General features: G+C 39.3%; 5 protein-coding genes across 6 annotated transcripts; 4 read left to right on the top strand and 1 right to left on the bottom strand.

Moving 5' to 3' along the window:
- Nucleotides 1–4,435: 4,435 nt before the first annotated feature.
- myom3 (myomesin 3) lies at nucleotides 4,436–88,481 on the top strand. The gene is made up of 37 exons (XM_047360859.1): nucleotides 4,436–4,590; nucleotides 7,000–7,128; nucleotides 11,736–11,840; nucleotides 21,315–21,468; nucleotides 22,898–23,055; nucleotides 23,783–23,875; nucleotides 24,105–24,193; nucleotides 28,493–28,537; nucleotides 32,309–32,449; nucleotides 32,545–32,706; nucleotides 35,232–35,373; nucleotides 40,850–41,049; nucleotides 42,577–42,630; nucleotides 44,675–44,802; nucleotides 49,526–49,709; nucleotides 54,449–54,623; nucleotides 54,736–54,857; nucleotides 55,506–55,693; nucleotides 67,272–67,398; nucleotides 72,673–72,854; nucleotides 73,050–73,164; nucleotides 74,958–75,114; nucleotides 75,484–75,590; nucleotides 75,789–75,833; nucleotides 76,010–76,146; nucleotides 80,056–80,200; nucleotides 81,012–81,071; nucleotides 81,863–81,930; nucleotides 82,729–82,839; nucleotides 83,057–83,144; nucleotides 83,283–83,321; nucleotides 83,520–83,625; nucleotides 85,685–85,848; nucleotides 85,951–85,987; nucleotides 86,160–86,182; nucleotides 86,285–86,340; nucleotides 86,426–88,481. The coding sequence occupies exons 2-37, from the start codon at nucleotides 7,022–7,024 to the stop codon at nucleotides 86,693–86,695; spliced, it is 4,284 nt and encodes a 1,427-aa protein (XP_047216815.1). The 5' UTR covers nucleotides 4,436–4,590; nucleotides 7,000–7,021; the 3' UTR covers nucleotides 86,696–88,481.
- A 603-nt stretch (nucleotides 88,482–89,084) lies between these two features.
- Nucleotides 89,085–90,103, top strand: fabp10a (fatty acid binding protein 10a, liver basic). Its single transcript, XM_047360867.1, has 4 exons — nucleotides 89,085–89,245; nucleotides 89,339–89,511; nucleotides 89,727–89,816; nucleotides 89,929–90,103. The coding sequence occupies exons 1-4, from the start codon at nucleotides 89,179–89,181 to the stop codon at nucleotides 89,977–89,979; spliced, it is 381 nt and encodes a 126-aa protein (XP_047216823.1). The 5' UTR covers nucleotides 89,085–89,178; the 3' UTR covers nucleotides 89,980–90,103.
- Nucleotides 90,104–93,148: 3,045 nt separating this feature from the next.
- On the bottom strand, nucleotides 93,149–97,090 carry pnrc2 (proline-rich nuclear receptor coactivator 2). The gene is made up of 3 exons (XM_047360866.1): nucleotides 96,892–97,090; nucleotides 96,218–96,433; nucleotides 93,149–95,818 (listed from the first exon to the last, which is right to left on the bottom strand). Exon 3 carries the CDS (start codon nucleotides 95,796–95,798, stop codon nucleotides 95,331–95,333), a length of 468 nt encoding a protein of 155 aa, XP_047216822.1. The 5' UTR covers nucleotides 95,799–95,818; nucleotides 96,218–96,433; nucleotides 96,892–97,090; the 3' UTR covers nucleotides 93,149–95,330.
- Nucleotides 97,091–104,521: 7,431 nt separating this feature from the next.
- Nucleotides 104,522–112,327, top strand: cnr2 (cannabinoid receptor 2). 2 transcript variants are annotated; one of them, XM_047361733.1, is made up of 4 exons: nucleotides 104,522–104,630; nucleotides 110,589–110,628; nucleotides 110,763–110,852; nucleotides 110,929–112,327. In XM_047361733.1, exons 3-4 carry the CDS (start codon nucleotides 110,783–110,785, stop codon nucleotides 112,002–112,004), a joined length of 1,146 nt encoding a protein of 381 aa, XP_047217689.1. In that variant the 5' UTR covers nucleotides 104,522–104,630; nucleotides 110,589–110,628; nucleotides 110,763–110,782; the 3' UTR covers nucleotides 112,005–112,327. The 2 variants fall into 2 exon arrangements, with proteins under 2 accessions (XP_047217689.1, XP_047217691.1); XM_047361735.1 differs by having other exon boundaries at nucleotides 104,528–104,630; nucleotides 110,509–110,628.
- A 5,885-nt stretch (nucleotides 112,328–118,212) lies between these two features.
- On the top strand, nucleotides 118,213–129,341 carry akirin1 (akirin 1). Its single transcript, XM_047361689.1, has 6 exons — nucleotides 118,213–118,347; nucleotides 118,763–118,972; nucleotides 126,723–126,869; nucleotides 127,886–128,014; nucleotides 128,646–128,717; nucleotides 128,808–129,341. Exons 1-6 carry the CDS (start codon nucleotides 118,335–118,337, stop codon nucleotides 128,816–128,818), a joined length of 582 nt encoding a protein of 193 aa, XP_047217645.1. The 5' UTR covers nucleotides 118,213–118,334; the 3' UTR covers nucleotides 128,819–129,341.
- The last annotated feature ends 6,110 nt before the right edge of the window (nucleotides 129,342–135,451 follow it).

Here is a 135,451-nt window from a genome sequence, read left to right on the forward strand (position 1 = left end):
TGTTCCCAGAGTGCTGTATCAAGGCACCTCAGTGGGAAGTCTGTGGGAAGGAAAAAATGTGGCAGAAAACGCTGCACAACGAGAAGAGGTGACCGGACCCTGAGGAAGATTGTGGAGAAGGGCCAATTCCAGACCTTGGGGGACCTGCGGAAGCAGTGGACTGAGTCTAGAGTAGAAACATCCAGAGCCACCGTGCACAGGTGTGTGCAGGAAATGGGCTACAGGTGCCGCATTCCCCAGACCTGGGCTACAGAGAAGCAGCACTGGACTGTTGCTCAGTGGTCCAAAGTACTTTTTTCAGGTGAAAGCAAATTCTGCATGTCATTCGGAAATCAAGGTGCCAGAGTCTGGAGGAAGACTGGGGAGAAGGAAATGCCAAAATGCCAGAAGTCCAGTGTCAAATACCCACAGTCAGTGATGGTCTGGGGTGCCGTGTCAGCTGCTGGTGTTGGTCCACTGGGTTTTATCAAGGGCAGGGTCAATGCAGCTAGCTATCAGGAGATTTTGGAGCACTTCATGCTTCCATCTGCTGAAAAGCTTTATGGAGATGAAGATTTCATTTTTCAGCACGACCTGGCACCTGCTCACAGTGCCAAAACCACTGGTAAATGGTTTACTGACCATAGTATCACTGTGCTCAATTGGCCTGCCAACTCTCCTGATCTGAACCCCATAGAGAATCTGTGGGATATTGTGAAGAGAACGTTGAGAGACTCAAGACCCAACACTCACTGATGAGCTAAAGGCCGCTATCGAAGCATCCTGGGCCTCCATAAGACCTCAGCAGTGCCACAGGCTGATTGCCTCCATGCCACGCCGCATTGAAGCAGTCATTTCTGCCAAAGGATTCCCGACCAAGTATTGAGTGCATAACTGTACATGATTATTTGAAGGTTGACGTTTTTTGTATTAAAAACACTTTTCTTTTATTGGTCGGATGAAATTTGCTAATTTTGTGAGATAGGAATTTTGGGTTTTCATGAGCTGTATGCCACAATCATCTGTATTAAGACAATAAAAGACCTGAAATATTCCAGTTAGTGTGCAATGAATCTAAAATATATGAATGTTAAATTTTCATCATGACATTATGGAAAATAATGAACTTTATCACAATATGCTAATATTTTGAGAAGGACCTGTATAGATGGAGTTGTTTTCCGTAAACACACTAAAGACTGTTCAGGCCAATCAACAGCAGCTTTAACTGATTTACCCATCTCATTGCTACCATTTGTGTTCCACTGGTAAATAACACCATCCATAACAGACCACCATTTAAGCATTAGGACCATTTCACCCGGACAAGGTTTTAATCAAAAACATAAGTGAATAAAGTGAAACAAATCAATTCTAGGGACAACAACAAGTTATCTAAAGCAAACGGAAGGACAACAAGATAACAGTTTTGATCCTTTTGGTAGACACTAAAATCGAACATAATCTGCCATGGGAGCGCTACAGAATCCACCCAAGCAGGTCCCGCTAGCTAAGGAGTGATAGTAAAAACAAGTATACAAAAGAAGCCCTCTAGACCTGTGGAAACACTTGGAAATCCAGAAAATACTCAAATGAAGAGGTAAAAAAAAAAATAAGTCATAAGCACATAGTCTGTCCATATGGTGCTGGAGTACCTGAGAAACTCTTAAGTCCCTTTCAAACCTAACAAGACTGAGAAAGGTTCACCCCAAGAGTCAAACACAAAATAAGCAAAATGGTATATACAGACCAGAGCAGCATGGAGTGTTCAGACCTTTACCTGTACACTGGCTAAATAAAATAAAAAATTTTCACATGCAACAGTCTGGGTGGTACGCTTCTTTGGGGCTTCTCCACATCGTAATTCTCCCGGATGTGGGGAAAACAGTAAAGGGGGACTCATCAGAGAACAATACATGTTTCACATTGTCCACAGCCCAAGATTTGCGCTCCTTGCACCATTGAAACAACGTTTGGCATTGGCATGAGTGACCAAAGGTTTGGCTATAGCAGCCCGGCCGTGTATATTGACCCTGTGGAGCTCCCGACGGACAGTTCTGGTGGAAACAGGAGAGTTGAGGTGCACATTTAATTTGGCCAGCCGTGGTTTTATGTTTTTTGGATACATCCCTTTCAGACAGCTTCCTCTTGCGTCCACAGTTAATCCTGTTGGATGTGGTTCGTCCTTCTTGGTGGTATGCTGACATTACCCTGGATACCGTGCCTCTTGATACATCACAAAGACTTGCTGTCTTGGTCACAGATGCACCAGCAAGATGTGCACCAACAATTTGTCCTCTTTTGAACTCTGGTATGTCACCCATAATGTTGTGTGCATTTCAAAATTATGAGCAAAACTGTGCTCTTACCCTGCTAATTGAACCTTCACACTCTGCTCTTACTGGTGCAATGTGCAATCAATGAAGACTGGCTACCAGGCTGGTCCAATTTAGCCATAAAACCTCCCACACTAAAGTGACAAGTGTTTCAGTTTAATTGTCCAACCCCTGTAGATGTGTTAAATGGAAAAACACTCCCGTTCTCAATGGATAGTTTTTGTGTGCACTGCAGGGCCTAAGGAGATTTCACTAATGTTTTATAACCTTAATGTTTAAGTGATAAACCTGCTGTACATTCTGTATTTTTTCTGATTGAAAGATCTTTCACCAGGCTTTAGGTGAATAAACACCACATGGAAAAATTGTTTTCACATTTTATGTGGACAAATTTGCAGAGGGACTTGGTGCTTTGCCAAATCAGTGTGGCTCATTGGTCACATCTCCATCAATGTTCTCCTAAGTTTTTAAAGCACAAGCTGATATCAATGCTACACTCGAGACAGATTGAATGATCCGAGTTTCATACATTTCCAAATTATTGTGTCACTATTGAGCTCATACATGTGCTGTAGTTTCTGGACACTCAGGTTTTACAACAAATCACTCTGATTTGTACTAAATGTCAGTCCGTCCACCTGGATTATCGAGTCAGAGATGTTGGTAGGTAGCCAGGTTTCAGTACAAAGACAACTATTTCTTACTGTGTATTGTATCTGTAAGATGCAGATATTTTAAAAGTCTTATTTTACCAAAACTGGTCTCTGCAGGTTAGCTTTAAACCATGCCAACCGAGTTTGCTTCTTCAGCAGTTTCTCTCTCTAGAAAATTATTCCAAATGAGGCCAGAATATGAGGAGTCTTCCAAAGGCGTCTCTCAGCTGTTTTGTCTCAGTTATTCTTAGTCACGCTCATACTGACTAATGATGAAAATAAAGGGCGCAGCAACCCGAGCTTGTATTGTTTGCTGATATTAAAAGCCACCTGTGGCAACTAAAAGCTTAAAAATAACATCTGAGGCCTTGAATGATTCCCTCTCGACTTGCATCGCTGGTGTGTGTTTGGTTCTAGTCAATCAAATTAACGATGTCCACTTTAATGCATGCTAAGAAAAGAAGCAAAATAATCTTGCAACCATGACAAACAATTACAAACTGATGGCATTAAATTATTGGTAGATATATAAAAAGGTAAAACAAACCATCAATAACAGGCCAAAAACTTATACAATCAGAGATTGAAATATGAGAAATAGTAAGCTTACAAAAATCAAAACAAATTCCCAAGGGCAATAAAATTAAAGTTACTTAAATCTTATAATTTATTATATGATATATAGACACACATCCCTGGCCTCTGTATTTTAAATTTATATTTTTGACATATAGGACATGAATGCTTTACACTTAAGATCAAACATTCTAATAAAAAGGGTAGCAGCAATCTTTCACCATTACAATATTGCACACACAGCAATGACAATTCTTTCACTGAAGTTCATAACATTCCAACAGGTTAGATATTTTAGACCAAAACAAAATGAAGTCTTAAGAGCCACAACATTATTGTCATACTTTCAAGACCGGAGCAGTGTTTTTTAAAAAGAAAACACATGCTTGATTGTTCAGTTGTTTGTTCCTTTTGTTTTTTATATTCCTTCCTTTCCTCATTTTCTCCATTTTCTCTTTTGTTGTAAGGCTGAATCCTGTTCTGATGTCAAATTTTTCACAATCACACCCAGATGGGGTAGTGCTGAGAGGGTTGAAAATATCTAGTTCTTTCATTGTCAGTTGGAGGTATGGCCAGTCCAGTTCTTTTCAGCAGCTCTTCTTGTATTGTACAGGTGCAGTTGTGTCATTGCTGCTTGTCCAGAGACATATCTCTAAATCAATATGGCTGAAAGTAATCTCTGAATGTGCCTGCAGTGGTGACTTTGTAAGTCCTTTTAGAAACAAGTGCAGCCAGGGTTGAGGGCATTTATGGGTAGGGGAGGTTGTTAGTCTATATTTACCAACTTAAGAATGAAAGAGCATTGTGTGGTGCACATACTTGGCACTGGAGGACCCTTTGTGTTTAGGGTCACCCTCATCGCTTCAGTAACAGACATAGGAGACAGAGGAACAGACGGTGTCTCGCTTCTCTATATTACCACTCACCAAGACTGAACATCTTTAAGGTGAGAGGAAGACAGGCAGCCAGAAAAGGAACTGGGATATATTTGTCCTACAGATTACTGACAGCCAAAAGACCTCATCTGCTTTGCTTTTGAAGAAAGGGTAAGTGGGGTCTAGTTACTTTGACCTTTTCTAGATATACTACAAACAGTATTCAAGAGGGTTTTACCTGGCATCAATAAAGACAGGATATTGATGCACTACCGTGCACATAAACATTAGGACTATAAATTGCATTCCTCTCCAACACATCTGCAAAGTGCTGTTAATTAGACACTCTTTCGATTGTCAGGGAGGCTTATTTTCTCTTGTTCCTCTTGAGTGTAGTTTTTAGCTTCTCCAGCTTGTTGAACATCTTAATGGTCTAATCTTTTCTTGGCCTCAGTGAATGTAGCTTTTAATTACTCTCTAGGGATGACGTAAAGCAAGTTCTCATTTTGTTCAGACATTGCTTACCTTAGCAAACAGAACAGATAATTCATCTGAATACACTCCTCTTCTAAACAGTGTTAAATATGAGTTTGGGGATCACTTCACTCAGACTGCTTTGCTTCTGCCCCTTCCCTTCAGGCACTCAGTATCCAGACATACTAGAGACTGATCAATTTTAATGGCCCACAGGTCAGCCTGCCATTAATAATGCTTAAACAAAGCTTTGCCTTTGTACACCACTGCTCGGGTCAAAAAAAATCCCATAACAACAAGGGAATCAACTGACCCGCCAGTGTATTAGCCTGTTATATAACGCCACACTGTTTTCCACAGTGTAATCGAAGAAGATGAGAAGAATCAACACATTATGCTGCAAACACAGGTGTGCTCCTTTGGGAATGGTTGAATGAAGCCATCACTCAGGCGCGACCTGATTCTGTTTGTTGGGCGCATTCTGCGTTCACTTCCCTAGAGCAGCCCTATGATTAATGACAGACAGGGTGTGTGCACCAGCATGCCAAGCCTCGACTAATGGATTATTAGGGGCTCAGCAGTCTGCAAAAGGGTGATTCATTTAACATGGGACTATAACACACCTTTTTGAGTAACCAAAACTTTAATCACAAGTTGAAAGAGACTTCACTGTATTTTATTTTTGTTTTCAAATTTGAATGTATAGCATTTAAACCATTCACTAAATAGTTAACCAGTCCAACAGAGCAAGGGAAGAGAAAGACATAACCGAGGACCGATTTAGCCTGAATATCATTTACCAATGATACCCATATGGTTGCACCCACGCCCAACTCCAACCCTCGGCATTTTCTTCAATCAGCCTTTAAATTATTCCATAATGAAGGGGATACTCCTTTAAGAAGCCAATACAGCATCAGGTGTCAGTTACTCTTTGTAAATAAACAGACGCAAAGTCAATTTGTCAATATACCAAATATAAAGACCTAATATTTTTCGTTTTAAATTGAGAATTATAACACTTTGTTTGCTATATTCTAAGCTTGTTGAGAAGAACTGACAATAATATTAAAAAGGTTAATACATTGAATCTAGATGATTTTGTTGAAAGTGCAGATCAGCAGTTTTGCCATTTTACACCCATCTTTTTTGGATGCAAACTGGAGTGGTTATCTTCAACATTTTTGTGCATCAAACTGTACCATCAGGGAGGATGTTTCAAATAAGTGTATGAGCTTTGAGGACATCTACCAGCAGGAGGTCAGGTGAATTTAGTTTGATCAAGGCTGGCTAAATTGGTCATTAGAATAAAAATGAATAAAAAAATAAGCTTATACAAAAAGTCTTCAGAAAATGAGCAATTGAAGTGAGAATGTGAAATTTAGGATTTTTTACAATTCTCCCCAAGTTCTGGAAATTCAGAAATAAAAACTTTGTAGACATTAACCACATGGGTATAAAATGGAAGCAGATAAGCACAAAATGGCAGTGCTTGGAAAAAGTGGTGAAGCTGCAAACTAGCTAGCAGCTCAAATCCAACTGTGGTTGATATCAATTAAGAATTGAAACATTGTTTTTAGTAGTAATAACAATAATTGTTTTCATACTGGATGGGTCTCAAGAGACACCTTAATGCAATATTAACTCCAACCTGAAATAACACTGCTTCAAAAGTGAGAACTGTCATTAATACTGGTAAGATCTTTTGTTAAGGGATTAAAACATTCAGTTGAAAACTGTTTTAGTGCTTTGTGCATTCACAGTTGGACGCTGAACACTCGAATTTCGTCTTTCCACAGAATGCTTCGTCAACACATTATTAGACCAAAATTTAATCATCATTCCAAAAATTAGCCTTTATAAGATTTCCTTAAGGATTTACATTGCCAGTGCAGTGGTTGAACAACCTGTGCTAATATGCTGGCAAAAATTGCACTTTATTCTTCAACTACTAATTTTGCCTGGTTACCTCAAACACACCGAGTCATTTGAACATAACCCTGACTTACTCCTAATACACTAAGTCCCCCAGTTATGACTACTGTGCATTTGGTGTGAGATTCTCATTGACTGTTTTCCACCTGGCTCCCCTCCACCCACTCACAGGTGCCATTTGGGGTAGTTTACCATGGAAACCAAGATGGTGACGCAGCAAGAGCAAGAGGAGCAGGCGTCCCGGATGTCTCACAGCATGCAGCTTACCTCCCAGATAAAGAAGAGGACCTTCACTTCCAGGTGCAAATCCTTCATAAAGATGCGTTGCAGTAATTCATCCGCTTTAGGAGGCATTAGCTTCCTTTTGTGGCGAGTGTGATGAGATGGCTCTACTTGGTCTTAGAGTTAGGAAAGAATCTGTATGGTTACATTTAAACTTTTAGTTTCAATTTCTGAGAAACAAATGTCAGAGTCACAAATCTTCAGAGTGCGACGAAAAGTAAAATGTTAACATCTGTAACAATTGATAATTGTAGGACTGGATAACAGGGATTACAAACTGATGCTAAAAATGCTAATTAACATAGGTTTTCAGTTAGTACTCTGTATAACTGTAAAAAAAGCAAAAATAAGAAACCCATGACAGGAACAATGGGAAGTATTAACACAAAACATTCTTGCAGTGTTTATACCCCAGTTCTTCACCCGTTTGTTGTTTACAATAATCTGTTTCCTCTGTGTCACTATATGCATGTAAAATCCGACTGTGCAGGGATTTATTATGCTTTACTTTTTTCATCATAAATCTTTCCACCTCAGCCACCTACATAAACATCTCAGCAGCACTCCCTGTATCGCCTTTTAAGATGGTATTCATCATCGTCACACTGACTCACTGTACAGTAGGCTTATCTACACATTCTCTAGCTAAAGACAAGACAAATGTCACAGCAAACACCAGTGAACCCAAAGGATCGTACTGAGATTCATCAGAAATCCCTCTCAAACTGCTATATAAGCCACTCAAGTCAATTTTGCTTCATTTTCACAGCCTCCTCTGCTGCAAATGATTAAATTAGGGTAACCTGTGGGCCTATAATCTCCACTTGCAGAATAAAAGCACTGGACCCACTTTTCTACTCAATCAAGCTTAGTTAAGCTTGAGCTTGGAGGACATGTCTCTCTTTGTGTAAAAAGGAATCATGAGAGAAAGCAGGTGCTTTGTAATAACATCCTCACTTTGCGCACACAGATTTATCTTCACCTTCGGTTGAAAAAAAAATTGGCTTGTGACAAGACAAAAAAGAAAATCATTTAAAAAAGAACACAGACCAATTTTTTGATCCATAGTTTCAAGTACTTTATCCCATCCCCCCACTGTGTGCAAAGCTTTACAGGTTGTTCTGTAATAGAGGTTGACATGTACCCAACAAAGAGGGCAGATCATCCCATTTTTCCTCTTTTTATTTCCTCCTGTTAATGTTTTGAGGAACGCTCTTCTTGTTTATCAACACACGACATCACTTCCCCCAATCTTCTGCACACAGTATAAGTCACACACTGGCTTTACTGGGTGCACCTGTGTGTTTATACACTGTGGCCTGTGGGTTTGCCTCTTTGTGTATCCAACTGTGGCTGTAGTCAAGCAATACCACCTAGCCCCAGGTTCTGCAATGCACTCGGGCGGGAATCTAAACAAAGCGTAAAAGAAAAATAAGACAGGAAAAGCAGAAGTTGTTCTCAGAATACCATGAAATGGGGAAATTTCTGGGCTGGCAAACAAGAGAAAACAAGAAGTCATGTTAATTTGCATTGCAATTTGTGAGATGGCTTGTGGAAAGTAATGCCTGAGGGTAGATATTAGTAGCAACGGTGATTGGGGGTTGTGCCACACACACACCTGAGTAAATAAACAGCTCTTGCACATAAACTGAGTTTGTATTTCTGCGCAGGTGGATTTTACTGTACTTTGTGTCAACGTTAACCTAATACTTTAAACATAGAGGTAAGACAACATAAAAAAAAAAAGCATACAAACTTAATTCTAAGCTGTAATTACTCCTTTTAAAAGAGCGGAACTCATCTGCAAAACAGAGGAGAGGATTTAATGTTTGCTCCTCCACTTCCAAACATGTCTTTCAACCTCATTGCCATAAGAGGCAATGTCACCAATAAATGCACGTACATGCCTCCTGTCAATAAAGATGCCCAGAGAAAAGGTCAGCTAGGTTTATGGCAGCGGAGAACATTTATTTCCTCTTATGAGTCTGTTGTACAGTCATAAGTGTCTATGCAAGTGTGACAAGTGTGTATCTGCATGGCTGGACGTGCTTTGGATTCCTAAAGAGACAGTCTATTGAAGGAAACAACAACTGGTCATGTTTTTCATTAAAAATCCCTTCCATGCACATGTCCAGTGCCTGCTATTTTTCCTTGTTTCATCATGTTGAGTTAATGTTCCGTCTCATCAACTGGAGCACACATACAAGCACAATTAAACATTGATAAAAATGCACTGTAGTAGCTAAAGGTTCCTAATGATTAGATGCAAAAACGCCACAAAAACATAATCGCTGTACTGTAAATAAAGCATTAACTAGATCCAAAACCCTTTGGCTTATAACCCACATTGTTAGTATATGCATGACCTCACAACTGTAACCAATGTTCTTCCCGATTACATAAGCTCCCAGAAGACAATAGCATGTGTGTTAGTACAGCAGTGAGAAAAAGGGGAACATTGTCAGAACTAAGGCACCTGATTATGGTTATGACATTTCTCACACGAGTAAAAATGGGTCACATTGTGTGCTGCACAGTTTGAGTTGCTATTGTTTTTTTTGTTTGTTTTTTTCTTTACAGAACACATGTGATGCATTAAGTGAATTGATCCTGTGGAACAAACATTCACTGGTCACCTTATTAGGTACACCCTGCTCCTATCAAGTTGGACCCCCTTCCGCTTTTAGAACTGCCTTCTGAATAGATACAATCAGTGTCAGAAACATTCTTTATGACTTTTGGTTCATGTTCACTGATACCATCACATCAATGTAGATTTTTCAGTTACACAGGTGAGATGGAGGGGATTGGAGTACATGAAAACCCATTGAAGAAACCAGTTTGAGAATATTTTAACTTTGTGACATGGTGCATTATCCAGCTGGGAGTAGCCATCAAAAGATGGGTACCTACTGTAGTCATAAAAGAGACGGACAGACAGGGCTCAGCAAAAAACACTGCTAGGCTGTGACCCTAAATGTGCCAAGAAATGCTCCACCACATCATAACACCACCATCATTGGCTGAACTAATGAAAATAGGCCAGATAGATCCATGATTTCATCTCTACTAACTGAACATTGCAGATAAAACTAAGACTATTCGGACCAGGCAAAATGTTTATTTTTTTTCCCCCATTTTTATATTGTTCATCTTTGCAGAACCTGTGCAAACTGTTGCCTCAGCTGTCTGTTTTTAGGAATGGCACATGCTATGGTCCATCTGCTGCTGTAGCTCACCTGTTTCATGGATTGACATGTTTAGAGTTCAGCAATGGTCTCTGCATACTATGCTTGTTATAAGTGGTTATTTGAATTTCTGTTGCTTTTCTTTAATCTCAGTCTGCCTACTCTCCTTTCCTCCCAAAGCATTTTTGTCCGTAACAGTTGCTACCTACTGGATGTAATCTCTTTTTGTGATCACACTGTGTAAACTCAAGTGCTTTGAAATTCCAGTAATTCAGACCCGCCTGAAGTGAAGATTTTAATTTAAACTAGCCCTTTAATCATACCTTGTTCTGTACTTTGTGTCACTTGATTTGCAAAAACCTCAAAACCCTCATCATGAGCTATTGGAAAGGTTTTAGTCCAATCTTTAATACCTGACCAATCAGTCCTGGCCTATTAATTGTTTTTGTAGACAAACATGAATTATGTTGCCTTTTCAGAGTAGCAACAATAAATAAAAATATTTAGGGATTTTAATAATAGAAGTTTGTGTGAACACAGAAATCAGTATAAAGTTTAGTTTTTTTGCTTAGTTTCATTTACGAAACCTGTCGATCTTTAAGCAAGCACAAAATTGAACAGTTTCCAAGAAAGGATTAATAAAGTTTGCATCTGTCTTTGGCAGTAGGTTTTTTTTTTAATCTTTAATTAGTCAGAACCTATAGCTAAGAACTGCAATCTTTTTTTTTTTTTTTTTTTTTAAATAGTACCTGGCTATATAAAATGCAGCTTAATTTAAATCCAATTCCAATATAGTATTTGTAGAGTATTTTAAAACTAACAAGAGATAAACTCCTTACAAAACAAATTAGTCCACATTTAGGGCTGATCCCTGTGAAGTACCAGATCATCCATAATAATTTCATTTCAAAGATGCTTTATTTTTCATGGCTGTAAAACTCCACACTGCTTCTGATGTTCAGCTTGTATCACTATTCACGTTGCTAAGTCCTAAGAACAGTTAGAAGGCAAAATGTTTGATAAAAATCAGCTTCTTTACTGAGAATAATTGACCATTTGATATAGTGCTTAGTAACATAAGGGCTCATGTAGATTATATTTGTTAATATTAGATATTAGTAGAGGTTACTGTGAGGTACAATCGGTTCTACTGTTCAAACAGAATAATGGAGTCAATGCTGCTTTCTAGTGGTACATGAGAATAATGGTTTTACAAAGTAAGACTGGATAATATGCTATAATCGATGACAAAATGCATACTATTTTTAACCCATAATCCAGATATTGTAACCCTTAATCTCATAATTAGCAGTTAAAGATTGCCAATTATCACTTATCTTTTATTTGTGTCATTTGATATGTAAAATGTGTTAATCCAAGTTTTTTTGTTTTGTTGTTTTTTGTTTTTTTTTATCTCACATGCTGTGGATTCCTTAGTGATGAGGACGTCTCCTGCTCTGATTTGCATCCCATCATTCCTGCAGACCTGATGTCTGTCAAAGAGATCCTGAACATGAAGAATTCATCCTGCCACAGAACTTGGTGAGACAGAATACCAGCCATGTTATTATACAGTTGTTTTTGTTGACCGTCCAGCCTAGAGTGACAGCACAGCTATAAGATCACTTACTGTTGTCTGCATCTACAGTAGCTTTTCTCAATTACTTTTACAACACCTGGGCTGCAGGTCCCCTCAGGTATTCACTTGTAACATTTCACTTTTTGTCACGTACTAGAAGAGACATTATGCTCTCATATACATTTTTCCAAGGGCCAATTAAAATGTTTTGGGTTACAAAAAATCTGCCCATGTCCTGTACAGGATATGAATTTAGTACTTTGTCAGGGCCCCTTTAGTGTTAATTACTGCATCAGTGTTGCATGCCAAAGAGTCTGTGGCTCTGGTGAGGGGTCAATCAAGCCCAGAAACCTTTAATAGCTGCCTCCAGCCCATCTGCATTATTGGCATTGGTATCTCTAATCTTCATTTTGACAATAAAGTCACTGTGTGGTTTATGTCAAGTAAGTGTACTGGCCAGCCAGGCTTAGTGACCCCATGGACCATAATCTAGATAAAGTAACTTTTGGCAGTGTTGGGCTAATGTCAAGTCCAGCTGGAAAATTTAAACCGCACATCCATAAAGCAACAGTGAGGGCGGGGGGTGTTCTTTAAGATGTTCTGCAGAATAATTGTGCCAACTATAGACTTGATAAAACACAGTAGACAAACACCAGTAGCTAACATGGCTCATAATAATCACTGAATGTGGGAACTTCCCACAGGACCTCAAGACACTTTCAGGAGTTTAGGAGTGACTTAACACAAGGAAGGTAACAGTTGTAGCCAATGTCCTGGATAAGTCAGCATCTGTTCGCTCTTCAAGCACCGACTACAGCTGTAGTCCATGCCTTGTGAACTTTGCTCAAACTCTTGAATGGGATTTGCTTTATAATTCTCCTAAGGCTGTGGTAGTGACATTCTTCCACAACACTTTTTTCTTCCACATACATTTTCATTTCCGTACACTGGGGTGACAGTGGGGACAGTGGTAGGGGTTCGTCCTTTAACTGGTGGGTTGCTGATTGGGACCCCCACTCTGTCCATCTTCATTGTTACATCCTTGGGCAAGACACTTCACCTGCCTTGCCTGCTGATGGTGGTCAGAGGGCTTGGTGGCACCGATTGTATGGCAGCTTCACTTCTGTCAGCCTGCCAGCTTCTGCAGAAGTGGCCTTTTTGTTACGAGCCTATGAGTTTCTTGTAATTTCATGTCACAAATTACTGATATAATTTAGCTTTCTAGTATATTTACTTTTTAAGGGGTTACATATATAAATACAAATAGATATCCTTTAAAATATAGCATTTAAATACATTTGTGATCCAAGTTAATATTTTCAGTAAAATGTTTGCAGTAGGTCTGATGGTTATTAGGTCTATCATAAGATATTATAAATGTGTAGTCAACCTAACATGCTTCTAACTTCTAAATTCTAACATCTTTTGAGCATGCAATGTGGAGGCCTATATCTGCAAAAATGTCTTGACCCCACATGAAATGTCAAAACTCAAGCTGCAGCTCATCCTTAAGATATTTTTCAGTTTCGTGATTGAGGAATCATTTTGCGGTTATAAATTGCCAAAAAAAAAGAAAACTGAAACTCTTTCTCTCATACCGAATTCAAGACTGTGAGCAAGCCCCTCTCCCTTTTCGTTTGAGGACTTCCTTCCTAGATGATGTGTGCCTGTCATACTGTTCATCCCATCAATCAAATCTCACCATCAAATGCTCCATCTCCCCACTTACTAGAAGAAAAAAAGAGAGGGTCAAGTTCCCCTTGCGCTTTGCCCTCCAAGTGAGTACCTAACCCCTCTTCCCCATCTCATTCATTCATGTCTATAAGGCCAGCTGGCGCCCTTCAGTAGCTGTTCTACAGGATATCACACCACCAATAAGCCATAATCACTCAACTGAGTCATGCAGCAGAAACTTTGTCTCTTTATCTTAATACAGAGAAAGAGGAGAAGGAAGCATCTGCAAGAGGGTACAGAATTATATTTGACAGTCATCATAGCACTAATGATAATCTGGATAATCAAATACAAAGACATTCTTCCAAAGAAAAGCAAAAACAACCACTTTCTAAGTTTTACTTGGTATAAAGAATTTAAAGACTGTTTATAACTCTGACTAAAAATATTAAGTTATTAATTATTTAGGCAAAGTCATCATACAAGATGCTAAAAGAGTTTGAAAAGGGGCAAAGTGTAGTGGCTGACAGCGTGGTGCACAGAGAACAACTTGCTTCTCAACATCTCCAAGGCCAAACTGACTACAGGAGGAAGAAAACAGACATTCCACCACTGACAGTTGGCAGGGACAGTGTGGAAAGGTCAGCTGACTTCCACTTGCCAGGAGTCTACATCAAGGAAAACCTGACCTGGAGTGTGAACACCTCTGAGGTGCTGAAAAAGGCCCATCAGAAACTGCAACTCCTGAGGATGCTTAGGGGAAAAAAAAAAAAAAAAATCACACAGACTGCTGATGTCCTTTCATCTGTGGCCTACTGAGAGCATAATGACCTAATGCACATGTGTTTGGTTCAGCAGCTGTACAGTGGCTCAGAGGAAGGCTTTCCTGAGGGTCATTAACACGGCCCAAAAGATCGTTGGCTTCCCTCTCCCAACACTTGAAGGTCTTCACAGTTCCCTGTCTCCAAAAAGCCCATATCATCATAAAGGAAACTTCTCAATAAGCTCATGTGGTTTGAATTGCTACCTTTATGCAGACACTACACATCAATTAAAGCAAGGACAAAAGGAGTTTCTGTCCAACAGAAATGGCTAAACTCAACACAGAGATTGAAAAAGAACAACTTGGACAAGCTGCTACTACAGGCCTATAGCAAACCTCCCTTTCATCAGTAAGATTATTGAAAAAGCTGTGTTTCAGCAGTTAAACAACTTCCTAACAACGACCAACTGCTTTGATATCTTCCAGTCAGGTTTCCTGCTCACCACAGTACAGAGACTGCTCTTGTCAAGTTGTTCAATGGCATCCGTATAAATGCAGACTGTGGAAGAACCACAGTGTTGGTATTATTGGACCTTAGTGTAGCATTCGACACTGTTGATCACTCCATTTTATTAGAGCGCTCGGGAAACTGGGTCGGCCTTTCTGGTACAGCACTCAACTGGTTTAAATCCTACTTGAAGGACAGGGACTTTTTTGTGTCAGTAGGTAACTTTACATCAGAGATCCCAAAAATCACGTGGCGTTCTCCAAGGGTCCATCTTAGGGCCCCTTCTATTCAATATGTACATGCTCCCCCTAACTCAGATTTTAATAAACAACAATGTAAGTTATCATAACTATGCAGACGACACACAGCTATACGTTAGCAGGTGACTATGAACCCATTCAAGCGCTGGGTAAATGCTTAGAAGAAATCAATGCATGGATGGGCCAAACCTTTCTTCAATTGAATCAAAACTGAAATACGTAATAATTATTGGACCAAAGGAAGAGCGGTTAAAAGTTAGCACACAGCTTCAGTTAATACAGCGAGAAACCACCAGTCTGGCTCGAAACCTGAGTGTAGTGATGGACTCAGACCTGAACCTTTAGGAGGCACATAAAGACAGCAACAAGGTCGGCCTTCTATCACCTAAAGAACATCTCCAGGATTAAAAGGACTAATGTCTCAGCAGGACCTTGAAAAACTAATTCATGCGTTCATCTTTAGCAGAATTGATTACTGCAACAGTGTCTTCACAGGTCTGCTTAAAAAGTCGATCAGACAGCTGCAGTTGATCCAGAACGCTGCTGCCCACGTCCTCACTAGAACTAAGAAAGTGGAGCACATCACCCTGGTTCTAAAGTCCCTACACTGGCTCCCTGTAGCTCAGAGAATAGACTTTAAAATACTTCTGTTAGTCTATAAATCACTGAATGGCTTAGCACCAAAATACATTACAGACCTGTTGTCAGTGTATCAACCAGCCAGACCTCTCAGGTCTTCTGGCTCAAATCTACTCTGCACACCCAAAACCAGAACTAAACATGGAGAAGCAGCTTTTAGTTCTTATGCTCCACTAGTCTGGAATAAACTCTCAGAAAACTGTATAAGCACCAAAACCCTAAGTTGCTTTAAATCAAGATTAAAAACTTATTTGTTTAGAGTGGTCTTTGACTGTGCCATCTAAGCATTGTTAGTTACGTTTTCAGTCCAATTTTCCGTTTCTTATCCATCATTCTATTCCCTTTATTTTATTTAAAATTTTTTTAAATTACCTCTGATTTTCTGTATCATTGTAATGTTTTTCCTTATGTACCGCGCCTTGAGTGCCTTGTTGCTGAAAAGCGTTATACAAAAAAAAAAAAAAAAAACTTGACAAGCACTATGGCAAGAAAGCTCAAAGCAAAGCTTTGAGTGGGCTTTTGCCAGCAGTTTTTGGGCCCTGTCCTTTACAAACTCCTCACTTATTGTGCTCAATGAGTATGGGTAGCTATGTTAAACAAACACAGGCACCGTTGAATCTTATTTTGTATTATGATGCATTGTAACCATGGCTGTTGCCAGCTAGTGATCATCATGGGTGTTTCAGAGCTTTTTGGTCCCCTTAATCTGAAAGGAAATCCTTTTCAAAGCGACTAAAATCCAACCATTATTTTCCTAAAATTAGAATTGGGCACTCAAAGCATAGAGTCAGGAAAGATTACAGATTCTTTCAGTCACAGTTCTATAATTGATGATCCAAGTTATAGTTATGAAGTGTACTGTATATCTGAGTTTCTCGATCCAGATAAGGAAAACATTTCTAAATTCAGGGACTCATTAGGTTTGATGACATGTACCATACTGTATTAGGGACTCTTGTGGAAGATTTGTTTTCACAACCCAAACAATTAAAAAGGTGAACTGAAAGATTCACAGCACAATTAAAGAACGGTAATATCATGCTGGTGACCAGATGTAATTTCCTACCAGAACATGGAGTCTTTAATGTATTAGTGAATAGGAATCAAGGAGCACTTTGTTAATAGCATGTACTGTAGAGTTATCCTTTACTCTGAGTGTCTCATGATCATGTTGCCAGACCAGGATTACTGCTCAGCTGTACAGGAAGAGGGTGTCATATCTAAATATAAGCCCCGACTAGAGAGGTTTAGGTCACAGAGAACAGAAGCTAGGGAATTGCTGCCTCTGGTGACTTGATTTGCTTTATCAAAATCCCTCTCTAGCTGTAAGGGCACCTTGTCCTGTCTGGGTCACACAGCATCTGTCTTAAGATTTAATAAGATCTTTGTGTTTGGAGGCTTAACAGCAGCAGCATCCACTACAGCCAGAACACTTGTGTCAAAATGTATGTGACCTCTCTAGTTTGTTAACTTCATCAACAGCGTAAATTGTAAGTGACATTTCTTTTTTTCCCTGTTTGCTTGTTCATCACATGTTTTAAATCAAATACGTTTCAATATCAGACAAAGACAACCCACGCAGAAAATAAAAAGATGCAGCGTGACCTGTAGGAACAACAAACCATATATAGACCCTGTCTAACAACATGAGGTATGCAAAAAAAACTGAAAAAGGAACACATCATGCCTTGACAAAAAGAAGTTCAAGAACAGATGAGGAAAAAAGAAATTTCTCTGGCTTTGGGAATCCAGTAAACCGCATAGAGAGTCATCAAATGGAGCAAGCTACCTGTGTCATTTCTCTATTATTTTTGTATAAATGTGGGTTATGCATTTCTCATTTTAATTTTACTCTGAATTATCTTTTTTTTTGGCAATAGAGGGCTTTATTTTTGATAGTAGGCAGACAGGAAGGAGGGTCAAAGAGGGGGAGACATACGGCAAACGTCTCGTGTTGAAATGTGCCATTTCTATGCTATAATTGTTTCTCCACAATTTTGTCTACATGTTTTAGGACGAGACATAACTAGCAGCAGCCGATTTTAATTTTCCATTCAGAGCAACTATTAAGCCATGAACTTCCACATACCCACATCTGTGTTTTACCCCTCAAGGCTTACCATCTTTGAGCCAAAATCTATTGAAGCCACTGGCACACACTAAATTAGCCAGTAGGATCACAAGTTAAAGCTGTGTTTTTGAGCAACTGCAAGTGCACATGAATCTAAGCAAGTGTATTTATTTGCATACTCATTCAACAGTTTATGCATTTTAAAGAATAGCTACAACCAATTGGGGGTCCATTATTTCTACTCTACTGGCCATCAAGTCAGAGAAATCTTTGTCTGAATACTGAAGTTTCAGTCTCAAGTGCTGCTGCAATGTATGTGTTTGTGAAGTATGTTCTCAAATAATTAAACTCCGGGGACTGTCCAATCAAAAGATCGTTCAGAAAACATACCCCTATGTTGATGAGAAACAGCTATGAAAATGTCTACAAAATGCAGGAAAAATCCAAGACTATCTTTTTTGTTTGTTTTTTAAACCGTGTCCTGTCCTGCAGAGTAGAGCTCAGAATTGTTGTCTGAGTGCCAAGAAAAAGCCCAACAGATTTACTTTCACAAGTGGGGCATTAGAGCTAACGATTTAAAGCTCTGCATGATATTTATGAAAAGGAAACTATTAGAAACTGCTTTGGGATTATTTCAGTTGTTATGGACACAGAGACAAAAATGAAAAGGAAAAAAAAAGAAGCATGAAAGAGAGAAAGGGGGGCAAAAGGGAAAAGGGGTAGAGAAGGAGAATAGAATGGAGGAAAGAAAGAAGGATGAAGATAACACTCTGATTGCTTCTACGCCTACAGTAACATTCATATTACCAGCTTTTTTACCGAAAAATGCACAGTACTTATCAATGCAAGATGTCTTTAGTGGTAAATGTGGCTCAATATAGAACATTTGTGTATCTGTTAACACCTGAATCTAAACACCTGTGGGTCTGAGTGCGAGCGCACCTGTGTATACAAGGTTTCTCCATAGAAATATGCAATGGGACTACTGCAACCCCCCCAGAGAGGAGCAGGGGAGAATCCCAGGGGAACCACCCAGCAGCCACAGTACAGAAGCCCCAGGGAGCTGCAGCGACAAGCCCACAGGCCCTGCCGGCAGCCGTCTACACCCGAGCAGATCCAGCCATGGACTCAGAGACCCGAGACCCTCGGACACATCACTCCCCAAGCAGAGGCCCGACAGACCCCAGGGGTCCAGGCTCCGGCAAGCAGCCACCAGGAGTGAGCCAGCACACACCAAAGCACCCAGTCCCAGATACCGAGAACCACAGGTACACCGGCGGGCAGAGACACTAACCACTGGCAGGTAGTGTGGCAAGGAGGGAATAGGCCCCACATTTGATGGGGGGCCTAAAGAGATCCAGGAGAGGACGCAGCCCACAAAAAAACAGGCACACTGTCACAATCACACATTCCCACCCTCATCCATACACATAAAAACACTCACACGCACGCACCCAACGTAAAGACAAACAATGGACATCATACACTGATTCACACTCCCCATACATACTCTATACTACCAGGTCCAGGTGCCGATACCCCATAGCTACAACCAGCCCCCGGACCCAGGAGGTGGTTCCCTTCCCTCCGTGGGTGGAGACAGGCAGACCGCCCCAGCACCTGAACCTGGCTAGTCGGGCTTGCCTACGCTCATGCATGAACCTGAGCAACCCCGGCCCTCCCGCACAGACCCCAGTCCCCAACGACCCCGGTCCTCATGTGGAGAGGGGGGCATGTACAAAAGAGGGATCTACATGGTCCACACCAGCCTGCCAACCAGAGTCGCCACAGAATAAAATAGTCCTAACCCCCCCAATGAATTACGATCCCAACCCCACCCCAAATAAACCCTGACATGAATTTCCCCACTGGGCCACCCCCAACAAGGACACGGATATCAAAACAAATGCTCCGAACCCAAATGCCATGAATTCCCCCCCACAGCACATGGCCACACCCCTGAAAAGCCAATGAAGCAACACCACACAGCGCAAGCTCCACACACAGCCCTGCTCCAAGCACCCTTGCTGCATCCTGCCCCAACCACATAGCACGCCCCAACAGCTAGGCAAGGGCCCCTGGTAACGCCATCCCAGCTGCGCTCACAGGCGCAACAGGGCAGATACCGTCGAGCACCGTGCTCACAAGGGAACCCCCGACCCCACACCAAGATGGGACAAACTCACCCGGCAAGAGGTCCCCGGCCACCACACAGACAGATCACGGCCACTGTAACAATATCCCAGGTAGAAACATTATCCAGCTCAGCTCTACCATCCCCGCTCAGCCAATCCAGATGCCAGTGACCCCACTTCCAAGAAGAGGGCACATTGTTTTTATACAAAACAAAAACGTTAAATAAGCTGGCTGTGAACACAGTATTGTAACCAAGTACAATAATGGAAAGTTGAGTGGAAGGAAAACATGCATTAGAAAAACATTCAAAAGTATAAGGGATAAGCACAGCCATGAGGATTGTAAAGCAAACTGATTAAATACTTTGGTCAAGATTTAGACATTGCCCACTGTGGCTGGAGTTAGTGCTTCACCACATACAGATATACCCAAAATATGGACTGCAACTGTTACATTACACGTGTTAAGCTAATCTTAAACAAGGAACGACATCAATGCCACGTTATCTGGGCTAAGGAGAAAAAGGACAAGGCTGTTGCTCAGTGGTCCCAAGTCCTCCTTTCGTATGAAATTTGCTCATTTTGCATTTCAGTTATTCAGATTTTGAATTGAATTACTGAAATAAATGAACTTCTCTATTCTGTTCTAATTTATTGAAATGTACCTGTGCATTATTTGTTGGCACAATAAGTGATAAACCAAAAAATGCCAAACATGATTTATCACCTTGATGCCTATTTGATTTTCTGTTGGTTGAATAGAAAATGTTTAACACCTTAAATCTAAAAAAAATCCCAGCTTCATAAAAGAGAAGTTAAGAGGGCCACACAGCCAATGACACAGAATCACTTTGAACTGTCCACATGTAAATGATTCCTGAAACATCAACGTGACAGATTTTTTTTGGTAGCAGCACATAATATATCAAATTCAAATAAATTAGAAGTGGCAGCTGGGTTTGATTTTCCTGTCCTGAAAGAATAGCTTCTAACTCGCTTTGAACATGAGAGCAAATCAAGCCCATTATGCAATACGACAGAGGGACAAAGCAACGATCCTCAACCCTGAGCTTTTTAAAGAGTCAAAAAAAACTAAAATTTTTTTGCACAAAATAAAAAAAAGAAAAATGAAAACAGAATTACATCTTTTTATTCACATGAAGGACCTTGGCTCCTTGCTGCTATTCCACAACATGCTATAATTGTTGTCTCTTATCTCACTTTGCCAAAATAAAATTAAAGACTGGGTAATACAACCATATGGGGGGTACTGTTGTTTTGCAATTATGTCAGCTATACTACTGCCACTGGTCACCTTATGTAACTAATAAACAATCGGTAATGATCTCAAAAAACTGTTTATAACTTTCTTAATCATTTCTTTCAGGGACATTCTGCAAGAAACGATGGCTGCTGATGAGGAGTATCACAGAGAGAAGTGGACTTGGTTTGGAAATGAGGCTGAGAGGGTTGAGATGGACGTTATCAGGAACCAGCATGTGTTGCGCAGTCATGTTGACAAAATGGCACTTCGCAGACAGGTAGGTAGATATATGCCTTAATGGGTAGATGTCTAGATTAAATACATATACACACACACTGCCTTACAGAAGTATTCACACCCCTTAAATCTTTCTATATTTTTAGTACAATATATTTTACAGGGATCTTGCATGAAAGACCAATACAATGCAGTGTTCAATTGTGAAGAAAAAACAACAACCACTTGTTATCAAGATTATTCCCCAGGAAAAGTCTGAAAACTGGACTTCTAACATGAATATGCTTTCATCTAAACAACCATTTGTAGATATAACTATGTTTAGGGTCGTTGTTCTGCTAAAAGCGTTAACCTCTGCCCCAGTGTCGAGTCTTTTACAGCCTCTAACAGGTTTTCTTCCAGAATTGCTCTGTATTCATCTTCCCCTCAAATATGACCATCTTCTCTGTCCCAACATGATGCTGCCACCAACATGTTTCATGGTGGGAATAGAGTGTTCAGAGTAAAGTGCAGTGATTTCTGCCATACATACCATTTTACAATGAAGGCCAGAAAGCTTGATACATGTCTCATCCCACCAAGGAACTTTCTTCCACATGTTTTAAGGCCATAAATTTTGTGTGCACTATTAATACTTCGGCTGGCTACAGATTCTCTCACCTAAGCTGTGCATCTCTACAGCTCACCCAGAGTTATTACTGACCTCATGTGTGCTTCTGACTAATGTGCCTCTTGTCAGGCTTGACAATTAAATGGATGCCCATTCTTAGTCAACAAGATGACCAAACCTTAGAGTATTATTTTATTACCTAACCCTACTTTAAACTTCTCCACAGCATTATCTTCATAGTTTGCTCACTAAAGTTCTCTAACAGACCTCTGAGGCCTCCACAAAACAGCTGTAATTAGACTGACATTGAATTACACACAGGAGAACCATTTGAAAAGGTAACTTGTTTCAAAGGATTTTATTTATTCAGAGATGAGGGGTGGATTAAAAATCCATGCAACAGTTGCTGTTATAGGCTGGATTTGTATTTATTTTTTCATTATTATTCTCCTTCCACTTCATAGAGGTGAACTACTTTGTACTGGCCCATCACATATTCATTCACATATACTCCCAGTAAAGTGCATTTAGGTTTGTGGTTATTACTTGACAAACTTGTCAAAGCATTTAAGAGGTATGAATACTTTTGCAATGAACAGAGCAAACTCAGAAGTTAGTCCTGTTTAAAAACTCTTTAGATATTAGCTTAATTGTCTGTTTATAGTGAATGAAAAAGCTTATCAAAAAAATAAATTCCAAAAACATTTGTCAAAAACAAATTTACATTTAGTTTCACTTAGCTCATTTTTTCTTTTCCAATTACCACAAAGTTTGTCCCTTTCTTTAGTTTCATTTTCCTTATCCTCTGCAGAATCCATTAGGTTCTTAAAATACTGTCTTTCAATCATCTGCATTTCAGGCAGAAAAGAAAAAGTCTACCCACATGAAGTACTTGGAGAAGCTGAGTCAGAAAGCTCCAGACTTTGCAGTCCCTCTGAGAGCTCACACAGTCTGGGAAGGGATGACAGTGATACTCTCCTGCAGTGTCCAGGGTTGTCCGCCCCCAAAGGTTGAGTGGTATGAATGAGCATGTGTCTCTCCTACAGGTCATTCCTATGGCTTGAGATGATCTATTGACAGGGGCCATCAAATCTATCATGGGTAGCCATTGGCAAAATGTAAATCAGAATCAGCTTTCATTCTGCTGTAAAAAGCTGATAAAATGTGGTTATTTTCACTTATGCAATATTAAAGAAGCCATAAAAAGAACTGTTGGCCATGTAACTATTAGAAACAAACATTCATTAAAAAACAGTTGCAGACAAACAATAGAACAAAACTAGATTAAAAGAATTTTAGTGTGTGGCAGAAAACACTTTCCTCCAGAGCAGTGAGGTCCCTGAGCTGAATACTGGGATGTGTATTAATATAAAATTACCTGTGCAAATTCAGGAAGTTGGCCAAACTGTTGACCCTGAGACCTAAGCTGCTGTGAGACTAGCTGATGAAAGGGCTGAGGATACTACGTATTCATGAACAATGAGATCAAAATATCCTGTGGCTCATGAGTTTGACCAACCCATATGGGACCTATCAAACCCAATGAGCTGCAAAGGTCTGCGCTCAACAAAACTCGGCACATGAGAGAATGAAAGATCAAAGGCTTCCCTTCTGCTGTGTACATTCGTCCAAACTTTCCCTTGATTTAGAAGGCTAGATACCAGTAATCAAGAGCTTGCAGCATCAAAATCCAGCTTTTGTTTTCAAAGGTCATTTCAACAAATCCTGTTTACTCATTCTTCAGGTACAAAGATGGTGAACCACTGATAATTTCTTCCCGACCATGGACTTACAGCCTCCAAGAAAACTTTGGGCTCAGTGTCCTGGAGATCAGAAGGTTAAGAGTTTTATTAGCACTGAAAATCTTTTACAGAAAGCTGAATGTGGGTGAATGGATGAAATAGAAATTGAATAAGTTAAGAAGTTGATCAATACATCACATTATCTTTCCCCTTCAGGTTGTGATTTCATTTATACGATCAATTTGATTCAGCTAGACAACTACACGTAAAATGCTTATTTTTTTATGTCAAAAATTTAAACAATATTCTTTACTCTCCAAAAAGATGCTCTCCTGAAGATGCTGGCGAGTATAAAGTGGTTGCCAGGAGTGCCCTGGGTGAAGCTACGACATTTGGAACCTTAGTGGTAAACTGTGAGTGATCTTATATTTCATACAAGTTTCACTTCGCTCCAAACCATTATGAAAACCTAGATGGAACCTGAGATAATGAAGAGTTCAATTTCAGACTTTATTCTGGCGATGAGACGCTGAAATACTGGTTTGGCAAATATCAAAACAAAGAAATACTCGAATGCTAAACACTATGAAAACTCAGACAAATTCAGTGCATATGTCGCTGCTCTTATAAAATCATCCAGTGGTGAGTATCAACTCTGCACGGCACAATATTACAATACTACAAACACCTACTGTATGCACCACTTAAGTCATTTATTGACAACACTGCCTCTTAGTGGCTGTGTAGTAGCTGTAAAATATTTATAAAGTGCAGCTCAATAAATTTGAATATGAGTCATTACACAGTGTGATATATTTCAAGTTTTTTTTATTTTTGTTAATATTAAATATTATGACTCAAAGCTAATGGAAACACCAAACTGAGTTTCTCAGATTTGTAATGGGGAAATGTTACTTTATGGCCATGTTATGGCCTACATAACTATGAGGAGGCCTGCTGATTTGAACTTTGTTGAGCAGGCAGTCATTTATACCCTCCATAAGGAGAACAATCCATAAAAGGTCATTGTTAAAGAAGCTGGCTGTTCACACACTGATATATTCATCAAAATAGTGGAAAGCTGAGTGGAAGGAAAAAGTGTGTCAGAAAAACTTCAAAAGATATAGATAACCACAGCCTTTAGGAGATTGTGAAGTAAAGCCCATTTAAGAGTGTGGGGGAAAATTCACAAGTCAAGAATCTCTGCTATAAGAGCCACCACACAGACCTTTTCAGAACATGAGTTACATAATACAGGTCCTTCTCAAAATATTAGCATATTGTGATAAAGTTCATTATTTTCCATAATGTCATGATGAAAATTTAACATTCATATATTTTAGGTTCATTGCACACTAACTGAAATATTTCAGGTCTTTTATTGTCTTAATACGGATGATTTTGGCATACAGCTCATGAAAACCCAAAATTCCTATCTCACAAAATTAGCATATCATTAAAAGGGTCTCTAAACGAGCTATAAACCTAATCATCTGAATCAACGAGTTAACTCTAAACACCTGCAAAAGATTCCTGAGGCCTTTAAAACTCCCAGCCTGGTTCATCACTCAAAACCCCAATCATGGGTAAGACTGCCGACCTGACTGCTGTCCAGAAGGCCACTATTGACACCCTCAAGCAAGAGGGTAAGACACAGAAATAAATTTCTGTACGAATAGGCTGTTCCCAGAGTGCTGTATCAAGGCACCTCAGTGGGAAGTCTGTGGGAAGGAAAAAGTGTGGCAGAAAACGGTGCACAACGAGAAGAGGTGACCGGACCCTGAGGAAGATTGTGGAGAAGGGCCGATTCCAGACCTTGGGGGACCTGTGGAAGCAGTGGACTGAGTCTGGAGTAGAAACATCCAGAGCCACCGTGCACAGGCGTGTGCAGGAAATGGGCTACAGGTGCCGCATTCCCCAGACCTGGGCTACAGAGAAGCAGCACTGGACTGTTGCTCAGTGGTCCAAAGTACTTTTTTCAGATGAAACCAAATTCTGCATGTCATTCGGAAATCAAGGTGCCAGAGTCTGGAGGAAGACTGGGGAGAAGGAAATGCCAAAATGCCAGAAGTCCAGTGTCAAGTACCCACAGACAGTGATGGTCTGGGGTGCCGTGTCAGCTGCTGGTGTTGGTCCACTGTGTTTTATCAAGGGCAGGGTCAATGCAGCTAGCTATCAGGAGATTTTGGAGCACTTCATGCTTCCATCTGCTGAAAAGCTTTAAGGAGATGAAGATTTCATTCAGTGCCAAAACCACTGGTAAATGGTTTACTGACCATGGTATCACTGTGCTCAATTGGCCTGCCAACTCTCCTGACCTGAACCCCATAGAGAATCTGTGGGATATTGTAAAGAGAACGTTGAGAGACTCAAGACCCAACACTCTGGATGAGCTAAAGGCCGCTATCGAAGCATCCTGGGCCGATTGCCTCCATGCTACGCCGCATTGAAGCAGTCATTTCTGCAAAGGATTCCCGACCAAGTACTGAGTGCATAACTGTACATGATTATTTGAAGGTTGACGTTTTTTGTATTAAAAAACACTTTTCTTTTATTGGTCGGATGAAATGTGCTAATTTTGTGAGATAGGACTTTTGGGTTTTCATGAGCTGTATGCCAAAATCATCTGTATTAAGACAATAAAAGACCTGAAATATTTCAGTTAGTGTGCAATGAATCTAAAATATATGAATGTTAAATTTTCATCATGACATTATGGAAAATAATGAACTTTATCACAATATGCTAATAATTTGAGAAGGACCTGTATGTGTAAAGCCATTCCTAAACCAAGGAAGACGACGAGTGATTACATATAATGTACAGCACAGCAGATACACTGATCAGTTGGCCACAATTTATATAGCCTATTACAATCCTTTGTGGTATATCTAAGTTGTAATTTTTAAATTGTGTGGCACACTGAAGTTTGGGTTTCCATTATTTGTAAGCCATAATATCAAACAAACACTTGAAACGTCTCATCATAGGTCTAATACATATCTGTTTCACTTCTTGTATTGGACAATTGAACTAAATAAACTGGCTCTGATTTTACATTTGTTGAGATGCAGCCAAATTATTTTGTCCATGAATTAACTATTGTTAAGCAGGATGTTAACACCAATTTTAGTCAGACTACTCCTAATCAAGCTCTTAGTCTGAGTACTTGCCACAAGTTATTCTGGGTGGGGGGTAAGGAGCTTAGTGATAGAATAAACAGAAGATGCATATAGCTCTTATCAGAAACATTTAAACATTTTAAAGAGACAAAGTGCTCCGAGTGTTTTAACCTCTGCTGCAAACAGAGAAAGTTAAAAGATAAACCTAACACTTCAGTGCAGCTCAGATTCAGTGCATAAGCCATTATCCAAAAGCATCAGGGTTCATACTTTATTTATTGTTAAATAACAGAAAACAGATTAGAACTTGAACAAAACGAAAAATCAAAACCAGCGCAAAACTATGAACATTTCAATGAGAATTTGAAACGCACAGAAGGCAAAGCAAGGATAAACCAGTAGATCCTTTCATTGATATACAGACACTTTCACTCAAAGCAACAACATAGACAAAACAAATCTCAACAAAATCAAGCAAACTTTTTACCAGTAATTAAAGAATTCACTCACCAGTGGTTGAAGCAGGGAGAGTTGCGTGATTCGCGCTCACAAAGTCCGCAAAGCAGCTGCTCGTAAGACTGTTAAGAGAATCGTAGTTTGGCAATGTTCATCCAAAGTAGTATTGCCCATTTTCCAGCGATTTTCCCGTTCAATTTAACTGTTCAAACATATTGAAGTTCCTGTGAATCTCTAGTTCTATTTGTCCTTCGACCATCATTAGTGAATTAGTTTCTCACCTTAAGTCTGATGGGCGATGTTTATATTACAACACGTTTTCCGCTCATGCAATTTATCTGTGTTTAGCTACAAAATATGTGAAATAAGTATGAAAAAAAGTATGAAAACAGGTCGTGTTGTTGCTGCCGTTAAGGTCAGCTAACCACAGGTGAACATACTTTAACCATAATTAGGACCTGAGCCTGCTTCGTTTCATGTCCAGTTTTTTTGTGTCTGATAGATGCCAGTGACTTTGTTTCTTTTGTGATTTTCTTTAGATCGGGGCACACTTTGCTTTTTGAGATCTTTTCCCCTACTTTGTTCTGCTAGGCAGGTTCTATTGAAGTAACCTCTTAATTGGCCTTAGTGCCATTTAACTTAACTGTCCAAAACAACAAGGGGAACATTACATTTAAAACTTATGGTTTGGCTGGTCTTTTATCCATTAATAAATTAAATCTTCAATTCAGAACTGATTTTTGTACTTACACATTTTATCGTTGTCTAATTCATGGACATTGAGATCACATTTATTCAGTGATCTGAAGCATTTAAGTGTTGCAAAAAAGCAAAAACAAAAGAAATTGGTAAGGGGCAATTACTTTTTCACAGAATAGCGAATATGTAGATCTTCCAATCCCTCAAGGTGTGTTCTCTGTTTGTATATATTTTTTCCAGACCTGTTTTATGTCTTAAAATAACCTAAGTTGCAATAAATATTCAGTGTGGTTTATATAAATGTGGCACTGCCAAGTTTGATTTGTGTCCCTAGTGTGTTACTTTCACCTTCATTTTTAAAATGTTCTTTTGTCTCCATCTTTGAACCTCCCCTTTTTTCTCTAACGTGTCCCGCTCTGCTACTCCTCGATGCAGCGTGTCAAGGAGCCGTGGCTGGTTCAGAACACTGGCAAACCTCCGGTAAGTTTCAAACCAGGCCTTAATAAAAAAATGTCACCTTTCATTTTCTCTGCCACACTCTGAAGTTCCCCCTTTCCCTCCAGTGAAAGTGGCATGTCTGGGTGGCTTTGAAGACTGTGGCATGACACTCAGCAGTGCTGTGTGTGCCGTACATCCTCAAGGAAGATATGGGTGGACTGAAAGGGAGCAGTGCATCAGTGGTGTTTGTTTATCATGGGATTTATGTTTCTTCGTGGGTGTCTGTGGTTATAAGGGTGTTAATTAGATATGAGTCGGTTGCTGCTGGGATAAAATGGCTTGCTTATATCTGAGCAGAAATGACAGTCATTTATATTTCATCTCAGCAGCAGCAGCAGGAGATTTATCCCATTTTGCTCCAAGCTCTGGTACTCTTTGACCTATATAGGCTCAACCATGTGTGGGGATCTGCAATTATTGGCCAAAATGTGTGGTTCATTGATTCATAATGCTGTTTCTCCAATAATAACAAAGCAATGTTCAATTGTTTATATTGTTTTACAAGGACTTCTTGTGGGTGTTTGAAACATGACAACCAGAATAAAAGGCAGAAATACACCAGGATCAAAACCTTCAGGGTTGAGGCTGTTATTGGTATTTTGTGACTCTAACACAGAAGCTGAAGAGTTTAACCAAGTAGATTTATATTATACATCATTTTTTGCTTGTCCACTAAGGATATGAATCATCTGGACAAGTCTGGGCTTGTTAGGAAGAAATAAAAAAGATTTTCAATCACATTATGTTCATTCTCAGGGAAAACCTTACTGATTTCAACAAAATGGTGCAAAATTCTTATTTCACATGCTTTATAACATTTATGTACCCTTATAAAGGAGTGCTAATCGGACCTCTCGGCAGTCCACAATTTTCCCTGATTCATTTATTTAATACATGCTGTAATAAAGACTGCCCCAGGCTGTTGAATAGTTAAAGTACTGCGTCAAAAAAACTACATTAATTTGTTTCAGTGTATGACATGTCTTTGAAGTATTTAAAAAAAATTCAAGCAAATTATATTTTTACAGTTCAAGGCAAACGTTTTAAACCACCCATAAATTCTTCATATTTTCCCTCCAGTGAGTCAGACCTTCTGGTAATCTATTGAAGTGGTCTTTGTTATTGTCCTTCAAACCTTTTGAAGGTTTTTTCAGAGGACCTAGGAGATGCATCATCCTTCAGGTGTTGCATCTGCTGTATGCCAAGTTGTCAGGTAAAATCTGATTTTATTAAGCTGTGTTATCTTTTATATAATTTTTTAAGTTTCAACAAATGAAATGGGCAAAATGTACCTTAGTGACAGGGTGCTGAATAAAAAAGTGCACAGTGTTAAGAGGATATAAATGTTCCGAAATTGATCAGGTGCCAGAGTGAACATGAAGAAAAACAAAAGTCAGAATGGAAAGTTATTAAAACTGTCATCAGGTCTGAAGAAATACTGATTAAGTTCATTTTGAAAGGTAAGAATAGGCTCTAGCTCTTATGTAACAAAATATTAAATAATGACTCAGGATTTTTGAACAATGAGGTGCATTTTTATAGCACGCTTTGAAGAGTCAGTAAGACATTTAGATTGATTATTTTTGCAATTTTTACTTTTATAATTTTTTTTAATACATTTTTATTTTACTGTAGAGCACACAAACTCTGGCTGGCACAAACATCAATACATGTTTAACTTGTTCCAATTTACAATCGTAACATGTATTTTATTAAGATTTTAATTGCAAGACCAACACAAAGTAGTGCACAAGTGAGAAGTGGAAGGAAAATGATTCACGACTTATGATATTTTAACAAAAACAAATATCTGAAAAGTTTGGTGTGTATATGTATTCAGGTCCCGAGTCAACACTTTGTAGAACCAACAGCTTCTACAATTACAGCTGCAAGGATTGTGAGTTATGTTTCTACCAGTCAGATTGGATAGAGTTTTTGTAAGCATCAGTTTTTAAGACTTGCCACAAATTCTTGATTGGGGTTGGGTCTGCACTTTTATGAGGCTATTTACCATATTAACATTCTTTAATCTAAACCATTGTAGCTCTGGCTGCATAGGGTTGTTGTTCTGCTCAATGTTGTATCTTCATCACAGTCTCCAGTTTCCATCTTCTCGTTAACTTTGAACAGCTTATCTGTTCTTGCTGTAGCAAGCGTCCCTACAGCATGATGCTACCAGTACCAAGCAACACATTTGGGCCATTGTGTTCAGGCTGAGGCACAAAAACATCTGTAATGTCCACATTATAGAGTCACAGAGTTCAATGTATTTGATTAGGATTTTATATAATAAACCAACACAAAATAGCGCATAATTGAGAAGTGGAAGAGAAATGATGCATGGTTTTCAAAATGTTTTACAAATAAAAATCTGAAAAGGTGTCCATTTGTATTTAACCTCTGTGAAGGCCAAAGAGGTTGCAAAACACTGCATATATATCTTATGTAGCCTTAACTGTCAGTAACAATTGCTGCGCACAGCCCATTATTGTGATTATAAACCTGCAAAGATTTATTCTGGTATGTACTGGATTTGCAAGCCTAAAAGCTAAAATGTAAATATGTCTGATAATGAGATCTCATTCCATATAGTATGCAGTTTCACCTAATTTAATATTACAAATGTTTGTTTTGTTTTTTTTATTTAGGGCATTATTATTTGTAGGCTGTTAGATTTTAGATGTTTATGTCCAAACATTTTGTTCTCAGGTAAAATGATCTTGAATATGAGACAACACTAAAAATACAGACAAATACATACCAAGATTATGCCATTTAATAGTTTACACCAGTGTGCTCCCAGAAGAACTCTACATTCCACATAATACATTTTCGAAAGTAAGAAATTAGATCACCATCATTTTGAATGAAGCTTTATCAGCTTGTAATAGCATCAGTTGGAGGCTTGGCATAAAAATTGCATGGAGTAATTTTTATCTAACCGACTCTTGATCATCTCATGAGAAGAAGAGGATTTTTTTCCAACACAAATCAGTCAATAAACAAAAGCACAACTGTGGCAAATGTATCTTTGTCATCCTAGCTTTGAGGGTTTGCTTCTAATCTTAATGTTGATAAACGTGGACTGCTTAGCAGAATAAGAGCATTATAAGAAAATTTTTGCTGTCTGTTTGTGACAGATTCACTCCAGACAACAAAATTTGATAAGTTTCTTGGAACACATGTTTATGCCAAGATTTTATAGATTTGATGCTTTGACATGCCAGAAAATGACTAACAAAAGGAAGTTCCCAGATAAAAACAAAAAACAAAAGTGCCACATCATCAGCTTTACTGCTGTTTTATGTAGTTTTCTCACTGGATGCTTCATGTAGAGGTCCTTTTATGTTTGTGGTCTTTTGTATGAAGGCTTTTTTTGCTATTATGGTTATAGCTCTCAGGCTTTTTTTGTTAGTTAAAACCCTCTGGTTTTCTTTCACATCTTTCCATTTCTAACCTTGAAGACGCTGAGTGTCTTCCCACCAGAATGCCAACAAAATTAGAATTTAATGTCATCGCACACATCAGTTTTGGTGGCAGAGCTCATTCAATGACACGATGTACCCTCATTTCTATCAGCAGGACGTCCTCCTGAAGTGGTTCAAATGAGATCAGAACAAGTTCAAAAGAGCATTCACTTAAAATTATAGCCTTTTGTTTGCCAATTACTAGTCCTTTTTTTTCTCCTTCCCCATCTCTCTTTTTTAATTTTCATAACGCTACTTGACTCTCTCCTGTTTCTGCCTCTTCTAGGCTTGCAGCAGCAACAAGACGCCCAGTTTGACATTTCCTTTCCCCCAACCTGGGTGAGGGAGGGCAGCAGCCTCTCCCTGCAGTGCACCTTCACATCAGCTCTGCTACCTTTCCAGCAGGATGTCAGCTGGTTCAGAGATGGTGAATTCAATGCAGATGGAGTCATTTGTGGCACATTTTTGACAATTTACAAACAAGCTGTAGTGCTAACACTTAACCATGCTGTCATCCTCCAGGTGTACAGCTACAGCAGTCCAGCAATGTGGACATTAAAATGTTTGACAACAAGGCCGCCATCACTATCATGACTGCAAACAAGGAGAATGAAGGTGTTTATTGTGCAAGACTGAGGACCAAGGATGGATTCAAGGAGCACATGACTTTTGTCTACCTTAAAGGTGAGAACTTAAATTAAGTAGGATGTATTCATCTTGAATATTGATTCATTTAGCCCTGGTCAAAAAAGTTTCTTAAGGATTCATAGTATCTTGGTTTTTTTTTACACCACAAACAAAAAACACATTTTTGGGGACTTTATGTGATAGACCATCATAATTTTGTTTTTATGGTTGTTGTTTTTACTACAAAAATTTTTTAAAGTGAGGGATGCATTTTAACTTAGCCCCATTTACTCTGCTATACCTGCACAGAATCTGTCACAGGAGCCAAGAGGCCCATTGTAATTCTGTATGGGCTGCAGATATTTTATAGCTCCGGTGGACATGACAACCATTCATGCACCCTACAAATCAAGACTGCTAATAACGAATTTCACAATTAAAAACAAAACTACAAGAAGTCTCATTAGCAGTTTGCCACAAGCCAAGTAGGCGAAACAACCAACACATAGAACAAGGTGCTCTGCTCAGAAAACAAAAATGTATCTTCTCGGCTTTTGTGCAAAATTCTATGAATGGAAACTAACACTACACAATACCGTGAACAGCCATCCCCATGAAATATGGTGGTGGCAGCATCATGCTATGGGGATGCTTTTCTTCCGCAGGGACCCTGAACAACCCAGTCCAGGTTCTGCCATTATTCAATTTAAAATTGATGTTCATAGACACTTTCTATTCAAACTTACTGAGTTTGAGCTACATCTCAAACAATAATTGGGAAGAGATTGATTTTCTAGATGTGCAAAACTGGTACAGACATACCCAAATAGACTTGCAGCTGTAAGACGTTTTTCTCTTTACTCAGGGAGACTGCTTTCAAATGCACACCAATCTATTGCTGTTTTTATTCTCAAAAAGATTCAGAAAATGATGTTTCCCTTCCAGTTAACAAACATGCCTATACAATCCAAATAAAATACAGTGAAATTTTAGGTGGTATTGTAACAAATTATGCTAAAGTTCAAGGGGTATACATTCTTTGGCAAGACATTGTACGGTACTGAGCAAATGTCTAAAGTCATCCCTCATGTTGCTTCTAAAAATCCAGACTCTCTGGAACCACAAAATATCATCAAAATCAATTTAGAGATTAGAAAAAGGTTAGACTCCTTGTGAGCAATACATAAACAAATTAGGTTCAGCGTAAATGTTTCCACAGTAATATGTATACATTTGAGCTTGTCGGTATAATTTTGAACCTCTGTGGAACAGAAAAATCTAAAATCAATTCAAACTTGTTCATGCCAGTTTTATGGAGAATGTCTCTGCTATAATGAATCTACCAAGACAAAAGAATGGTTCGAATAAATAATTGATGATTACTCGCCATGACGAGGACACTATCAACTTTAGCTTTTTCTGTCTAATTGAACTAAGTTGTTCAGAGAATGACAGGGAGCTCATGGGAGCTATCTCAGGTCTCTCAACAACTTACAAACCAGATTTCTTTTGCAATGTCAAACTTGGTGTTTTTCAAACTGACGGGTGCTTTGGAGTCACCTTTAGAGCTTTGAGTGTAGAGTCATTATTTGCTGTCCCATCCTAGATAAACTGTTTGAGCAAACCCCCCCAAACACTATTCATAGTCACCAAAGTCTGGTTCTACTTTCATTTCCTGTCAGCAAACAGCAGTGATTCATACACTAAAATTGCACCATCAATCAAACTGTTCTGCAGCTTAAAGCTTGTTAACTTCGTTCTGTGAAACTTCATGGACCGCAGTTTTACCTCTGACACGCTCTCAGCAGAATGTATATAAACCACTTCAAAAACATTCAGCTTTGTGAGGATGCTTGGCATGTTTGTTTTCCATTGTAATGCAAGTGCTCACACCACATAGGCAGTTTGATATGCTTTGAATCTTTCATGAACTTTGAGTGTACAACTTACAACTCCAAAAACCCCCTACACATGCAGATACATTTTCTTACAAAGTTCATTTTATTATCTTGGCTCCGGTTTTGGTTGCGAACATTAAAGACTAGATTCTTTACCTAATTAGTAAGCCTGGGAACTTCCCTGCACGTGAGTTTCCTCCTTTAATTTAGCCGTCATATTTGCATTGCAAATGGGCATAACAGTGCAGTAAAAACAAATAATGGAGGAATCAGGAATAAAAAGAAATGCACCTGATGGTTACTTAATTCTGTTGTTTGAAAAACATTTTCTAGCATCAGAAACCGGTCTGAAAACACATCATTCTATTTCTTCAATCATTATGGAAAAGACAGGTTTTTCTGTTTGTTTTTGTTGCTTGTCTGTGTGTCATTAAATTGGGGTTTTTGTCGTTGTCGTATAAGTTACATCATGCATGTTGGATCTTGATTCTTTGGTTATTTTTACAGCTTATGTGAGAGAAAGCAGAGGTTTCCCCAATAAAGTTTTTAGAGTACTATAGTTTTCCTTTTTTTTCTCTAGTATTTATCTCATTCGCTTTCCCTCCAGGATAATAAAGTGCTGGGTGAATTTTCTTGTCCTCATTTTCAGCGCTCCTTTCCTGACTCCTTACTCTCCTCCCTTAGATGGGCCGGCTGCAGTGCTGGAAGGTCCTGCATCTCCTCTGGCAGTGGAGGTATCTGATGTCAACAAGGACTACGTCTTTTTGACCTGGCAGCCGCCCAGTGCTGATGGAGCATCACCTGTGGAGGGTTATTATGTAGAGAGGTGAGAATCAGTTTGACATGATCTGTACTTCAGATTTGTTCTGCACTTGAAATATTTATACATTTCTGATTAAAATTCAAGTTAAACCTTTGCAAAAGAGACCCACCAAAAAGTTAAACGCTTTACTCGATTTTTACTGTCCAGTAAGTTTCCAGACATTTGACTCAGTACTTAATTTTATCACCTTTGGCAGTAATAGTAGCCAAGTGTGGAAATGATTACACTGGGTTTCTTTTTCATTTTCTTATGAGTTTTTTTCCATTTCTCAGGTCAGAAACTTCTACCTACAGTGAGATTTGTCAAAATATCTACTTTACATTTTTAGACTTATTCAGGGATGCTTGACTCTTCTGTCGAATCCTGAGCTCATTTTTATGTTTGCAGTATATCGGGGACAGTGCCTTGAAGATATTCATACATCTTTCACATGTTTTTTTCACCTTACAACCATAATGTTTAGCGATAGATCAACACAATAAAGAGGATAATTATAGAATGGAGAAAATATAATTTTTTCAAATAAAAAATTTACAAGTATGGCATTTGAGTTCTGAGTCAATACTTGGTAGAATCAATTTTATTGTCATTACAGCTCCAGCTGTGTTGGTGTTGGATGCACATCTAGAAACTGATAGTTTTGTCCCTGTATTTTGAATTATTTTCTTTTACCTGTGATTGCTTCATTATTTTCTGCATCTGTTTTGCCACCTATTCCAACTAGTCTCACAACTCTTGTCACAGAAAAACAACTCCACAGGGGGTGTCATGTGCATTGGCAAATTCACAGCAGGCTGCTGTCTGTGTGTTTTCGGAGGAATGGCTTCTGTGTGACAAACATAAAGACCTATTTGGTAGAGAACTGAACTGATAGTTGTCCTCTGAGGTTCACTCATATGCATATAAATAATGCCTTTCAGTGACTGCTTTTGCTCCAGGACTATAGCCAACCTGGCTAGTGCTTGTCAGCCATGAAAATGCCAATAGACTTCCTATGTTTGAAGGCTATCTCTTAATATGGTAATTACTATAATGATTAAAAACTTAACATTTAGTTATTAAACTGTTTCTTGAACATTTATATTTATACTCTTATTTCATTCACATTGTATGTGAAAAACCAACACAAAGTAGTGCAAGGAGGAGGGAAAACAATTGACAGATGAAAATCTAGAAAGTGTGGTGTGTTTATGTATTCAGCTCCCTTTTCTTGAATGCCCCAAAATAAAATCCAGTACCACCCATTGGCTTTATACCTTATTAGTAATAGTCCATTTGTGCGTACAGCATAAATCAATATGTTCTGTGAAGACCTCTGAGGTTTGTTAGAAAACATTAGTGAACAAAGCATCATGAAGACAAAGGAGCACAGCAGATAGGTCAAAGAGAGAGTGGTGGGGAAAACAATCTGACAGATCACTGTTTAATCCATCATCTCAAAATGAATACAGAATGACAAAACATGGCAGTCCAACGAAACTGACAGAACGGGCAAGGCTCTACAAATCAAGCCTTTATGGAAGACTGGCAAGATTGCTGAGCTGTTAAAAGAAAGCCATATGAAGTTCCATTTGCAGTTTCCCACAAGAAATGTCTAGCGGACACAGCAAAGATGTGGAAGAAGGTGTTCTGGCCAGATACTTAAACTGTTGGAACATTTTTCTTCAGCAGGGACAGGGTAGCTGCAATGGGAATTAGGAGCTAAATACAGGACTGTTAGGGGCTGTGAAAGACTTGTGACTGAGGTGGTTCACCTTCCAGCCGGACAACAACCACACACATGCAGACAGAGCTGAAATTAAAAGCATTTTCTTGCTTTAAAAATGGTCCAGAGAAAGTTCTGGCCTAAACAGTAAAACTATTTAACATTTTCCTTCCACTTCAAAAATATACGCTAGGTGGGGTTGGTCCATCAAATGCAGTTCAAATGAAATACATTGAAGTGGGTGGTTCCAAATCGACAACATTTGGAAAAACTCAAGGCGTGAATATTTTAGCAAGGCACTGTGAATTAAGCTGGGCTGCACAGTGATTCGTACTGTTGTCTTGCAACAAGAAGATTCCAAGTTTGAATCCAACCGGGGAACCTTTCTAGTTGGAGTTTACATGTTCTCCATGTGCATGCATGGCTTCTCTTTGGGAACTCTGACTTCCTTCTACAGTCCTAAAACATGACTTTTTGGTTACTCATTTACGCTAAATTACCTTTAGGAGTGATTCAATGTTTTTATTAGTTTACATGTTGAACAATACCAACAAAGCCCATAGAGGGACAGCACTAATGAACCTTGTCTTTCCCAATGTGCTGATGGTGAGGTAATTGGATTGTATTTAAATACTGTAGGGTCCATTGGGCAATGTTCAAATAATATGGAGAGTCCTAATTATCAATGGTAAACAGGTTTTATGTTTAGAAACACAAATAAAATCAACTAAAACATTCAGTGAATCTAAATAGAAAACAATGTTTAAATTTGAAAGAGATGCTGCTGCTTGTTTTTATAGGAACACATCATGCCAGCCTTAACAATTAACAATCTGTTATTACACATTTCTTTTGAGATCTTTTGAGAATATTGCGATTTCAGTTCGCAGTTAAGTTTAGCTTTGGAATATAATTGCTGTAAAAGAATTAGAGGGTAATGTTTACACCACAGAACACCAGGTTGTAATCCCAAACAGACACACATCTCATCAATGTCCCAAATGCAATTGCAGATAGAAGTCTACATCTGCGAAATACAATTAAAACTTGTTACAGTTACTATGTTCACAAAGAGTGTATATGTAAGATATAATGTGTACTTAGCGTGGATCAATTATCAGGTATATTTTCATTACTTGAAATCGTGGCTTTTTATAGAGATGCACCAATCCAAACCAACACACAGGCCATGTCAGCTATACTGCTGCAATTCTTGTTATCCTGGGCAAGGCACTAAACCTCAAGTTGTAAACTGATCTGGCAATTGGTGCATGAATATGTGCAGTTTGTGAGTGCAATTAGCTGAATGCGGCTCAAGTGTAAAGTACTTTAAGTAGTCGATATGACTACAAATGTGCTATATAAGCCCATTTAATATTTACATAATTAACAATTAGGTAATAAACCACAGAATGACCCTTTCACAATTACATTAACATAACGCTGCAGAGCTCCTAAATCTGCATGGAGAGTGCTCAGATCAAGAGGGTGGATGCACAATGGATGCACAGAACATAACAGTAGTTTAAAAAAGGCTGGTGTCAACTCTTTCGCTTTGTCAGTTGGTAATTGTTGGTAGAATTAATTATTTTGTCCAGGTCCACAAAACACATGTGGACCAGTTGGGCAAACTCCCATGAACCCTCGAGTACCCTGCAAAAGGTGTAGAGCTGGTCCAGTGTTCCATGGCTAGGACAAAAATAACACTGCTCCTCCTGAAGCCGAGGTTCGACTATCGGCCAGACTCTCCACTCCAATACCCTGGCATAGGCCTTACCAGGGAGGATGAGGAGTGGAACACACCCTCCGTTCACCCTTCTTATGAAGGGGGAACACCACTGCGGTCTGGCAGTCCAGAGGCACTATCCCCGGCTGCCACGCAATGCTGAAGAGGCGTGTCAACCATATCAACCACCCCAAAGCCCTGCCACCGTGGAGCTTTTTAACTACCTTGGTGACTTCAGCCTGGGTGATGAAAGAGTCCAACCCTGACTCCCCAGCCTCTGCTTCCACCAGGGAATGCGTGATGGCAGGATTGAGGAGATCCTCGAAGTACTCCTTCCACCGCCCAATAATGTCCCCAGTTGAGGTCAGCAGCTCCCCACCCCCACTGTAAACAGTGTTGGCGAAGCACTGCTTCCCCCTCCTGAGGTGCCGGACGGTTTGCCAGAATCACTTCGAGGCCAACCGATAGTTCTTCTCCACGACCTCACTGAACTCCTCCCAGGCCAGAGTTCTTGACTCTGCCACAGCCTAAGCCGCGGCACGCTAGGCCTTACAGTAGCCATCAGCTGCCTCAGGAGTCCCACAAGCCAACCACAGCCGATAGGACTCCTTCTTCAGCTTGACAGCGTCCCTTAGTGCCGGTGTTCACCACCGGCAGTAAGGGACACCTTATGGGGTGAGGGAAGTCTGGGTGTCTGCTGCCCCCACGACCCAGTCCCAGGTGAAGCGGAAAACAAGGGGACAAGACAAGACATATAAACATTCATATTATAGTTAATCCTTTTCATCTCTAAAATATCTCAGAAGTAGGTAATGCTGCACAACAAGGTATTCACTCTGCAGCAGTGGAACACTGTCCTTGACTATGAGCTTCCATCACAGGCCTTGGCCAAATGTTTAAACTTTAAGCTATCTGCCAAATCTAAAACATTTATGTTTGTTGTTTATATACAATTTAAGAAATCACTGTATATATTCTATTGAAGTGTGAAACCTTTTTTTTGGCTTATCAGCTTGGACGTCCAGAGGGAAATTGGTCACAATATGACCTTTTTCATGAAAAGACCAATTAATTCACGTCAGGAGGCACTACTTTCTCTCTCACTCTCATTTAGGTGGGACACCAAAATTGGCACAATCCATTTAAAATTTGTTACAGTTATTTCATTCTGTAAAGTTCAAATATTTTTAGCAACACGTTAGACTGTACTTTTGTGATAAAATGTAAAATTAAAGCTTTTTGGGTCTGATTTTACCTTTTTCGAGGAGCAATGTCATCTCAGCTGGTTGAAGCTGCAGAAATGAGAGATTATATTTGTTTTGTTACCGTTACCAAGTAGTCTATTTGTGTTAAACAACTAGAAGATAATTGATTATGCTGATTATAGAAGCTTAGAGTGGTTGTAGTGCACCTCCTAATTTTATTACTTTCCTGTCTGAAGCATCAACATGCAGGTCTTATGCGGCATACACTTCTTGGCATTACATTGCCAATAGAGGTGACACTCTTAGCATACTAAGTTCACTACATGGCACCTCATTGGAAAAGCACACATAAAACAGTCCAGGAGAGGTTCAGGGTGCATTAATTTCCAGGGGATAGAGGTTGTACACTTTAACTGTCTGGAAAATGTTTCTTCTTAGATTTATGTGTGCAACATTTTTGTGTTTATTTCTAAATATGTTCTCCGGTCTTTGTAGAAGATAAAACTCCTTGATGTTTCGTGTTACAACTGGAAAGAGTGCGATGCATTCCAGTTCCTAAGCAACCTCCTTGTTACACTTTTCTGAATTGTTTTAGTGAAATTCAGAGGCATATAATATGCTCAGGTTCATTTCTAACACTTATAGACCTCGACGGGGTTTTGTTGTTGTGTAAGTTGAAATATTTTACAGTTTGTTTCCGTACAACTTGTTCAAATCACTTATTATATTATGTACAGTATTTATTTTTCTTTTTTTAAATCTCCAATTGAAATTTATTTTTTTCTTTTTCCCTGTACTTGCATAAATGTACTTGCAGCTCTGATGAATCTATTTCTTTTTTAGGTGTGACCTCAGTCAGGGAGAGTGGGTGTGCTGCAATGTGAACATTCAGAAAATGTGCTACTTCCCTGTGTACGGTCTGAAGGAAGGAGCTATGTATCAGTTCAGAGTTCGTTCCGTGAACAAAGCCGGGGCAGGACATCCCTCCAAAGCCACGGAGCCAGTCCTCACCGCAGACCCTCTTGAACACACCAGGACAATGGGTATCACCTATGGGCTGCACAATTTTAGGAAGATATGGCAATGCAATATTATTTCTAGATATTGCATTGACTAATTCAATTATGATAAATCCACAGTTTCCTCACTTCTTTGTTTTCACCAGCATTTTCCCTGAGCTTTCACTCAGACATTTATCAGTCATCAAGATAAATGGACGTGCCCAAATACATTATTGGAAGGCAGAATTTAATGTAAAAATGAAATATAATGATCTACCAAAAACTGCATTTGAGCCACAGTTTGCGATTGCGACCATTGATTGTGATCTTGCACACTTTGATATTGCCATTGCAACTGCAATTTGATAAATTGTGCAGCTCTAATAACACCATAAACAAAATCAATACTGACAAAAAGATGATGAGAATTTTAATGAGAAGCTAACAAACTAATTTTACCTGTGGTTGCTTCGCTTGATATACTTGAATGACTTTATAGTGCTGAAGAAAGGATGATATTAATCGAGATGTGCTAGTCATTTAACCCCTTTTCCTGGTTTGCCCTTGCAGTTTCAGTTGTTTTGCCTTCTTTGCTTACATAAAAGGAGATAAAATTGTTTATTTGCTAAATTTATCCAATTAAAGTGATCTACTATTGAGTTTTCTATTAGAATTGTGTTTACATCTCTTGTTAATATTGTAACATTTAGGCAAAAAAAAACAAAGGAAACCATAATTTCTCCCTTAGAGTATGTTTTTGGGCCTACTTTTCTGTATATTCAAATAAAACTTTTAAAGGCTTTTGTGCCTCTACATTATCAAGTCCTTCTAATTGCTTGAAGCCCACTATATGTTTAGAGTTGAAAGGAATTCAACCTGAGGCTGTAATTAACCATAAAACTTCCCACAATGTGGTCCTTCTCCTTTGTGTAGAAGCTTCTGTGTCTTATCTTTCTATGCCAATTTATTCAGGCTTTTACTTTGTCTCATTGACATCTGCAGTGTGCTGCAAAGATCATCAGCAATGCATTCACGACTCCCTCCTGCTGTTTATTCACCTCATCCGCCTCAGTTGCCCTGCTATACCTGCAAAGAAATGATCAGTGCCAGAGAAAACAGATGTAGGCGTGCAGATTTAGATCTTATCTCGCACAACCGCAGGGATTTTTCTGCAACAGCATCTTAATGACATCATTGTGAAGAATACTTTGTTTTTTAAAAGATGACTTATAAAGTAGTTTTTGGATTTGCTACGTTTTGGACTCCGGGGGGGGGGGGGGGGTGGGGGGGACTGGAAGGATGAATGAAATGTGTGTATGTGGGTGAGTGCAACGATGAGGACAGATGGGCTGTGGTCAGATGCTGTGGATCATTAAACACGGATGAAGGACAGACAGAAGGTTCTCTTGCCTCTGGTCTTCTTTCCATCTTTCCCTCTCGCTGTTGTTCACCTTTTTCGTATGTCTGATCCTCTAACATTTGCAAGGAAATGGTTCCATCATTGCCTCTGTGGAACAGCATTACCCCTATGTCCCCCCTCATTGTCTTTTCTGTCTTCTCTTCTCTCAGTGGTCAATGTGGATAGAGGAAGGACCATTACTATTACAAAGGATGAACTGGAAGGTGAGATTGGTGTGTGTTCATTTTAAGTAGATTGGAGCATTTCTAAAACAGCTTTTATGTTTCACTGGAACACACAGCACCGGGCCCTCATCTAGGTTGCCACAGGCTTTAATGCATCTCCATATTATGTTTAACAATGAACTGCAGTAATTGCATGGCTGCAACAATGGGCATTTGCTCCATTTGCACCTGTGAAAGGTGCAAAAAGTCTCCAGTGGTCTCCCAGTAAATGCACATAATGGCCCAAGCTGAAAATCTATGAAAGGGGGCATGATAACCTTGACAGTGTATCGCATGCACAGAGATGTTTAAAAAGGGTAGAAGAAGATGGGGCCACCAGAAAATAACTGTAGCCTGGATGCAATCATACTTTTAGATTCTGCTCTATGATGGAGCCTTAGAGTGGAATGCATTTACCCAGGAGGTAAAGCTTTTAATGTAATGACTAGAACATAATTGGGAGATTAAAGTTAATCAAAATCAGCTTAAAAAGCTCACATTTTTATTTTGGTTGTGTTTATTTCTCTTTTGCTGTTGCATATCTGCATTACATTCAGGTTTATTATTTTTCTGTGCACATCCCTAAATGGTAATAATGTGCCAATCTGAATTTTCTGACTGATTTTTACTTTTTACTATGATGTTAATCAATTAATTAATTTACTTATTCTCTTTCTTGATAATTCATTCATGTTATTTATTTAGTCATTAATCTGATTTATTATATTACCTATTTTGCATTTATTTATAACACATTTTCTCTGACATCGTATTTTTTAATATTTTCATGCTTACGCCTTTTCACCCTGTTTATGAATGTGCGCAGTTATTTGTATAAATAAAATGTGGAGCCGATTGATTTATTTTCTTTCTATACATTCATCTGCGTATCAGTGTATGCATACGTAATGTGTGTGATTGTGAGTGTGATTGGGTTAATGTGGCTCTATTGTAAAACACTTTGAGTGGTCAGTATGACTGGAGAAGCACTATATAAGTTCAGTCCATTTACCAAAACTTAATTGTTGAATTTTGAATTGACCAACTGGCAAATAACTCCTGAAGTGTCTATATCCATGTGCATGTTCACAGTACCCAAAATAAGAAAGGATGAGGTTACAAACTAAACTCAAAACCATTGCTGTAGAGCTTGTTATCTCAGAGTGCAGTTTTCGGTCTTGTGAACCCTTCAGCAGAAAGATAGCCACTCACTGTTGAACCGTTTTGTAGTTTTCTTGCTCAAGCATAACCAAAGAACAAACAGAAACCAGACCTAGTGTAAAAATAAAGCTCAATAAACCATCTAAGCTGCAGCTCCTGTGTGAAACTTTCATCCACTCTTTTAGACACTCTTGTTTTATTTATTGTCATTTATGTGTCCAGCTACCAAGAAAAATGGGAATTTTATGAAATAACCAAGTTAAGGGGTTCTGGGTTATTTTTAAGTTCTTTACCATTATACCACTTATTGTAGTTTTAGTATAACATTGCTATAATTAAGTTTTACCATATGTTTTTTACAGTAATTGTGTGTATAGAACAAAACCTCCTGACTCATGCTGATTACAGACTGCGATGTACACACACATAAGCACTCACAGGAGTTCAATGTGGTTCTACCAGATCAGCTTTTTTTCAAATCCTTGCTCTCCTTCTGCAGTGGAGAGCTTCCCTGATTCACTCTGCAGCTCTGCAAACTCTTCAGGGGATACGAACACAGAAACCTGAAAAAGTCCAGATGGAACATCAAAAATTAACACTTTTTGCCAAGACTTTCTTAGTCCTTCAATGGCTTGCAGAGTCCTTGAATACTTCCCGAGTCAACCTATCCAATGCTCTTTGGTGCAGTTGACATATAACGAAGGTTAAACTGCAGCAGAGAGGGTTTGAGTGTGTCTCCCATTGTGAGCCTGTATCAGTTCCAGCAGACACAACTTGAAGAGTTTTACAATAAGAGGAGAAAAAGCTGTAACTCAGCCAACTCTTTTCATACTGACCTTGTTTTTTCTCTTGTTTTCATCCTCCTTCTCTTTTTGCTCCGCAGGTCAGGTCAAAGCTCCTTTCCCTCCCACAGACATCCGCGCCTGCGAGCTGAGCGACACCTACGTGGTGCTGAGCTGGACCGAGCCTGAACCCCGAGGCAGGGAGCCGCTGACCTTCTACGTGGAGCGGGTCGGTCCTTACGCCTACACATACCTCCCCTGACACACACACAGAAAAACAAAGATTCATATTTTACCAGCTCAGAAAGCAGGTTAGCTGCAGTGATCACCCAAACAGTAATTTGATTTCAGATCATATTAATGCTTGGGAGTTCTTAAACAGGAGATACAATTTTTAAATCTTCACAACCCCTTTAACTTTATGATTACTGTTCTTAAGCTTCGGGGTGAATAAGGAAAGTTTATTTGTTTTAATTGTATTGTGTTGAATTTTTGTGTTTCAAGCAGAGGTCCTTTTAAAGTTTATACCCCTAACCCATTTCAAGGACACAAGAGGAAAGGAAGAATGATTATGTTTAGCTGTTGCCATGATTTATTTGTTTAACTTGTGAAGCCAGGATAAATTGAGCACACAGGACTTCAAATGAAAAAGGGGTTCTTCATTCTTTAAAAAAAAACACCCTTCTGTGAGTTGACAAAAAACAAAATAATGTAAAAGAAAGTTCCAAATATGGAGCTCAAAATAGTTTGTCTGGAACTTGGCTTTTTTTTTTAAGAATAGCACTAGTTTTATGCTCCTGACTAGCAACAGTTTCCAAAATATGGCGAATTAACAGCCCTTGGACCACAGTAACAGCAGTAAATACGCTCTCTCAGCACAAGTGGAAGATTTCAAATAAAAAGCTAAAAAAAACAAGTGGCACCTCTAAAAGAGGACAGAACAAAACATACGTTTTAAAATCATTACCTTATCATTTAACATGATAAATAATCCATTCATGACATACAGGGGTTGGACAATGAAACTGAAACACCTGGTTTTAGACCACAATAATTTATTAGTATGGTGTAGGGCCTCCTTTTGCGGCCAATACAGCGTCAATTCATCTTGGGAATGACATATACAAGTCCTGCACAGTGGTCAGAGGGATTTTAAGCTATTCTTCTTGCAGGATAGTGGACAGGTCACTACGTGATACTGGTGGAGGAAAACGTTTCCTGACTCGTTCCTCCAAAACACCCCAAAGTGGCTCAATAATATTTAGATCTGGTGACTGTGCAGGCCATGGGAGATGTTCAACTTCACTTTCATGTTCATCAAACCAATCTTTCACCAGTCTTGCTGTGTGTATTGGTGCATTGTCATCCTGATACACGGCACCGCCTTCAGGATACAATGTTTGAACCATTGTATATTACCGAGATTCGTGGATCTTTGATCATGTGGCCGACATGTGTTCTCCAACCAGTCTCAGCTCAAAAATGTCTTTCTTGTCTTTTTCTAAATCAAAGTGCGCCACAGCGCAAAGACGTTTTATCTATTTTTTCACTTCCTGAAACTTTTTACCCCCTATACAAAGGAACAGCACCACACTCTGGTAAAGCAACGTACTACAACAAGTAGGTAAAAGAAAAGAAAAATAGGCTTTTGATTTTTTTTCTCAGTTACCCATTTTTCACCTGGTTACATTGTATGAATTTATATTTGAAAAATGAATTTATATATTTTTGTCCATCTATTTTCTATATCTATTTATCCGTGCAGGCTCATGGGGGTTGCTGGTGCATATCTCCAGAAGTCATAGGACGACAGGCAGGGCACAAACTGGACAGATCAACAGTCCATCACATGGCATAGAAACAGAGAAAGACACAGGACAAACCACCATGGACACACACACACACACTCACTCCTTACAGCAAATTAGAGTTACCAATTAACCTGACATGGAAATATTTTAGATTAGGCATGCACGGGGGCTGGGATTTGAACACAGAACCTTCTTGCTGCAAGGCCCCATATATATACTTTTTGTGGCTGTCAACAATTTGTGAATTTCAGTCCTCCAGTTTCAGTTTCATCCAGTTTCAACGTCAGACACCACATCTACATCATTTTTATAGTGGATATGTGTAGAAGCCTTCAAACCATCCACGACTTGGAGCTCATTGCAAACATAGATAGTCAAGGAACTTCTGAAAAAACTACAAAACAGGGTTTGATTGATGTAATGTGAATAAAGATAATTGGTTATTGGTAATCCACTGGTTATTGAGAAGGCATCCCATTACTCGTACTGGTACTCATCGTCTTACTCGTCGTCTTCCGCTTTATCCGGGACCCGGTCGCGGGGGCAGCAGACTCAGCAGAGACACCCAGACGTCCTTCTTCCCAGACACCTCCTCAGCTGCTCCATGGGGGAGCCCAAGGCGTTCCCAGGCCAGCCGAGAGACATAGTCCCTCCAGCGTGTCCTGGGTCGTCCCCTGGGCCTCCTCCCGGTGGGATGTGCCTGGAACACCTCCCGAGTAAGGCGTCCAGGAGGCATCTGGTATAGATGCCCGAGCCACCTCTTGATGTGGAGGAGCAGCGGCTCTACTCCGAGCCCCTCCCGGATGGCCGAGCTCCTCACCCTATCTCTAAGGGAGTGCCCAGCCACCCTACAGAGGAAGCTCATTTCAGCCGCTAGTATCCGGGATCTCGTCATGACTCAAAGTTCATGGCCATAGGTGATGGTGGGAACGTAGACCGACCAGTAAATCGAGAGTTTCGCTTTTCGGCTCAGCTCTCTCTTCACCACAACAGACCAGCACAGCGCCTCCATTACTGCGGCAGCCGCACCGATCCGTCTGTCAATCTCCCGCTCCATTCTTCCCTCACTCATGAACAAGACCCCAAGATACTTAAACTCCTCCACTTGAAGCAGGAACTCCCCTCCAACCTGAAGAAGACAAGCCACCCTTTATGAGGACTATTAAATCGAGGCACGTGACATCACCCGGTACGGCAGAGCCCTGGAGCCAGGCCTGGGGTCAGGACTCGTCGGAGAGTGCCTGGTGGGCGGGTTGCTCCTCACGGGACCTGGCTGGACCAAGCCCGAACGAGAGACGCGAGGCCATCCCCCAATGGGCCCACCACCTGCAGGGGGAACCGTGAGGGACCGGTGCAAAGAGGATTGGGCGGCGGACAAAGTTTGAGACCTCGGCGGCCCGATCCCCGGATGCTTAGGCTGGCTCTAGGGATGTGGAATGTCACCTCACTGGGGGGGAAGGAGCCTGAGCTTGTGCAGCAGGTTGAGAGATATCGACTAGAAATAGTCGGGCTTGCCTCCATGCACAGCGTGGGCTCTGGAACACATCTCCTTGAGAGGGTCTGGACTCTCTTCTGCTCTGGAGTGGTCCACTGGGAGAGGCAGTGGGCTGGGGTGGGTTTGCTTGTTGCCCCCCAGCTCAGCCGTCTCGTGTTGGGGTTTACCCCAGGGGATGAGAGGGTCACATCCCTGCGCCTTCGGGTTGGGGACAGGTCTCTGACTGTCGTTTCGGCCTATGGGCCGAGTGGTTGTGCAGAGTACCCGGCCTTCTTGGCGTCCCTGTCGGGGTTGCTGGATAATGCCCCTCTCGGGGACTCCATTATTCTGCTGAGGGGAGTTCAACGCCCACGTGGGAAATGACAGTAACGCCTGGCATCCCATTATTTTAAATAAAATGTAAGTAAGAACAGCTAAATTATCTTTTTCAGAATAGATATTCCTTTTTACATTGTATTATTATCCTTGTCTCATTTCCTATCGGAAAGAAACTTCTTGGTTCAATGACAATAATTTTAAATCTCAATCTGCCAGGGATATGAATAACTTTGGACTTGACTCCTAAACACATGTTTAAACGGCAGGGCTGAGTTTTTTATGGTTGAGAATTCAGTGGACATGATGCTGCTCAGCATGTAATTTATTGCAGATATTTTATTGTCGTGAGTGAGACATTTGAAATTAACTGTTTATGTGTTTTGTGCAAACATTTGGAGCAAAATAATCTACATTGGATAGTTACAGCAATAATAACTAAGCTTAAAGCCCTACAGAAGAAGAAAGAACTTTAAAAGATAACAGTAAATGTGTGTTAGGTTAAGTGACGATTCTTAATTGCTTTTGGTGTGGGCGTATGATTGTGTGTCTTCATATGATGGACTGCTGACCACTCTAGGGAGCACCCATCCTCTTGCCCATTGACCCTGTCAGGAATAAGCAGGCATGGAAAATGGATGGACGGAACCAGCTCCCTCTATTTACAATATTTTCCAACTTGAAATTTAAGGTTCAAAGGGATGCCAGAAGCACATCACACACGTAGGACTGACCTGTTCTTTGCAAAAAATAACGAGCCATGGCTCCTCAATATCAACTCAGGCACTCGACAGCTCCTGACTCCAATTGTCAGAAAACTGCCACAGGAAATAGTTTTTTATTGAGGCTTTATAAGTTACTGAGGTAATAAAACTGTCAAATCTCTCAAAGTCACCTGAAATTACTATAGTCTTCAGCCTCACATCTACATATATAATGAAGGGAACATTAAAATATCCTTTTTGCCCTCAAACAAGCACTTTATAATCACTTTTCCCTTTTGGCAAACCTGCTCTTTTGTTGAGATTTCTACCTTCAAAACAATGACCTAGAGAGGGAAATGTTGAAACCATAGAGCGATTTAGAAATGACAATAAGGAATATAAAAAAGGAGCTGTTTGGTATGGTTTTAGTTTCTTAAGAGACTTTTTTAGTGAAAAATATGAAGAACCTAAGTTAACAATTTATCCACAAAGCCACATGTCTCTCTTTCAGTGTGTTTACATGTTAGGGTCTGTTTTTCTGACAGGCGTAAAAATATTTATATGCCATAAAAATGGCGATGTGCTACAAGAGGTATAATATTTTTTTTTATTCTTTGCTTGGATCAGTCATTGGCAGGGAAAAACAGCTGGGAACTAGCCAGTCTGGACATGGTGGTGAACTCGCCCCGGTTCCCAATGTTTGATCTGGTGAGAGAGAAGCAGTACTGCTTCAGAGTGCGCTCCATCAACAAGTACGGTGTCAGTGACCCCTCCGACCCGAGCACACCCATTTCACTTCGAAAGTCACAAGGTAGGAGAGGATGTGTTGTGAACTGGTGCCCATTTATTTTGTTATTTTTCATTTTATTTCAATTTTGTTGGCCAATTATTACTCTGTCTGCTCAAAGGTCAGGTACACTAATAGACTAAATATCTAAATTAGCATTTACCTTCTATACAGTGCACCACCTGCAGTAACTGTGACAATATCTCAGCAGCATTTGTGGAAAAGGAGTCAAAACAGGTCACTTATAAAAAACAAAATGAAAAGACATGGAAAAATAAATCTTAGCAACTCATGACAAACTAGCATGACGTCATTCATACTGAATCCTACTTACATCAGTTACATAGTTGTTAGCTATAATGTTTGGTATCCTTAAAGCTTAAGCTTCTGGTCAATTTCATTTCTAGCAGTGCTCTCCCAAAATTAGCTCAGAGAAGGAAAAAAAATAACATACAACTAAAATAAAATGCAAAAAACTGGAACTCGAACTGTACTAACTAAAGACAAAAGTTGCATGATCAAAGATGTTAATATACCCTGCTCAAAAAAATAAAAGAACACTCAAATAACACATCCTAGATGTGAATGAATGAAATATTCTCATTGAATACTTTGTTCTGTACAAAGTTCAATGTGCTGACAACAAAATCACACAAAAATCATCAATGGAAATCAAATGTATTAACCAATGGAGGCCTGGATTTGGAGTCACACACAAAATTAAAGTGGAAAAACACACTGCAGGCTGATCCAACTTTGATGTAATGTCCTTAAAACAAGTCAAAATGAGGCTCAGTATTGTGTGTGGCCTCCACGTGCCTGTATGACCTCCCTACAACGCCTGGGCATGCTCCTGATGAGACGGCAGATGGTCTCCTGAGGGATCTCCTCCCAGACCTGGACTAAAACATCCGCCAACTCCTGGACAGTCTGTGGTGCAACGTGACGTTGGTGGATGGAACGAGACATGATGTCCCAGATGTGCTCAATCGGATTCAGGTCTGGAGAACGGGTGGGCCAGTCCATAGCTTCAATGGCTTCATCTTGCAGGAACTGCTGACACACTCCAGCCACATGAGGTCTAGCAATGTCCTGCATTAGGAGGAACCCAGGGCCAACCGCACCAGCATATGGTCTCACAAGGGGTCTGAGGATCTCATCTCGGTACCTAATGGCAGTCAGGCTACCTCTGGCGAACACATGGAGGGCCGTGCAGGCCTCCAAAGAAATGCCACCCCACACCATTACTGACCCACTGTCAAACCGGTCATGCTGAAGGATGTTGCAGGCAGCAGATCGCTCTCCACGGTGTCTCCAGACTCTGTCACATCTGTCACATGTGCTCAGTGTGAACCTGCTTTCATCTGTGAAGAGCACAGGGCACCAGTGGCAAATTTGCCAATCCTGGTGTTCTCTGGCAAATGCCAAGCGTCCTGCACGGTGTTGGGTTGTGAGCACAACCCCCATTTGTGGACGTCGGGCCCTCATACCATCCTCATGGAGTTTGTTTTTAACAGCTTGTGCAGACCCATGCACATTTGTGGCCTCCTGCAGATCATTTTGCAGGGCTCTGGTAGTGCTCCTCTTGTTCCTCCTTGTACAAAGGTGGAGGTAGCGGTCCTGCTGCTGGGTTGTTGCCCTCCTACGGCCTCCGCCACATCTCCTGGTGTACTGGCCTGTCTCCTTGTAGCGCCACCAGGCTCTGGACACTACGCTGACAGACACAGCAAACCTTCTTGCCACAGCTCGCATTGATGTGCCATCCTGGATGAACTGCACTACCTGAGCCACTTGTGTGGGTTGTAGAGTCCGTCTCAAGCTACCACGAGTGTGAAAGCACCACCAACATTCAAAAGTGACCAAAACATCAGCCAGAAAGCATAGGTACTGAGAAGTGGTCTGTGGTCCCCACCTGAAGAACCACTCCTTTATTGAGTGAGTCTTGCTAATCGCCAAAGATTTCCCCCTGTTTTCTATTCCATTTGCACAACATCATGTGAAATTGATTGTCAATCAGTGTTGCTTCCTAAGTAGACAGTTTGATTTCCCAGAAGTTTGATTTACTTAGAGTTATATTGTGTTGTTAAGTGTTCCCTTTATTTTTTTGAGCAGTGTATGATGCAGCAATCATAGAGTTGTGGAAGACTTCTAATCACTGATTTTGGAAAGCTTTTGTCAGTCAATATTGACTTCAGATTTTTCTTTTAATTGTTAACTGCATTTTATGGCCCTACTTTTTTATGGCCCTACTGTTGTGAGAGGTCAAGAGCAATGTTTCTCCCTGTGTGTTAGAGAACAGGCTCTTTAAAGAAAGATTTTACTAATTTTTTTAACTAAGACAAAATGATTTGGAGTTAAAATTTTAAACTGTCATTAACATCTTTTTTTCAGTGACTAGCATGATTGGCATGGTTAACATTAGTTACTTAACAAATCTTTCTTTTGAAAACCTTTATTCAGAAATGTACCAAAAAATACCTACGAGATTTCAAAATCCAGCATGTTCTATGACAAAGAGGTCGGTGGTGCAAAAGCATAAAGCAAGGAAATTTTGTTGTAATATGTTCAGCCTTCCTGGTATCTGCTAAAGCCACCTCTCGTTCAATTCTCTATTTCTCTATTTTGGCCAAACGTTCTCAAAGTGCATATAAATTGATGTCCTCTGGCAGATGACCAGTTTCTGTTCCCAAAGACGTCAGTAAAGAAATAAAAAAAAAGTTCATAATGTTGACTCTAGCTTTCTTTTACAAAAATCTGAATGAACAGCCGACATGCTTCCATAAAATATACAGTTTGTTTTAAATTGCTTCTTCTAAAATGTGTACCTCTTCTGAGGTCATTTTTAAACACCTCATTGATATTATTTGATCTAACTTTGAGTTGTCACCGGCTGATTTTCTAAACAAATTTCTCCTGCTAACATTCAATCCCTGGATTACAGAACAGATTATTTACAGCTCCAAGTAAACATACAATGTACATACCCACAAGTAAGGGACTGCTGTGTTTTTGTCGTTGACCAGCTCCACGGATATGTCTCTGAATCCACTTGACATGCTAGTGTAAAGACACTGTATTCAATTTGATTGTATGTTTTAATATATTTGAAATTACAAATAAATTACTTGCTAATTGACTGAAAATTGGGAATGCAGACATTTTTGTTTTAATGTTTTCATTGTTCCTTTCATGCTTCATGTTTATTAAAATGTTGTTTTATATTATAGATTATATTTCTCAGTGTTTTATGGAAAATCAATGTATTATCTTTAACATTCTTACTGTTTTGCCTATCACTTGAACTTTGTTTATAATTTGTTTTTAAATTGTATATTTACATAAAAACCGACAATAAACAAGCCCTCTTCAAGATGTTGGCTTTGATTCTTGCAGTCTTTTCCTTCTTGCCATGCCCAATGCATAGAAAACCCATTTAGGAACTCAGAATCAAGCATCTGTTTAAAAATAGTTATGGATGAGTATGACTTGGATTTTTTTTTTGTTGAAAACAAAAATAATTCCCCATGCCAACCCCTCTCTCTCTCTCATTTGTCCATCCTCATTTGAGAACAAACATAGCTATAGACTTTAATTCACAACTAAATTATTTTTAGAAATTGCCATGGGTAAATTCCAATTATCTGTACTATAGTGAAGCTGGCAAACAGGAATGGAAAACTGTCAACAACAAACCAGTAACAAAAACCAGGTAGAAAACGAAGATTTAAATACCTTTTAATGACTTAAATCTTAGCAATATGAGTCTGAATAAAATACATTTCCATAGATCTTTTCAATTGGGTAACATAATTTGCCCCTTTTTCCTTTTTCTTAACAACTGCTATAAATTCACTTCAAACCACCACAAACCCAAGGTGCTGTATGTATACCATTAATGCCAGTTAACGCATATTTCACACATACCAAGCAAGGATTATTTTGGAATCACTTTGCCACCATCTAGTGGTCAGGGTCATTCTCAATTGTGCCTAATTTTGTCCATTTGCATTCTAAATACTAAAATCTATATCTATGAAATGTGCTCTATTCAAAACTGTTTAACAGCAAGAACACCTCAGTATTAATAAAAAGAATGAATAACAAAGTCTACTTCTCTCAGTAACAGCTTCCACAGCAAAGGGTGTTGCTGTTAGCACTACCTTTTAATGCTCAGGGTATGGTGAATTCACTGATTGGAAAAAAAGATTGAATATTTAGTTTCAGACCGATTGGTGGCCAATCAAGGCTAGTGTAACATCATCTGATTCCAGTCACCAGTTGGTTTCTCTGTTGATCTATACTTAATACATTGTTATCTTTAACATTCTTACTGTTTTGCCTATCACTTGAACTTTGTTTATAAATTGTTTTTAAATTGTATATTTACATAAAAACCGACAATAAACAAGCCCTCTTCAAGATGTTGGCTTTGATTCTTGCAGTCTTTTCCTTCTTGCCATGCCCAATGCATAGAAAACCCATTTAGGAACTCAGAATCAAGCATCTGTTTAAAAATAGTTATGGATGAGTATGACTTGGATTTTTTTTTGTTGAAAACAAAAATAATTCCCCATGCCAACCCCTCTCTCTCTCTCATTTGTCCATCCTCATTTGAGAACAAACATAGCTATAGACTTTAATTCACAACTAAATTATTTTTAGAAATTGCCATGGGTAAATTCCAATGTAGATAAAATTTTCAGTCAGTTCATAAATGACCTTTAATTGTTTTGACTGATTGAACCTCATTTTATTCCCCTCAGCTGTGCCACCTCCACCTCACTCAGTCATGGCCATTAGAGACACAGACACTTCAGTTCTGCTGCAGTGGCAAGAACCTAAAGACAAAGACGACATCCTGGGATATTATCTGTACTATAGTGAAGCTGGCAAACAGGAATGGAAAACTGTCAACAACAAACCCGTAACAAAAACCAGGTAAAAAACGAAGATTTAAATACCTTTTAATGACTTAAATCTTAGCAATATGAGTCTGAATAAAACACATTTCCATAGATCTTTTCAATTGGGTAACATAATTTGTCCTCAGGTTTATAGTTCATGGCCTGAAGACTTGGAAGGAATATGTGTTTAGGGTGAAATCTGTGAGCCGAGCAGGAAACAGCAGATATTCAGATGAGTCTCATCCCATCATGGTCAAATCAGCGATCAGTAAGTTCAAGAAGGATTTTGGGATGCTGCAACAGTTCCAGAAATCTTGAGAATACGTTTTAATATTTCAATTTGAAATCTTATAACCCAGAGCAATTGTTTTGGTTGAATATGTTTGCATTGAGATTATACTAAAAAAGGTCTGAGACAACTTAAAATCTGATAAATTGCCACTCCTTTTTTCAGTAGCATTGAAGTCATTTAGCTTAAACTCTGAACTGTCTGCCTTTATATTTTTTATAATTTGCCTTTTAGTGTTCGGCAAACAAATATCAGAGAATGTAAAGATGACCCTTTTCACTTCCTATGCACCTTTGCTTTGGCAGGCTGCCTTACAGTGTAATGTTGACAGATTTGATTTAGTGCCATCAAAATTCCCTCACTGACTCTGTAGTTCTTAAATATTCTGATGGGTAATAGCTGTTAGTCCAGTTGTTTCTGAGAAAACAAATTTTGTCAAAGAAAATATAAGCTGAATAATTCTTTTAGCAGTGGCACAGACTCAAGGGTTTGCAATTCTAGTCAGAATCTAAGGTCTTCTAAGCAGTTCTTGGTATTCTCCTCTTTAGTTGTAATGGCTGCCTGCTGAGACACTTTCTCGGACACTACCTGTAATTCTTTTGTATATTTTTCTCTCTGTTTCTGCAGATGTTCCCTCCTCTCCCTCTGCTATCACCCTGCTGCTGTGCACCGGATCAGAAATGGTTCTGGGATGGAGGGCTCCTTTCTATAACGGGGGAAACTCTGTGCGCAGCTACTACCTGGACCAGAAGGAGAAGGGCGCAGAGACGTGGAGAGAGGTCAATGTAAAACCTGCCAAAAAGAAGCAGCTCAAGGTTGGTAATACTTCTATTCTTTAATGATTTATTTTAAAAAGAAGCTCAGATGCTTCAAATTATTGTAATCTAACACTAGAGATTACAATATTTTAAAATATTATATTATAGAGATTTTGTGACCAGTTTCTGATCACAAATGTTCTCGTTTAATTGGCTCAGTTCTGCTGCAGGGGTGTCTGTACAAATAAAACAAGCCAAATGAAATTACAGCATTTCTCATTTACTCAGCTCACTGATATATTTTGGGGAAATCCTCAGAATTTCCTCTGAATTTAGAATCCTCAGAATTTTACTGTCACGTTTTGGATCATTTGGATAATTAGTCATCAGTCAGTCAGTCATTTTCTACCGCTTATTCCATAGTGGGTCGCGGGGGAGCTGGTGCCTATCTCCAGCAGTCTATGGGCAAGAGGCAGGGTACACCCTGGACAAGTTGCCAGTCCATCGCAGGGCAACACACAAACAACCATGCACACACTCATTCATACACCTAAGGGCAATTTAGAGTGACCAATTAACCTAACAGGCATGTCTTTGGACTGTGGGAGGAAGCCGGAGTACCCGGTGAGAACCCACGCATGCACGGGGAGAACATGCAAACTCCATGCAGAAAGACCCCTGGTTGGGAATTGAACCCAGGACCTTCTTGCTGCAAGGCAACAGTGCTACCAACTGCGCCACCGTGCAGCCCGTGGATAATTATTTAATAAATATTATTATAATACAAAAGCATTAAGGAGTAATTTTGTCCAAACTAATTGTTAATTATTTATGTTAGGAGAAGTGGTGATGTCACACTGTGTGAGAGATAGGGAGCAGTTGGCGTTACACAGAATGGTAGTTAAAAATGGTTTCCCTTTTACTTCAAAACAAAGACAAAATGTTAGAGTTCTAAAGAATTTTGCAAGAGTAGCACTGTTTTTATGCCTCTTTTTCCTTTTTCTTAACAACTGCTATAAATTCACTTCAAACCACCACAAACCCAAGGTGCTGTATGTATACCATTAATGCCAGTTAATGCATATTTTACACATACCAAGCAAGGATTATTTTGGAATCACTTTGCCACCATCTAGTGGTCAGGGTCATTCTCAATTGTGCCTAATTTTGTCCATTTGCATTCTAAATACTAAAATCTATATCTATGAAATGTGCTCTATTCAAAACTGTTTAACAGCAAGAACACCTCAGTATTAATAAAAAGAATGAATAACAAAGTCTACTTCTCTCAGTAACAGCTTCCACAGCAAAGGGTGTTGCTGTTAGCGCTACCTTTTAATGCTCAGGGTATGGTGAATTCACTGATTGGAAAAAAAGATTGAATATTTAGTTTCAGACCGATTGGTGGCCAATCAAGGCTAGTGTAACATCATCTGATTCCAGTCACCAGTTGGTTTCTCTGTTGATCTATACTTAATACATTGTTATCTTTAACATTCTTACTGTTTTGCCTATCACTTGAACTTTGTTTATAAATTGTTTTTAAATTGTATATTTACATAAAAACCGACAATAAACAAGCCCTCTTCAAGATGTTGGCTTTGATTCTTGCAGTCTTTTCCTTCTTGCCATGCCCAATGCATAGAAAACCCATTTAGGAACTCAGAATCAAGCATCTGTTTAAAAATAGTTATGGATGAGTATGACTTGGATTTTTTTTTGTTGAAAACAAAAATAATTCCCCATGCCAACCCCTCTCTCTCTCTCATTTGTCCATCCTCATTTGAGAACAAACATAGCTATAGACTTTAATTCACAACTAAATTATTTTTAGAAATTGCCATGGGTAAATTCCAAACTGAAAGGTCTTCTACATGTCGTTTCCTCAGGTGTGACTGTGAGCATTTTTATGTTATCTCATATCAATGTCACATTTTCAGTGCGGCCCCACCCTTGTAGGGTCATGGTCATTGCGTATTTATAGCTACCTCCAAAAGTGGTTTATATATATAATACCAGATTGTTCCTTCAAGACACCACCTCCTGCTCCTCCGGGGGGAGCCCAAGGCTCCAGGCCAGCCGAGAGACATAGTCCCTCCAGCGTGTCCTGGGCCTCCTCCTGGTGGGGCGTGCCTGGAACACCTCCCAAGGAAGGCGTCCAGGAGGCATCCAGTATAGATACCTGAGCCACCTCAACTGGCTCCTCTCGATGTGGTGGAGCAGCAGCTCTACCCCAAGCTCCTCCCGGATGGCCAAGCTCCTCACCCTATCTCTAAGGGAGTGCCTGGCCACCCTACGGAGGAAGCTCATTTCAGCTGCTTGATCTTGTTCTTTCGGTCGTGACCCAAATTCATTGCCATAGGTGAGGCTAGGAACGTAGACCGACCGGTAAATCAAGAGCTTCGCATTTCGGCTCAGCTCTCTCTTCACCACAACAGATCGGCACAGCGTCCCCATTACTGTGGCAGCCGCACCGATCCGTCTGTTGATCTCCCGCTCCATTTTCCCCTCACTCGTAAACAAGACCCCAAGATACTTGAACTCCTCCACTTGAGGCAGAAACTCCCCTCCAAACTGAAGCCACCCTTTTCCGGTCGAGAACCATGGCCTTGGACTTGGAGGAGCTGATCTTCATCCCAGCCGCTTCACACTTGGCTGCGAACCGCCCCAGTGCATGCTGTAAGTCTTGGCTAGAAGGGCCCAGCAGGACCACGTCATCTGCAAAAATAAGAGGCGAAATCCACTGGTCCCCAAACCACAACCCCTCCGGCCCTTCGCTGTCCCTAGAAATCCTGTCCATAAAAGTTATGAACAGGACCAGTTACAAAGGGTAGCCCTGCCGGAGTCCAACATGCACCAGGTACAGGTCCGACTTAGTGCAGGCAATACGGAACATACTCCTGCTCCGCTTGTACAGAAACCGGATGGCCCCTAATAAAGGGCCCCTGACTCCGTACTCCTGGAGCACCGCCCACAGGGCACCACGAGGGACACAGTTGACTGCCTTCTCCAGGTCCACAAAACACATGTGGACCGGTTGGACAAACTCCCATGAACCCTCGAGTACCCGGTAGAAGGTATAGAGCTGGTCCAGTGTTCCACGTGTTGCAGAAATTGCCTGAGCTATATGTGATTAGACTCTCAGTGTGTGTGTGTATGTGAGATGTTGACATAACTCCTCCGGACAGAAGTGGCGCTGTGCTCTGCTGTAGCTGAGAAGTTAAGAGTGAAGGAGCGAGGTCGGTTTTTTTGTGTGTGGGGGGTGGAGACAGCGACCGGAGCAACGGTGCAGGAGTCTGTAAGCCCTGTGTTTTACGTGCTGCAAAGTCCTTAAAAAGAACCCCGAATCTTGTCAACAACTCAGTGTTCTGATGTTGTTCCTTCATGCTCAACTCTAAAGATGTCAAAATGAGACTTTTCGAAGCATAGAATCATTTTGAAACATTGTGTCATAAAGTGGTTCACTACCCAAAGGCTCATTCAATTCCCTTGGGTGACATCTACTGGCAGTAGTGATTGTTGCACCAAATGAAGCCCTGGGAATATGATGCACCTCTTGTTGAAAATAATAGTACTTATGTATGTATATATGCGTGTTGTACATATGTGTTTTTAGTAACTCATTAAAGATTCTGAGTAATTAACTCATAAAAAAATAATAATTTAAAAACAATATGAACTGTAGGGGATTACAGATGAAAAATAGCCATTAGGCTAATTCTGGCTTCTTTCACTTGAATTGTCATTTGTTTTATGAAATTCCACTGTCCCATTTTAAATAAATAACAAAAAAGAAATTTATGAAGTTAAAATTTTTTATTTGTCATTCATATTTACTTTGTGAGTGTGCTTGGTGTACTGAGTGTTTTTGGACATTGTGCTTGGTTTAATAAAGAGGGTGCTTGTGTTACTTCAGGTGTTTTTTATACAAGAAAAGTAATTTCTGCACAGTAGAAGGGTTAAAACGGTTTCTTTTTTTTGAGACAATTTCTCCAGCTTTGGAAAATACTCTTTCCCAGGGAACAGAGGAGGTTGGTGTGACAAGGAACTGTTTGGCTGGGTGGTATAGGTTTGGATACAGAGAAAGGCTGGGAGACCTTCACTATGAAGTCCACAAGAGCTGCATCAAGCTCTTGCTTCCTGGATCCTAAATAAAATAAATAAAGAAAAGTAACTTCATTTTAACTTACACACATTTAACTGTCATTCTTTCTAATTCTGCATGTATATCTATGTTATGCTGACCTTGATTGGTGCCAGGAGGCTGAGTGTTCTCATGTTTGGCTCTACAATGCCTCAGCATTGATGCCGTATTATTATTATACGTCAGCAGCTGCGGGAAAAGCAAACACTGCACCTGTAAAACCAGATAACAACCCGTTACCGCACCTCTTGCATGATACCATAACTATAACACTACTGCATAGTATGGGCTTTCTAATAAACACTTTGAATGTACATTACCTTATTAGGTGGCACCAAATCGAAATATTCCACACTTGGGAACACTTCCTAGATGGTTGCTCCATGACAGAATAATCCACGAAAACTCCAAATATCCAAAAACGAGAGCTGTCCGTAACGTATAATACGTGTGGAACGGGGTTGTGAACCGGGGCTTGAGCCATCTTAAATACACTGAATCGCACCAAATGTTTGAAACAGTCAGCTGACTCAGTCTGAATGAAGCAGTAAAGTGGTTCACACGTCATCGGGGACGTCTCATGAAGCAAGCTCCGGCCCACTGCTTCACCATAACTACCCTGTCGAGTTTGAAGCGTGCTTTGAAGCCTCGGTGTTAGGGGTAACATCACTACTCAACTCTGCAACGTATGAGTGAGGGAGTTAACCCTGAGGAAACTAGTAACTTTGGCCCTGGAGAAAGCGTCTCTCTCCCCTGTGTCACCAGACTACGGTCAAGGGACAGAAACAGGAAAGGTTAACACACGGCTGGGACGAAAACAACACTGCTCCGCCTGAAGCTGAGGTTCGACTATCGACTATCTCCTCTCCAATACACTGGCATAGGCCTTACCAGGGATACTGTTCAATCTATCATCTGAAAATAGAAAGAGTATGGAACAACTTCAAACCTATCAACAACTGATATGTTGGACAAGGAAAGGATTAATCAGGGAAGCTGCCAAAATGTTTGTGGTAATTCTGGAGGAGTTGTCAACAAGACAACTATTCATCGTACACTCCACAAATATGTCCTTTATGGACACAGTACATGAGTCCCATTTGCAGTCTGTCATTAATCCTGTAATGGACACAGCCAAGATGTAGAAGAAAGTGCTGTGCTTAGATGAAACCAACATAAAAATGTCCAACAAAAATCTAATACTACACATCACCCTGAAAACGCCATCCCTATGGTGAAACAGTACAGGTCCTTCTCAAAATATTAGCATATTGTGATAAAGTTCATTATTTTCTATAATGTCATGATGAAAATTTAACATTCATACATTTTAGATTCATTGCACACTAACTGAAATATTTCAGGTCTTTTATTGTCTTAATACGGATGATTTTGGCATACAGCTCATGAAAACCCAAAATTCCTATCTCACAAAATTAGCATATCATTAAAAGGGTCTCTAAACGAGCTATGAACCTAATCATCTGAATCAACGAGTTAACTCTAAACACCTGCAAAAGATTCCTGAGGCCTTTAAAACTCCCAGCCTGGTTCATCACTCAAAACCCCAATCATGGGTAAGACTGCCAACCTGACTGCTGTCCAGAAGGCCACTATTGACACCCTCAAGCAAGAGGGTAAGACACAGAAAGAAATTTCTGAACAAATAGGCTGTTCCCAGAGTGCTGTATCAAGGCACCTCAGTGGGAAGTCTGTGGGAAGGAAAAAGTGTGGCAGAAAACGCTGCACAACGAGAAGAGGTGACCGGACCCTGAGGAAGATTGTGGAGAAGGACCGATTCCAGACCTTGGGGGACCTGCGGAAGCAGTGGACTGTGTCTGGAGTAGAAACATCCAGAGCCACCGTGCACAGGCGTGTGCAGGAAATGGGCTACAGGTGCCGCATTCCCCAGGTCAAGCCACTTTTGAACCAGAAACAGCGGCAGAAGCGCCTGACCTGGGCTACAGAGAAGCAGCACTGGACTGTTGCTCAGTGGTCCAAAGTACTTTTTTCGGATGAAACCAAATTCTGCATGTCATTCGGAAATCAAGGTGCCAGAGTCTGGAGGAAGACTGGGGAGAAGGAAATGCCAAAAGTCCAGTGTCAAGTACCCACAGTCAGTGATGGTCTGGGTGCCGTGTCAGCTGCTGGTGTTGGTCCACTGTGTTTTATCAAGGGCAGGGTCAATGCAGCTAGCTATCAGGAGATTTTGGAGCACTTCATGCTTCCATCTGCTGAAAAGCTTTATGGAGATGAAGATTTCATTTTTCAGCACGACCTGGTACCTGCTCACAGTGCCAAAACCACTGGTAAATGGTTTACTGACCATGGTATCACTGTGCTCAATTGGCCTGCCAACTCTCCTGACCTGAACCCCATAGAGAATCTGTGGGATATTGTGAAGAGAACGTTGAGAGACTCAAGACCCAACACTCTGGATGAGCTAAAGGCCGCTATCGAAGCATCCTGGGCCTCCATAAGACCTCAGCAGTGCCACAGGCTGATTGCCTCCATGCCACGCCGCATTGAAGCAGTCATTTCTGCAAAAGGATTCCCAACCAAGTATTGAGTGCATAACTGAACATGATTATTTGAAGGTTGACGTTTTTTTGTATTAAAAACACTTTTCTTTTATTGGTCGGATGAAATATGCTAATGTTGTGAGATAGGAATTTTGGGTTTTCATGAGCTGTATGCCACAATCATCCGTATTAAGACAATAAAAGACCTGAAATATTTCAGTTAGTGTGCAATGAATCTAAAATATATGAATGTTAAATTTTCATCATGACATTATGGAAAATATTGAACTTCATCACAATATGCTAATGTTTTGAGAAGGACCTGTATATAGAAAATAATAAGTTTTAGGATTCAAATAGACTTACTGAAGGATTTTTAGTTGCATCATTGAGGGCTTTGAATCTACTTACTGAATAATAAAGTTTTTTATCCACTTTTGCATTTCTTGCAAGTAATTGGCAATAAAAGGAAACTTTCGCTCATTCAACCTGGCTGTGTCACTAGGCAACCAGGCAGTGTCCATGGAGACCCCTAGCAAAGTTAAATCTGTATAGTGCTTCACGAATAATACAAGAGCTCCATAATTAGATAGTTTATAACTGTGTGAGAGGTTTTTATCTCATGAGGAAAAAAATAAGGACAAAGCCAATTAGAAAGAAAATGGCTGAACACATCAACTGACCCCTCATAATGTGGATTGCAGTTTTCAGGACTGGAGGTCATTTTGTTACGCTATACTCTCTGATGAGAAACAAGAATTGTCCAGTTTTGAATAAAATGAGACAGTTCATCAACATCATAAGGAGACAAGAAGCTCAATCTGTTTCCAGCATGAGGTGTTATTTTAATCGAGATGCTGGCTTCCTGGAATCAAATATGTCATTTAAACATAAATTGAGCTGCTATTTTTATCAAAGCAGCTTTGCTTCTTTAGATTGGAGCTGTGCTCATAATTTTGGCCTGAAAGCTTTATTATTCTACATGTCAAGAAAGAACCTACAATCATAATAAAAAAGTCAATTTCACCATTTGTCAGTTTTCAAGTAGAAATGCACACAGGGCCTTGCAAAAATAATTCATACATCTTGGATTTTCTCCCATTTTGTCAAGTTTCAATCATAGGCTTTCTGGAATTTATGTGGGTTATATGTGATAGACCAACACATAGTACTGTAATACTGGAATTTGGAAGAAAAATTATGAATGGTTTTAAATAGTTTTGAATGAATAATCACCTGAAAAGTGGGACATGCTTTTTTAATCAACCCCCTTTACTCTGACACTCCTAAATAAGATCCAGTTCAACAGATTGCCTTAAGAAGTCAGAATACAGTTGTTCTGCGAAGGGCTGAGAGCTGTGTTAGGGAACATTAGCAAACAACAGCATCATGAAGACTAAGGAACACAGTCGTCAGGTCAGGGAGAAAGTTGTGGAGAAGTTTAAAGCAGGGCTAGGTTAGAAATCATTATCCAAAGCTCGGGACACCTGACAGAGAATGTCCCAAGTTAAATGTGTCACCTGAAAAAAATGAGAAGAGTGTGGCAAACTGCATAACTGCATAGCGAAGACTTAACAGTCCATCTAAACTGACAGGCAGGGCAAATAGAGAGATCCAGCCAAGAGGCAACTCTGGAGAAGCTGCAGAGATTTAATGGGAAGCTCAGGTTGGAAGCAGCTTGCCACTGGTCATGTAAATGACACAGAAACCATTGGGAAGAAGGTGTTTTAGACATTTGAGACCAAAATATAACCTTTTTTCTTACATGCAAAATAACTAACAGTTAACATCATCCCAGACACACCATCTTCAGATGGTAGCGGAAGGATCCTGCTGTGTTAATGCTATTCTACAGCAGGAACAGGGGAGCTTGTCAGAGTGATTGGGAAGTTGAATGGAGCTAGATGTGGGAAGGTCCTTGAATAAATCCTGTTAGAGCCGGGAAACTGCTCTCGCGGTTCACCAGGACAATACATACAGCCTGAGCTACCATGAAATGGCTTAGATCAAGGGTCTCAAACTCAAGCCCTTGGTGGTGACGTTCCTGCAACTTGAAGATGTGTCTCTACTTCAACAGACCTGCCTCATGGTCATTAGTGATGCTCTTTAGAGATTGACTGCATTCCAGAAAGGCAGTTCAGACATTCGGAGGACTGGGAATATGTCTAAAAGTTGCAGGAAACTGGCTTTCAAGAGCTGGTGTTTGAAACCTTTGGTTTAGATCAAATCAAATTCATGCAACAAACAATCCAAACAAAATACACTGAGGTTTGCGGTTATAATGGTTGTAAGGGATATGAGTACTTAAGAAAGGCAGTGCTTTTGTCTTTACCTTAGTTGTTTTTTATTTTAGGTTCGTAAATGAAGAAAACACAAAGTGAAAATGGAAAGCTTGGTTAAAAAAAGTACACACTCAAGACCCCGGGATTTGTACAAAGCTTCTGTTTGCATTTTTAGCAACACAGTTGACTGTAAAAGTACTACTAAAACAAAAAGCAAGATCTCTAAATGTATTCACGTTAAAAGTACAAAAGTAAGTTTTTATAGTTTAAGTAGTCATCTGCCCATAAATTAATAACAATCCATCAGTGAGTACTTACTTTTTAAGTAAAGTTTGTTGAGCTCATTCTCTGATTTGTTATTTAAGATATATGTTAGTTTGGATAACTAATAAATAATTACATTTTTCTAGCCCTTAAGGCATTGTAAATAAAACAACTGATCAGTTTTAGAGGGAGTAAAAATCAGTCAGCAAGCCTGCTACAGGGTTGTCTACATTGGTGTAATTTTAAATGTGGAATAGCTTTAGTAGTCAGATTTATGTAGTGGCAAAAAGCTGATTTTAAACTGATTATTAGAACAGCAGGTCATGAATTCATGGCTGAAACAGAAAACCTTTCTTCCCAGATAAGACAAAGGTTTGTCTTTCATTCAGTCAAATGAAGCTTGATTGCCCCCTGGTGGCATAAGGTCAACACACTGCATCTGCATTTCTCATTCTGCACTGTACATCAGTGTGATTGTTGTTCAGTTTAAATGTATCATGCAGGAAAGGATTTGCGCCCAATGAAGAAGGGTGCAGGTGTCGTGTGGAAGCTTTCAGATAGCAGCTGCTGCTGTTATGAAAAAGCTCCCTCTGCCTTGGTCAATTAGTGTCCTGGCGATAGGCAGAGGCAGCAGAGGTTCACAGCTGCTCACGGAGGCGATAAGGGCCTTAGAGTCTAAATGGCTGTGAATAGGTGGATCAATGAGCAGATCAATAGGCCTGAATCCCCTCTCTGCTAAGAGCAAAAAATGTCTCAAGGGCTCAGAAACATGTTGCAGAACCAGCAGAACTAATAACTTGTAAAGAGTCTTCTTAATTTGTAAATCAGAGCAAAGCTTTAAAAGTGGATAACATAAGTCAAATTACTTTTTTATTGTAATTAAAATCAAATCTGTAATGTTGAATTTAAAACACTGATCTGAAAATGCCAATAATATTTAAAAAATAAATTCTGTTTTAAATGTACCGCAAATAAATAAAAAAAATAGTATTAAGCAGTTTATTTATCATTCTGTTAAGCAATATTAAGGAAAATAAACTCACCTTCACTTTTTTTGCAGTTTTAAACATGAGTTCAACTCAAAAAGCCTTAAAAAAACAAAGCAAATTAAAATGAAAAAGATTAAAAGAAAAAGATAAACCTGTCTGAAAATAACGTATATATATAATATTAAGGTAGTAATATAAGCAAAAGCCTGAATAAATTTTAGTCTAAGTAATAAAAATCAGAGCCAATTAAAGGTGTAGGTTAAAAGAAAAATGTTTCCAGAGATAAGTTGTATACCTTCTGTTTCAGGTAAGGTAAGTTTATTTATATAGCGCTTTTCAGTAACAAGACACTCAAAGCGCTGTACATACAATTACAATACAATCACAAAGAAAATGAACGCAGACACAGAACAACAAATCAAATGATACTACAATCCTTCTAAGAAATCTAAAAATCTATGAATCCTTCTGAGAAATCTAATAGTCTCATCATTCCACTGAATTCTAACTAGGGAAGCTGAGTCACTGGTACAAAACAGCTGTAATCCACATTTTCAGGTGCTAATGATATATTGCTTTTACTGGTACTGAAGTCAAACTAAGTAATTACAGTCCATTGTAGTCTAATTAAGAAAGCTGGGTCATTGGTGTAAGAGCAGCTAAAGTCCAAATTACTAATAATATTTGGTTTTCGCTGGTAATCCTTCTGATAAAACTAAAAATCTATGAAAAAGTAATTAAATACTAATAATAATTGGCTTTTGTAATCCTTCTGAGAAATCTGAAAATCTATGAAAAGTAATGAAATCACTCATTTAGGTAAAGTAAGATAGGAGGAAAAGAAAAAATCATATTTCAGACTCTATTCTTAGCAGAATAGAGTCTGAAATAGTACAAAAAACCTCAGCAGGGGTAAGCAACACACACATAAGTAAAGATTTAGCAAGGGTACGGTGGAATCTTGAGGGTGCGAATGTATATAAGTCTGAGTGTGTTTGCAAGAATTAGACTGTCAACACTGATAGAAGCACCATTGTCCTTGAGAAGAGAGGTGGAAGTGGGATCTAGTGGGATAATGGGGAACAATCAGTTCTTTCAGATTGGATCGGTCGAGGCCATTCAGGCCTTTAAATGTGATTAGTATTTTAAAATCTATTCTAAAATACAGAGAACCAAGGTAAAGAGACAAATGTGAGAGAAATGTGATTGCAATACCAGTCAGCACTTTGCCTGCAGCATTTGAGATCAACTGAAATAAAAATAAGGAATTATTTTAACTCCTTTTTCTGTGCCCCACTGTGACAGGATGGGTTTAATTTTTATATTGTATCGCTAATGCAAACATTTTGGCTGCTGTGACCATTTTCATCACTCTTGAAAAAATGTTTACATGCAGTGAAATTTCAACAGTTTATAAGCTTTGTTTGTCTGCAGGTTTCAGACTTGAAAACTGGACATTTCTACCAGTTCCGTGTCTTTGCTGCCAATGCGGCTGGTGTTGGGGAACCATCTGATGCTAGTGAAGCATTCCTGTGTGAGACGTGGTCAATGCCAGAACCAGGTGAAGGTTAAACTTTCATAAAATCCATACACCAACATTGCAAATGCAAATTAACACTTATTCATCCTCATGTTTGCAGTGTTGGCACATCATGTCATCTTCCTACAGATCAGTTGTGACCACAATGTATTAGCCTGACACAAATCTTGTTTTTATTTTGGTTTTTACAAACTTTACTGCCTCCGTTTTTTTATGGTTGCAATGTGCATTGAGTCCAAGTTGCTATTTAATGATTAAATAAAACACAATTAATACAAAGTTCATAAAACTTAATGTCCTTAATCACAAAAACCTAATTTGTTCTGCGTTTTACCCCAGCCAAAATTACCTGCTAGCTTAGTTTTTTGATTTTCTCATTAACTCAGAGAAAAGGTTATTGAAGAATGAGCAGCTGATAGATATAACTGGTATTCTGATTAAATTAGAAGAGCTGAGTGGTTGCCTTAAAAAAATGAAATCATTCTTTTGTCAACCAGGGTTACCTCATCATTACTTCCCTTTAAAAGGGCATCATAGGCAGGGATAACGCTGCCATTAAGATTGCACCTAGTCACTGAGTAATCAAGAAGCTCAACCAGACAGGGTTCACTGGGGTGAGGATAGATCCGGGTTGCCAAAAAGTCCAGCAAACGTTCCCAGCACTGTCTCCTAAAAATTATTAAACGAAGCGATTGGTCGCCACCGGTGCAGAGCTTGCTGGAGACTGACAGCTGGCATGTCTGAGTTTTTCTGTATGCACAGTAAGACGGAGACTTCCGATATAAGAAGGGCAGCAAAGAAGCCACTTCTCCTGAAGATAAACATCAAGGACAGACTAAAACTCTGCGGGACTTACTAACGTTAGGCCCCAAACAACCTGTTTGGGACATCTCTATAACGGATTGTGCTGAGAAGAAAAGCTGAATGCTACCATGATTCTCCCTGTATTCACTGTGTGCTTTGCGAGAGATTTACCAAACAGCCAAAATATGATCAAAAAAGCCAATACTGACAATTGGTGTTTGCTTTATCAAAGCTTTTGGTAAGTCAATGAACAGTGACACACGATGGTGCTTATTATAAAGCACTTTAGTTCTGTAATTTATTATCTTTAAGGCTGCTTTTAACGTTCTGTGTTTACCCCATAATTGACTGAAACCCACATAAATTACTTTGAAGAAATCCTTGAAGTTAAATTCTGACAAGAATTTCCACACGTTTGACTCAAACAGAGTGTTTGAAAATAGCTCGGTAGTTATTGTGGTCTCCACCTTCAGAATGAAATTCCATCATCCCTATTGGCAACTTTACCCAATGATCCAGAAGCAATTTGGTGATAAACAATAATTTTTTTTCAAAGTGATAGAGCACAATGTCTCAATGCAAGGGGGATAAGCAAGTGGCTAAGGACCAAAACATTTAAACTTTCGGGATAGGCCCTAAAGTCTAATTCCCATGAGAAACTCAAAAGATGAGTGAACAAGAAAAAAAGCTATGACAAAGCAAGAATGTTTACTATCAGTCATAATTTGATCCGGTGAGGTACACAAAATATTGACACTTTGCATAAACTTGATGCATTTCTCAATTAAAGCCGTGAAACTTGTTAAATGTGTAAAGAGTTACAATGAGGACCTGGAAATTCTGCCACAACACAGGAGCAAGCGTTCTAAAAAGAATATGTTTATTGATCAGAATTCAGGGTTAACATTCAGGGTTAACGCAGACAATTCGTAGCTCAGTGGGGAGAAAAAAAAGGGTTGATTTAAATAATCTGGAGGAGGTGTGAACGTGAAATGATCAGCTTGATTAACCTGAAGTGCAGAGAAGCAGGCGGGGAAGCAGCAGGAGGGGTGAAAAGGCTGGGAGCTCAGGAGAACACTCTGATCTTGTGCAGAAAGAGTGCCAGGTGGAAGATTCTTTCAGCGCTCCTCTTCAGTCTTTGCGATGTTTCGCCAGGAGAGCCACAGACAGAAAAAGTCCCTAATTAAAGCCTCAATCCAAAGACAAGTTCGTTAACAGACAATGGCCATTCACAAGAAGGCAGAAGTTAAATATACTTACAGGGTTTAGATGAGAATTGGTTGTGAGAAGTCAGAACAGATTTCAGTCTCCAGATATCAAACAGACAGCAAGAATCCATAATGGACAAGGCAAGGATGGAATAATCTGAAGACATGAACTTCGTCAATAACAAGGAGAAAGATAAGAGCAGAGAAAGAATGCTGGGTTTCTACTGGGACAAGACTGTTGATAATCTGGCAGAGAAGCAGAGACTTAGGAGAGTTTAAGTAGTGCAGAGCACAGGTGAGACAGGGAGACAATAAGGCATGGCTCAAGTGAGCTGAATGAGGCTTATTAAAACAGAGAGGCCTTTCAGGAATGACATGGTTAAATAAAAACATAAATAAATATGGCATGGTAAAAACATGAATCATAACAAAATGTTTATTACTGAATGTAAGTATACCATAGAAACATCTGAAAAAATTATTCCAACAGCATTCCCTTCAGTCACAGCTGTACATTAGAAAGCTACAAAACAGCTAGCCTCTAACTCTAGTTTTGAACTTCACAACTTGCACAAGTAAAAGTGATTATAAAAGCCACAACTTGTTAAATTAAAGAGGAATTCCACAGTGACTCATTTACCTAAGAGCTTTGGGAATTTGAGCATGCATCAATACTCGCTGCCCTGCAGTTTTTACAATCTGTTTATCGACCCTAGCAGTGGAGGGGAGGGGAGATGGAAATAAACACCATCCATCACCTGCAGAACCCATTTCCACATGGTGCCATTTTTACTTTTATTTAAACTGCACCACTAATAGTCTATGTAGTCATCTCCCAGAAAAATAAACAGGTCAGTATGTAATACCAGGATAATAATATGCTGTTTGTTTATTGTACCACTAAAGCACACAGTAACAGAGGAGGTCAGCGGTTAAGTGAATAGTAAAGTGGTTGAAATAACAGCCTTGAGTTAGAATTAGCTGCTGCTATTTGTCATGTGTTGTTGGTGTGTGATTTTTTTCTTGAATATCATCGCTGGTGGGAGATTTATAATGAGAAATAACCATTTAACACTAACAGTACATTATTAAAAAAGGGTATAGGCTTCCTTTTCATAAACATACACTATAATTTCCAAATGCCATATAATTAACTAAACCACTCTAGACAGGCGCATGAAAATGAAATATTAGGTGGAACTGTCAATATTTTAGTTAAATAGTTGTAAGAGAATACAACTTGTAAATAGAACACATAGAACTGACACTGAGATAGTGGGCTCATAAGTACTTGGTTGTTCACCTGAACAATAAACTGGACTGAAATCATGACACTGATTATCTTTACAGGAAGGGTCATAGCAGACTCTACCTGCTAAGAAGACAGATCTTCTGGAGTGCAGGGGGTGCTCCTAAAGACCTTTTTTGACTCTGTGGTGGCATCAGCCATCTTCTATGGTGCAGTATGTTGGAACAGCACCTTATTTACAGCCTAGATGATGTAGTTAGATTTGCTCATCAGGAAGGCGAGTTCTATTCTATGATGCCCCCTCAACCCAGTGTAGATGATGGTAGGCAGAAGGACTCTGGCAGAAATAACATTACTTTTGGACAATGCCTCCCACCTTATGCATGAAGCTGCTGCAGAACTGGAGAGTGTACGGCGCATGCTCCGATGCGACAACACAGGCTGTTCCTATTTTCAGTCTCCAGATCTTATCTCCTGTCATCCACATCATACAACTTTCTCAGCGACAGACTTCAGGCTGTCAGAGCCACCTGTACCGCTTCTTCTTTCATCATCAATACAGGTGCACCACAAGGCCGTGTTCTGAGACCCTTCCTGTACATGCATTACACAACCGGTTTGTAAATCACTGAATGTTTAAACATAATTTGGTATTAAGCATGGCTTTATCACTTTTAACTTGAAAACCAAGCAAACTGAAAAAGTTTAAATCGACCCGTTAACTGTTCTCCTTTTGTATTTTAAAAGTTCCACACCACAGATTAGACAGTTAGCAAAAAGTCTAAAGAAAAACAAAAGGACAAAGAATTATTTAAACTAGGGAGTTCCAATCTCCATTTCTTTCTTTCATGACAGACTTTGGACAATTCCATTTTCTTTTTAATAAACACAGACAAAATGATTATAGAGTTGATATTTTAAACTGTCTTTAGCATCTTTTAGGTATTACTGTGACTAGCGTTACACAAACAAAATTCTCTGTGAATTACCTAAAGAATGTAGATCCTTCAAGTCAAAATTTTCAATGGAGGCCAAGTTTTCCAAATCTTTCCTGTTCATTGCTGTGGTATTCTGTTCAGCCTTCATGTTGTCATGAACTTTTAGCAGAAACACTACAGGCAAGCAGGGTAGAGGAAAAGGTCTAAATTAATCGAAAGTCAAACTCAAAATCCAGAATGTAAAATCACTAATCAGAGAGACAGCAAAGCTCAAGCCCCAAAATGATACAATAATTTAAAAAATCCAACTTATTACTATTTCTAACAGAGGAAAGGTAGAGAAACAGTCCAGGTCAGAATCACATGTACCAGGGTAATTGTTTGCTGGAAAGCTAAGACAAGGTTGCAGGCAACTTGACAGGAAACAGGTGTGGAGGAAACGTGTGTTTTCAAAGCAGCAGGACAGGTGCAAGCAATCAGGTGGAGAGTAATGCATTCAGAACTGACTGGGAAAACAGATATGAACTCTGAATGTTACAGTCAGTACATCTTCAATTTAAACCTCTTTTAAAGGATTAATCTTGAAAGCAGGATACACAGCTCTTATTTATTCTTGTTAAATTTGTAGCTTAACTATATGGAGCTGGTTTCATATCGCAGACCTAACAAGATATGACAGATTTGAGGGTATCATGCCACCTTTATCTAAATGTAAAATGAAACCTTTTTTATTATTCTTATTATTAATGTGACCACCAACCACATACCGATTCACACAGTCTTTAGAAGTATGTGGAAACTCAGTGAAAAAGCCATTTCTTGCCTTGCTCTGATTTGCATTTTATGCCAGTAATATAGAAAATGGAGAGTCTCAGCAAAATGAGCAGCTCGTTAATCTTGGCAAATGGGCTTTCCTCTATACTATTAATAATTTAAATGTGACTAAAAATCATTCTGTAAATTGACTACCATGTGCAGCATTAAAGTCAGATTTAGAATCTATGATCTTATTTTCAACTGGAGTCGTAATTCTGACTTATTTCTGGTTTGTCGATGTTTCCTGTCTGTGTTGTTTATCCACTTCTTTGGTCCTCAGGTTGTCCGTATGACCTGGAGTTCAGGGAGGTGAGAGACGATTCCCTAGTGCTCTTATGGGCGACTCCACTCTATGAAGGTCAAAGTCAGATCACTGGCTACATGCTGCAAATCAGCCAGAGTAACCAGTTAGACAACTGGACGATTCTGACTGCAAAACCAATTTCTGAAACTCATTACAAGGTGAGAGTTGCAACAGATATGTTCAAAATTGGCACCTGTATCTGATTTACCTTCAAAATATATAAAGCAGGAGTATGTATCATTATTGTAGAACCCCATTCAGCAGAAACTGCTCATATCTAAGTCTGCATCTTCAAAGGTCATAAATTGATTTTAGTGAATTGAAAAAATAAACGTGCTTCTTTTGGCATCTAGGTGACAGGTCTGCAGACAGGTCACACCTACCGCTTCCGTGTGTCGGCTGTTAATAATGCAGGTGTTGGTCGTGCTTCCCTGCCCTCTGAGCCGGTCACAGTTCAGACTCAACCAGGTCAGTGTACTGGACTAATATTAGAATAAAGCTCTCAATGCTTTATTTGCCAGGTGAGGCTAAGTTTGATATTAGATAAGAATAGTAAAAAGGATTTTCAAGAACATGTATTATATGACATTTTAAATAAAGTCAAGAAAGTATTAGATTAGCATAATAGCTTAATTTAACTCTCCAGGAGCAGAAGATAAGTACATTTCCTCACTATAATGTTAAATTGATCCATAAATGACACATATTGTCCACATGCATCTTGATAAGATCAGTTCAGTGCAGCTAAAGAGTAGAAAAACAATACTTTAAAATATACGCATCTAAGATATAATAGATTATAAATATATAAAATTACACAGTGGATATAAATAGTCTACAGACCCCTGTTAAAATGTTAGTTTTTTTTTTCAAGTATAAAAATAAGACCAAGAGAAATAATTTAAGAAAAACCATAATGCTGCCACCACCATGCTTCACAATATGTTTTTGTGTGGGTGAGTACGTGTTGTGTTTAGGCCAATCCAAGCATTGCTTTTGAAATAATGGCAACACGGTTCAATCTTGGTTCAAGATAGCACCATGGCTTTTTGCTGGGGGATGTAACTAAGAAAATCACAAGACCCTGGCATTTTAACAGGGTGTGTTGAGACCCCCACAGTTCAGCAGTTGTAAGCACTGTTGCCTTGCAACAAGTGGGTCTTGGGTGCAAGTCTTATCTGGGATCTTTCTGCAAGCCCCAGCCATGGATGGGTTTTCTCCAATTATTACAGCTTCCTCCCACAGTTCAAAGATATATACTATGCATGCTAGGTTAAGTGGTCACACTAAATCGCCTTTAGAAGTGAGGGAGTATGTACTTGCATGAGTGTTTGTCGTGTTTGTCTCTTTGATGCCCTGTAATGGACTGACAGCCTGTCAAGGGTCGACTTTGCCTCTCGCCTATTAACCCCTGGAAATAGGCCCCGGTTCCCCTATAATTCTGCAAGAATAACTGAACATAGAAAATCGATGGATGACGTGTAGACTGGTATGATAACTGAATAAAAATACCACAGTTTTACTAAATTTAAACAAATGTATGACATGGTTTTACTGCTTTCACTTGCTCGCTTTTACTTAATACAAAAAAACAATTGCTAAGATGAACAACGTATTCATTATTACAGTTATAATAATGTTCTAGATTACTTTTATTCACTGTTGTTTTAATTTTTGAAGCAAAAAATTTAGATTTTGCACCTGTTCGATTTGGTAGTAATGTTCAAGTACCAAATGAGGAGAATATTATAACTGTTTGATATTCTGCTATTTATAGAGCAATACAAGAATGATTCGCTGATATTTACTGGTTAATTACTGTAGTTGGGCTATCTGCTCAGGTAGAGCTTTCAGACGACTGCATAACAGACAGGGCTTTCATCATAACTTGCCAGCTGTAGTTATGAGTGACCTCTTTTAGTTTCCACGCTATGATTTTTTGCCAACTAGAAGTGTTTTCAAACAGATACATTTGTTGTTTTTGTAAAGAAGGAAAACATGTATTAGCCTTCTTGCAGCCAGCTCACTGGCAGTGCACAGCAACCAGTAGTGTAGGGGCAGTGAATTGCTACTTTATGCTCCATAGAAATTAGAAAAATTAAGGTCTGTCTGGCACTTACTCTGCCATTACGTTGAAAGGAGTTTAAGCTGTTAAAATGTTATTACAGAAATGTGAAGGTTTTGAAACTTTTCTAAAACCTTGTTGATGTTGATACACTGACCAGCCCATACTTAGTGAAAGCTGTTTTGCTTTCTTTCAGGCACCAAAGAGATTAAGATCGGCGTGGATGATGATGGGTTTATATTTTTGGGCTATGAGGCTGTTAAGATGAATGATGAGAATGAATTCCTATGGAGCAAAAATTTCACAGAACCCATCAGTTCTCAGAGAACAAAAGTAGAAACCACAAAGAACAGGTAAATCCTTTATGAGTAGCACTGACTCTTGTTACTTGTCCTGTTTTTGTTTTGAGTCATGCTCCTCTCAGTTGCAATTTTTACTTGACTTTATTGTTTTTCTATGTAAAAAAGGAAAAGGTTTGAAACTTGCCAGGATTGTGGGGAAATTTGGCATATAATGACACATTATTTATTTTTATTGCTAAGTTGCATTTTAAGTATATTTCTAATGAATACAATTGTGGCTTGAAGCATGTAAAATCTTTTCACTTTGAAGAATTATTGCTCCCTTAGTAGAAAATACTTTACAGTAGATGTTGCTGTAAACAAAAGAACCCAAAGCTGAATCCAATTATCTGTCTTTTTTAATTATTATTTGTCTATCAGGTCAATGCTCACCTTCACAGACCCATCTGAAGAGGATCTGGGTCTGTACACTGTGGAGATGAGTCACAGTCCTCACCTGTCATCTAGCTATGATTTTACAGCTGAAGGTACACCCTGCATACCAGCAACCAGAGTCTCTGATAATCATTTCTCTCGAGAAACTAACTGTACCCAGTACAGCCATTTCTAAAATGTCACCTGATACACACTCTATGCTCTCCTGTTCTGTGATTTTTATACAATAGCAGTCCTGTCCAAAAATATTCAACCTTCTGCTTCTACTGTTTGTCGTATTTTATTTTTAGACCTTGAACGTCTGAGAGAACTCAGCTGGCAGGTCAGAAATCCACGTACGTACCGCCTCTGAAGTGCATGCACAAAGGGGATCAGATAGGACTAAAGAAAGAACAATTCAAACCTAATCTATAATCTCTTTTCCTGGTTCCTATATAACTTATTCAGGCGTTAATGGTGGTTTTATGACCTTAATGATCTGACCTGATCTGGCTTTGATTTTACTCTGCAGTGATCGCGCTGAAGTCAGCTTGGCAGGTGGAGGTGTCTGAAAAAGGCAGCGTGCGTCTTTGGCTTCAAACCGAGAGTCTGAGTAGTTCTGCTGAGCTCCGTTTGGTTTTCAACGACCGGGAAATCTCCAGCAGTCCAGTAGGTTTTCCCAGTTAACAGATATTAAGTCAGAGCTGAGTCAAAGCTGCAAGTACTTTATTTGGGTTCCCCATCTATGAAACTAAGCTCTGGGTTGACATATTATGAATAAGGGCTCCAGGGTAATTTGCCTCCTAGCCATTTCATGCCCTTCTGTTCTACTTAATGTACTTAATGTGTTTTTATACCTACAGTCTTTAATTTTTTGACCGTAAATAAATCACTTTGTACTCTTGAACTTAACTTATTGCATAGATTTTTTTTTGTAGTTGGGTATTTTTTTTACAAAATGCAAGCATTTTTTTTTAATATAAATTATAGAAAATAAAATCATAAAAATATTAAATCTTATATATAATTGAATTTAATTGTTGAAGATGTTCTGAAAACTGTGTCTCACACCCTATTCCCATTTATTTTGGTTGCATTACCAGATTGGGGTCAACTCTTCAAAATTTTACCACAGATTATACCAAAACATTTCTTGAAAGATTTCATGCTGGTTAAGGTTATATATGGGAGTCAGCAAAACACATTTGCTGACAGAAAACTATAAGCAGGTTATGAAAAATTTATTTAAATTAATTTTTGTGAAAGCATGTTCAAAATATCCCTTTGGAAAATTGCAAAAGCACATAAAATGGCAAATGTGCACAAATATGCAGGATAGGCAGTTTTAAGTCATCTGTACCAGAACTGATACATCTGGGCTTTCAAAAACAGCACAAAGCAAACATTTCAGCCACAAAAAACAAAAACAAAAAACTTTAACAGTTAAATGTAAATTTACTGTTTCTTCAAGTTCTAAACATGTAGAAACTCTCACACATGCTGAAAGCATCCAGGTTCCTTAGTTATCAGTGAGCAAGGTGTGGGCATCTGTCTTCATGACAAGTCAGCGTGACTCCAAAACAGCAATTAGTGTTTTAATAAACATCCTGCAAGGCAGAAAATAGATGCTGTCAGCAAAGATGAAGAGCAGGTGAGTGCAGCAGCAGAGAGGTCTGGGAGCTCAGGTAATTTAATCAAGTGAGGAAGACGAGAATATCGCCTCAGATGAAGATGGAGGCAGAGCTCACGTCTGAAAAAACGTGTCACACTTGGTTAGATGTTAGATTTACAAAGACAATATGGATGATTTTTTCAGACACATTGTTTAAGTTGTTAAATAAACAAATCCTATGCCAAGGTAAATGTTAATCTGTTACCTTAAAAAAGTGTAAGACAAAAACTACTGTTTTAGAAATAAAATTGTTTAGTTTTTTTCTTGGTGCACCACTACGATGACAGATGCTTCATACAGTGCTGTAAAAAGGTTTTTAATCATCCCTCATTCTTTGTGGTGGAGCATAAAACATGTTCTTTAATCAAGGGGTGAATCAGTGTTGGGTCTACACATAATGGACAACTTAGCAAAAAAGAAACTATTTTATTTTAGTTTTTTTCTTTTCTAATCTACTTACTGCTTACAATATGCAGTCAGGGTCGGGTCCAAGCACTGAACACTTTATCTCTCACTTCATTTGCTGTGGTACTTTACAGTAATAATAATGTTGAAACAATCAAGAAAAGGAATAGAATATTCCTGTTAATCAACTTACAGTTTAACACATAATGAAGTTATTTTATTTTTTTCCAAGTAAAATCTGTTTTCTTGCTTTAAACCTGAGACTTTTCTCTAGGCTAACTCATTTGTAAACGTTTGACTTGCCAATTCTGATTTCTCTATATGGGCTCTAATTTATGAAGATATAATGACAGCATTCACAATAGTTTTTTCTAACCTTCCTGATGGGAGCAATAATTAATTATTTGTATAGGAGTAGAGGTGCCTCAACGTTGCTGTGTGAGAGAGAGCAGTTGCTGTAACACTAGGTTTACTTATAAAGCAAAGACTCATTTTAAATAGTCCTTAGCACTTTATATTAGCAGCTAGTGAGGTTAGCGTGGCTCCATTGCTAAAACAGGCATGTTATTTCCTTTATTTTAATGGAGAATGTAGATCTTTACCTTAACTGTGAGATTTCAAAAAGGATGCTGATGTTTCCAAATTCAGCATTTTCCACTGCACACAGTGGTTAAAAGCTCAGAGGAATACACACAGAGCAACTTTGCAGCAAAACAGTCGGCCTTGGTGTTATCTGCTGAAAGTCTAGTATTCTCTTACAGCCTACATAGTGACTGTTGACATGAAAATAGTTTCCTTTTAAACAGCAACTTCAAATGATGTTTACCTGACTGATATTAAAATAGCCAACTCTGTGTCTCCTTCACTTTGTAACAGCATCAATGCCAAAGAGTGTTACACTGATTGTAAAAAGATGAATTTTCAAATGGCCACTAACTGCTCAAGGTTGACCAAGCTGCATGTTGTTCGATTCTGGTCAACAGCTGATATCTTGGTGCATCTCTAATTACAAATGGCTTTCAATTTTTTTTACATGAAAACTAATAACAGAACAATGAATAGTATGGTTTGCAACATAACAAATAACGTTTAAAATGTTTGCACACTAAAATGTTTGTCTGAAACAACCTGACATGAATGTGAAGTCTTTAAAACTGAACCGTTAGAGTTCCAATTGTCATAGTTTTAAAGGCCGATTTGACCCACATACAGAAACACTCAAAAACAGAGGACCGTTTTGGTGAGGTTTATTTAAAGGAGGAGGAAGACCCGAGCGGCTCACACCGGGAACAGGCATTTTAGATTGTTTTGAACCACCAGGGAGAGAGAAAAGGCGAGTCTGGAAGATAGTGGAGTGGCTCAGGATACGGCTGCGCTTGCCGATTGGATCACAGCTGGAGGAAGGACAAGGTCTCACTTAGAGCCTAAAGTGCGAGAGCAGACTGCCGCCTGATTTAGAGTCTGGAAATGGATTATGGCAAGAGTTCGTTCTGGATCTGAAGGTCCGTGGCTTGGTTCCAATATCAAATAGGCAAAACACTCAGGCGTAGAAATGCTGGCAATCCACTCTCTTAAAGGTCTCCAGCTGATGACGGGATGAGAAACACCTGTCCTGCTCCTGGCTCTGCGGTACCGGCGGCACCTATAGTGGTGTTCAGGGGAAGCAGCAGGTCGGTAACCTCCCAGACTCTGACACCAATGGCAAAGGTTAAAGGTTCTCACCCTGCTGCAGACTAATTATATTTTGATTTAGTGACAAGAAATAGGAAAGATAGATGATATTACCTGGTATTTAAAAAAAAAAGAAAATGAAGCCAGATATCAAAAAACAGCAGCAGTGTAATCATTGGTGAACATCAGCTGAATATAAACAAACATATTCAGCATAGATATACATTGTGTTATAAGGCAATCTGAAAATAATCATCGCTGTCGACAGTGTTATTGAACCGTGTTCTGAGATGGCTGGTGGGAGAACAATGAACACAGCAATGAATGTTTATTGCGTCTCTCGGTTGTAACTGCGTTACATTCAGTGACTTCCATTTAATTCCATTATATCCCAATATGAGAGCTCCATCTGAACAGTACTGATTATACATTATTTCTAAATGATCACAGCTGAGATTTGCAAATGCAGAAGCCGTTTAACTGATTAGGGCCCTTGGGCTCGCTGTACATCACAAATATCTTCTAAACAAGGCCTATCAACATGCACGGCATACACTTAAGTCGATGAACATAAAAGCCACGAAAATGAGCTCAAGGTCTGTTCCCTCTGTCTCGTTGCTTGTTTGTGTGTTTGCATCTTTTAGAGAACGGAAATATTTTATTCTCAGAGTGCCAATGTTTTTTCAGACCCTTTGCACATTGATTCATCATGCAATTTCTTTGTGCAAGAAGCCATCTATACAGTGGATGCCAAACCTCTTGCGGAATGATCTAGCTGATTATGTGCTGATGAACATTGCCTGCACTAAGATTTGTTTGCTCTTCTGCAGCGCTGTAAGATAAACTTTGATACGGCCAAAGGTCTGGTGGAGATACTCTTTGATCAGCTCTCTCAGGAGGACGAAGGCTCGTACACCTGTCAGCTGAGGGACGGGCGTGCCAAGAACCAGTGCACTTTGGTGTTTGTGGATCAAAGTGAGTCATATTTTTAACAAACCACAGATTTTGTCATATTGCTTGCATTATATATCACAGGGAAATACCAAATCTAATTTATTTGAGCATTAAAGAAACCAATGAACAAGCAAAAGCTGCACAGAAAACCTCATAAATTAAAAAGACTCTTAAGCAATGACAGATAAACTTGCAAAATCAGGAACTATTTGAAACATATTTTTTTTTATATGTATTTGATGTTTTTAGTCTAACTTCAGTGTGCTTAATTTTTTCTCCCTTTCCAAAAACAGTCTTTTATATTTTTCATTCGTTTTTTGTGATACACCAACAGAAAGGGTGCATAATTGTGTAACCAAGAGTCCCATGGTAACTATGGAGGAGCTGCAGCGATCCACAGCTCAGTTGCAAGAATCTGAAAACAGGAACACTTTCAATTGTGTACTCTGCAAATCTGGCCTTTATGGAAGACAAAACCATTGTTAAAATAAATCCATTAGAAGTCAGTTTAAATGTTTTACTATAGGGACATAGCAAAAAGAAAGAAGGTGCTCTGGTCAGATTAGACCAAAGTTATCTTATACACTTAGGAATCTGTGGCAGAACTCAAATTTGACCTTGATAGATGTTCTCCCTACAATCGGACTGAGTCTGAGCAACTTAGCAAAAAATAGCCAAAATGTATATCTCTAGTTATGCAAGGCTGATAGAGACATACCCCAACTTGTTAGTCTTTCACTAACATACATCAAACAAATCAAAGTTTGTGATTGTTGTGTGACAAAAGTGAACATGTTTAAGCACTGTGTACACTCTGTGTTTTATTTATTAGAGTTTCGTGAGATACTGGCATTGGCTGACTGGAATCGATGGGACATTCGGCGAAAGGCTGGTAAGAGATCCTTATTTAGTGTCAGTGTAAAACTGACACTAAATAAACAAATATCGATTATTACTTATTTAAGAATGATTACAGATTGCTCAAGATTGCTTGGATCGACAACGATTGAACATAAAAGGAGACAAAGCCAGATGAAGATTGCTTTTGTAATTTTATATATGATAGGTATAATATTGTGTAACATCACATATGTTTTGTCCCATGCAAACCTTATTTAACCTGAGTGTCAAAAACAGACTTTTTTTTTTTATTCAATAAAGACAGTAAAACAGTAAAGTAAATGTGCCAGAGTTAGCCAAACGGTTATTTTTCATCTATTGTCCCTGGAAAGAAAGATTTCGAACTTTATGTGTTTCTGAATTGTTTGTTTTTATCTCCTTTCTCCTTTCTCTAACCCTTCTCCACGTGTCATTTATGTGTACAGGCCAATGCCCCGTTGGACACTTGTTCAAGCATTTCACACATCGTGTTTCTATTATAAGTCCAAGTTAGACTCAAAGTGTACAGATGCCATATTTATTCACTACGTTTACAATACTGCCATGCTGAATAGATTTAATACCAAAAAACACAATTTTTCATCATTGATTTACAAAAATGATGCCACAGATAATGTTTTGTTTTTATTTTGTTGTTAGTGCTGTGATCGATAACTCTGATATACTTAGACTCAGTCATTTCTAGAAATATGTGCATTTTTAAGTATTGTTTGTCCTAAATTATGTATGTCTTGCTGTTATTATTTCTATGGCTCAAAATAATCAGTTCTGGTTTTTTCCAAGGACCTTATTTCCAGGAACTCTTGACATGGAGTGTGAACGAAGATTGTGAATTAATTATACAATGCAAGGTACGTTAACATCTTTTGTGTGAAATTTCCTGATGGCAGTAAGACAGCTGAGCTAAAATCATTATAGGAGAGGAAATTCAGCTATATAGTACTAACACTAATGTTAATTATAAATAATTCTCTATTTGATAAATTATTTAAAATATTCCAGACAAATTAGACCATTATTCTCACTCATTGAATAATGTATGATCTTGAAAAACAGTAATAAAAAAAAAAAGAGAAACAACAGACCCAGGGTCATAGTTTTATTTAACATTACAAAAATTCCTCCACATTTGGATCCCCTACTGACAAAATTTACCAAGTTGAGTTTAAATTACAGTTATCATGATCCAAATTTTAAAAATTAATATGGGTTTTGGGGGAAGTTTTTTTTTTTTTGTTATTTGGAAAGATGTTTATGTTCATAAATAAACACATGGTTTAACAAGACATTTCTGTATTCACTCAGGTTATTTTTGTTTGATTTAAAAAAAAGAAGCAAAACCAGACAAAATCTGAAAGAAACAAGTGCTTTTTTACAGCACTGGGATCATAGGATTTTTTAGGAGATTAACAGTAAAAATTAAAACAAAATTGGATTTCTTTGTACAGTTATGCTGCTGCAATAAAATATATAGTTATTTGAAGGTTTTCTAAGCATTTATACCATTAAAGACTTAAATACAGCCTTATCAGAATGAAAGAGAAACCTAAAGCCTTAGAACCAACAGAGAGCAAATAAAATGAAACAGAAAGTCGACTGGTGTTTATAAGCTCTGTGCAGTGACATAATTTATATCTCCTCTCTATAAGGTGACAAACACGAGTAAGGATACATCCTTCAAGTGGTTTAAGGATGGTGTGGAAATTAAAGACTTTGCTTATGATCAGACATCTGGGATCTACTCACTCACAATCCCACAGGTAAGAGGAAAAGATTAATCTAATCTGTCTGTGTTAGAAACAGTTATAAACTGTAGCTGACATGGAGAGGCCAAAAAAAAGTGACACACAGTTGATGGAGTCTAGACAGATTATACAAAGCAACGTTCTCAGGGTCAGTTTTAAGGCTAACTTGGGCTGGAAATAAAAGATAGAATTAAGTGGTTTCCTCCAATAGATTTAAATTACCTTCCTGTAGGTGACAAAGAAAGAGGCTGGTTTGTACAGAGCTGTTGTGTCGGACAGCCGAGGAGAGGATGTCAGCACCTTGGAGCTACTGGACAATGGTTAGATGGAACCTCATCACACAAATACTCTTCTTCATTCATTCTTCAATCCATAATGGAAATGAAGCAATTATGATGATTAGTAATAAAGTTTTGATACAAGCTCTCTGAATATTTAATTGTTATTTTTTTGTTTAGAGTATGATAAGCTTCTCCAGCTGCTGAGTGAACAATGCGGTGAGTTACACACATTTAATATGAAGTTTATTCCTGTGTACTACCACAGGAATCCCATGTTAATATTGTGTACAATATTCACCCTGCTCCTTTTATTACATTCATTATGTAAGAAAAAAGGCAACATTTTAACATTGCAATTAAAAAAAACGTGCAAACACGTGCCAATAAATAAGTAATCAAGAGCTCTGACTGCAGCATTGTCAGCTGGTCCGCTACGGATTGAGAGCACTGCTGAAGGTTTCAAGATCTACTCCTCCCTCAGATACTACATTGGCTTTCTGAAGACAAGCTGGTACTTCAAGTAAGTCTGTATACAGAGCATCTGTCTGACCAAACATCCTGTGAGAAGCTAGTATTTGCATTTACGCATTTGTAGTCCGCTCCTATACTGGGTTCTTATCTTATCTTCACTCTTGGAAGTGTGTTTTCCAGGTCTGGATAAGTACAATTCTGATCCGAGGTTTTTAATACACATAAATCGCACATTCATCTGGATGATTTATTTGAATCATTGTTTTTTTTTGTGAGCAATGATTATGCGACATACAATTTCAGCGATTCGAAATTGTAAATTTCCTCTTCCTTTGACATTCCACCCACTAATGGTATAAAAAGTTAATCAAATTTGTGCTATCATTTTAGTACACACTTGCCAAAACAAACCCCAGGTCCACCCTGGTAATGTGTTTTAATCAGGTAAATAATTCAACATAGAGAATGTTCTGCTGACAGCATTATAAAATGACTTTTCAGAGATATTAGTATGGTATTCTTTTTTCTTAAATTATACAAATATGAGTATGTTTTTATAGAAACATCTAGTACAGAGTTGATCAAACTTAGATTTACATAGAACAACTGTTAATATTTATCTGCAGTAGATGAAAAATGAAAGAAAAGAAGGGTGGCTCTTAGATTAGTTTAGTTGCAGAACTTGTTCTTTACTCAGCACTTAAATCATATAATTCTAATTTAAGGGATTAATAATTACCAACAAGTAACCATATGCATAGTCTTACATGTTTCTGAAGGGGCATAGCACCACCTGCTGGAAGATTGAGGCATGTTTAAAAATCATTTTCATTAAAAAAGAACTGTTATTAAAATCTCTTCATTACATCGATAACAACTAATAAAGAGTGATCAAACAACAAATACAAAAATAATTTATGTTTTTGGTATTGAGCAATGAGATTATTTTCAACATATTTGGTGCATGTAAATATTGTATATTAGAGAATCTTTACTCTCTGAGGCCACTTTATTAGGCACACTGGCTGTTTTGCTATTTGTGTTAACAAGCAAATTAGCCAATCACATAGCAGCAACTCAATACCTTTTTGCATCTAGATGTGATCGAAACGTTTTGCGGAGGTTCCAACCATGCAATAGAATGGGAACAAAAGGGGATTTAACTGACTTTAAATGTGACATGTTAGTTGGTGTCAGACGAGCTGGTCTGAGTATCTTGGGAAACTATTAATCTGCTGGGATTTTCATGCAAATGTCTTGTTGTTGTCAGAGATCAAACACAAAAGGGCAGACTGGTTTGAGATGTAAAGGCAACACTAACTCAGATAACCACTCCTTACAACCAAAGTATGCAGAATGCCATCTCTGAACGCAGAACAATGCAGAAGTCTGTGTTTCACTCATGTCGGCTATGAACAGGAAACTGAGCCTACAGTTTGCAAAAACTGACTAAAACTGAACATTGCATGGTGCGATGAATCTTGTTTTCAGCTGTGATATTCAGATGTAGGGTGCATCGTACCATCCTGCCTTTAAAATGATTTAGGGTGGTGGAGGTGTAGCCTGGGCGATATTTTCTTGGTAGCTTTTGAGCTCTTTTGTACCAGTTGAAAATCAAATGTGATGGTCTCCCAGAGTATTGTTGCTGACCATGTCCATCCCTTTATGGCCACAGAGTAGCCATCTTCTGATGGTCTCTTACAGTAGGATAATACACCCTGTCAAAGTCTGAATCCTCTCAAACTGGTTTCTTGAACATCGTAATTAATTCACTATATTCCAGTAGCTTCCACAGTCACTAGATCTTAGTTTGTTAGACCACCTTTGACATGTGGTGGAATAGGAAATTCACATATTGAATGTGCTGCCAGCAAATCTCCAGTAACTGTGTGATGCTATTATGTCAGTATGGATAGAAATACATAATCTCTTATGACACACCTTGTTTATTCTATGCCACGAAGAATTAAAGGCAGCTCAGAAAGTAAACGAGGTTTCAACTTGGTACTAGCAAAGTGTACCTAATATGGTGGCTGATAAGTGCAAATGATGTAGTGTAGTAGTGCTGTATATAAACAGTAGCTCTGTGCTTCTTCCTTTGCTTGTAGGGGGAGGAAAATTGACCAGGAGGCCAGGGCAAAGCCTGGCTGCAGCATGCAGAAAGTCTGGATTGAAATCTTAAACCCAACAGAAAATGACAAAGGTGAATACACTTTGGAGATGCTTGACGGCAAAGAGACGCACAAACGGTTTTATGAACTATCCACAGACGGTAAGAAGAAAAAAAAAACATTGGTTTAAAACAATAAATACTATATTCAGTCTAATGCAGTGATTAGATTTTCATGATTGTGAATCTTGTATCTTTTCACAGCGTTTGCTGAAGCCTTGCTGGAGCACCAAAGGTTGAAGTAAGTGCATGGACTCAAGTAAAGAGGCTTGCATGGATTGCTGTGTCAGAAATAAAAAACATTAATGATTCTGAAGTAACAAGTTACAAAAAAGACCAATTCAGATTAAGCTTGTTTGAAAATGGAACAATACCATGCCATGTTAAGCTGACTGTCTAATGTCATCCTTTAGGCAACTGGCCATTGCTGAGAAAAGTAAGTCCCATGTGATAACCCTCCAAAATTTCTGTGTTTATTTGAGATTAAAAGACTTTTCTTTGCACATCAGCTCAGATATTGTTTCCTATTGATTTTTAGATCGTGCCAAAGTGATAAAAGGGCTTCCAGATGTTGTAGCCATCATGGAAGGCAAGGTAAGAGATGGCCAGAGAATAAATATTGTTATAAAAACCTTAAACATTCTCTATTTCCAATCATTTTATTCTGTCCTCTTCTCAGTCTCTATGTCTGACATGCTTTATTGATGGCGACCCAGCTCCTGTGATCTTCTGGCTTCGCAATGATAGAGAAATCCTTGATCAGACTCAGTTTACTATCACTAAGGAGTCCAAGCGTACCTCCATCACGGTCAACAAGGTGACCATGGAAGATTCTGGAAAGTACAGCATCTTCGTGCGCAACCAGTATGGCTCTGAAACTGTTGATGTGACCCTGAGTGTGTACAAGAAGGGCGAGAAGCCTCCAGCTAATGCAGTGGAGATGGGTTAAAAATGCAAACTGGAGGAATTTAATGCTTCAAACGTATTCATACCCCTTGAACTTTTTATGTAGTTTGTAATGTTGTAAACAGTCAGTCAGTCAGTCATTTTCTACCGCTTATTCCATAGTGGGTCGCGGGGGAGCTGGTGCCTATCTCCAGCAGTCTATGGGCGAGAGGCAGGGTACACCCTGGACAGGTCGCCAGTCCATCGCAGGATGTTGTAAACATCATGTATGTATGTTATTAGAGCTTTATTTTATAGACCAACAGAAAGTAGGGCATAATGGTGATGTGGAAGGAAAACGATACACGGTTTTCAAAACTTCTTTACAAATAAAAGTGTGGCATACATATGTATTCAGCACTCTTGGGTCATTACATTGTAAAACCACCTTTAGCTGCAATTAAAGCTGCAAGTGTCTTGGGGCCAGCTTTGCACGTCCCTATCTTCTTTGGAAATGATCTGTTAGATTGGATAGAGGCCATCTGGCAACATCAGTTTTCAAGTGTTGCCACAGATTCTCATTTGGAAATACCTCTGAACCTTGGGCCATCCATCAATAAGCTTTGATTTAAACCAGGGGTTTCAAACTCCAATCCTTGAGGGCCAGTGTCCTGCAACTTTTGAATTCGTCCCATGTCAAATACACCTGAAGCAAAAAGATGAATTACCTCCTCATGCAATCAGGTTCTACAGATTCCTGCCAATGACCCTATTATGTGACATTGGCACAGAGACACATCTAAAAGTTGCATAACACCAGCCCCTGACGACTGGAGCTCAACACCTGTGATTTAAACCATTCAATTGTATCTTTTTTTTTTCCCAATATCAACGTTTATGTAGCTCTACCCATCTTCCTGTCAGCTCTCACCAGTTTCCATGTCATTGTTGAAGAAATCATGAACACAACTTGATGCTACCAACATCATATCTCACCCTAGGGATGCCGTATTCAAAGTGATATTCAGTGTTAGTTTTCCACCACACACACATTTTGAATGCAGGCTAAAATATTTTGGTCGTGTTTGCAGGATTTTTTAGGGCTTTTTTTGAAAAATGTTTTCTTGTAACTTTTCAATAAAGCCCAGTTGCGTGAAATGCATAGTGGAGTCAACAGATTTTCCCATCTGAGCTGTGGATCTCTGCAGCTCCTTTGCCTGTCAGTTTTAGTGGACACCCAGATCTTGGTAGGTATGCAGTTGTGCCATGCTGATTTATAATTATTATTATTATTTATCAGTGTGTTATTCCAGTTGCAGTATGTCAGATATTTTAGTTCTATTTTTATTATTTTAAAACAGTTCATGTAGCATAAGGCACTGAGTAGCTACATGTATTTTCCACAGTTTAGTGCTGGTGGTACAACCTCACTTTTTCCTAACAAAACTCAAATGACACAAGCCACTAAAGAAGACAGCATTATTATTGTTTGTTTGTGTGTTTGTGTGTTTGCTGTTGTTTTGTTGTTTATGTTTGTGTTGTTTATTTGAGTTAGGTTTTAGGTCGGGTTAGCTAACAAAGTTTTACAGTTATTATTTACCAGACGCTAAGATAATGCTTCATTAGCTAAGAAAATTTTTTGTTTTTTTGAGAGGGGGATTTGTTTAGCTTTATATTACTTCAGAATAGCAGACAAATATCTTATTTGGTCCTTCATTGCTTAGTAGATTGTTATAACTCTGTTGCGTTAATGTTGCTTTTAGTTTGAAGATAGAGCTTTAGGCCTGGGTTTTTAGTTAAACATATGTATTGTTTGTCTGTGTTGTTGTCAATAAAGCTATTCCCAAATATTTTAAGATATATTTATCTTATGCATACAAAACCAAGGTAGTGAACTTTATGATCAAGAAATGATTAGGTTAGTTTGTGTAATTTTGCAACAGCTATGGTCTCTTTTAGTTTAAAAGCAAAGTCCACTGTGTCATTAACCCTACTATTTAATCTCACTTTGATAGGTACAATCCATATTGGGAGATCCAGTGGTACTCTGGGGACAAGCTCCAGAGGTGAATTAAATTTATTGAACATTAAACACAACAAAAACTAAGTCTAAAATAAAATGAATACAAGTCTAGACAGTTCTATCCATTTAAAGTCTAAGGGACAGTCTAAGGGATGTATTTTTCTATTCCTCAAGCTCCATTTACATCCTGTCATATGCCACATATAGTTGTGGACAATGCATACATACACTGAATGTTTTTTAAACAAAATGTTTGGATATGTTTTAAATTACAGCACATTATAATTCAAAAATTTCCTTGGCTGAGGCTGAAGCTTGAACATACAGGAGTAACTGAACTCTAGGTTGTTCAAACAATTCTCAGAGGACTTTGTTACACACTGGACATGGCACTATGGACCCATCACGTTGGGTAGAAAAAGAGGCGAGTGTGCATTCATCTTCTTCACATTGTGTTGAGCTTCACACAGCTGTCTCAGCTTCCAGCTACCTTGGTGAAGGAGAACCCAGACTCTCTCAAAGACATGGACCTCAACGGAACATGGCAGGTCTACTACCAGGAAAACTACGAAGAGTTCCTCAGAGCCATGGGTGAGAAAAATATTCGCCGATCAACAAAAATTTGCAGTACAGGTGTTTGTACCAAATTTGCATGGAATATCAAACATGTTTTCTATTCAACAGAACTCCCAGAAGATGTTATTAAGATGACCAAGGATGTCAAACCAATTTCTGAGATTAAGCAGACGGGCAATGACTTTGTCATCACCTCTAAGACTGCAGGAAAGTCTGTGACAAACTCCTTCACCGTCGGGAAAGAGGCTGAAATTACAACCATGGATGGCAAGAAGCTAAAGGTTACTAACTTTTGCTCATATTTTATACAGAGACAAACATTTAGGCCAAAACGAAATTAACTGTTTTATTGTCTACAGCACACAAATCTTCAAAGTTTTCCCTGATAATCAAAATTGTTCTCATGTCAGAGTTTTTTTTTAGCTTCTAACTAGTCTGTTATTTGTTTGATTGTTTCACTGTGGGTGCTGAAATCTGTCCTCTGATTCCTCATCAGTGCATTGTCAATCTTGAGGGAGGCAAACTGGTCTGCAAAACTGGGAGAGTGAGCCACACGCAAGAGCTGAAAGGAGGAGAAATGATTGAGGTATGGCGCATCTAGTAATCAGTTTGCCCAAACTGGTTATCTGAAATAAAAATGCACATCAGGACTGTAATTATAAGCTTTAAAACAATGTGTTTGTTTCTGTCTTGTTTAGACTCTGACTGTGGGCTCAACAACTCTTGTCAGAAAGAGCAGAAAGATTTAAATCTGGCAGTGACAAACATACAATGTCTATTTAAATAAAGAAACAGTGTGCGTAATGTGTATGGTTTCATATCCACATAATTCAAGCACATGATCTTTGCAAATAAACTGGTAAAAGTCTTGTAGTTTATTTGGTCTTTCTTAATCTAAAGCTGAATAAATAATATAATGCTTTCTTGAGAAAATAGAATACTGCCCGTACAATATCACATTATTGGCCATGCAAACTGCTGCAAAACGTCAGCTACTGTAAAACATTAGATAATACAGTAACTGCTGTTAATATATTTAATTACTCCATGGGTGTCCTTATTTATTGTGGGATAAAAAAGAACAATGGGAAGAGGTGAACAGACAAGCAATATATGCATAAATATTCTTAAAGTAGTCTGGTAGGTGTGCACACTGCACAGTTCATTTGTGTAGATTATTATGACAAATGAAGTAATGTGAAAATTATGAACACTCCCCTTAAAAGCAGTAGTACTAAAACAATAAAAGCTTCCACTACCACTAATAATGATTAGTGGTATTATTCCAGCTTCCTCCCCCAGTACAAAAACATGACTGGTGACATGACTAAATTATCCTCAAGTGTGTGTGTGTGTGTGTGTGTGTGTGTGTGCATGGTTGTTGTCCTATTTGTCTCTGCCGTTATTGACTGACGACCCGTCTAGGGTGTACCCAGCCTCTCGCCCAATGATCGCTGGAGAAAGGCATCAACTCCCCCATATACATGAGTATACAAAATAAGTACGTAAATGAATAGGTCAGAAATTTTAATGAAAACTGAATGGGTCAATAGATAAGCAAACTAAGAAGTAAAGACAATGGGTTATTGAGGTTAAAAGCAAACCACCAAAAACTGGAAGGATGTAGTGCAGACGTGTGTCTGAAAATCACACAATCCCAGAATAATTTATAACAAAGAGCATTGTTCAATCCAGATGTGTTATGCTGCTGTTTATGTCGGTTAATGTTAAGGTTAATAAATGTACCCAGCTAAGTGTAAGGCCAGAGAAAAAAATAAAACTGAAGAAATAGTATGATAGATCTAATATTAGACAGCAATACTTAACAGATGTTTTCAGGTTATGGTTATTGAGCCCGACACCTCTGCAAAAATGTACAGTATGTTGCCTTAAGTAGTTTGCAGAACAGTATTTTCTAAAACATGAAATTGCTTTGAAATACCTAAAATCTTTAGTGTTCTACATATAGGTGCTATGTTCAGATATGTAAATGGGTTCTTATAAGCATTTACGACCAATGTGCTTAACAAAAATCAGCTCAATGGCAATGTGAGTTCTCTAATGGTACATAAACTTATTTTCCTGTAAAGGAATAATGCAAGAGATTGATTTCTTGGCATAAGAGGACTAGGTCAAATTCAAAGAGGCCACCAGCTGGACGGTGCCATGCCTACAGTATAGAAAGAATTAAACCTGTGGATGTTTAATCTGCTTTTATAAATTAAATCATAGGTCAACTTAGCTTTTTTTCACAAGATAAAATAACATTTTGACCACCTTCAGGTCATTATTTAGTATATTACCATTGGCTGAATTACAGCAATAAGCCTGGGTGGATATGTCTCTGGGAAGTTACCCTGACGGACTAAATCAGATTGTCATTTGCAAGCTTTCCAGGGCCTGATACTTAGAAGACTAGACTAGACTTAGATAGGATGATGCTGCCCCCCACCCACATGGTGAACAAAATGCAGTATTTGGTGTTCAAACAAGTGTGAAGTATTGTGCAGTAGGGTGCAAAACACCTTCTGCTTGGAGTCTCCCACATAGGTGTAGGTAATCCCAGGAAAGATATTCCATTTTTTTGCTGGTTGCAGGTGACTTGGCCTCCCTCACCAGTATTCTTCTTGCCAACTCTCTGTTTTTAAGGACGGCCAGCTCTAAGCAGATATAAACGAGTGTTATATTCCTTCCATTTCCTACTGATGGATTTAACTGAAATCTAAACAGGTGTTTTTATACTACACTTGGCACAATTTAACTGCTCTCAGGTAATCTCAATTTCACTGTCTGTGACGCTGCTGGCATCAATTATCTGGACCTCCTATGAATTAGATTAATCACTCTGAAAGAGGTGAATGATAATGCATGTTTAATAATTGACGTTTATTGGTAAAACTTTTGATTTTGACATATTGAGTTTTTTCTGTAAGGGTAATATAAATATAATTCGACTTGCTGAAATAGAAAACAGAAAATGATTTTCCAAGACTAAAGTCGAGTTCCCTTCTATAGCACTAATAATGAACATACTTTGAAGTAAGAAAGTAATATTGTGTCTGCTGTATTATCAATATAGTGTACCAGGTGTTACGTATTACCTTTAAAGGGGACTCCATATCCGTGCAAATGATCACTCATTCCTGTTCCTGCACAATTCTGCAGGTTTCCTTCTGTTAAAAGGACGTCATTCCTTTCCACTGTCACAGCATGCTAGCTTAGGATAAAGAACTGCAGCAAAAACAATGACTAGATGCAATAAACAGAATTTTCTCAAATAACCTTTTACAAACTGCCATGAAACAATAATCTGAACCTGAGCCCCATCAGTCGCATTCAATAAATTACAATGCGTTCCGATAAGGCTAGTTTGCCATATTAAAGCCTATAAGCCGGTATGACTTTCATTAAGCCCTCGTTTCAATATTTAAAACAGCTGTTTCATTAGCCTGATCTATAATTCTAATCTTAAAATCATCATAATTAACAGAAATAAAGACCTGAAAGAATCAGGCTCTGTGTAATAAATGTTTCACTTAGGGAATTGAGTAAATGAAATAAACTTTTCAATATTCAAATTGGCTAAATATGAGTGTAATTTGGATCCAACCATAAAACTGGACTTAAATATAGCCTAGATTGTATTTCATATAATTGTATGTTACACCAGCTGTTATGTAAAGTGACTGAAGATGACACTCGTTTTGAACTGTAGATTAAAAAAAATATGCAAATGTGACTGAATTGTTCTGTGAGTTTTAGATGTGTCTGTATTTGATGTGAAAACAAGCACCGAAGTCCTGTTGTGTAGAAAAGTTCCTTTTTGTTGTTTGCATACCGTAGATGGTATAAATTAATTATTTTAATTAATTACTTTAATAAAACGAAACAAGAGAAATAAAGATACAGAGACAGGTATGGGGGGAGGGGAGGGATTTATTTTCTTTTTTTTTTTTTTTACTTTGTCAAATTAAGAGCACATTCATTTTTTGAACACCAATTAAAACCAATCTTAAACAGGGCACATCTGTAAACCTTAGGTGACATACGAAAGGGAAAAATTAGAAGCCAATAGTTTATTTTTTTCGCAATTTAGAATAAGGAGACATTGCTATGTAATGTAACCAAATGGGGAAAAAAACAAAATCATGATATAAAGTGAAATTCTGTGAATTAAAAGCACTGAGCTGAGTTCAACTTTCAGCTGGCGGAAGATCACCTGGAAGCTAAAAACAGCAACAGTTTTGGTAATAATTAGCAGATACAAATAGGGGTCAAACTCAGGCACAGTTGTCAACTGAAACATAAAAGAGTCCAGTTTACAAAGTTTAAGTAGATTCAAAACTTTAAATCCATACATAAGCAAGTCTCCTTTAATCCAATTATTTTTCTCATTGTTTTATTTCATTTGCACTTAGCATCTTTCACCCTACACTGTGTAATACAAAACAATAAAAAACATGTGCAAGATCTCCGTAAAGATAACAGTGCAGGGTACGGTTAAATGCTATAGGTACTAGGGGGTTTTTTTACGTTTTTTTAACAAAAATATTCTTATTGAAGTTAAGACATGTCCTTAGCATGTCTTATACATTCAGTGTTATTACTAAAAATACTTTTGTCAGACAGGCATCAAATGTGGCCTGTGAATGTACATATGCTACAAGAACTTTATACATTTCACTATATACATGGCTCCTGAACATATTAACAATCTCTTTGTTTTGTTATTTTCTATGCTGGCCACAAACAGCTTCAACTCTGCAAAGGGAAAAAACACAAAGAACCTTAATGGAGGACCCAAAAAAAAAAAAATCACAAAGTAGAAAATCCATAAAGATAGTCCATTGCCTTTCCATCATTTCAATAGCATCTCAACCTGCCATTTAGGGTAAGTCTGATTACAGTGCAAGAGGGTAAACAACAGGCAGCGGCAACAGGCAACCAGGGTGCCGATAATCAGATGGCCAGTAAGAGACAGTTGTAAACAAACACCAGCTTTCTGTCTCATAGAGAAACCCTGCGGCCACACACATCCCTAAAGAAAAGCTCTTCAGTTCTGCCTCACTTCAGCACAAATACATGCAGCTAACAGGAGCACATATGAGTGCATACCTCTTCCGCGTGCTAAAGCTGCGCCACTGTGCTTAAAAGACAGAAACTGAGTAGCAGTAACAGTACTGATTGAAGAGACGAACAGTAATGAAATGTGCACTCACCACTGAGGCAAGATACAAAGAGTGGAAGTTATCAACCACACAGAGGGTGAGAAAAATATGCAGCAAAACATTGCTTTGGTTACACACAGCGCTTAAACACCTTTTTAATCGCAACAAAAGGACTTGTACAAAATAATGCTTTGATAGAGAGTAGCAGGCTTTGGACACACACAACTCCTATAGTGCATGTGCGCACAGCGCAATAAAAAAGGGTACAGGAGTTGGGTGTCCAGGGCCTGTGTGCCATGGTCTCTTATTACCCTTCGAGGTCAGTCTTTCAGCTTGTCCTGTACATAGCTACTGGCTCATGTCAAATAAAATTAGCTTTTTCCCTGCAGAACTGCAGTTGAGTGCCTTTTTCATTCCAAACAAGGAAAACAATCTAGGAAAATAAGAGGGGCCTTTTAAAAAAATGCTACAAATGTGAACTTGCTTTAGCACCTGAAGCTTCAGAGATCACTCCAAAGGTTCAACGTCAAAACGCATGTAAATGAGAACATGCATCTGTCCAGAGAAATGGACCGTAAAAGTGATGGATTTTACCTAGCCTACAATTCAAACCCTTTTTGGGGAAAAAGTACACTCAATCTGCTTTAATAGCCAACACTAAAAAAGAACAAAACAAAAGGGGGAAAAAAAAGGATCCAGTCAACAGTTAAAGAAACTGGCCCCACTTAAGGCACGGCCAACCAGCAAGGCTACATGGTTGTAATATATTTAAAAACTGTTGTAAATTCTTAAACAGTTTTAATGCCCAACTTCAAGAGGATTTAAGCCAAAAATGACATGTCTATTACAACCATGGGGCGTTCCTGGAAAGCAAGTGACTAAACAGAGTCGCAGTTCATTGGCTCGATATAAATGAGGGGAAGGTTTCTATCTCAAGCCTGTACTTTCAGGAGGCTCTTTAGCTGGAAGGCCATCATCTCCCTGTGGTCACATGATCCCATAGGGAAAGACACCCAGTGACTGGGAGGTTTGGGCAACACACTGGGCGAGGGTGGCTCACTGAACTTAGGCCCTGCATAACTCGGGCTGCACTGAGTTGCTAGCAGCGTATTTAGGTGAGACACTGCACCCTCCCAGTTTTGATCGTAGGTGGTGGCGAAACGAACAGAAGCATTCTTCTCCACAGACGCGGCCTGCCGTGCCTCCGGAGACCTGTGGTAGGTGGTGGCCTTGTCGCTCCTGCGGTGACTGTGATGGTGGAGGCCCCCTGTTCCTCCCACGGTTGCCACTACTGCTCCGCTCTGGTCGCGGCTCCTCTGCTTGGCCTTGCCGAACTGGTGGATCTTCTTGGGGCGTTCAGGGTGGGAAATTGGAATGTTGTACCTCTCTCCACCTCCCATGATTCTGTACTACCTGTCACCTGCAGGAGAGCACACTGTCATTTGGGTGCATACTTAGAGAAATGCAATGCAATCGGCTTTTGAGTGAAAATCTGCTTAACAAAATCTGCACACAAACTGTTCTGAGTCAATCATGCTTCTTCGTCACTTTTGAACCACATTTTGCAATTTCCTGTCTCAATTCAATATGTACAAAAACTATTGCCACTAAGTATTTTGCCGATTCCTGAAAATAATCCACTTCTTATTGTTTGGAACACAGAATGCATAACAACACCTAAAAATTGGCAAAGGGGGTGAATGGACTTTGAGATATCTTGAGGAATAAACGGGGTCTACGTGCAGCAACACCAGACATTCAGGGCCGCGGCGCCCCTCCCCCCACACACAGACCAAGAAGCAAAACAGCTCCAGCTCACCTCTTTGTTGTCAGGCTGAAAACGATGAAATCCTGCTTTAATCTTTCACCGCCGATCGGTCCCCAGGTCCTCGAAGTAGTTCTCTGTCTACTTCTCGCTGCACTTGTGTGTCCAGCAAGGTCTGAGGTTTTCATGTGCCAATGGTCGTTGTTTTGCCGTGAAGCCAAGCTGAACATCAATTCACCTCGGCGCACGATGCTCCAAGAAGTCGACGGTCTGTAGAAGAGGCACGGAAAGGTGGTTAAATGCGTTAGAAAAGACAGAAACGCACACACTAACGGTTCAAATACACGGTCATTATGTAACGACGCACTCATTACTTGTTATTCGACTGCGTCCTTAATGAACTTCAGGCCGAACATCCCTTTCTAATAATTTCGTAAACATAACATACGAAAATAAAAATTACGTAATCTATAAAAAAGATTACATGAGGAAAAAAAATGCCCCCCTTTGTTCGAAAACCACATACTGAAGATTTTGTGCATCGAAAACTTTATCTAAAAAATATTATATCGCATTTTAATCTACATTACATGGTTATTAACTCATAATTACAAGCATATTTCAAAAATCAAAAGCATTTACAATCTGCGTAGGTCTACTCTGGCACAGGACCAAAACAAAGAAAGTGAACTCAATATGGCGACCACACACGAAACTGCTTCTCTTACCGACTTCTTCAGGCTCTGTTGTTAAAGCCTTTCGTCGAAAAAATATATATAATTAGCCTCGGATATCCTTCGACAGATAATGTAGGAAGCACAGCAGAGCTATTTTCCTACAAATCCGTCCTTCTCGAGGCTTATGTGTTGTTATCGGTGGCCGTAAATGCGCCACTTCTCCCTCCCGACACTAAACTGCAACAAAATGGAATCTGCAGCACAGCTATGTATCCCTTACGCTAACAGTTCTAACCAATCGTGTCTCGCCTGTGAGGGAATTGACCAATAAGCGCGCAGAGGAGCCGACGCATACAAGACTGTTGCCGGAGCGCTGACGTCAATTGCTTATCCCCTCCCCTTTCCTTTGTTGGTGATGTTTTCGGGTATTTCCTGCGAGAAGTCGGGAAACAACACTAAGCTGCTGTTTTTCACCTCTAGAATTTCACAGATTTCATGATAAATTCCCGTAAGAACTGACCCAATCGACGCACAAAACACTACTACATGTATGTAATGTCATTATATGAGATGTTATTTGCTCAATAACCTCCACAAACAAGATAAACACTGTTTAAGTTTAGATTTTTTTGAAGTGCCTCATTAATTGCCTGACACAGGAAGCAAGTGCTTTTTCAGTGTTCCTATCTATGTAGGTTAAATCTGCTGTGAGGCTCTGCAACAAGCTGTACAAACACAGACGAAACGGCCCATCCCCCCCCAGTCTCACCTGCCTAGATGATAAAACATCTTGTTTCACCTAAACTATGCTTTGTAACTCTTCTTGGTAACCTAATTAAGACTCCTACTGTTGTCACCTGTTGTTCTTTCATGTGTGTGGAGAGCTTTTTTCTGAGTTTTTTCTGAGTTTGTTTTGTTTCATAATCCAGTGTGAAAGCTGAGAGGCAAAGACCTCACTCTCAAATAACAATGTAAAAGGGTTTTGTTCATGTAATAGATAATTGAGGATATTTGGTCAAGTGTTTTAGACATTTTTGTGAATCTTAGTGTGGACATATATTTTGGAAAGCTTTAATGTTGAACGTTCACCTGAATAGTTGCCTTGTTTTGTTCTCCAATTGAGCCCCAACTTATACAGTCTGTCGGTGTGTTTTATTAGATTTTTTTGTGACCGCCTAACAGAGCAGCACATGCATGTGAACTGTAAGAAAAATAAAACATGATTATAATTTTTCCACAAATAAAAATCAGAAAAGTTTATTATTTTTATTCACCTCAATGTCAATACTTTACAGCCACAAGTGTTTTGGTGAATGTCTTTACCAGCAGTGCAGATCAAGAAACTCAATATTTTGCCCATTCTTTGCAAAATTGCTCAAGTTCAGTCAAGTCATATTGGATAAGGAGCATTTGAACAGCCATACTTGACTTCTCAAAGGAATTTCTGTCTTCACTTTGACTGGGCCATTCTAATACATCAATATGCTATGCCCTTTCACTGTAACTCTGTGAATCGTCATCCATCAGAAAGGTCATGTCCACCCCAGTCAGAAGTACTTTGCAGCGTCCAATATGTATCCTTCCAGTATTGTTATTTATTTATCTCTATCCATATTACCATCAACCCTGATTAGCTTCCTTATTCCTGCTGAAGAAAAGCATCCCCACAGCATGATGCTGCCACCACCCTGTTTTGCCATAGGGTGAAGATGTGTTCAAGTTCATTTTTGGTTAATGAATTTAACAGTGCTTCCAGAGATGCTCAAAACTTATTGTTGGATATTGTTTCACAACCTAACCCTGTTTAAAAGTCCCCACAACTTTATCCCTGACATGCCTGGAGTGATCCTAGGTCTTTATGCTCTTGTTTGTTTATGGGTCTTGCCTTCACAAAACAACTGTATTCATAATGAGTTTAAATTACATTAGTAATGTCACACATTACACAATTGTTTTAATGTAGGGGTAACAGAGTAAAGGAAACTGACTAAAATACACGTCACAGTGTTCAGTTATATAATACTCAGCTGTGGTTGTAACATGACCGTTTGTAATTTAGGAATTATAAAAACTTGATATAAAGTCCTAACTTTGTCTCATTGTCTTTTGTGTTTCCTGATCTGCTTTTACAAGTCATTTATTAAATAACATTGAAAGTTTACTTTTAAACATCCAACTCTTGTTTTTCTCCTAGGCCGTTGGAGGACTTTGGCCAGTGACGTTACAGCCTACCATAAAATGTTTCAGCAGGTTTTTATTTGAGATCAATCTACAGTGTATGAGACAACCAGCATGAAAGATTAGCTCCAAGTCCAAAGTCAAGTTAACCTTTTTTAGCCGGTGAACTGTGGGAGGGAATACCTTAGAGCACAGCCTGTAAAAGGGGTTGTGCCCATCAGGAGTCAGCTATCTATGGAAAGTAAGCCACAGAGAGGTTTGTGCGGGTCACAAACACCATATAAATTTCAAAATGCTGGCATGTGTAGACATGCTATACAGTGACATTTATTTCACTGAAAGCTGGAATGGAACATGTAAAAGCTGCTTGATTTTTGATTCTCATGTTGGGCTGTGAACACTTAGTCTTGATCTCTTGGTATGGGTCATTTATAGGAGCCATTTAACGGTCCTCACCGAATTTGAATGGTCACCAGTTTCTGAGATGCACAAAGAGAAGTGGGAAAGGACAGAAGTTTAACTTGGCCTTTTGGTCAAATTCAATGAAATCATCAATTCTCTTCTCCTCCAAAAGCTTTCATTTTCTCTTCCCACATGGGAAGAAACCAATGATTCATTAGTTGTTCTTCAGATATTCTTTTAAAACTGGATTTTACACAATCATTTTAACCCTTTTTACAACACTTCCATAGTTATTAGGCAAGTTTGTCAGTTTCTGCTCTACTGGGTTTGTGTTACATGTTTGATAGATAAAAAAAAAAATAACTTTCACTCATTAGACGATACAACTAGTTTTACAATACAGAACATTGTAATTGTAAATTACTTTTATTGATATTGTCACATTTGTTAGATAAGATCAAATCAATAGTGACTCTGCCATTTAACAACCCCTTGTGGTTTCTTTTAAGTTATAATTATAACCTCTAAAGTAAAAATTTAACAATAAGCCTCCCCTTTGCAATGCTACCTAAAGTCTAATACTTCAATTTTCTTATAACAATGTCATTAAATAACATAATGTGCAAAAGGAATAAACATTACATTAAAACTGTAGCAACCATTTGCTATTTTCAGCTTCCTATAGGTTGTTTTATTACTACCATGTTTTACTATCAAGTGATTCTTGCATCACTGCCATCTAGTGGCAAAACATGATAGTACCAGGGTATGTTTTGATTAGATTTTGATGGCAGAAAAACCTGCAAATCGTTGCAGTACTGACATAAATAAATTACAGCCAGCGTTGTTAATGTCTTTTAGAGCAGTGGAGGTATTTTAAAAACACACTTTTCTGATATGTAAAGTCCTTGGAGGCAGGCAGGTAAAAAAAATCTACAACACATGTAGCAGTGACATTTCAAAGAGTAATAGTCTACTGTTTTGAACATTATTCAGATTGTTTTGTCTCCATAAATTTCCTTTAAAATCAATAGATGTGTGACAACACATCGAAGGGTTTAGTGGCTGAGGCTCACGAAATACAATTGGTGAAAACTAGTGAAGAGGGCTCTCCTCATTCACCCAAAACTGAATTCATCCTCACACTGTCGAGTTCACCAAGCTGACAGCAGCAGAAATAAAACATTTTTTCAGTCTGTTTATCATACCTTGCAGACAATTCTTGATTTGAACTGAAAGTGACCCCCAGCAGATAAAACAAGAATTAGACATCCTCATTAAAACCCAACTGGTATTCCTCTGTTGTCTTTTCCTTCCTTCCTTCTTGTATTGATTTATTTCTTATCCTGTTCAGGGTTGCAAGGTGAGAGCTTGTCCCTACTCCGTCACCTGGGGTCACCAGCCCCCACACATCAACTTAAAGACAAACAAACCATGCAGACACTTATGTCAAAGTATAAACACTACTTAACCTAACATGCATGTTTTGGACTATGAGGAAACTGGAGCAACTATAAACAGAAAGGACCCACACCAAAATATAAACCAGAGACACCAAGTATTATTCATTTGAACAAGTATACCGTTTAAATAACATCCCTGTCTACAGTAAATCTCATCAAAGGTTTGTCAGAAAAAGACAGATCACTGGCCCAATGTTTAAAAAAAGACCCATTTGAAACAAGGTCCCAAGTGAGGTTTTTTTTTTTCAGCACTCATTTGTTCTAAGCACAAATTTATGTATGAAAATTGTGGTTTTTGTCCGCTCCTTTTCATTTCCTTGCAGAAAAAGGAAAATCATCCAGCACAATTACAGCCTTTAGCAGTTCATAATCACAGTTTTTATTTGATGTGTCATTTGATTTCCTCTGTCACATCACTGATCTGATACTGTTCCGCAAAGGTCTGGATATCTGGAAATGAGGGAAGAAAATTTGATTATTGGATTCAAGCCGAATCAATCGGAACTTGTAAAGCTGGCCCTGATGCCAGCGTCCAGAGATTTCTAAAAGTGGGGTGATGTAACATCATGATGTAATCTAACAAATAATTGGACATTACAGGCTTTAGTCTGTCCTGTTGTCTGTTGTGTTTATGCTGCTCCTGGACAGACAGCGACAAAGAGGAAATCTTATTGCAGCTCCTAATCACATTTTCTGTCTTCTGGTCTGCTTCATCTGTTGGGTCACTGAAGAAGGCACAGCTTGTGTGCTACATGTTTAATAACTTTTTACAAGACATCATTTTACTTTTAAAACAAGTAAAACCACCCTGTAATATATTTAAGTTAAATCTGTCTCCAAATCTAGATTTTGATCTCTTTTCTTGTATTTGTTAGCTCCATCAACAGTTGTGCTGTTTAACACGCTTCTCTAATTTAAGAGGCAAAAATAGGTTTCTAATTTATCTGGAATGCCTCAGGTTTGTGGTTAATTTGTTATAGAAATAATGACCTTTATTCCATCACTAGAAGCAAGCAAAACAGCTTGCTTCTAGTGATGGACGGAGCAAACATTTTGGTAAGGCTGCAATGACTAAATCAAAGTTTCATATCAAAACCCCCTGCTGAAATCCAAGCAGTATCAATGAAAATTAGCAACTTCCCTTTGTAATTCAATGTATTATAGTGTGGTTGACCTTCAGAATGAAAAGCCGTACTGAAACTTATTTCACATTTAAATCATAGATATTTCTTTTTCTGCATTTATGCCTAGTCATGTTTTATTTTTTGAGTGTTTTGCAGAGTTCAGACTTCTGGATCAGACATGTAGATCATGAATATGACCTAGAAAAAGCAAGCTCATGCTCTTACAGTTAGTGTTTTGTTTCGATGAAAGACAATACTACTGTTGTGATTATGAATCTGAGATTATTTAATATTAATATTTTATCAAATAATATTTCGGTCTGTTAAGGGTTGTCCTGTGAATACCAACCCAGTAAGGTGATGGTATTGGGACAAAATAGAAAGGTGTGAGATGAGCTCTGACATTATTGAACAGCATAAACTCTGCACATATATGGAATGAATTCACACAATTCTGTAAAATACAAGAATTTATTAACAAAAATAAGTCAACTCAAAGTCAAACATATTTCAACAAACTCTTTACTATGCTAAAACAATCCAACTAAACTGACAAGCAGAAATAAAGAACAAGGAAGACTAATGGGCTATGTACAATATATTGTACAAGTTGATTAAAGATGATTGGAAATTATGACCAATAGAGTGATGCAACATTACCATGCAATGTTTATGTTTGAGAACCAAGGATTATCTTGAAGAATCTGGAAATGAAGTGAAGTTAGTCTTGGAACTAACTTAAGCAATAATCAGCAACGTTTAGACAACCATTCACAATGCAAGATCAGATAAAATATTATTTTAATAAAATGTTTTAAATAATGATCTGCTGAATAAAACCAACCTTCTGGATGACCAATTCTCAACGGTGTCTCATTAGCTGCCTTTATTTATTGAAATAATATTTCAAGAAATATCATTAAGGGAGTATTTTGGAAAAGAGACATCTTTCTGGAGAAATTGGGCTTAATGGTGTTTACCTAGTTACCAAATTTAGTAAAATGATGTTCAGGGACTATTATTCACTAGCTTGAAAACTAACAACCTTTCTGTTAAATACTCTTTAGTAGCAAGCACGTGTTCTTACCGGTTAGCATTTGAGCTAACAAAAGAAGCTAATAGCTTAGCACCAGAATCAACACATACCTTTAAAATACCAGGGTTAATAAAAGGGTTAAAATGCATAAGCACCTTCTGTTTAAAATCACCCTTTAAATACACTTTGTCTTAACTTTAAATACACACAAAGAACACAACCTGAACATGTGTTCTGCAGATAGCCTGCTAGCACCAAGATAGCTGAGTTCAACACAAACAAAACTTCATAAAATGAAAAAAGTTTAGATCATTTCATTCTAAATCTTTCTCTGCCCAAAACACTTAACCTCATGAACCGTGGTGAGGAAACGTTGTCCAAGGGGCGAAGTTTGAAGAAGGTATCCACAGTGAACAAAGGGTTAGCTTCCCGCTAACCTCCTCAACTTCTCACGATCAGAAGGTGCGTTCGCTCTCTGAACAAAAGGGTTAGCTCCGGAGCTGTAGCTGGGCGGCCCGTCCTGTCTGCTGCGGTCTCTGCTGTCTTCCTTCCAGACTGGGAGACCGCGTCTTTGCAGGGGGTTTCTCTCAAACACCGTTTGCTCCTACAGGGCTCGGAGAGACAGTCAAGCAATGCTTGTACCTTAATTACCCCCGTTCATGAATGAAAATACCGGAAACACAGACAGTATTTCATTCGTACTTAACTTTGCATATGATCGATGTTTGTATGACATCCTTGGATCCAGTTGAAGAGTTTCTGTCTGTTTGCCAGCAAAGAGACATCAGCGCGCTTTGTCTCCCCTATCCGGTCCCTCTGGAAAGCCGTGTGGAAGAGGGCGGATGTAGCAACTGCTGTGTTTTTATTCGGGCAGTGGCGTCACAGGAAGACCGCAGTTATCCCGTTTCCTGGCTGTGCCGGAAGAAGGTTAATGCATTTTATTTTGAAAGTTCCAGAAATGTCCGTACCGGAGTTTAATGTTGAAATCCATGGCTGTGGGTCCCAACTACCCAACACTACCTTGCAAAGGAAGCTGACTGGATATTAAAGGTTAAAATAACCAAAGGACAATGTTTCCTGAAATGTATGTTTGCTCCTTATAGTGGCTATATAACCGAAATGCTCCTCATCCTACAGATAATAATGCTTAGTCTTTTATGTATTTGCCAAACCACCAATTGTGCTTTTCTATGCTTTTCTGACTATATATCACACCTTCCATCTCTTTTCATTGTTCAATGTTCCTCAAGTGCCCTTCCTCCTTCATATTATATTTAGAACAGAAATGTGATTTTAGTAAATAAGTGAGTGAACAATTTTTTAGATATTTAGTGAATAGTAAATTAAGTGGATTTTCTTAGAGTAATTTTAGTGTAATAGCAGACTTGCGGTGTCACAGAAGAATATTCTCTCTCTCTCTCTCTCTGCACCTCCTTCCTTTCATTTGTGCCACCACAGCCACCCTCCTTATCTTCACTCTCACACGCTCATGTTGCCTATAGTCACATTGGTGTAGTCTTGTCACCATATCTCTGCTGCAGGAAACTAAAATCACTTTAGCATTTTGAAGCAAGTAAAAACAAAAAGGTAAGCTTCTAAAAAGTTATGTTTTTGCAGAATTTAGGTTTTAATTGATATTGAGTTTAAATTGGTATTGTGTGAAAAGGTTTCTTTTTTGTTTTGTTTTCTATATCACAGTAGGATATCTGCTCTTTCTAACTTCAGTTGTCCTGTATTTATTATCTTCCTATGTAGCTTTAAAATAGATATTCTAAGTACTGTTCTTCTCATATAACAATAAAACCATTGCTATTTTGGCATTATAGTTTGTTTTCTTGTCAACAATGGAGTAGCTAAAGCTGACTGTTTTAGCTACACGATGTTTTAGCTGCTAAACCAGCTTTTGTAAGAGTAAGTGGTTCTTACAAGAATCCCCTGTTAGTCAAGATTGTGCCATTAAGAAACAGGTGGTGTAATATCAGCAGTGTTTGGATTAAGAAATAATGTAAGTGATTGGTTCACTACAAGTTGTCTTGACACATTTTCCATTTGTCAAAGCACTAAGCAATTACCGAAAACTTAATAATAAAATAAACACAATAACATCTTAGACTGGGACTTGATTGAATCCATTTCAAATGTTTGATGCAGTCCAAACAATACAATGCAGTTAATCACTGCGTGACTTTCTGTAATGTCATCATATGGCATAAACTTCACTCATAATGTTTAATCTAGGCATACCGGTGAGCCACTCACAGGTAATAAATTTACTAGGACTTGGCTTTTTTACTTAATACTTTTCACAGCACTGTACATCCACAGGTCCCCTAAGGCTTGAGACCCTTTGGTTGTTTTGGAAAGGCCCTGGAAGGAAAGAAAATATTTTAAAATGCAAATTTATTTGAATCATGCAAAAGACCTCTGAATATGTAGTAGAATGAAAGCTGTCCATGTGTTGCATATATTCCCCATTGCTTCACCCCACTTCCTGTCTACCTACTTTAAAATAAAAAGTTAAAAATAAATAATTTTTAACCTATATACATATTTTAAACCTGGAAATATAAAAAATACAGAAAGAATCATAACTTAAAATCAAAACTACTTGAATCTAAACTTAAACTTAAAATTAAAATTGCAATTCGTTGTTTTTTACTCTACCAGGTGATGTGGATTCAAAACAAGCTTACTACAGAAATAACTTTATTTACTGAATACATTTTACAAAACCGGGCTGCACGGTGGTGCAGTTGGTAGCACTGTTGCCTTGCAGCAAGAAGGTCCTGGGTTCAATTCCCGACCGGGGGTCTTTCTGCATGGAGTTTGCATGTACTCCCTGTGCATGCGTGGGTTCTCACCGGGTACTCCGGCTTCCTCCCACAGTCCAAAGACATGCCTGTTAGGTTAATTGGTCTCTCTAAATTGCCCTTAGGTGTATGAATGAGTGTGTGCATGGTTGTTTGTGTGTTGCCCTGCGATGGACTGGCGACCTGTCTGGGGGTGTACCCTGCTTCTTGCCCATAGACTGCTGGAGATAGGCACCAGCTCCCCTGCAACCCACTATGGAATAAGTGGTAGAAAATGACTGACTGACTGACATTTTACAAAACCAAAAAAACACAAGAAAATAATAGAAAGACCAGATGAAAGACATATTTACTCGTCTTCCACTTTATCCGGGACCGGATCGCGGGGGCAGCAGACTCAGCAGAGACACCGAGACATCCCTCTCCCCAGACACCTCCTCCAGCTCCTCTGGGGGGAGCCAAAGGCGTTCCCAGGCCAGCCGAGAGACATGGTCCCCGCAGGGTGTCCTGGGCCGTCCCCTGGGCCTCCTCCCGGTGGGACGTGCCTGGAACACCTCCCGAGGAAGGCGTCCAGGAGGCATCCAATATAGATGCCCGAGCCACCTCATCAGCGGCTCTACTCCGAGCCCCTCATCCTATTTCTAAGGGAGTGCCCGGCCACCCTATGGAGGAAGCTCATTTCAGCCGCTTGTATCCGGGATCTGGTTCTTTCGATCATGACCCAAAGTTCATGGCCATAGGTGAGGGTAGGAACGTAGACCGACCGGTAAATTGAGAGCTTCGCTTTTTGGCTCAGCTCTCTCTTCACCCCATTATTGGGGTCACTGTGCCAGTGTATCTCATGAACAAGACTCCGAGATACTTGAACTCCTCCACTTGAGGCAAGAACTGTCCTCCAACCTGAAGAGGACAAGCCACCCTTTTCCGGTCGAGAACCATGGCCTCGGACTTGGAGGAGCTGATATTTACTCAATATGCAAATATAATGGCATGGAATTTTGATACTCTTTGATACTGACTGATAGCTTTGAACAATAACGGCCTCTGAATGCTAAAAATTTATCAAAACAAGAAAGTGTGTTAAAGGGTTTTCACTGTAATGTGACAAGGTTATTGCAGCTTTTCAAATATTTTTTTCCTGCCTAATCAATATGTTTGTTTTTTCAGTTAATTTGTATGGATACATGTCGCATCAAATGTCTCAAAGATTAGATTTCTTTATCACAAAAACTGGGATTTTTACAAGAATGGGGCTTTTGAACATATCATCAAATTTGATGTAAAAGAAGCAGAAAAAATGGGTAAATGTGAATATTTGTGAAAGCTTGTTAACGACCAAACTGTGAGGGCTAGATGAGTGGGTCAGAGCATCTCCAAAACCTCAGCTCTTGCAGGATGTTCCTGGTCTGCATGGTTCAGCATCTATGAAAAGCAGTCCAAGAGAAACAGTGGCAAACTGGTGTCAGGGTCATGGGTTGTAAAAGCTTTTTATTGCACTTAGGGAGCGAACTCCAACCCTTTAGGCCCAGTATGAGAATACAAAGAGCATCACAATTTAGAGAGTATGAGTCGACTTAGCTGCAGATCAGTCAGGGTGCCCATGCCAACCCATGTCCATTTATGAAATAACCTACAATGAGCATCAGAACTTGACCAAAGAACAATGGAAGAAAGTGGCCTGGTGTGATGACTCGCATTTCTTTCACGTTAGGTGGATGGTCAGGTGTGTCCCTACCTGTGGAACCTTGGGTCCTGCCTTTCATGTGGGAGTTACTTTAACCTACCAAAGCATTGACCATGTACAGACTTGGGCTACAAAGTCTCCAGATCTCGAGCATGTGTGGGATGTGCTGAAAAAATAAGTTAAACACATGCATGCCCCACCTTGAAACTTACAGGATTTAAAAGATCTGCTGCTATTATCTTGGTGGCATGACAGGACTTTTAGGGGTTTAGAAGAGACCAACAACAGAGACACCAACAACAAAGAGACAAATATGACATTATGCAGGCAGTCATAATGTTATGGCTAATTGGTCCATTTATATTTCTGGAGAATGATACTCAGCTTCAACACGGATTATAAAAAGCTTTTGTTGGTGAGACTGCGGTGAGACTGCAGGAACTACAGGTCCTTCTCAAAATATTAGCATATTGTGATAAAGTTCCTTATTTTCCATAATGTAATGATGAAAATTTAACATTCATATAGTTTAGTTTCATTGCACACTAACTGAAATATTTCAGGTCTTTTATTGTCTTAATACGGATGATTTTGGCATACAGCTCATGAAAACCCAAAATTCCTATCTCACAAAATTAGCATATTTCATCCGACCAATAAAAGAAAAGTGTTTTTAATACAAAAAACGTCAGCCTTCAAATAATCATGTACAGTTATGCACTCAATACTTGGTCAGGAATCCTTTGGCAGAAATGACTGCTTCAATGCGGCGTGGCATGGAGGCAATCAGCCTGTGGCACTGCTGAGGTCTTATGGAGGCCCAGGATGCTTTGATAGCAGCCTTTAGCTCATCCAGAGTGTTGGGTCTTGAGTCTCTCAACGTTCTCTTCACAATATCCCACAGATTCTCTATGGGGTTCAGGTCAGGAGAGTTGGCAGGCCAATTGAGCACAGTGATACCATGGTCAGTAAACCATTTACCAGTGGTTTTGGCACTGTGAGCAGGTGCCAGGTCGTGCTGAAATATGAAATCTTCATCTCCATAAAGCTTTTCAGCAGATGGAAGCATGAAGTGCTCCAAAATCTCCTGATAGCTAGCTGCATTGACCCTGCCCTTGATAAAACACAGTGGACCAACACCAGCAGCTGACACGGCACTCCGGACCATCACTGACTGTGGGTACTTGACACTGGACTTCTGGCATTTTGGCATTTCCTTCTCCCCAGTCTTCCTCCAGACTCTGGCACCTTGATTTCTGAATGACAAGCAGAATTTGCTTTCATCTGAAAAAAGTACTTTGGACCACTGAGCAACAGTCCAGTGCTGCTTCTCTGTAGCCCAGGTCTGGGGAATGCGGCACCTGTAGCCCATTTCCTGCACACGCCTGTGCACGGTGGCTCTGGATGTTTCTACTCCAGACTCAGTCCACTGCTTCCACAGGTCCCCCAAGGTCTGGAATCGGCCCTTCTCCACAATCTTCCTCAGGGTCCGGTCACCTCTTCTCGTTGTGCACCGTTTTCTGCCACACTTTTTCCTTCCCACAGACTTCCCACTGAGGTGCCTTGATACAGCACTCTGGGAACAGACTATTCGTTCAGAAATTTATTTCTGTGTCTTACCCTCTTGCTTGAGGGTGTCAATAGTGGCCTTCTGGACAGCAGTCAGGTCGGCAGTCTTACCCATGATTGGGGTTTTGAGTGATGAACCAGGCTGGGAGTTTTAAAGGCCTCAGGAATCTTTTGCAGGTGTTTAGAGTTAACTCGTTGATTCAGATGATTAGGTTCATAGCTCGTTTAGAGACCCTTTTAATGATATGCTAATTTTGTGAGATAGGAATTTTGGGTTTTCATGAGCTGTATGCCAAAATCTTCTGTATTAAGACAATAAAAGACCTGAAATATTTCAGTTAGTGTGCAATGAATCTAAAATATATGAATGTTACATTTTCATCATGACATTATGGAAAATAATGAACTTTATCACAATATGCTAATATTTTGAGAAGGACCAGTACTTCTACAGTGATGTGCTGCTTCCTTCTCAAAATTAGTTCTGGAAGAGGAGGGAACCTTGACCAGCGTATTCTGAAATATTTTTGCAAGAAAGATCAAATCAGTAAAGCGTAAAAATCTGCAAACTGATTTCTGCTATCAAACCAGAAACATATTTGTTAAAGTCTGAGCATAAATAAAAGATCTTTTAAATGTGTTCAGTAGCTTAATTGTGAAACGGAAACCCATGAGAGGTGAATAACAGACACATCTGACACCGCAAGATATTAATAACTTTATGAAAAAAAATATTTCTGATTGGTAAGACACAGAATTCATGAGAAGAAACTCTTTCTCACATTTTGTCAGGTTTAAATAAAAACAATTCATTTAGCATAAACATTAACCTCTATGATTATTCACAATGATTCTATTAGTGTTTTACTTCATCTGCCAGCTGACAAAGTTAGATTATGGTGCTGACTGTACTCATTATGTCTTTTAATTGCATTAAAAAATGTAAATATACAGGGTACTGTATGTTTTTATTTGGTTTCAATTGTGATTGCTGTTCATAAAACCAACATTTCCCAAAAAATTCTAATAATGTCTAAAAATGTATAAAATCACGATTTTGTTTTGTGATCTAAAGAGTTGAAACATTAACCTAACCATTACAGCCAGTCACTCCAGTTGCTTAAACATTAACTAGATAAGTGTATCTAAATATAGCATAAATAAAACAACAAAAGCTACATATATTTGTGATATTATTACAGCAATGAAGGATCAGGATGAAGCTTGTTGAATATATAATTTATACAAAGGCAGGAAAAATAGCTTTGGCACGAAAGGGTTTATAATTCACTTTAATCCAAGATCCAGGCAACTATCTCTCCAATATAATCATCAGTTGACACTGTAATGATCACTGTCTGTTTGCCCTTGCCTCTAAATGAGTTTTTGCCTTCCCACTTAGACGTCGATGCTTCTTTTAAGCTCCAGAATAAATATTGAAAATGGAGGAGAAAACAAGCACATTCCCTTTTTTTTCCACAGGACGTTGCTGGTATCGCCAGCTGAATGTAAAACTCTTGAGGTAAATATTTGTTGTCAAAGAATGATGTTAAACCTTCTGATACTACATATTTGCTACTGATAAAGAAATGTAAAGATATGCAAGGCCTTCCAGCTAATCAACTCTTTGTATGCTTTCACCCTAATACATTGTAGATCAGAGGCCGAGATTTAAGATGGTGGAATTGGAGGGATCAGCTTATTTGTATTTTGCAGATGCCGAAAAGAACGCCTCATCACAAATAGGTATATACAAACACCTTTTGATGCTGTTGTAATTTACTGAGAAGCACCTGTATGTATGTTAATGTTTATCTTCCAGGTAATGGGTCTTGTGAGAGTCTGGAATGCTACATGGTGCTGACAAAGCTGGAGAAGACAGCCATTGGCACCATCTGTTTCCTGACTGGTCCGGTAACACTGATGGAGAACGCTCTCGTGCTTGGGGTTATTGCAACTTCAGTAGTGCTGAGACAGAAGCCCTCCTACTTATTCATTGGCAGCCTTGCTCTGGCGGATTTCTTTGCCAGCTGGTTTTTCACCATGAGTTTCCTGGATTTTCATCTGTTCCACCGGAGTGATGGTCCAACTGCATATCTCTTCAAGTTAGGAGGGGTGACCATGGCCTTCAGTTCCTCAGTTGGGAGCTTACTGCTTACTGCTCTGGACCGATACATCTGCATCCATCAGGCATCCAGCTACAAGGTTCTGCTAACCCGCCAAAGGGCCCTGCTGAGTCTTCTGGTTCTCTGGAGCATCACCATCTTCCTCTCGTCCTGGCCGCTCATGGGCTGGAGGTGTTCTACAGACCTTTCTCCTCCCTGCTCACGCTTGTTCCCCTATATCAGCCGGGGCTACCTAGCCTGCTGGACTACATTTATTCTGGTGCTTCTCGCACTAATTTTGGTGGCCTACTCTCTGATCCTGTGGAAAGCCCACCGTCATGAATCCTCCATGACCAGCCTCCAGGGGGCAGCAGGTACAGGCCAGGCCCGCATGAGGATGGATATCCGGCTGGCTCGCACTTTTGGTTTGATTCTTCTCATACTGGTGGGCAGCTGGCTCCCTGTACTCACCTTCATGCTTGTTGATGTCTCTATAATCCTGACTCATACCCAACAGAGAGCTTTTGCCTTTTGCAGCACCCTCTGCCTTGTCAACTCTGCAGTCAACCCATTGCTTTACGCCCTGCGCTGCAGAGAGTTAAGACTAGCTCTGCTGCAGTCTCTACAAAGGGTGTGTGGCTTTGGGAAGTGTAAGAAATGTACAAAAGACTTAGATCCTGGAATGCACTCTGCAGGAGACAACTGTGCTGAAGTGTCTGATGATGAAAAGCTGAGAGCAAGAACCACTCAACTCGACTCCATCTCTGAAATAGTGAACAATCAGTCAAGTTAAAAAAACACAGTGGACCATTGTAAAAATGAAAAAGCAACTCAAATGGATAAAGAGCTTAATGGAATCGTGTTGCTGGTGAAGGACTGTAAAACCGTTACCATGATATCGTGATTTATGTACGTTTGATTAAGAATGAAAAATACAATAACATTTTTTACTTTAACTTTATGCTAAAAAAGACTGAAGGACTGTTAGTGGCATTTCATTAATCATTGTTTTGTTTTGCATTTAGATAAATGGAGATGCTAACAGCACTTTTAAGGAAATATGCATTCATCCCCCTCTACTTTGATAACCTAAATAAAATCCAGTACAACCAATTACCTTCAGAAGTCACAAAATTAGTCAGTCAAGTCAATCTTTGCACAATTAAAGTTTAGAATCAGGGGGTTTGTGAAGGCTTCAGCAGCTTGCTGTTGAACATAAGTGAGCAAAGAGCATCATGAAAACCAAGAAACTCAAGGTTGAAGTTAAGCAGAAGTTTAAAGCTGGATTAGGCTGTTGTTATTATGTTATCACACTGGAAAGAATATAGAACAACTGTAAAGTACAAACCTACCAAAGCATGGTGTAAACCAAAACTGACAAGTATTAATCAGAGAAGCAGTCAACAGGCTCATATTGTCTTTGGAGGAGCTGAAGAGTTCCTCAGCTCAGGTGGGAGAATAAGTTGACAGGACAATTATTTGTCATGGACTCCCCAGATCTAACATTATGGAAGAGTTGAAAAAATCATAAGAGGTCCAATTTGCGGCTGCACGGTGGTGCAGTTGGTAGCACTGTTGCCTTGCAGCAAGAAGGTCCTGGGTTCAATTCCTGGCCTGGGGTCTTTCTGCATGGAGTTTGCATGTTCTCCCCGTGCATGCGTGGGTTCTCACCGGGTACTCCGGCTTCCTCCCACAGTCCAAAGACATGCCTGTTAGGTTAATTGGTAACTCTAAATTTCCCTTAGGTGTATGAATGAGTGTGTGCATGGTTGTTTGTGTGTTGCCCTGCGATGGACTGGCGACCTGTCCAGGGTGTACCCTGCCTCTCGCCCATAGACTGCTGGAGATAGGCACCAGCTACCCCGTGACCCACTATGGAATAAGTGGTAGAAAATGACTGACTGACTGAGGTCCAATTTGCCACCCAGGCATAAAAGCAAACATTGTGGAAGACAGTGCTATGGTCAGATGAGACAAAATGTAACTTTTTGACCATTGTATAAAATGATGGCAGAAGACTAACAATACAACCACCATGAACACACTATCCCCACTGTGAAACATGGCGGTAATATCGTGCTGTGGGAACGGTTTGCGTTCAGCAGCCACAGGGAAACTGGCACTAAATTACATTCAATACAGGGCAATCTTCGAAGAAAACCTGTTGGAAGCTTGAGACTGGGATTGAAGTTGAGGTTTCCAGCAGTATAAAGACTCAAATCATACAGCCAGATCCATGCAACAGTTTAGATGAAACCAGACTTATGTATTTGCACTCCACTTTTGTTTTTATTAATATTTGGCAAGGAAGCTATGTATAGGGGACAGCAAACATTTGGAAGAAGATGATCTGGTCAGACAAGGGAAATTGAACTGCTTTGGCCTTCATGCAAAATGTGATGTATGGCAGAAAACTAACACTGTGCAACACAGTGATGCACGCTGGTGACAACATCTTGCTATGGGAGTACTTTTTTCAGCAGGGATCCAAAAGCTAATAGAAGCTGATGAGGAAGTGGATAGACCTAAAGACAGGGAAATCCTTTTGTTACATTTCATAATAGACATGACAAAAGTTAATCACAATGTTCTTAAAGGACAGCCTTAACTGTTGTCTAACAGGTGTCTTATTTATATGATTATAAAATTTACTGTAAACAGTTGCAAATGAGAAAATATATATATTTTTCTGAATTTTGGATTAAAATTAGAATTCACAGGATGGCACAAAAACGGTTCAGATGGAAATATTGTAAATAGTTCTTCAAAAACAAAGTAAAACACTTTGTGTGTGTTAGTATGTGTTATGATCCTTCCTATAACTTAAACCTATTTAGGCACAACGGAACCCTCAGTGGAATGTGACCTTTTTTTATTAAGCATTTGCCGAAGAACACAGGCAGATCAAAGCGCACATACACCACACTTGGTGTTCTTCCACTATGTACACGAACTAGTACCACTGAACATTGTTTTGCCACTGCTAAATACATAACAGTATGTATTTACCTTTGGCTTTTAGTCTGAATCCCATTTCACCACCTGCGCCTCATTATTTGCAGAAACCTTACATTTCTAAGGGGTGGGGCATGTTTTTGTGTTAGAGCAAGAGATGAACGCTCATAACTTTCAAGCTTTTGCCTTGAAAAGTTTTTAAAATGTAAATATTTTCTCAGTTTTTGTATTCTTAATGGCACAGTAACCATTGGAAGGCCTAGTTTGAGGACTGAAGGCAAATTATGAATGGTATGGCTCTTACATTTTCTTAATAAGCAGAACTATAGAGAAAAATATTTCAAATTTAAAATATTTTACCAGCACAACCATTAAAATGTGTCTTTTGATTCTTGTGCATTTTATTTTTTTTATACTTATCCACAAAAAAATAGCATAATCTCTTTGTTTATAACACACTACATGAACATAAACACAAAAAACACTGCATTGACTGTATTACATTTGTCTTTCTAATTAGTTTGTTCCTCCTTAACAAGCCAAAAAATCTTGGCTGATGTCTGCAGCAGGGCTGAAACCATTTACACAACATGACATATTAGGTCACAAATGTTCATGTAAATAAACAGGAGAAATATGATCAAAAAATGGGACCCATAAGTGTCCCAGAAATGTTGTGCGATTCAAACTGATTTCTTTAACACCCATTTGAAACTCAGCCAACACCTATACAGGTCCTTCTCAAAATATTAGCATATTGTGATAAAGTTAATTATTTTCCATAATGTAATGATGAAAATTTAACATTCATATATTTTAGATTCATTGCACACTAACTGAAATATTTCAGGTCTTTTATTGTCTTAATACGGATGATTTTGGCATACAGCTCATGAAAACCCAAAATTCCTATCTCACAAAATTAGCATATTTCATCCGACCAATAAAAGAAAAGTGTTTTTAATACAAAAAACGTCAACCTTCAAATAATCATGTACAGTTATGCACTCAATACTTGGTCGGGAATCCTTTTGCAGAAATGACTGCTTCAATGCGGCGTGGCATGGAGGCAATCAGCCTGTGGCACTGCTGAAGTCTTATGGAGGCCCAGGATGCTTCGATAGCGGCCATTAGCTCATTCCGGGTTGTTGGGTCTTGAGTCTCTCAACGTTCTCTTCACAATATCCCACAGATTCTCTATGGGGTTCAGATCAGGAGAGTTGGCAGGCCAATTGAGCACAGTGATACCATGGTCAGTAAACCATTTACCAGTGGTTTTGGCACTGTGAGCAGGTGCCAGGTCGTGCTGAAAAATGAAATCTTCATCTCCATAAAGCTTTTCAGCAGATGGAAGCATGAAGTGCTCCAAAATCTCCTGATAGCTAGCTGCATTGACCCTGCCCTTGATAAAACACAGTGGACCAACACCAGCAGCTGACACGGCACCCCAGACCATCACTGACTGTGGGTACTTGACACTGGACTTCTGGCATTTCCTTCTCCCCAGTCTTCCTCCAGACTCTGGCACCTTGATTTCCGAATGACATGCAGAATTTGCTTTCATCCGAAAAAAGTACTTTGGACCACTGAGCAACAGTCCAGTGCTGCTTCTCTGTAGCCCAGGTCAGGCGCTTCTGCCGCTGTTTCTGGTTCAAAAGTGGCTTGACCTGGGGAATGCGGCACCTGTAGCCCATTTCCTGCACACGCCTGTGCACGGTAGCTCTGGATGTTTCTACTCCAGACTCAGTCCACTGCTTCCGCAGGTCCCCCAAGGTCTGGAATCGGCCCTTCTCCACAATCTTCCTCAGGGTCCGGTCACCTCTTCTCGTTGTGCAGCGTTTTCTGCCACACTTTTTCCTTCCCACAGACTTCCCACTGAGGTGCCTTGATACAGCACTCTGGGAACAGCCTATTCGTACAGAAATTTATTTCTGTGTCTTACCCTCTTGCTTGAGGGTGTCAATAGTGGCCTTCTGGACAACAGTCAGGTCGGCAGTCTTACCCATGATTAGGGTTTTGAGTGATGAACCAGGCTGGGAGTTTTAAAGGCCTCAGGAATCTTTTGCAGGTGTTTAGAGTTAACTCGTTGATTCAGATGATTAGGTTCATAGCTCGTTTAGAGACCCTTTTAATGATATGCTAATTTTGTGAGATAGGAATTTTGGGTTTTCATGAGCTGTATGCCAAAATCATCCGTATTAAGACAATAAAAGACCTGAAATATTTCAGTTAGTGTGCAATGAATCTAAAATATATGAATGTTAAATTTTCATCATGACATTATGGAAAATAAGGAACTTTATCACAATATGCTAATATTTTGAGAAGGACCTGTATAGTGCAACCAACGTTTTATGCCAATGTAGGCAGTATTTAGTCAACCTATGTGGGTCTAGAAACAAGAGGCCTTTGGTGAGCTCAGGTTCATTTAGTAGCCTACCTGGTCACCCTGAGCAACACATTTGATAGCTTCCACTAAAACAGTAAGACAAAAAAATTTATTTGTTTATCAAACATTCTATTTTTGAATTGAAATATTGTTAACTCCTTATTTTTTTATTTGTATGCGGCTTTTTAGAGTGGTTAAAATTCTATTTTGTATTTAGTTTAGTTTGTATGTTATTTCAGAATTCTTCTAATCTCTGTATTAAAATATTTAAAAACCGTAAAGACTTTTACAATACATTTAAATCTCACATTTACTATGTTTTAATCCTTTTCCCATTCAGACAGAACACACACTGATACTACAGGGGTTGGACAATGAAACTGAAACACCTGGTTTTATACCACAATAATTTATTAGTATGGTGTAGGGCCTCCTTTTGCGACCAAGACAGCGTCAATTCTTCTTGGGAATGACATATACAAGTCCTGCACAGTGGTCAGAGGGATTTTAAGCCATTCTTCTTGCAGGATAGTGGCCAGGTCACTACGTGATACTGGTGGAGGAAAACGTTTCCTGACTCACTCCTCCAAAACACCCCAAAGTGGCTCAATAATATTTAGATCTGGTGACTGTGCAGGCCATGGGAGATGTTCAACTTCACTTTCATGTTCATCAAACCAATCTTTCACCAGTCTTGCTGTGTGTATTGATGCATTGTCATCCTGATACACGGCACCGCCTCCAGGATACAATGTTTGAACCATTGGATGCACATGGTCCTCAAGAATGGTTCGGTAGTCCTTGGCAGTGATGCGCCCATCTAGCACAAGTATTGGGCCAAGGGAATGCCATGATATGGCAACCCAAACCATCACTGATCCACCCCCATGCTTCACTCTGGGCATGCAACAGTCTGGGTAGTACGCTTCTTTGGGGCTTCTCCACACCGTAACTCTCCCGGATGTGGGGAAAACAGTAAAGGTGGACTCATCAGAGAACAATACAGGTTTCACATTGTCCACAGCCCAAGATTTGCGCTCCTTGCACCACTGAAACCGACATTTGGCATTGGCATGAGTGACCAAAGGTTTGGCTATAGCAGCCCGGCCGTGTATATTGACCCTGTGGAGCTCCCAACGGACAGTTCTGGTGGAAACAGGAGAGTTGAGGTGCACATATAATTCTGCCGTGATTTGGGCAGCCGTGGTTTTATGTTTTTTGGATACAATCCAGGTTGGCACCCGAACATCCCTTTCAGACAGCTTCCTCTTGCGTCCACAGTTAATCCTGTTGGATGTGGTTCGTCCTTCTTGGTGGTATGCTGACATTACCCTGGATACCGTGGCTCTTGATACATCACAAAGACTTGCTGTCTTGGTCACAGATGCGCCAGCAAGACGTGCACCAACAATTTGTCCTCTTTTGAACTCTGGTATGTCACCCATAATGTTGTGTGCATTTCAAAATTATGAGCAAAACTGTGCTCTTACCCTGCTAATTGAACCTTCACACTCTGCTCTTACTGGTGCAATGTGCAATCAATGAAGACTGGCTACCAGGCTGGTCCAATTTAGCCATGAAACCTCCCACACTAAAATGACAGGTGTTTCAGTTTCATTGTCCAACCCCTGTATGTTATAATACACGCTATATATTTGCCCACCACAAATGCAGCTTTTCCCGATTCTGTAGCAATAGTCTCGTTTAATTCCCAATTAATACTAAGGTATCTAATTTTAACGTTTCTTTTTTTCCTTCATCACCTCCACCAGACGTCTCATGAACCCTGGATGTAAGTTCAACTGGAAGGAATCAATAACAATACCAGGGGCATAATGATCGGATGTTAATAAAATAAAAAAGCGATGAAAAGAAATACAATTACAATTTTATTGAGGGGTGCGATTAAACATTGTATTTAAAACATGTGTAGAAAACAATTATGAACTAGATCTGTTAATATTATTAAATAAAAATTATACAGAATTGAAACGCCACCTCTTTTCATATAGTGGTATGATCCGTCATTGTGACGGTTTAAAAATTCAGCAGGCACTGTCGGCTGTTACTACTCCGAACAGAAAATCCGTTGTAGTGGAGAGGAAGAAAGACGAACCAGAAATTCGAGGAAACGTTTAAAAGGCAGCGTTAAACACCATCACTGCGGGTGTTTTTCTCTCCACTGCTACTCTACCGGTTTGTTTTAGCTAACATGGCTTGCGGCGCGACGTTAAAGCGGTCGATGGAGTTTGAGGCCCTCCTCAGTCCCCAGTCTCCCAAGAGGAGAAGGTGCAACCCACTACAGGGGACTCCCAGCACTCCTTCCCCGCAAAGATGCAACCTCCGTACCCCGGTGGACAGCCCGGGCCACTCGATGTCTCCTCAGCCTATCGGAGGCGAACACAGACTCACTCCAGGTATGCATTTCTATCAAATTTGACATTTTTCTGCGTTTCAGAGTGGGTGTCATGGGGGAGGGGGTTTGGGTGGAGTGGAAGAACCAGAATGGGGGTTGGAGGCTAAACGTTAGCCGGCCTCGGCTAATGTCAGGAAGGGGAATGTCGTCGCTAAGGGACGCTTGCATATGGTTGTATTGCAGGTTAAACTCATCGGTTTAAGAGTAAAAGTGATTTTATAGTCCTTGGTTATTGGCGTCTTGCCAGCTCCTAATACTCGCTTGTGTTAGCTTGTTCTGGCTAGTGTTGACCTGTTCAAGTAAATAATGGCTATTACTGCGTTTGAAATCCTGTGATACAAGACAACTGCATTATTTACCTTCATTGCAATCTTAATGCGATTTATTTAAAGTGACTGCCTATGTTTTAACACCCAAATATCTAATCTGTTGGGGCACGAAACGGGCAAATTGCATCACAGGAGCAGCCATATCAGTACGGTAGGTATGTTGGGAAATTCAGAGGTTTTTTTGTTCTGTTTTTAAGAAATGGATTTGCTGCATTTCAATGAAATTTGTTTTTGCAAACCTGCTTAATAAGTCTGCTCGTGAAACAGGTTTATTTTTTATTTTTAATGACTTGAAAACAAAACATAATTTTAGCCTTATCTAGAACCAGCGCCCGTAGGAGGTGAAAAATAGCTAGTTAAAAAAGTTATATTACAAATATTATAACGAGTACAAGGTATGGAATAAAATATTTTGTAATTCATATAAGCCCATGTTTCATATAATGATGATCTTAATAAACACAATACATTTAATCCACTAAGGCTTGCAGAACCCTGTGACAAAGAATTTAAAATAAAATAACTTTTAGATTATACCCAAATCATTTATGTATCGTTAAAAATCTAGAGTGGGTGTTTTTAAAGTAAAAAAGTCCTTCTTTATGCCTGTCAGTTTACATTGAAACCTTTTTTTTTACAAGTTGTTTCAAAAATGTTATAAGTTATTGTCTAACTGTCGAGTAACATCAATGAGCTAAGTCTAGTTTCTTGGAGAGTGAATTTTTTTTCACAATTCAAACCGAGAATGGAGAACATTCTGTCTGAAAACAAAGACATTTAGCCTGCATTCATTTTCAAATTAAACATTGTTTATATTTTTGCAATATAACTATGTCAAACTAAACATTTCCTGATGGGGGATAGGGAAAAGTTTGTCACAATATTACGATGGTAAAAAGTATTTAAAAATACATCATTGTTTTTATGCAATAATTGCATTCAATTAAAAAATATATGTAGACATAGTGTATTGATGATTTCATAGTACTAACATTGGACAAATAGTTTAAACAGTGGCAATATCAATCCCAAGTCAGTCATTATTATTATTATTATTATTATTATTATTATTATTATTACAGGGTGAACTTGCCCATCCCTCGTGCTCTTTATCAAGTCTATTGATTTGTAGTTTGTATGTGCTTCAAGAAATTCTCAAAACTGCAACCTGCAATAGCAAATGAAACATTGTATTAAGGGGACTGCACAGCCACCAGTGTAATCACCCGTCAAGCAATTGGAGCTCAAATGGGAGCAGCAGATTAACAGATGGTAACATACCCACTTTAACACATAACAACCATATATGCTCGGTCCCAAAAAGACAAATGGCATCACAGCACATCATTGCAGTTTGTCAATTAAGAGCTGCCTGAGTAATGTTCCTTGGCTTCACTGCTACCATTGTCTTCCATTTAAGTGGGGGTTTACTATTATGTACCACAGCCATTTCTTTCCACAGAGCTGGAATGCATTGTTCGTTTCCCTTTTTATGTCTATTGCCCGTTTTCTCCCACTGGCAACTACATTGTGAAAGTGTTGGATGGGTGCATGGTGCACAAGTTGACACCAGATAATTAGCTGGAGATCTGCACTGCAATTCAGAGGATTATTATGTGTTAGTGAGATCTGGCAGCAGTAAGGCCAAATGCTTGTTATTTTTGAATTCAAATAAGATATTGCTGGATGAATTTTCTCATCTTGCAATTGAATATCAATGAGATGGTTTTTGCCCTGTGTTATTAGAAAGCAAATGGTTTTTGGATAAAATAAAGAGGAAGTTTATATTTGATGTAAGTTCACTTTCCTCATCATTTGACATTTGCAGGCTTCTATTTTTGTTTGGAGCAGTGATGTATATGGATTAATTTGTCCTTTAGTCCATTTCGTACCCATGCATTTTCATTTTGTCCTTGTGAACAAACTGTTTTGTACCCATAAACCTTAAACCATAAAATTTTATTCTACTTTTGAATTTTCTTAAAATATGGAGATAACGCATCAGAAAATACTAAAATCTCAGGTATAATTTAATTGTGCAATTTCTGAAAAAGATTATTCTGCATTTGCATTTATTTTGGTTCTGATCCATTTTCGGGACAGTTGACTCTAATCCAACCAAAGTAACTCTAAGCTACCCACCGCTAGTAGATATTATTTATTAGAACTGTAAAACCACATTTTGATAATGACTTGAATATAGAAATTATCTTTAAATCTGTTGTCAGAACGGGTACAGACTGCTCCCTTAGCAGTACTCTTGGTCATTTTGAAGCCTCTTCTGGCTGGCCACACCATTTTGTAACAGAAAAAGTTTAATGTAAATCAACCAAAATTACAAAGGTGTGAAGTAGTGAAATGACCAGAACCATTTTTGTTTCAAGGAGTTTTGAAATCACCCCAGCTCCTCTTTAACCTCTGTTTTGTTGGTGTTTATGGTAGAACATTACATGTTGACAACATTGATTCACCTGGGAACTGAGTGAAATAAATGTTCAGCGTCCCTAAGTGGAACTGTTGAGATCAACAGTTTAGACTTTGGTTTCAGAAAATATCCAGGACATTTCTATGTATCCTGGAACTGCTTATGCAGATTACTTTCAGTCTGTTTTGCACATGTAGGTTTACCACTTTTAACCTTTTTTAAGAAACCATAGGTTTTAGGTTTCATTTAACCCTGTTAAATTGAACTGGAGTACGAATTCGTCGAGGTTGAAGCCATGTGAAGTGCCTTTCATCATGGGAGTGCTGCTGTAAACCTACATTTCTGATGTGTTTTGTCAAGTGAGAGCTGTTTTGCCTTTCTTAAAAGGTCAGCTGTCCTACCTCCCACCCTGCTCTCCTCACACAAGATTTCCAGTTAGGTTTACTTGTTAAGAAGAAACTTGTACCTGGAGGTGTAATACAACAGTTATGACATCCTCTGTCAGTATTATGTATAGTACTATTTTTCATTACTTTGTGTACAAAAGTCATCCTGATGGACCTGTTCAAATGACTATGCTCTTACAACCTGTTAACAGTACTCGCACTTGTTGTCTTCCGCTTCTAGCAGGGGCAGAAGACACAGTAGAGAAACCCAGACGTCCCTCTCCCCAGACACCTCCTCCAGCTCCTCCGGGGGGAGCCCAAGGTGTTCCCGGGCCAGCCGAGAGATATAGTACCTCCAGCGTGTCCTGGGCCATTCCTTGGGCCTTCTCCCGGTGGGACGTGCCTGGAAGACATCCAGAGGAAGGCATCCAGGAGGCATCTGGTATAGATGCCTGAGCCACCTCAACTAGCTCCTCTCAATATGGAGGAGCAGCGGCTCTATTCCGAGCTCTTCCCGGATGGCCGAGCTCCTTACCCTATGTCTAAGGGAGTGCCCGGCCACTTTACCAAGGAAGCTCATGTCAGCCTCTTGTATCCGGGATCTTGTTCTTTCGGTCATGACCCAAAGTTCATGGCCGTAGGTGAGGGTAGGAACGTAGACCCAAAGGTAAATCGAGAGCTTCACTTTTCAGCTCGGCTCTCTCTTCACCACAACGGACCGGTGAACACACAGCATCCCCGTTAATGCGGCAGCCGCATCGATCCATCCGTTGGTCTCCTGCTTCATTCACCCCTCATTTGTGAACAAGACCCCAAGATACTGGAACTCTTCCACTTAAGGCAGGAACTCTCCTCCAACCGGAAGAGGACAACCCTTTTCCGGTTGAGAACCATGGCCTTGGACTTGGAGGAGCTGATCTTCATCCCAGCCGCTTCACACTCTGTTGCGAACAGCCCCAGTGCATTCTGTAGGTCTTGGCTAGAAGGGGTCAGCAGGACCACGTCATCTGCAAAAAGAAGAGACGAAATCCACTGGTCCCCAAACCAGACCCCATCTGGCCCTAAAAATTCTCTCCATAAAAGTTATGAACAGGACCGGGTGACAAAGGGCAGCCCTGCCAGAGACCAACATGCACTCTGCTTCCACCAGGGGAATGCATGACGGCAGGATTGAGGAGATCCTTGAAATACTCCTTCCACCGCCTGATAATGTCCCATGTTGAGGTCGGCAGCTCCCTAACCCCACTGTACACACTGTTGGCGAAGCACTGAATCGCTATGAGGCCAACCGGTTCTGGGATTGCCACCATGACCGGCACCGCCGACCTTACGGCCACAGCTACGGGCAGCAGCGCGACAATGGATGTGGAGAACATTTTCCACTCAGACTCTATGTGTCCAACCTCCACCGGAATCTGGTCAAAGCTTTCCCAGAGGTCGAAGTTGAATACATCCCTGGCTGAGGGCTCTGCCAGACATTCACAGCAGACATCACTATGTGCTTGGGCCTGCTAAGTCTGTCAGGCTTTCTCCTCTTCCAGCAGATCCAACTCACCACCAGGTGGTGATCAGTGGACAGCTCATCCCTCTCTTCACCTGAGTGTCCAAAACATACGGCCAAAGGTCTGAAGACATCAACCTCCTGCCTATGGTGTCCTGGTACCAAAGGCACTGATAAACACCCCTATGCTTGAACATGGTGTTCATTATGTTTCTAGCACAGAAGTCCAATAATGAAACACCACTCGGATTCAGCTTGGGGAGGCCATTCCTCCCGATCGCCCTCTCATCCACTGCGGTAAACCCCAACACGAGACGGCTGAGCCGGGGGGCAACAAACAAACCCACCCCAGCTCGCCACCTCTCCTTGCAGACCACTCCAGAGTAGAAGAGAGTCCAGCCTCTGGAGGTGATGGATTCAAGAGCCAATGCTGTGCGTAAAGGTGACAGCGTCTATTTCTAGTCGTTCTCCCGACTTCCCGCACAATCTTAGGCTCCTTGCCCCCCAGCGAGGTGACATTCCACGTCCCTAGAGCCAGTCTAAGCATCCGGGATCAGGCTGCCGAGGTCTCCACCTTCATCCACCGCCCGTTCCTCTTTGCACCGGTCCCTAACCCATCGTGCCAATGTTGGTGATTCCACATCTGAAGAGGGATGTAACTTTTTAACAATATATGCTGTAACTTTTCTGTTTCACTCTTCAATTTGTTGCACCGTCTTTCCTTTGGACGTTATGGTGAATGATTAAACACATCGGAGTCTGGTCCACTGCCTGGCTAATGTTAGCAACTTCAGGTTGTTTGTCCATCAAAAAAAAAAAAATACATGGACTGACATTAGCTGGGAGTTTGCATTTCAGTTGACCCATTTTTGAAGTTGAGTTTAACATGTTACCTGCCTTAATGTTGGTATAAGATGTGTTTTTTACTTGTCTGATTCTGACTGCAGTGCTAGACTGAGTGTTTGAGCTGGAGGAAGGCCAGCGCAGCGTGTCAAAGATGGGTCACTATGTTACTTCTACACCATGAATCTGGAGGTGTTTGGTTGTGCACCCTCCTTTACATCATATCTTTTTGCAAGTGTTGCACTGAGCCGAGTGGTAATTGTGTTTTATTAAAGTTAAGCCACACTTTTGATCCCCCGCTACACATTGTCCATGGTTGCGCAGACACTTCCTGCGGACTCTTCTTCGTTGGTGTTCAGTGGCGGCTTCTTCCAGTTGGCTGACTAGGAATTGAAATTTTAAAATTTGAATGATTCTGGGAGTACTGAAATGTTTGTTCCCGGTTCCAATCAAATCTCAAGACTCTATTCTCAACCCTATTAATTACACCCTGTCATTGTAAGACTTGATTCAAGCTCATGTCACCTAATAATTCAGAAGACCAATCAGACTTGTTGTGGTCATTTGTACTTAAGGCAGCACAGTATATCATAAATACATATTCATTGCAGTATTACTGTGTACAATATTCATATTGCAAACCTATATAGAGTGCAATAATTGTTGCTACAGAGTCTCACTGCAGGAGATCTTGACACCGGACACCTATGATATGGACCACAATGATAACGGTCACAGAGTGTAGCAATAGAGGAAATTGGCTTATATCGCAACCGATCGTCATATTATTTACCAGTAGCATTACCATCGCAGGATTTTCTAATATCTTGCCGCCCAATTTGCAATGCACACATGAAATGTCATTTGATTGATAACTGGAATATTTAAGGCAAACAGCCATTGTTTTGTTGTTCTCACACTTATTTAGGTGTGTTTTGACAATTATATAGGTAGGGTATTGGATTACCAATATTTTTTTTACCAATGGTAATAAAGAGAAACCTTTTAACAACTGATAAATGATCCTAGCAAATAGAAGCTTTTACGATGTGGAGAAAAGCTTGAGCAACGTTTTAGCTTATGAGCGGGTTGCAGGGATGACATGACGACTTACTGTCTCTCTCCACCCAAGATAAATGAGGCACTGCCCAACCAGATAGAGGTGCACTGTGTACACACACATCACATAAAGTTCCTCTTCTGCATTTGGTTTATCGGCTGTGTTTGAGGCAGTGTTGTTGTTTTAGTCATTTTTGTAGGAGGGGTGTGTGTGAGGGAGAGAAGATTTATTAACGTTGCATATATTTTCAGCATTTTAAATTTATATTCAGGTTAATAGTTGTTGTTTCACAGATTTATAATGCTGCATTTATACTGATTTGTTTTCTCACTTTTATAAACATTTTTGTATCCACTTTTTAAATAGTTACAAAACCGCATCCAATACAAACCCCACAGCTTTGCTTTTAATTAATTATTTTTTATGAAAAACGGGTGAAGAACTACGTCTTTCTCAGATCTTCTCTGTCCTTGTAAAGAAACAATTGTATGTAAACCTTTCCTAAAGACTGCTGGAGATAGGCACCAGCTCCCCCGTGACCCACTATGGAATAAGTGGTAGAAAATGACTGACTGACTGACATTTCCTAAAGAGCACATTTTTACTTGTCCACCCTCCTCAAAGGGAATCGTGTTGCAGCTTAGCATTCATGCCAGCTGTAGGTCAAAATAACATTTGAAAGTTTAGTAAGAGAAGTGAAAATGACACAGTCACAAGATCATAAAGTATGTTTTAGGTCAGCTGTTTGTTAGTTTCAGCCGTTCTAGCGGTTGAAATTACAGTATTTAATCTAAAACACCGCTTCCTGTCAGTAAATGTATTGTTTTTTAGAGAACACAGGAAGTGGGCACTGTTGTAGTTTGTCTGAAGTAGGTCGCACGATTGTGCTTTCCTGTAATAGTTTTGTTTTCTCTGGATAACTGCTAGCATTATATAAACGTGCTTTCTTGATTAACTAAAAGAATTGGCCTCAAAGATTGAATTCAGTTTTATTTACATAGCGCAACACATGTCGTCTCAAGATTAGACTAATGGTGTAACTCCTGGAAGATGTAGCGTTCTTAAATTCCATTTTACACAAACTTCTGAGCTTGGAACACCTCAGGAGATCGTTCAGGATGCTTTTAGGTGACGTTGCTCTAGTTTCCATGAATATATATATATTTTTTTGCCCATTTTTAACTTTGTTCCTGTTGACTTTCTCAAGAGCAAATCTTCCAGAACCTCCGTCAGGAGTACAGCCGCATCCAGAGGCGACGGCAGCTGGAGGGGGCCTTCAACCAGACCGAGGCCTGCAGCCCCAATGACACTCCTAGCCCCAGTTCCTCACTTAATGCTCCCAGCTCCCCACCTGGTAAGACATGCAGCCAATAACTGACTTAACCGGGATAATTACTTTTAAATTACAAGTAATATAATCCCTAAAAGTATAACTTTTGGTATTATTGAAAGAATTGTGAAGGGGGGGTAGATATTGAAGTACCTAAAGATTCAAACTTGTGGCAAGTATTTACTTTCATATATGATTTTACAGCTTTGTGTGAAAGTATTTTGGGTACCTCAAAATCTTTAGTTTTCCTACACATACTTAGAATTATTAAAGAAAATCTCTGCCTATGAGCAAGACATTTATTCTTATAAAAGGTTATAAACTGGTCGTGTTGATCTGAAATTGTTCTTCTAAACAGCCTGGGAGATATAGTTTAACACATCTTCATTTTGATGTATTTACACACTCGTCTTGGGAGGTGGTAGTTTTAGTAAGTGTTAAAGGCCTCACAGGTCTTAGAAAAAATGTACTAAGACTCACAGAAAAGGCTTTAACTACTTATTTTAGCACTATAGGAGAAAAAATGTTGTGGTACACAAATTTAAAATGAGGATATGTTGATTTATAGTCTGTGGGCTAGATTTGGCTAATTGCATTGTGCCAAAGTTACTGGAAGTTAAACAGTTAAAAGCATAAAAGCCAGTAAATGTGTGAGATGTAATTTAAGCCTCTGGTGTCCAGGCCCCTGAGCAGGGTAGACTTATATTTCATCATGACAGAGCCGTTTCTTAGCCCAGCCTCGTTCTGGCTCTGAGGTGCTGCCATCCACCACTGTGATTTACTTACATTTTGGTCTACCTGGCTCGCAGCAAACCTCAAAGACCGCAAAGTGATAAATTGCAAAGTTAATGCTGGCTCCAGTTTCAGAGTGACCGAGGCATTGAGATAGTGCTGCATGTCTCTTGTGTTAAACAGAAAGAAAAGCTCTTAACTTGCACCTGACTCAACACTAATCCTTGCATCCCATTTCTGACTTACTGCAACAATGAAGACCTAAAGGCTGAAATCTTTTTATGGTTGATATCTGTTGTCTTTCACAGGTGCCTCAAGAAAGGACCAACCCTCGTTCACACTGAGACAGGTCAGCTGCCTGTGTGAGCGCCTGCTCAAAGACCACGAGGAGAAGATCCGGGAGGAGTACGAACAGATCCTTAACACAAAACTCGCAGGTAAAAATCATGAATCGTGTTTGACAGTAAATTAAGATGCTGTCAGAGGTCCGTTTTAGCTGACATTGCAAATAAAGTGGCAGAGAACAACACGTAGTGTGTGATTGGGCAGTGGAAAGAAAACGGATAAAAGGTTTTCAGATGACTTGTTTCACAAGTAGAAAAATCTGAGACATCTAGATGAAATCCAGTGTAACCTAAAGTCACCTGTTTGGTAAGCTGTAATTTACAGGTGTATTTGTGGTAAAAATATTGACTCGGAGGGTCCGAATACAGATGCTTTACACAGTTTTCATATTTAAAAGAAAACAAAAACAATTTCCTCTTACTTGATGTTGCTCTAATGAATAAATTGCATTGTAGTTTGTGGTAGTAACATGACAAAATGTAAAAACAAAATTCAAGTGGTTTGAATAGTTTTACTAGGTACTGTAGTCACTTTAAAAGAACAGCATTTTTAAACAGGTCAGGCACATCACATATTGGCTATAAACACCTGTTAGTCAGGTGTTTTGGCTTTAGGAGATTAAGGCAAGCCGATAGCTATAAAATACTTGCATACTAGCTCTACATCTCTTAAAATTACTTTCTTTTTGTGTCTTACATAAACTCCTTTTATCTGTGTTTCCAGAACAATATGAATCTTTTGTGAAATTCACGCAAGACCAGATCATGCGAAGATACGGAGCCCGGCCTGCAAGTTGTGAGTAACGTTTCCTTTACAGAGTTTCTGTGGTGCATCATTCTTCCTGACGCTGCTGATCTCATGTGATTTATTTTTTATCTGTTTCAGATGTCTCCTGAGCTCACATCAGTGTGATCCTGGCTTCCTCTCACATGATGGCTGCTCTTCTTCTGCCTCTTTATTATTGATTTTAAATTTTATTTCCCCCACCACTCCCTCCCCTTTCCTTCTCCACTCTCAGTTTGGGTGCCATGGGTTTTCCAGTTTTTAATCCAAAAATTAGTTTCCTACTTTAAAACTATTGCTGCTGGCCAAATAATTAGAACTCTGTATGAAGCCTGCTTTTTTTCATCCCTTTTTTTTTTCTCCACCTTTTTGCTGTTAACATCCTTTTACCAGACATCCTGGGGAAAAAAGCAGATGTTTGTAAAACAAAAATCTTTTGCTGGCACTGTAGAAAAAGCTTTATTGGCTTGTGTGATTATGCTGTATAACCTCCCAGCAGCTATATTTAATGCTTCTCACCATGTTCCACTTTTCTCTTTCTGGCCCACCTCACCTCCCTACTCACAACTCTTTTCCCTGAGAATGTGGATTTTTCTCCCTTTTAAAGAAAAACAATAAAAGTTCTGTGATTTAAAATTTGTTGTACTGGATTTATTTTTTTTAGTTAAATTCCATCAGCTGTCTTTTTTTCAGTATTTTATTCTAATACTTAATTTTCTTTGCTCTATAAGTAGCTTCTTGGTTTCAGATGAGCACAGGACTAAAGCAATTGTTTTTGTGACCCAATTGTTTAGCATTAAAAAGCTGCAACAAACATAATAAAAACGGCGAGGCGGCCTGGGGCCTAAATTGGTTTCAGTAAAGGGGAAAAAAGAATTGATAAGCCACGATAGATGGAGTCCTATCACCTGTGGAGGTAAATCTCTTGGTTGATGGGAGTAGATGCCTTGAGACTGACTACTTGTAGTCATTTGTCGTCACATTGATTTCACATGGGACTGCAGTGGCAACTAGGTGGACTCTAATGCACAGTGTTATTCTGTTCTGACATGTGAATCATTTATTGTAGACCCTACTCATGGTTTACTCTTCATCCCAGGGCTTCTTCCTCTTCCAACAGAGGAACACCTTCTGGGACCACAGACATCTGATAGCCCAGGGCTGCTCCCAATTCTTTCGTGTCTAATGATCCCACAACATGGTCAATTCACTTAATAATCAGAGTTCTAATACTAGGCACACAACAACATTCACAGATAACAAAAAACAGTGATCACAATCGCCATCATTGTCTGTGAGGTTCTTATGTCAGTCCGAACCTCAAAGTTATTTGTGTGGTGTCTTCAGTCTGTGCACTGTGTTTTGTGAACCCAGTTACTTAGTCTGTAATCGGCCAATCAAACCTTTACACAGTGTGATGTTACTTCTGCTACCTTGTCCGGTCCCTTCCACCTCGGAAAACCAATTAAGTTTAGTGACATCCCATCCCTTAGAACCCAGTTTCCCACTTCAACAGTTGAGTTGTACTGATCTTCCTCCTTGGTGGGTGTCTCTGTGACCTGTTGAGAAATACTCATGACTGTATTATTTGTATTATTCAGTTGTTTCAAATATTCACTCAGATTTGTCCAGGAGCCACAGATTGAGGACCACTGCTTTGAACAACAACGCCAGCTTTCTGCAGAGATTGAAAGATGGATTAAACACTTGAAATATAAGACTTAAGAGTATATATATTTTTTGGCATGGCCAATAATCAGATTTAGTTGTTGCAGTCACTAGTTCTTTAAACCAAAAGTTTATAAGGAGCCCCAAACAACATCAAAGTCCCTGTGACATAGAATTTTCATGATAAATCTAATTTCATGTATGGAAAGGAAACATTGATTAAAAAGTAAATTCATGCCACTGAAATGAATAGTTGTTGAGATACAAGGTCATAAATGTCACTTAAAAAAAAGCATTATTTCCACACTACTCCTTTGTGATTTTGTTGCGCTCTTTTATGACGTGAAAGGGAACCCCAGCACGTAAACTCACTGGTGCTACAATGGCCAGCAACACACAGCAGCGAAGAATCAGATTTTTCTTCAGATATATTTCAATCACTATCAGAGAGAGACGCAGGTCAGGAAAAGAAAGTCAGCTGTCATCAGATTGCAGAGCACAAGTGCTGAGACGCGCGGACAGGCATCAAAATGCATGAATTATACCGCACCACAAGGAAACAAAACGAGCACAACATCCGGATTTTCAAAATAATTTGCTAAAGACAGACTAGTTTTCACTATATTAATAAATACATACAATATTTATATATATACTTGTATATATTAGCAGCTGTTTACTTTAGATCCATTAGATCAGTTAAATTAATTTAATTATACATTAAATGCACCAAATTAAGCAACAAATATTGTTGCACTAAGTGAACTCACCCATAGAGCAGAACACATGAAAATATATGGATGCATTAAACAAAAAATAAAGCGGTTAAACTTACACAGAATGAGTTGTTTTGGACTTGCTATCGCATTTATCACTGGCTTTTATAACACGGCCTGCGTATGGTTCTTGGAGCTCCTCCGTGCTTCGCAATGGACCGGACCCGACCAGCATGGAGCAGCAGACACAAGCCATGATTCAAGATCTGAAGATACTACCTGGTGTGTCATTTTTTTAAATCTTTGTATTAGAAACTTTAGAGAAACATTTATTTAAATATATCATAAGTGCATGTAATTTATCTTATTTTAATAATAAAAAATTCGATTATTATTATTAATAAAAATAATTGTCAGTATTGCTGCCACCACCAGCAATACACCATTAAACTACATTAATACTGATTTTAACGCAACCTGGCTTCTACCTGAACCATTTATCATTAACACTCACACACTGAATGACCGGAGTCTTCCCCTTTGACATAATTTCCCAGCGACTTTAGACTTGCAAAATTTAACATCGAAATATGCTTATTTTGTGTCACAATTGTCCTTTGACGCCTTTAATCATGTCAATTACAGCCCAATTCCCTAAATATTAAGATGTTTTCTTCCGATTTCTGTATTTGTGATAAAAGCAGGGGTGAAAGTGAGCCGGTACGGTCCGGTACTGCCACTAAAAGATTCTGCGCTGCTACGCAGTACCGGGAAGAGGGAAGAACGGCTGTCTGCTGTCATCCAGAACCAGTTACGGCTGCAAAAATTCACGAGCACACAAATATCAGATCCACTACCAATAGGCAGTCTAAAACATAAATATAGCTTTTTTCCCCCTCATTCCAAATTGTTTCTGAAGTGTTCTGCTATGATGGAGCCTCAATGTTCTTTGCTTCTCCCCCCTCGGAGCTCGAGGTTTTTGTGAACGGCCTTTAAAACGAGCACCGCTACGTTTAATGTCTGTCTGCTCGCTGCTAAATACTCCAGTTAAAAGCAAAGGGAGAGAAACTAGTTGTGTTTCATGTTATTTTGCTGAATTACAGCAGCACAGTACGCTACACGAGAGCGCATGCGCACTTACCTCCGAAACAGAACAGTTACCAAGGAAATCGGTGCGTTCGATTTAATGGACTGGGAGATTTTACACAGGTGGTGCACAGACATAAAAAACCTCCGCTTGCATTAGGACAGGACGAACAATAAATCACTTACAATCTACAGACTTTTAAATAAAATCGCGAAAACAACCAAACTGTCAAATTTTTTATTTAAACGAAATCAAAACTTCACCAAAAAGCAGAGAACAATAACTTCTTTGTTCAAAAGAAAAGACGGAAACTGAAGATGAAAAGTTATGCATCAGATAATGGTTTATCATTGTATATATACATATATATATATATATATCTTTCTATATATAGATAGATATATATCTATCTATATATATATATCTATATATATATCTATATATCTATCTATCTTCTATCTATCTATATATATATGTATACCCCCTGTGCCTCCCCAGTCCCCCCCCCCCCCCCCCCCTAGCTTCGCCCCTAAGTACCGGCAATAATTTAAAACTACTTTCACCCCTGGATAAAAGCCTGTCACAGGCACTTTAGAAACAAACCCAGATCTGTTTTTAGATTAAAAAGAAAATCATGGCTCAAAATTTGGTACTGTGGTGGGAAATAGCTCCACAGTTCTGAAAGAAGCCCCCTACATGCAGAGAGTGTTTGAGAGGTCTTGGGATCTGTGTGCTGTTAGTGTAAATGCATTGGAGTCCATTATCAGTGTGAACAATAGTTTGGTAATTCATTTTTATGTGAGAAGTTTTTTGTAATGCCTTACCTATTAATGCAATATGGTTTACACAAGTAGAATGTCCTATTTCAATATTATCCAGCTTTGAACTGTAATACAATAACACTTTCTATCTGTTTTTGAGAAATGTGACTCGGAGCAAGATACTAAGGTTGTTTCCAAGTCTGCAGAGGCAACAGTGAGTTATCAGCGTAGTTGGGAGTCTGTTGGAATCGCTGTGATTGTGAGTACCCCCTTTTAGAACTATAGGGTAATTAAACCCATATCCTGGGCCATTTGAACATTTTCCTTTGTTTATTGTTTTCTGGTTTTTAAATTGTAGTCATAAGCTAAAGATTGTTTATAAGCATCATCACAACTCTTTTAGCAAATCGGAAGGATAAAGCCCATATCCTTTTTGGCTCAGTTTTTTGTCTGTCTCCTTCATCCTTTTTGGTGGGTTTACTTTTATCCTTTTTACCTCTTCCTTCCTTGTGCTTGCGTCGGGATCTTTTCTTTTTTGAGGAACAATAAAATATTGGAGTTTCTGTCCCCCCTTCCCTGCTCCTACTTTTCAGCCTGGCCATTTCCTTCTCTATTTCTTCTTGCAACTCTTCTGTTTTCCTGTAACGTTTTTCCCTTATTTCTTCATATTCACATCTAGAACTTGGATTCCATCCGGCAACTCCCTTTGCCGATCTTTCCTCTTCACTTTCTTCGAATTCACAATCTCCTACAATGCTCTCTTCTTCACTTTCTAAATACTGTTCCCCCTTAAAGCTAAAGTCTACACTGTTGTGTATGTGGGGAGGAGTTTTTTCTCACTGGATGAAGTGTTGATAAGCAGCTCACTCAGCTTGCTTCCAGATCTGTCTTAGTGCAGCTCAGACTGCAAAACTGATAAGATCTATTTACAGTGCCTTGCGGACGTACTTGGCCCCCTTGAACTGGTCAATCTCTATCCACATTTCAAGCTTCAAACATAAAAATATAAAATACTAATTTTTTGTGAAGAATCAACAACAAGTGGGACACAATCGTGAAGTGGAATGAAATTCATTGGATGTATCAAACTTTTTTAACAAATAGAAAACTGAAAAGTGGGGCGTGCAATATTATTCGGCCCCTTTACTTTCAGTGCAGCAAACTCACTCCAGACGTTCAGTGAGGATCTCTGAATGATCCAATGTTGTCCCAAATGACTGATAATGATAAATAGAATCCACCTGTGTGTAATCAAGTCTCCGTATAAATGCACCTGCTCTGTGATAGTCTCAGGGTTCTGTTCAAAGCACAGAGATCATCATGAAGACCAAGGAACACACCAGGCAGGTCCGAGATACAGTTGTGGAGAAGTTTAAAGCCGGATTTGGATACAAAAAGATTTCCCAAGCTTTAAACATCCCAAGGAGCACTGTGCAAGCAATCATATTGAAATGGAAGGAGTATCAGACCACTGCAGATCTAACAAGACCCGGCCATCCCTCTAAACTTTAATATCGAACAAGGAGAAGACTGATCAGAGATGCAGCCTAGAGGCCCATGATCACTCTGGATGAACTGCAGAGATCTACAGCTGAGGTGGGAGAGTCTGTCCATAGAAAAACAATCAGTCATACACTGCAAAAATCTGGCCTTTATGGAAGACTGGCAAGAAGAAAGCTATTTCTCAAAGATATCCATAAAAAGTCTTGTTTAAAACTTGCCACAAGCCACCTGGGAGACACACCAAACATGTGGAAGAAGGTGCTCTGGTCAGATGAAACCAAAATCGAACTGTTTGGCCACAATGCAAAACAATATGTTTGGTGTAAAAGCAACACAGCTCATCACCCTGAACACACCATCCCCACTGTCAAACGTGGTGGTGGCAGCATCATGGTTTGGGCTTGCTTTTCGTCAGCAGGGACAGGGAAGATGGTCAAAATTGATGGGAAGATGGATGGGGCCAAATACAGGACCATTCTGGAAGAAAACCTGTTGGAGTCTGCAAGAGACCTGAGACTGGGACGGAGATTTATCTTCCAACAAGACAATGATCCAAAACATAAAGCCAAATCTACAATGGAATGGTTCACAAATAAACGTATCCAGGTATTGGAATGGCCAAGTCAAAGTCTACACCTGAATCCAATCGAGAATCTGTGGAAAGAGCTGAAGACTGCTGTTCAGGAACGCTCTCCATCCAACCTCACTGAGCTCGAGCTGTTTTGCAAGAAAGAATGGGCAAGAATTTCAGTCTCTCGATGTGCAAAACTGATAGAGACATACCCCAAGCAACTTGCAGCTGTAATTGCAGCATTGAATAATAATAATAAAACCAAACATTTTTATATAGAATAACATGCAAAGTTCCTCTCAAATAAATTTAAGAACAATATACACTCACCGGCCACTTTATGAGGTACACCTGTCCAACTCCTCGTTAACGCAAATTTCTAATCAGTCAATCACATGGCAGCAACACAATGCATTTAGGCATGTAGACATGGTCAAGAT

The sequence above is a fragment of the Girardinichthys multiradiatus genome, chromosome 3 (genome assembly GCF_021462225.1).
Source record: "Girardinichthys multiradiatus isolate DD_20200921_A chromosome 3, DD_fGirMul_XY1, whole genome shotgun sequence".
In the NCBI taxonomy this organism is placed as follows: domain Eukaryota; kingdom Metazoa; phylum Chordata; class Actinopteri; order Cyprinodontiformes; family Goodeidae; genus Girardinichthys; species Girardinichthys multiradiatus.

Excerpts from the sequence above, each read along its gene's own strand:
- myom3 (XM_047360859.1), top strand. The coding sequence starts at position 7,022 with ATGGAAACCAAGATGGTGACGCAGCAAGAGCAAGAGGAGCAGGCGTCC. Across the intron at positions 49,710-54,448 it reads TTCACTTCGAAAGTCACAAG|CTGTGCCACCTCCACCTCAC; the intron begins GTAGGAGAGGAT and ends TATTCCCCTCAG. Across the intron at positions 81,931-82,728 it reads AATTAATTATACAATGCAAG|GTGACAAACACGAGTAAGGA; the intron begins GTACGTTAACAT and ends CCTCTCTATAAG.
- fabp10a (XM_047360867.1), top strand. The coding sequence starts at position 89,179 with ATGGACCTCAACGGAACATGGCAGGTCTACTACCAGGAAAACTACGAA. Across the intron at positions 89,512-89,726 it reads TGGATGGCAAGAAGCTAAAG|TGCATTGTCAATCTTGAGGG; the intron begins GTTACTAACTTT and ends ATTCCTCATCAG. Across the intron at positions 89,817-89,928 it reads AAGGAGGAGAAATGATTGAG|ACTCTGACTGTGGGCTCAAC; the intron begins GTATGGCGCATC and ends TGTCTTGTTTAG.
- pnrc2 (XM_047360866.1), bottom strand. The coding sequence starts at position 95,798 with ATGGGAGGTGGAGAGAGGTACAACATTCCAATTTCCCACCCTGAACGC.
- cnr2 (XM_047361733.1), top strand. The coding sequence starts at position 110,783 with ATGGTGGAATTGGAGGGATCAGCTTATTTGTATTTTGCAGATGCCGAA. Across the intron at positions 110,853-110,928 it reads GAACGCCTCATCACAAATAG|GTAATGGGTCTTGTGAGAGT; the intron begins GTATATACAAAC and ends TTTATCTTCCAG.
- akirin1 (XM_047361689.1), top strand. Across the intron at positions 126,870-127,885 it reads TGCTCCCAGCTCCCCACCTG|GTGCCTCAAGAAAGGACCAA; the intron begins GTAAGACATGCA and ends TGTCTTTCACAG. Across the intron at positions 128,015-128,645 it reads CCTTAACACAAAACTCGCAG|AACAATATGAATCTTTTGTG; the intron begins GTAAAAATCATG and ends CTGTGTTTCCAG.